We start from the raw sequence: 115,704 nt of genomic DNA, 5'->3' as shown, positions 1-115,704 counted from the left end.
GTCTCATTATCATTTATGCAGCATGAGCCATAATTTGGATTGATGTGACTGCTGTTTAATGCAAAGCATTCGTTTCCCCTTGTACAATAAAAGCGCTTTACTTCATTTTGTTCATCAATGTATTGTGCAATTAATTCAGCCCTGCTTATTATATCCTGGGCTTGCATGTCATGGACTCAGGGGACTTAGAAATGTCTTAATGATCTCATGGATATGAAAACAATAAGAGCTATGATAGACATTATGCATTTGCACGTCTTTTGCACCTATCTGATCTGGGGGGTTGTTTGTTTTTTATCTCTGCTTTGCTTTGCTTGTACCTTGTAAATTGCCTCTCTGTGTAACCTGCTGTCTCTGTTCCCATCCCTAGGCTTGATAACTCAAAGCAACATAAACATGGTGAGAAAGATAAGCAGCAAGTTAAAGAACACCTGCAGGGAGAAGCAGACTACCCAGGAGACTAGAAACAGGATACGGAGATTTTCCTGGCTAGCAGACTGGTCCAGGTGAGTTCAGCTCACTGCAACTAATATCCAGCAATTAGCTGCTTTATGTCAAATATATTGGTGGTATGTCTTGTGCAGACTGAGTAAAAACCTAATACACAGCTGGCTCCCTTCCTGACAGCATAAAAGTGAGGCTAATAAGGCAGAAATGCTTTCCTTAGCATTTTCAGGACACTGTACCCTTGGTGGGTAAGGTGATGGCAGCTCTGTGGGGAAGTAGAGGAGCTAATACAATTGTTCCTGCTGTCCTTATCTAGCCTGTGGGGATGGAAACAAGCTCACCCCTCATAGTTCTGCCCTTCTTGTCCCTCACTTGGGGTCTAGTCTGAAGGTAACTAAAGACTGCAGCTGACACTGGTGTCTTTGAGTTGTGCCCCTGGCTGTGGAGCTGAGAGCAATGAAGGCATCAGCTCAGCACAAATGCATATATTATCAATAGAGCCTTTCTGAATAAGCAGTGAGGAAGGGCATATAGAAGTTGTCCTGGCTCTACAACTCCCTTTTAAATCCTAATGGGAAATCAGCAAGCAGAAACATTATTTGGATTGGAGGGGAAACTGAAGGCATTTTGTAATGCTGGTGGGGAGCCTCCTCCTGCAACTTCGCTGCAAAACAGTCTATGGCAAGATGATTTGGGGAGTGGAGAGGGTTACACTAATCTTGACAAGCGCACTTGAAAGTCCTTTCCAATCTCAGCAAGGAAGAGCTGCTCCTCTGTTTGTCTAAAATCTGACTAGAGCTTTGAGATATAATTGAGGGACTACCCTTCAAGTTTCACTGGCACTCTAGAAAATGAACTGACATACCAGAAATGGGTTTATGGGGTACATACGATCACTCAGAACATTCCAAGAAAACAACAGCCCTCATTTTTTCTGATAAAAAAATATGAAAGCAATGCTTTTTCCAGGCTTTATGTAGCAGAGAGTGACTGGCATGGACTTGAACAATTTGGTATAGCATGGGTTTGAAATTGAAGCACTTTCACACACTGTGGATTGACAACAGGGTAATTACTGGGGAGGAGGGAGGAGAGAGGGTTTCAATAAAACACCCCCAAGCTAAAATGAATGCAGACTATTACAGACCTGAGACAGAATGATTCCCAAGTGTTTTAATTTGTGCTTCCACTCCTTGTCTCTCTTGCAGTCATCATTTTGGCAACTGCCAGCAACATCCCCGAGATTCAACAGCATTTGCAGAGCAGGCAGCTGCTGAGATGATTATGTCAAATCAGCATGCTGTCCTCTCTTTTCCATGTCTAATGATTCTCACCCTTGGCGAAGTGGTTTAAAATGATGCATACCCCTTGGACTCATTGTGAGGCTGCTAACAGCAGTAGCTGTAGAGCAGGAGTTTGGGTGGGACTCTGTCACTCACCTTTCTTGCATGCATGCCCTGCAATTAACTTTAAAAACTATTCCACAGAGCCCTGCTATGGCTGGTTTGGGCCTGATCCAAAGTCCTTTCAAGACAACAGAAAATCTTGCAAGATCTCTGGCTTAAGCTCTCTGGGGGCATTAGAGAAGCTGAGCTTGTGTGAATTCTTAATTTGAGTTTCTCAAACAATTAGTTGAGAAGAACATATAAATCAAGACTTGCTTGACATTTGTCTCCCTCTCTCATGTTCAGATCTAATGCCCCCAAAGGCAGAACGGTCACTGACTGCACTGCGACTGGGAGATACTGGGAAAGGAGGGGAAAGTTGCTAAATGTAACCCAGTGATACTATCGCTCTGCAGCTGCTGTCATGCCCTTGAGACAGCACAGAGCGGCACTAAAAAGCTTTGCTACACTCAGAAGTGGGTTGGACTTCTTGTACGAATGTTGCCCTGGGGTTTTATATCACAGGCTGGTCTTGCATTCCACACCTTGGCATGTTATTTACTCAACAGCTTTCCTTTGCACTGCAATTGCAAAGTCAGTAGTTGATCTGGCTGATACATAAATCAGGTTGTCTCGTTCTTTTCACACTGCTGTGGCTGTGCAGCATGTGCCTGTGCCGCTGCTCACCCTTTCTGCTTCACCTCTGCAACATCACAGTTTGATTCAGAAAGAATGAGTCTCAGTCATGGGCTCTCTTTCTGAAACTCCAATATGAGCAATCAATCCAGTAATCCTGTGACTTGATTTATAATAATTAACTCAATTTTCACTGACCTTACACATTTAACTAATCCCACCAATTAAGAATAATCTGTTCTTTATATTCAGAGTTAATAGCAGACCGAAAGCTGAAAAAGCAAGAGCTGAAGAAGTAAGTCTCCTTTTGGAGTCTAAAAGCTCTGGCTTAAAATTCAGACTTGCTGTTTAAGCCTGCTTGTATTTCACATGATGTGCAACACAGTCTTGCCCAAAACACTGCCCAGGATCCTACAAGGATTCTGTATGTAGTGTATGGGGCAATGAATACCTGCATCACCAAGGATAAAGACCCTTGCAAAATTTCCCACTTTCTTTCAGTTGCACTGTTCCAACCAGATCTCGGCTCCTACATTGGAAAGCAGTGTGGTATCAAAACCTGGCTTTTATAATGGCTGTGCACGTGGTTCTCATCGGTGTCACACAGACCAGGGTTTGAGAGCTCTGCAATTGACTGTGATCAATTAAGGCCTTTTTCCCTTTATGCTTCCACTGACAATAGCACTAGCAGCACCACCCACTATTCTGCATCTGGGCTGAGGGAGGGGCTGCATTTCTCTCTCTGGGTTAACAAATTGCATCCTTGCTGCCGTGGCATAGAGCTGGAGCCAAACCACCTTTCTTTACTCCTGCCTTTTGGGCTAAGACTGTAATGCTTTAAGCAGAAATCTAAATAGCTACCTCCAACCGAGTGGTAGGTTTTGCCTAAATGCTTCTTTACAAATTCCTCCTGTAGTGTACCTCCTAGAAGTGCAGGTGTATGCGGGTCAGAACTAATATTGTATTCATAGCATATCTCTGTAGTCATGACTGGGCACTCATCATATTAGAGGCATAAACTGGTATGCTAGCAGCATTTGAGTGAATACACAATGCAGAGTGACACTACAACAGAAACAGGAGCGCAAAATGGAGATTTGCCTACCTAAACAGAACACAGCAGGGTTTAGGGAAGCCGCATAAAGAGGATTCTGACCACAGTACCAGGATTAATATTTCTGTTCCTACAAAAAGCACTGTACATCTCCAGGTTCTTTAACATAAAAGGCTTCAGAGCTGTCTCCCACCAGAAGCCAGGGTATTGGGGTGTTAACAGTAGAAAAGAACAGCTTTACCAACTAACACTACTCCTGTTTAACACGGGTAGCCTGTGTTGCTCCAATATATCACTGAAGTCAGTAACTATGTAGTAATATAAAGAAGTTTTAAACATCTGGATGGCTACACCAGGCAGAAACTGACTGTTAGCTGCAATTTGAGTAAGGCTACAGGGAAGCTTGCATCCCCAATTTGGGTAGAGAAATTTTTCTACCAAGTGGCACAATTGCTCTGTGTGATTACCTGAAGTCATCAGTGCTACCTGCTGACCAGCTCCCTTATAGGCCTTTCTGGCTCCTGCCACATCCTTAGGTGCAGTCAAAGAAGCAGAAGAGTTGCACAAAGGATATCTATCATATCTTTATTTACATATCATGGAAACACACATGCAACATGTCACAGGATTTACTACAATGGAACAGTCTGTCCCTATCTCCTGTTACCAAAAACTTTATTTTTGGCTCACTAGGAAAACTATCACTTCCCCAGAAAGCTCCTAAAAATAATCATTAAAAATAACAGACTTGGCAGGATAGCTAAATGAGTGAGAGCTGCAGGCTGGGATGTCTTGCCACATCCTTGCAGAAACCAGGTGTTTCTCTGGAAGCAAGAAAGGAAGGAAGGAGCGGGACTGGATGGTCCCAGAGAAGACAGGTAGGAAGTGGTAGTGTGTAACAGCCAGGGAATATCTGTCTGTAACGGTGAACAAGGGAGAGAGCAAGAGCTCTGTCAGAGGGTCCCCTCTCACCTAGGCAGCCAGCTTCCTGCTGATCGGTTTCCCACCTTTGATTCCACCTGGAGGCTACAAGCTTCCTATCCTCTAGGAACCTCTGATCCTTAAGGAGGATCTACCTTTCTTCTCAAGCAATAGTTAAGGGGTAAAGTTTAAGCTCATATCCCCTTTGACCTGAAGGATCTTTCATATCTTGCCTCTGTTGAGAGGAGGAGATGAAACTGCAGAGCCCTTTCCCGCCAGGACCATCAGAACAGTAGTCATGATCATCTCTTACTAACCAGGAGAGGGGGACCCAGCTCAATGGCAGGAATGTGCTGAGGGAAGGGAGGGGGAATGCAGTTCTGGTATGGAAAAGGCTGAGGCCACTCTATTTATAGTTAAGATGAGCTTCAGTCTTGTTGGAACCTGGCATGTTCAGAGCCTGCAGCTTCAGTCATTTGCTTGACTTTTTCCTCTAATTCCTATTGCTAGGTATAAACAGTTTGACCCCAGCTCCTGACCATCCAGGCGGGAGTCCCACCCTCCTAAACATTAATGAATGATCCCTGCTCTCCGTTGGCCGATTCGGGCTCCACGCAGCGCCCTTTCCTCCGGGTCACTCTTCGGTTGCGGTGGAATTTGGCATAACAACGTAGCCCTATGGAAAAGACATGCATAAGTGAGCAGGAGGGACCAGGGCTCACTACAGCAGTAACATCAAAGAATTAGCTCTTGGCCCCAGTTCATGACAGAGCCTGCTGCAATGGGGACAGTCCCAGGGCTGGGAAGCCTGGGCTGTGACAAATGAGGTGGCAGAGAAATGCCTCACATGGGCAGGGCATATTGCTTTCCGGGCCCTGCTATTCTGTTTGGCTCACTGTTCTGGTTTGGGATTCATTGGCTCAGGCAGAAGGTTTCACTGGCTTCTTGAAATACCAATGAATTATCCTGATTGTTTCCAGTGATTTTATGGAAGCCCTGCTTGGTTTCCCCCTATTACTTCCCATTACTGTCTAAGTGATCTCTCCATTGGGAAATTACTATAGACTTAATGTGCAGCAGCAATGGCTAGGGAGCTCCCCTTGCTATTTATTTCCCTGAAGCTTCAGGAGAGGAGGGAAGAGACTTTGAAGCGTTATTACTGGGAGGTCTGATCCAAAGCTCACTGCTGATCTCCTTCAGTTTCTGTGTTTTGGATGCTCGAAGTGCAGGGTCTGAAGGAAGCTATCTGATACAGTGTTGATGAATACTAAGGGGGAAAAAAAGGCATTGTATTTGTAAAAAACATGAGTACATATTCTCCCATGGCAGCAGAAGGCAATGGGAGCCTCTGGTCAGGGTAACTCTGGCTTCTGGCACTGATAGATTTATCTTTTGGTGTCTGTTGTCTGACTTTGTTACACCAGAATGTGTAGCTAGTTGGGCCAAACAGGGCACAGCCTATGCGTAAATAATTCTCATGAAAGCCCTGATTTTCAGTAGCCCAGGATCTGGTCATTGGGGTTGGCAGGAGCTGATTTGATCATCCTAGAAACTGCAACTCTCTTCATTTCCAGAGCAGGCAGCAGATAGCAACAGTGCCAGCACCCCCAGAGTGGGAGAGGCTGAGGATTTATAGCTTTTATAATGAGACAGCCCATATAGTCTCCTTGAGACCCAGCTGATGTCACAGGTCACTGAGCAGCCTTTTGGAGTGCATGTCCCTGGGCTATGTTGAGACCCGGCTACCTTGAAGTCGGGTTTCTGCCCCTCATTACCAATCTCCCCCAGGGCAGTCTGGTCTCCCAGAAGGAGAGCACAAAAGATCAGAGCTCTGCTCTTACCTAAGTGTCTTGTCTATCTTATCTGGACCCTACATCTCTGGGGATCTTTTTAATGCTACAGAGGATGCACATTTGGCATCAATTTATAACTAGCTTAAGTATAAAGCAGGGCCGGGGGCAGCCCTCATTAGGCTTGCAGAAACACTTTTCTAGGCTAATCTATCAGAACATCGTCTCTGATGAGGACCTTCAAGCGTTACACGACACACCCAAGGTGAAGACTATCACTTAACATTGCAACTCCAGGAAAGCAGTCTGTTTAACTGGGTAAAAATTAGGTGAATGACCTGGTCAAAGTCACTAGTTACCTAACACAGGTCACAAAACTTGGCAACCAGAGTTTTGTTCTGGCAGACAAGACCCAGTGCCTGGAGCTGATCCTAAACATGTACAGACTAGAAGAGTGCCTTTCAACATCTTCGTAACACAACTGTCTATTAAGGGCTGCTGTGGATTCTTCAGAAATAGTTTTAAGAAACAAAAGTCTGTGCCCTGCCCACACCTGCTAAATTGCTACAAGTTCAGTTGAAATTAACTCAGGAAAGCCATATTAGCCATAAGGTCATGTAAAACAAGGATAGTAGTCTGTTTTTATAACCTGTGATACCTGAAAGCACCACTGAAGTGTTAATATATTGTGGCTTCTTCTATTAGGTTTGTAGATATCAGGATTTTTGTTTTCAAGAGGGAAAACAAGATATCCTAGATGACTCAATGGTCACATTGTGAGTCAGTGGCAGGGAAAGGCTAAAAGCAGCAGAGCTTGGCTCCTATTTTCACATATAAACCACTATTCCGAGTCAACACAGCCAACTATGAAGCTAGATGGAAGGAGGAGAGCAAAGAGCTGAACTCACCTTCAGTGCACATACAGTCGTCATAACATTTGTTGTTAAGGCCTCGATTGTGTGGTTTGCAGAGGTGTTCACGCAAGTCGCAGCAAGAGCCTGCAACACAGGAACAAGGGTCAGCACAGCTCATTTATCCCCTTCCCTTGTAGGGCTACTGACACTCATGACAGCTCCATGGTACAGACATCATCTGTTCCCACAACACGCCTAGAGAGCCTCTCTCCTTCCCTCTGCATACCACTTTCTATCAGTATTAGAAATCAGGATAGTTGTATTAGAACCTGGGCTGGATTTCAAACAATCTCACGTTTGGAGAAATGACTCTACCAAGCTGATCCTGACCTGGGAGGCAGTCAAGGTGATGATCACATGGCTCTCCTTCAGCCGTCACGGTTTCATTTCCACTGTTGGGGCTCTTACTGCGGCGTTTTTCTATGGAAAAAAACAGATGCTGATAGAAAATTTCATCGTAGTGGGTTTATTTTGGAGACTATATTGTTCCAGGGTAAAAACAGCCTCGAACTTCAAGAGTTTGAACTCTAAACCTTCATAGTCTAATCTCCTCCCTGTTTCTCAACCCTCCATCTATCATTTTTCCTCTGCCCTCAAACTATGATCCAAAATGAGAAACATTGTGAAACTGAGCACAAAACACAATCAGCATTACGCTTTTTCTCTTTCCTCACCACTATGATCTCACACCCTTCAGCACATCTGTGAACACTAACCATGGGACAAGCCTTACAGAATGACTTTTGGGAAAGAGGACAGGGAGGTTTAGCACCTTTCTTTTTGGCAGATGGCCACATTTCTGGTTTGAGATCCTCATAATCTGTCCAGTCAAAGAGTGCCATATCTAGGGTGGGCATCACATCCCCATCTTGCCTGAAGCGGGCCTGCAAACCACAAGAAACCAAAGAAACAACGGATTACACTTCTGTAGCGACACTGAAGTCTTTGCAAATTTTCCTGGTGCTTTTAGAACTTAAAAAGGCTTTATGATTTCCACCCCTCCTCCCCCCCACCTCCACCCCCGTCTTCTCCACTGGGGATTCTTGGCATCTCATTTTCAAAAGGGAAGAGCTTTCCCCTGTTGCGGCTGAAGCCAAGAGGGAAGTTTCCTTGGCTTCTATGTGAGGACAAGAGGCGAGCAAGGAGCATTAGGATATGCTGCCTCTCCAGCCAAGTGCTCCTACTGCCTCTCTGGTCCTTGAAGCTGAATAAAGATGGCTAGCTAAGGGATAGGTAGGGCAAGGAAGAGAAGCAAGTAAAAGGAACTGTTTATGAAGAAGAGGTGTTTAGATGTCTCCAAGACAGAGAGCTGCTTTTGAAGGAGGGCTTTGGTGTTAAGCAAGCACTTACCTCTAATGGGGGGGGGACGGGACGGGACGGGACTGGACCTTATCTGCAGGAGATTGCTGTCTGCATCAGAGGTACAGTGCAGTTACCAGCTGTCTCTTTACCTGTGACCGTGGTGATGTGGCTGGAAGAACAGGAGGCTCTTCTGTGGAAACAGCTAGTTCCAGTGCAGTGATGAGAAGCATGGTGGGAGTCAGACTTGTAGCTTCCTCTGCCTGGAGGTTTTGAAACTGTTCTTCAAAGCTTTCAGGTTTCTTGTACAGGGAGCTTGGCCCAGCATCAGGTGTCTTCCCTGCAGAGGGCAACAAGTACAGTAGCCTTAGCTTTCTCATCCCTTTTCTGTGTGCCATAGATTTGAGTCAAAGGAATTCAGATTTCATCCAGCCACTGGCCAGCGTTCTACCACCCTGAGCTGCTGTTCAGACCAATGTAAAACAGAGTCATGTGCTATTAAATTAAAGTGATAGATCAGGTCCAGAGTATATGCATCTTGATTTGTACACACTTACATCATACATAATCACACCTTCTTGAAGATATGTCTATCTCTTGCTGAAGAAGCAAAGGATTTCTTCTTCTGGTCTCAAGAGTACAAAATGTACCTGTTTAACCATTTTAAAACTAACAGATTAAGCTGCTGCAAATACCTGTGAACACATTCTTATTTGATTTTAGCAGTGGGTTATTTCAATTTAGCTCAAGTCAGGACCTACCTAACTTAAAATAAGAATATCTTCACAGCCTGATCCCTGCTTTTACTAAGTATTAATTTAAATATAGACCTTAAGTTAAACCAAAGAAACAAGGCCTGTGTAGTCTGCAAATACTGCTTCAAACCAGCTTTGTTGCATACTCTTCTATATTGCTTAACATGAGTTGTTTAGTCAGTCCCCTGAGAAAACAATAGAGCTCTCCTTACTGATGCAGGGAGGAGTGATAGCTGGAACTCAGGAATACTGACACCCAGCTTGTCAAATAATGTAGATTGACACAAATTGCCTGGCTTTAACAGAACTGAAGGTTTACTACACTGAGCATACCATACCACAGAGACACACACCCACAACTTGACCTGTAGAGGAAAGCAGCCCCAGTCAAAAACAAGCAACATTTTAAAGTAATTAGTGCAATTTCACATATGCAAAATTTATATTTTTTGTAGTTCAGCATAAACATAGAAGAATACAAGCTCTGATGAGAAGAAACTGATCTTCAAGCAAAGCAGGGGTTTTGTATTATTTCTAGTTCTGGTCATGTTTCAAAGTCAGTGGAGAGATTGAGCATGGCTTGGACATGTTTGTTCATAAATTGAACCATTTGCTAAAAAGGCAAAAAAACCAAAGCAGGCCACCCCAAAACAACCCCTCAAGTCCTAGGAACTTTCAGAGCTCCCCCTGTAAGGGAAACCAGGTCATTTTCACAAAATTGCAGCCAGCAGTAAAAACCTCTGGTTCTGGAGTTCCCCTTTTTTCTTGTGCCTCTTTTGTTTGGCAGATTTCTCCCCAGAGCAGGCACACATCTCATACCCTCCACACACCCATGTGGCTCAACCACAGCTGCATCTTCTTGCCCTCACACAAGTGACACTCATTTCCAGTGACCCAACAGCCTCAGCCTCCCTTGGAGCTCAAATACCTCTGTGGTGTTTCAGCCTGTCCCTGCGGCTGTGTCGACGATGCTCTCGATTCTGCTTCTTTCCTCTCTCAGACCCAGGAGACTGGTTCTCCCTCTCAGGATATGGGAACTCAAAACCCAGGAACACATCCTTATTCTGTTTCAGGGCTGCTGGCTGTCCCTCTGCCACCAGCTCTTCCACAGCTGGAGCTCCGCTACCCATTCTGAGGGCCTCTTCCCCAGCGGGACGCCCTCTAGAAGGCATGGCATGGACCCTCTCCTTCTTGTCCAAGCCATGCTTGTGGTGGTGCCCACTTCTGGGCTGCTGCAGCCACATCTCTTGGTTTTGAAGATGGTTGTTGTTCTCTGGGACATTTCTGAGCTTTGTGCCAGAGTCCAGGGAGACTGCAAGACTGATGTCAGAAAGAACCAGCACGCACAGGAAAAGGAAAGGAGAGAAGAAGGTGGAAGAAGTTGCCATAATCCTGGGTGCTCTGCCTCACCTGCAATTAAGAAAAGAAAAAAAAAGCAACCAACTTCTAGGAACTGTAAAGACAAGCAAGATTCAGACCTAGGACACTTAGATGAAAAACAGTTATGGTGTCCAGAGCTGGAGTTTTTCCCTCCTTGGTTACCTCCTCCTCTCCCAGCCCTGGTTACAGCAGCTGAGACACACGTGCAGGGCCTGCAGGGCTGAGAGGTCCCAGTTTCATGTGCAAATAAGGGCCATCAATCAGTAGGACATTTCCCTTTGATTCCTCACTAGCCCCCCTACCCTCCCATTCACAGCCTACCATCTGAGGGGCTGGGGAGGCTGGCTTCTGCAGGCCACAGCTCCTGAGCCGCCTGCACAGCACCAGCTGTCTGGCTAGGGCTGTTTGCTGCCAGGTTGGCATCCTGGGCCTGGCTGGCACTGGCCCCTCCTCATGGCTGGTTTCCTTGCAATGAAGATGTCAAGACGAACAGAACTAGAGGCAGATGGTGGCCTCGCAGGACCAGCAACAGCCCTGAGCAGCTCAAGACAGAGACACATGCACATGCACACACATACTGCTTCAGGGTGGCTGAAGCTGGTCAAAGGAAGAAAAAAAAATGGAAATTTTGTGCTGATACCTCACAGCGTAGCAGAGAAACAAATCTGCTGCTGCCAGCAGAGCAGAGGATGCTGGTCTAAAGATCAAGGGGCAGGGAGGCAGACTGAGTTTTCTCTAGCTTGTCCCACTTTCCCTCCTTGACCCTGCACAGGTCAGGTCAGCTCACCCACCAGGTGAGGCTGTCACTGGGAGGGTAATTTAAGTCCAAAGAACACTGAGATCGAGTCCCTCAGCCCAGTGGCTGCAGACTATTCTCATTCATTCTGCTTCACTGTAATATTTTTGAGGGTCTTCCTTCATCCCTGTGTTTGTGTTGTAAGACATGGCTTTGGGACATTGCACAAGTCAGAGATTTCCCTAATTAAGTCGTTCTCCCCTGTCCTTTCCCCCAAAAAGGGGAAAGGGATTTTCAGCATTTCCAGTGCAGCCTTTCACTTTGGGGCAGCTTTCTCAAACTGTCGCTCTCAATCTGGGCGGCATGAGGGCATGGGTAAAGCCAGAGTTCCCTGTGACACTGACTGTCAGAAAACCAGGCCTATGCTTACATTTGAGTAATACTGTCACAAAGTTACAGCCGCAGCTTTTCACTCAACCTCCTCCCCATCTTTCCTGCACCCCAGCTCCCAGTTGCACCTGATTTCCACCTGTCTGTTCACCAGGTGAACGACTTTGCTGCACAATTACAATGGCTTGTATTCCCTCCTCCAGGTGCTTTGCTGCTTGACCAGCCGTTGTCACCTGTGAAGGGCAGCAGGTAACATGCTTTGAGGCCAATCTCAGTGCCTTTTTGTGGAGCTGACAGGAGACACCCTAAGAATAGCCTTGGCTCTTCCTTTCCTCTTTTCTTTCAACCTATAAGACAGATGTGGAGTGTTTTGAGTCAGTGAAACCTCTGCCGTCATAGCAGCCCCAGCCTCATAGAGCATCTGGGGAGCGTAGAGGGAGATGTCTTCATGCCCTTAACTGAAAAGCCTGCTCACTCATTCACCAGCCAATTCTGCCTGTCCAAGATTCATCTCTGTTATTGCTTAGAGCCTGGGAGCAAATTCTCAGTTCAGACCTCCCCTGGAAAGAGGTAGGCAGCACAGGGGGCTTCTCTTTAATGCAGTGTCTGAAAAGCAGGTCTTTCTACTGGCCACAAAGGACAACAAACTGCTACTTGAGGACTGCTTTAGGAGGTGCTGCGTAGCTCATTTGCTGCAGGCATAACACTATGAAATAGTATTTTATTGGCAGCTACGTGGGACAAAGGAAAACCAGACCGACAGCTAAATCTATTAACAAAGCACTTGAAGTCCTGCTTCAAAACCAATGGAACAAATAGCAACCAAACAAAACCCAAGCTCTGCATCCACAGTCTTTGTTTTTTCCTAGGATTTTCTCTTTAAGAACCAGAGCAAACCAGCTGGTTCACAGCATCACTCAGAACAACTCAAAGAGCTAGAAACAGCATCTTACCTTTTCATCTGTACGCAAAATACCAAGAGGAGAGAACAAGTGCAAAGACAATGCGAGGCAGGTGTCTCCAATCTCTGTCACACAGACACGCACCCTTTGATGGTGAACCTGACAGACACATTAGCTGCAGATTCTGGTTTTCAGCAGGAGCTAGAAAGCAGCTAAATGCTGCAGGGCAGTTAAACAGAAGGTCTGCTTCAAAGTGTAGGGGGCATTTATTAAAGCTGCCCAGCTGTCTTGTTGGCATGACACAGGATGAAAGTGCAGCTAGAGCACGTGGGTTGCCTCATCTCCGCACTAGCTGAGAGGGCAGGCTAACATGCTGTGTTGCTGTGTCACTGGGAGTCTTGCATTAATAATGCAGATAAATACCTGTATTGCACTGTTGTCAGGGGAGATCTGAGCTGTTCGCCAAACCAAAACAGTGCATGGACAAGTTTTGGTACCTTGGGTTAATGCAACGCTGCTGTGCTAGAGGCACAGAAATCCCAGCCTTCTCTTAACCACTTGTTTCCATGCCCTGATCTATCTTTAATTTCAGAAACCTCTTCCTACCTCCTTCATTTTTCTTACCCTACAGAAGCCATAAAATTCACGCTTCCAAAAGGCAGCTAGATAACACAACAGCATCCCTAGTTCTCCTCAGTGCTCAGGTTCCTTAATGTCTGAGCACCAAAGTAAACTCCACCCTCTCCTCTCTCAGGACCACAGTCCACAAAAGAAGACCGTGCTAGCCCTGGGCTTGTTGGTGTAGGTGACAGCAATGTTCTCACACTGCTGATGCACCTTTTCTGCAAAGGGTGAAATTCTGCCCTGAGACATATGGCAGGCAGAAAGAAGTCTGGCCTTGTAAGGAGATGCCTTTCCTAAATTGCTCTAAAACAAACACACGTTACGAGTCCAGAATTCATCCTCTTCTTAAGGTTCATATAGTAATAAAGGAAACAGCTGAAGTACTTGCCAAGTTAAGCTGCCCCTGTAGTTCTTCACAACACCAGGCCTACATCCTCCTTGCTCCACCCAATGCCTTGCTCTTCCTTTATATACCCTCAGGATTACAAGCCACCTGCCTCTTGAGGTAGCAAATCTGCCTACTAACAAGAAAATGTGTAAAGCAAAGATAAGGCCTTAGAGCTACCCAGGGTGCAGGCTCAGGGCTGATGAGTGAGTTGCAGTGCTGTCTCTCAGCCACTATTTCTGATCCATTTTGGGTTAGTAGTGGATGGTCACAATCCTGTAAGGGAAATCGGGGTTTTTTGCATCTTGGGTAACTTTCCCTGTGGGCAGTCTCTTTCTCCGGACTCACTGATACAATTGCTATTACTCTGCTCTCTGCTTGTAATCCTGCAAGGCAGCCATGGACTGAGTAGGTGCACAGAAACTCAGGCATATTTTCCCCATGTAAATACAGTTATGTCACCTTGGCTCTGAAATAGGCTCTGAAACTGCCTGTGCTGCATTTGTTTTGTATTTGACAAAGCAGGAGCATCGGATCATCTATGTTCATTCACCTATCTCACTTAAAACATGGTATCTGACACTCCTAGCTTTAACTTTTCACATATGTTCTTCATGTCACAGCCAAAAGGAACAAAACTCTTGAACCGAGAAACAGAGAATATCAAGATCCTTTATCACCCTAGACCACAAATGATGCAGTTTGTATGCTCAAGGGCTGAACCAAGATAGACCCAAGCACGTACGCTGGGCCAGATTTCTCTTTGGCTCTGATAAGCTCAGACTTTGGCAGGCATGGTAAAAATTTCCTGGACTTCAAACAATCCCAAGCTGCAGCAATAGACAAAGTGTATATGCGTCTACATGGGTGTTGTGTGTATGTGCATGTGTGGCAGGGATGATAGACAATAAACCCAGCTTCCTGTGCCAGGCTCCCTGTAAATAAGCTATAGGGTGATGGATGGGCTTGGGAAGGCCTGGAGCAGAATGGACGGGGTAGGCTGTATGGTAGCTGACATGCAGAGAGCTGGCTGGAGCCAGGAGGATGGCATTGTGCAGATAAATGAGATTTCACTTCCCTGCTGGGTCTCTTTCCATCTGTTTTTCTGTTTCTGGAGGCAAATGCTGGGAAGCTTCATAAACAATCTGCCAAGAAAGCTTCCCATTTCAAAGGGCTCTCTGCCAGCTTTCTAGGGTCCCCAAAAGCAGGCAGGTAATCTTATATGCACCCTTCTCTTTTCCTCCCTGGGGCAAAAGTAATAACATGTTTCTTTTCTCTATCATTTCTTGCACACTCACTTTGTAAAGAAGTTTTTTTGCTGCTGGTCTAGACATCCTTGGGATGACAGAGCAGCAGAGTCCCCTGCTCACAGATCTCCAGTCCTTTTGGGTCCCTCTTCGGAGCTGCCCTCCTTTCTTAGGTTTCCTGTATCTATCATCACCTTTCCTCCCTGCCTTGCCTTTCATATTTATCTGACTCCAGAGTTTCCTTGTCCCTCATGACTGTGTTTGGTGTGAGAGATTTCCCCTCTGCAGATATTTAGGCTAGGCTACTCGAATCCCACCATCACCCTTTGAAACATCTGCTTTCCTTTGCCTGTGTTGTTTTCTCTCGCTTTCTGCCATCACCAAACAGCACTGCACCATAGAAAGGGCCAAATCCACTAATATGTTAATTGCACTAGTGGCACAAGAGACAGGACATAGAGATTCAGGCTTGCAGGGGGTTGAGTAGTAGCTGTAGCTGCCCCCGTGCCTCCACAAAGCATCTCTCTGGCGCAACTCATATCCAGTGGCCACTTGAAATGTGACTCACTCAACATTAGTTGAAGGGCTGGAACTGGGACTCTGTTTTTGCTGACCCATTGGCCCCGGCAATCCCTTCCCCTCACCAGTCAGCTCTGGCTGATAGACTGTGCTCTGCCCTCCTAACCACTGAGGACAGAAGTGGCTTGTTCACACAGCCCAACCCGGAAAATACCCTCTCCTGCAGCCCAGACTTGTGAGTAAGCTGGCAGTTTTGTACTTGTCACTAAGTCACTGCTAAGCTCCGGCACCCTGGCTCTGATGAACACTGGACACCTTGCAAAGCCTTCAGGTGACTATGTGCCTCTCACCTTCAGCCACAGCCGTGCCACCCTTTCTCCTGTGCCTACCCTGACCCGCACAGAGAGCTTCAGTGCTCTCAGTGTCGGTGCACAAGCAGGCAGTGTGCAGCACCAACATCCTCCAGGGACAGAGCAGCCCAGCAAGTCACTGTATTGAAGTGAAGAGGGGCACATGAATGAATATGCAGTACCCTCTGCTCTGCTTCCCTCTGGGACTTCACGGAGTGGCTGACACAGCCATCATAGGCGACCTGCTATCAAACAGAGTCTACTCTACCCAATAATGAGATTAAAATAGCAATGAATCTGAGATTAGCATCCAAGATATAGTCGCTTGCTGTCAGCACGGCAGAGAAGACTCTCCAGTTTAATGCACAATGCCTAGTGACAAATGAGACACAATCAATAGCAAAGGTCATTGCTCACCCGGCTGGAAAGCACCCGCCAGTGTGACAGGGAAGAATGGGGGCAGATTTGGCCCAATCTTCACTGAGGGAAGAAGTGGATATGTCCCAACTGGCAGAACAGTTAGGCTGTGCTTTCAACATTTTTCCTTGTGTGTCATTCTCACTTTGAACCAAAATGTGTAGGATTAATGCCTCCTTCTGCAAGGGAGAGGAGATGGGAATACAAAACCATTTCCATTAAACCCTCTGGTTGACGGAAGACTTCAGGTGTGAATTGGATAAATGTCACTTAAATCCTACATGATGAATTACTAGCTGTAATAAGCCATTAACTGATGCCAAATTGATTTAATTCAGAAATGAGATCTCACTTTTATCAACAGAGGAAGAGCAGAAAATAACCCATGGGTACTCAAGGGCTCAATGCATGGCAGCGCACGGCTCTGCAAACACAATGACTCGGTGGGAAAAGCTTCCTTCACCCCTCGGCCACTTTCCACAGCAGCTCTGGCGCTGAGCTGGGACGTACCCCTGGGGTGCACGAGGGGCTCAGCAGCTACCTGCGAGAGGGTCGATGCCTCTGTCCGAGGCGACTTTGCTTCCAGGAAAGGGGAGAGCCGTCTCGGGAGGGAGCTTGCGGTAGCCCCTGAAGTAAGCAGGGACTTGCAGTAGGGTGGAGGGGCGCGAGCCCCAAAGCCCACACTGCGCACCCCTGCAAGGTGCACGGCGCTGCACATCGCGCTGAGGGCCAGCCGGGTGGCAGAACCGCGGCGGGAGCGGGAGAGCCTGGAGCCTGCTCCCCGGCACGGGTGACAATAGGGCTCGCTGAAGGCACCGCGCACCGGCGCTGTCCAAGCTCGGTGCTCGGCTCCCGCCACTGAGCGATGCCGCCGCGACCCGAGGCACCGCGCACCGAGGGCGTCCCGGCGGCGGCAGCCTAGAGGCGGCGGTACCGGGGGTCCCCGACACCCCCGGCCTTTGTCTCCTCTGGGGCGCACGGAAAGTAGGAAGGTGCCCCCCCCACTCCTCCCCAATCCCTGCGAAAGCAAAGGGAGATCAGCTCGGTGGAGCATGCACCCCCGGCCCCTCCGCGGCCCGGCCCCGGGCTGGGTGCAAGGTGAACGCGATGCGGGCAGCGCTGCCTACCTGTCCGCAGCTCCTCGGTCTGGGCTGAGCCCGGCAGGCAAGGCAGGGCAGGGCAGGGGCTGTGCATGCAGCGGGAGGGGAGGCAGGTCTGCCGGGGGGGTAGGGGGGTGTTCAAACCCGAGAGGAGGAGGAGGAGGAGGAGGAGGAGACAGGGGGAAAGCAGTGGGGAATGTGGAGAGGAACTGGGGACGCCGGGAATCCCGGGGGACTGGGGTGCATGGTGCGGGGGGAGGTGAGGCTGGGAGGGGCGGAGGGGCTCGGGGTGTGCTGGGCGCGGGGGGTGCAGAGGGTGCTGTAGGGGGGTGCAGGGGGATGCAAGGGGCCCATGATGCGGGGGTGCCCGTTGCGAAGGAGGAGGTGGGGTGCGGGAGCGCAGGGTGCGCGCTGCCGCGGGGCTGGTGGCAGGAGCAAGCAGTCCCTGCCCCGGGCGGGGACCGGGGCAGACAAAGGACGGAGACAAAGGTGGGGCGGCCCGGCCCGGCCCGGCTGGGCTGGGGTGGGGTGGGGTGGGGTGGGGTGGCGGCCGGGCCCCCGCTCACCGGCACGGCGGGGCGGGGCGAGCACGGCGCCCCCGCTCCCCGCAGGGGCTCCCCCGCGTTACGGTAACGGGGTGGGAAACCGGGCCGGGGGACCAGCGTCCCCCCACTCCCTGCACCCAGCACCCAGCCCCGCTGCAACAGAGGGAGCTGCGGCTGCAGCGCGGGGGGTGCCGGCCGGGAGCCCGCGGCGGCGGGGGCGGCGGGCAGCGCCGAGCGGCGGGGACCGGGCCCCCCCTCCACACGCCCGCTCCTCCCGCCGCCGGGGGGCGCTCGGGCCGCCCGCCGTCCTGACGTCACACGCCCGCGCCGCCTCCCGGCCACCCGCGGTGGGCGCCGCGCGTGTGCGGCGGTGACGGTCACCGCGGGTCGGTACGGTGCGGGCGGGCGCGGCGGTGCGGGGCACCGGGGGTCCCCGCGGGCCGGGTGGAGGCGGTAAGGGTCACCGGGGGTCCTCGGCGGCTCCGGGCGGGCGGGGTCGAGGCGGTGACGGTCACTGGGGGTCCCCTGGGTTGGCAGTGGGGGAATGGAGGGCTGTGCCGAGGGGGTCTGCGAGGTCGGGAGCCCTGTTTGGGAAGGGAGCGGTGTTGAACGCCTGGCAGCACGGGCTCAGAAATGCAGGCAGGAATACCGAAGTAAAGGCAGTGCTTGTCTGCTGAGGAGCGGTGGGACCGGGGCGCCCTGGGGTACCCTCCCCTGTCCCGAAGGCTGGGGTCTGTCCTCCCATGTGTCCAGTCGTTAGAGAAACCAGTGTGTGAAACGGCGAAGGCACGTTTGGTGATTCTCCTTTCTGTCCTCTGAAGCCACGAAGCGGGCAGGGCGCAGCGCAAGCTGATGGGGGAGGCCTGTGCTAGTTATTCTGGGCTAGCGCGGGAGCCTGTGTAATAGACATGGGCACTTTGAAGATAACGGATTACAAATTACATAATACCCCCGCCTCCTTTCTTCCCTTTTCTTTGGAAGTTTCTTCGGTACGGGATTGCTCGCTTCCAAAAAGCACCACGAAGGAAGCGCAGGGTTTCTTTTTCCTGATGCCTACTCCTTGCTTCCCCTAGCCATCCCTCAGTGCTCTGTGTTATGCTGGGAAGGTGGGATGACTTTTTCTGGAAACTGACCTCATTACATATAGAACAGCAAATTCGAATGAATAGATGAAAGGCCATTAACTGCAGCATTGCTCCAATCAGTTACTCCAAAACCTGAAGCTGAGGGAGTATTAAATGTGTGATTCTTAGGCCTGACCTTCTGACTGCATTGAAGGGTGGACCTCTTGGGATGCTGTTGCCTCACTGGGACTTCTGTTTAAGAAAGGGTGATGTTTAGGTGAGGATGTGAACCTAAACCTCTAAAAACACAGATTCTTTATACTACTCTGATACAGACCTTTTGGACAAATTTGAGAGTCGCTGTGGCTGGGGTGCTAGAGACATGCTTAAATATCTTAATTTTATTTATTGTAGCAGGTCACTAATATTCCAGGAATTCTTTGTATACAGTGGCAAGATTCTGATTTTAAAAGGGAGAGGAGAGTAGCTCCCTATTCTGTGAAGGTTGAAGTACTTCTTTGTAGGTCTGAAAAACATGGTTTGGTGCAGGTGAAACAGCTTGAAAATCAGTGGCTAAACAACTGATGGAACGCCTGTGGCTTATCAGAGGTCTATGTAAGACACTTGTGTTGTTACTGATGGAGCCACGGTGCTCCTGGAGGCATTTAAAGACATACACAGGTTAGGAACAATGGTGCTGCTATTAGTGATTAGAGTTTGCATGCATGCGAAGCGTATGGATAAAATAATGAAACAAATTAAAATTTGTAGTAGAAAATTATGTACACTGTAGCTTAAAACATGTAAGGCACGGACTGCACTATATAAGGAAAGCTGTTGGAAAGTTGAACCCCAGTGTCTGCTGTTTGATTGTTGGCACATGGTATTCAGTTTGGCACAATAATGTGCTGTCCTTTATAATTGTCACAAATTTCAGGCTCCCCAGGGAAGTGGTCATGGCACCAAGCCTGTCAGAGTTCAAGGAGCATCTGGATGGTGCTTTTAGTCATATGGTTTAGTTTTAGGTAGTCCTGCGAGGAGCAGGGAGTTGGACTCCATACTCCTTATGGGTCCCTTCCAACTCAAGATATTCCACGATTCTGTGTGACAAATTCCATGTAAACTGAATTATGCAGCTGTGCAGGGTTTGGTTTCCTTGGGACTAGAGAGAGAGAGACACTCTGAAGCTGTTGGTAGGGGACAGCAGATGAGTACCTGTGTTGTGTAGCATCAATGGAAGATGCAGATCCTATGTTTCATGGTGGCGTTGTGAGAATAAACCCATAAAACTGAGAAGTTCTTGTGTTACAATAGGATATAGGGGTTAGAAAAGGGGTATGTTCTAGTATGTTACAAGAACACTTGTGTGGCTTTAAAAAAATAGTGCTCCTTGTGCTACTAAAAAGTGATTGTCTAAACTTTCCTGTCTCTTAGGAATCATGAATTCTCCAGTCCTAGCAAAATGCGTCAAAAAGGGAGGGAGACAGTGAAGAACTGTGAACTGGACAGATTTTCACTTTTTTTTTTTTTATTTTAAATAAAACCCAATTTAAAAAAGCAGGAATTAAATTATGAGTAATCTGTCAATCTGAGGTGTGAGCCAGAACACAGCAATGATATTGTCTTCGGTTTTTGCACTACTGGTGATTTCTGACGACGTGTTGTTGGTTATGGTGGGTGCTTAAACCTTTCACAGTGGGCCCTGCGGATTTGTCGTGGCAGTGTTCATTGCTTGTGACTAAGTGCAGAGGACAGGTTGTTGGGTCTGAGCTCAGTGGCACTAGGGAAGTGGATGGCTCCCTGACTGTAGCTGACTATAATTAATTAATATAGCTGACTATATTAATAACATAGGAGCCAGAAGATAAACATTCTTTTTGCGATTACTTCCAGGTTCTGGGAAAGATGACCACTCTCACACGGCAGGACCTTAACTTTGGGCAAGGTAATGTGTTGTGCTAAGCTGCAAACTGATATGCTTGCAAGGCTGCATGTGGGATTGTTGTTGGAGGGTTGCTCTATCCCTAAACTTCCTGCAGCTAAGGGGAAGCAGGTGAGATTTACGCAGGGAAAAATACCTTAAAAAAAAATATTCCTATGAGTATATGCTATTGCTCTGCATGCTTCCCTCTTTCCTTACTTCAGCATCCTTTACTTTTGTTTTTCAGTTGTTGCAGATGTTCTTTCAGAATTTCTGGAAGTGGCTGTTCACCTTATCTTGTATGTCAGAGAAGTTTACCCTATTGGGATCTTTCAGAAGAGGAAAAAATACAATGTACCTGTCCAGGTAGGAGATTTTCTTGGAAGCTCACAGCCATGTGGACAAGCAAAATAGCAGGGATCAGTCAACACTCACCAGAACAAACTAAAATCACTTCCAGAGTTTGTTGTAATGTGCAAATTCATTTTCGAAGAGAACTTAGTTCCTGTCAAAAGGGAAAACAGCCCTGTAGCTGAGGATACAGCAGTACTCATGGGACAAGCAGGTCATGGACAACAGTAGTAGAAGGCTTCCCCAGCTATGTGCAGTAAGGTAACATGAAAGCATGCTTCCTAGGAAGTAAGAGATGGTTGGAATATAATATTCCCAATATGCTATTGTGGGTATATAGTCCCAGTACACTACAACTGTGTGGGTCCAGTGATCTGCCTCAGCTAATTAACTCTTCTGTGAGAGAATTACTGGTTTGAATTGGCAACTCAGTGGTGAAAAATACTATTTGAAGCATGACTGTAGTGCCTTGTAACACACTGGTGCTTCTGTTTAAATCTTCCCATTTTGCATTGTCCTGGTTCACATCAGAACGCAGCTCTGACCATTCACTGTATTTGCTACAGATGTCCTGCCACCCAGAGCTGAATCAGTACATCCAGGACACGCTGCACTGTGTAAAGCCACTGCTTGAGAAGGTAAGATCATATCAGGGACCTGGGCAAAAGTACTGCAAGTGGTTTTGATAGAAAGTAAGAGAAAATAAATACCATCTTCATTGCAAAAATTTATTTACAAATTTACCATATACAATATACTAGCTGATAAAGTTACTAACAAAAATAAAAATAACATCCATCACCTTTCCTTGCAGTTAAGGCCCTGCCTTGCTGCTGATCATTGGCATTTAGTTGCATCTAATACATGCACATGAGGATATACATTTATATGTTTTCAGTTACATCATCCTACATCTTAATGTTCTGCTTTTGAATACATTTAAGTTTAAGCATCTGTATGACAGAATAGCTTGAATGCTTTGCTGTAAGCCACCAAGCAAAGGTAAGTTTGAACTTCAAGTTTTGTAAGAGAAAGATGTGCCCATATGAAACACTTCAGGATGCAGGATGCTGGCAGATTTTGCATTCTCTACCCTTTACAGACAACCTTAATGCACATTTAGAGAACGTAAATAGGTCAGTTTCACATTGCGGAAGTACAAAGCTACTGTATTTGACCAACTGTCTAAGCATATCTATCTTAACTTCCTCATCATTGTCCATTCCTGAGTGATGCAATGAGATGGCTGTACACTTCCTCCTTTGTTCCAAAACAGCATCTAGAGGAATGTACTCCTTAGTGCACTTAATCTCCCTAGGCCTTAGTAATAACCTATCAGTTTAACATCTAGCAGGAAATGGCTTTGCAAAAACATTTTTTCTGATTGGTAAGAATGATCTGACAGTGCTCAAGCTTTGGATAACTGCTAGTGCTGTGAGCCACAACAAATAAGCATACTCCACTTATCAGAACTTTGGGAAGCACACTGGGGCCAGAAGACAGCTTGTTTTAAGGAAGGGATTTTTCTATCTTTGTTCTTGCAGAATGATGTGGAGAAAGTTGTAGTAGTAATCCTGGATAAAGAGCACCACCCTGTGGAGAGATTTGTCTTTGAGATCACCCAGCCACCTCTTCTTTCCATTAGGTAAAGTTTCCATTACTGCTTGCCCACGGCATCCAACACCTGCCTCTGCAGAGGTGTTCTGGAAGCAGCTCCAGGCCCCAGTACTTTGCTGCATGCCAGTAACAACTGCTATCTCCTCAACAGTTCAGAGTCCCTGCTGTCCCACGTGGAGCAGTTACTGCGTGCCTTCATCCTGAAGATCAGTGTGTGCGATGCTGTGCTTGACAACAATCCCCCAGGTAAACATGTCCATACAGCCTAATAGGATGGCATTGCTTGACTTGAGACACTAGGTAGTCTCTGATCTTCTGTTAGTTGTCCCCTGATCTGGAACCTACCGTTCCTCTTGCAGGTTGCACCTTCACAGTTCTGGTTCACACACGGGAGGCTGCCACACGGAACATGGAAAAGATCCAAGTGATAAAGGTGAGTGACACCTTTGGCTACCTGATTGTATGTGAGCAAGCTGCAGAGCAAAGACTGGAAACTACAGAGTTTTGGCATCTCTAAGGTTAAGGTCGCTAGATATTTTGAGCATGTACACTAGCTTCACATGATGCACTTCACAACTTTGCTTTGAATGCGTTAAAATGGCTTACACTGGTGAGGTGACTGAGCACATTCACCACACACCAGCCCCAACTGCAGACAATAGCTGCTTCAATGCCTGATTGTAACAATACTGCATAACGCCTGCTCAGTCACTTAAAACTACTCTGACATATAGAATAGGTACTTGAATTTAATCAACAACAAAAAAAAGCCCACATCCACTATGTGTGGATAGCTGATTCTTTATAAATAGCAAGGAGGACTAAGATTCAAGTAACTACTGGGGTTTGGGTGCACAAACACATTTTCTCTTGCAGGAAAGTGTGGGCAGATCACTTTTTCAAGCAAGATTTTTTTTAAGAATCCTTGCTTAGGTACAGGGAAACTTTTTTTCCCTCAGTCAAGTTATTTTGGGTGTCCTAAGGCACAATAAAGCAAGCTAGTGAACTATAAATTGTTTCAAAATGAAAGTCTGCTCTGTACTGCTTAGTAATGGAAACTGGTAGTATAGTAGGCCACCCTTTAAACTTGCAAGGCAGGACAGAAATCCGTGCCATGAGCATTTTGGAATTGCAGTTAAATGCTGGTGTAATGAATGGAACATACTAGCTCAGGACAGCTAAGAGTATATCTTTTAAAGAAGCGAGATGTCACCTTTAGAATAAGCAAAGTGGGTTAACATTATAGTTTGATGCTGTAACTGAAGATAATTATGTGGAGTCTCAGGGCCAAGTGTGCAAGTGTTAAGTTTTGCTGTTATGAAAGGTTTGAGTTACCCGTTTCTTCCCTCAGCCACTAGATCTCATTCACTTAACGCTGACCTAGTGCTGAGAAAGAGAGCTCACCTTACAGAGACTACAGCCTCTCTGCAAATAAAGCACCTTGTGTTCCTGCCCCTAGGATTTCCCATGGATCCTCGCTGATGAACAAGATGTGCACATGCATGACCCCCGGCTTATTCCACTGAAAACTATGACATCTGATATCTTAAAGGTGAGCAGAGCATTCTGGCCCAAGAGGTGGCTGAAACTGCATGTAGTTCTAAGCTGTGTCTACTCTGATGCCAGCTCTGCAGTTTTCTGTAGGGTAACAATTTTAATACTGCTGAGCAGTAGCTTAGTCTTGCAGATGCCTGTAATCAAAACAGGGCAAGACTCATAAAAAAATAGGAAACCTAGTTATGGGGGAACATACAAACTCTTCCTGTTTAGCCTGTTGCAGACTTTTTTTCCATTCACCTACCTGCACATCAAATGGAACTGATGCTTGCTTCTCTCCTCCAGATGCAGCTATATGTAGAAGAGCGAGCTCACAAAGGCACCTGATTTCAAATCATCTTTGCCTTCAAGCCTCATGTGATATTCCAGTGGAATAAGATATCTCACAAACCATACCTTGATAACCATCTCTTCAGCTGGCCTTCTGGGTGAATGTAGAGCAGCTGCTGCCTCTTTATTTCAAGTGCTCTTACCACTGTATATAGAACTGACTTGGAATGTGGAGCCAGAGCCTGTTCCCATATACGCTCATGTGTGAGAGTGAGTATAGGTTTTGTTACAGTGAATCCCTGGGGGCAGGATATAGGCAACTGCAGTATGCAGTCAGTGCTTTGTACAAATCCAGTTCTCACCTTAATAGGGCATCTCCATTGCACACTGGTAGTGATATACAGTAATCTGTTATATGCTCCACTAGAGCAATGGACTCATACTAAGGGTAAGGCCTTACATAGCGTCTGTCCACTGTGACTGTCCCAAGTAGTCTTCAATAAATATTAAGTTTTACCCCTCTTGAACTAGGCTGAGTTCTGTCCAAACCAGCCTCGCCCCTTAAGTGAGGAACTATTTTTATTTTGTATGGAGCTTCCACCACTTTTCCGTACCTTTTCTGGAACATGTGGAATCTGTCAGTTCCTATGAGAGACTATACAACCTTGGTCTCTTCCCCTTTCCATGGAGAGCTTTCACCCACAAGTGGCATTAGCAAGGTGGAATTTGTCTGTCCAGCAAGCACACTTGCCAAATATCCTACTCCTAACAGAGAACAGACAAGGGAAACACCACTAATCCTACACCTATCAAAGGAGATGGAAGACGGCCTTAGTATTGGCTCTATGCATACAGGGGTAGAAGACGTGGTTCATAGTATTTAAGCTGAGCTTGTTGGTCAGACAATTTGGTAAGACAGCCAGTGTAGTACCTCCCTGCTTCCTCCAAGTAAAAAGTGCAAGAATACTATAGATTGAGGTTGTGCACTGCTTTAACATTTTATATAGGGTTAGACTGTTCAGTACAAACCAAGTACTTGGGTAGTACAAAGGTAGTATGGAAAAACCCCAGCACAATCAAAAGGCACTTATGTTGTAAGGTAGCCACCTTAAGGGATTTCTTACCTCCTCTTTCTCTAGCTGTTTACTCAAGCAACGAAGGGCTGTATTTGGACAGGGAAGGCATGTACCATTTTGATCATACACACTTACAGGAACAGTAAGGAATTGACTACCAGTGACACTGCATTTATGAAAAAGGGTTGACAGTTTCCTTATGCTATGAAAGGTCTGATGTGAAAGATACATGTTTTTATACATAAACTGAAACAGGAAAATACCATACAAAACAAGTCTCTGTAGCAGAGCCCTTGAGGACAGCATTGATAATCTGAAATAAAACATTTTAGCCTTATCTTTTGTAAGTTCCATAAACAAACAAGAAAAGGTTTCTATTTAAGACAGTGTTTGGCTGTAGCACAAGGACATATTAACTAGAAAAAGACAGATGTGATATTTAATTGTCTTAGTCTTCCTCCAAAGGGCTGAGCCTGCAGAAGTTCTGCTGTGAAGAAGGAGAACTAGCTGCTTGTATTTGAGATCAGCTGTGCAAGACAAAGCCAGGACGCTCACCCAGAGAGTCCAGACAAATAAGTGCACCTGAGACCACCTGGTTACAGTCCTGAGGTAAAAGCAAACACTTATATTGTGCCTTCATAACAATGTCAGGGGCCCAATGGTGATGCTGCTGTTTGTCACTCGGATCCCATACCATCCTGCCCAGAACTGGGTGTCTTGGCCTCCATGCTGAAACCAGATATAACGAACTCCAGCTGGGTAATTCTGGAAGGTGTGAGAAATCTAGAGAGAAAGAAGAAAATTCCTCTTAATTTGCCTAAATAAACCAGCACTGACTTAGAAGCTTGGACAACTACAGTATGCGAGTCTTGGTCTCAGGAAAAGCTCATTCTAAAATATCTTTCATTGAAAGTGCATCATAGCCCTTTTTGAGGGACAGGAAAACCCTCTCATTCAGCCATCTGCCCTGAAATCCTCTCCAAGTCAAACGTAACATTAAGCTTGATTCTTAGGTACATTTGTCATGTAAGCAACAACATAATGGGGAATCTGCAGCCAATCACACCAGTTAAAAACGTTTAGCAGTTTAAGAAAAGTAATGTCTGCAATAATTTAAATGACATCCATGCAGTAGTTTTAAAACAAAGCTTTTTGATCCAATAAAACCAAGAACTGTGCTCTTGTAAATTAGTTATTTAGACAAAAACTTAGGTGAAAAACAGAAACACAATTAAAGAGACTGAGCTAAAATAACACAGAAGCCCAGGGGATACTCTAGAAAACCCTGGGCACCTACAAACCGAACCTAGCGCTTTCATGGCACTACTGCTTCTTCAGCATTGTCAACAGCAAGGACTGACTTACCTTTTGAATTGAGTAGAGGAGGCTGAAGAGCAGAGAAAGAAGGTCCACTTGGGACTTTTGGCCAAGTAAGACTTGCAAGATTCAGGTGTCAACAATACTGATGTAAAGCTACTGCCAACAGGGCTGCTGCTTACCTCTCTCCACACTGCATCACTCCACTGCTCTATAACCACTGGCTCAGGGTGGAACTCCTCGAGGACAATGTAGTCTTCAGAAAGCAGCCTCACTGTAAGTTCATAGCGACACCCACAGTCAAATCTGGCAGCATACCTAGAGAGGCAGGGAGTAGTCAAGGACAGGGTTGTATATACAGCATTCAGTTTTCTTTAGTGTTCAAAAACAGTCTCCAAGGGGATCCTCATCTGCAGAGGAAAAGGAATGTCATCCCCATAGCTAGGAAGAAGTTCTGAAACTTCCAGCTATCCTGCTCTTCACAGGATTGCCACCTCTTTACAGCCCATTGAATAAACTTAGATTTAGCTTATGCTTTACACTCACAAAGGATAAAGAACTAATTTTATAGCATGAAAAGCTTCAGAGGCCTAGCTTATCTCTAGGCCAATACCAGAAATTCTAGTTTTCAGTGCATATGCTTACCAGTCCTTGACTACAATTTCAGGCCGTTTCTCATCCATCAACTGATTCCAGTATCCTTCTTTCTGCAGGGTAATGAGTTGAGACTTGAAGCATGGCCTGCAACAGCAATAGAAATATTCACAACACACATCTCCTCCCTCTCAATGTCCACACTTCCCCTGACAGCTTTACTCTCACCAAAAGCCCACCCAGACCTTGAAGGCCCACAAGGCTGACATGGCTAAGGCATGTCTTTTTCCATAGCCACAGCTAGCCAAGGAAGTGAACTCATTAGCTTCACCCCCAGATAAAAGGACTAGTTACCTACAAGCTGGATTAAGAGGAGTCCCTGTGGTTGTATAGCATATATTGGTAACAGGAAACTACTGCTTAATGGATGTAAAAGCAGCTAATCCTCCCCTGTTGACAGCTTTTATTGCAAGCTGTTAGCATGACAAACACATCTACCATTCTTAGAGGTTACAGAGCTTTGACCTTGTTAGGTAAGTGCATCCGATTAGCATGCCAAACCTTAACCTTTGCCCACCACCTTTGGGAGAAGAGAAGTGAAGATCCCATGTGGATTATCATGACTATTAAAAAGTTACAGGAAATTCCTAGTAGGGACAGAGAAATTTAGCACGTGCTGCGATTAATTCTCTCAGCAGTACACTAGTACTAAACTAGGATAAAAGGTTAATTAAGGTCCTTCCTTTTCCCACACATGCGCTAAGGTTCAGTGACCTGCCTCAAGCCACCTAACCATAGTGCCTCTGCAGACAGACAGGAGGAAGCCGGTTTCTCAGCTCCAGATTACTGGAATCCAGTTCTTACCCATATGAAGTGACAAAGTACTTGTGTACTTCGGGGTCTGGAATGTCTTTTCCATGAGGTCCAGGCAGATTCTCAATCTTCCATTTATCTCCGTCATTATTATCAAGTTTCCAGTGCTGAAAGTTCTCTAAAAACATAGATATCAAAGACGAGTGTTAGGACCTCACTTCAGTTTCCAGCAGTATCTCTGCTTTTGTTAAAGAATCAGCTACAGAATAATACCAGGAACCTACTTTGATGAGTTTTTCAGATACAGTGTATTTTTCCTACAGCTGAAAGTGACTCCTGTGTTTATGTTGCCAGTACTGTTAACATGGCTGTCAGGAGCTAGGACAATAGGTAGCAACTTTCTGACCACATCAGAAACTCATAATCAGTAATAAAGTAGAATTACTGTAGTCACGTTAGTCAAGTCTTTGACAACAAATGTTGCTGCCCAAATGTTTAATCCCAATACCTGATAGTTTCATTACCATATTGTACTTGCTGTGCAAATTAACTGTCACCGTCTGCAGTGCTGGGGCCTAAGTGACTCCAGAGATTTTTCTGGTCGCAATCACAGATATGTATTTACCAATACTTTATCTATCCACAGCAGTTTTAGTGCATACGTTTACTTGCAGATCTGACCCAGCAGAGATCCATCAGTAGCTGGACAGTCCCACACCACCAGCAGTACTTGAGTAATGCAGGACACTGACTCATTCTGTTAGGAAACTCTTAGCCCTCTGCTATGAATAATTAAACAAACCTTCAGCACAGGGGTTTTTGATTAAGTTTCTCTTCAAGTTGCAGAGCATATAGAAGATCTTCCAGTCAGAGATGCTTCTGTCCAAATTCTGAATATAAAACCCCTCGCGCTGGCACTTGCGTTTCCATAGGGTGGTCAGATCCACCACGTACCGCCACTGCGTGCAGACCAGTCTGCAGGTGCAGATCAGGTCCTGGGCTGGGAGCAGCGAAAGCAGCTCCACCAGGACGTCTTCGGGGAGGTCGCAAATGGATGTCATCACAGACCGATGGAAAAATCCCCGGGCGCCGACAGCACCGAGCTTCGGGAAACAAGCAGAGGATTTTACCAGTTACTAACAGAACTACACGACAAACCGCCCGCCCCAGGCTGCCGGGCCGCCCCCGGGCGCCCGAGCGGCACGGAGCCGTGCCACCGGGCCATGGCCCCGACGAGCAGCAGGGCAGCGCGCCGCCCCGCCGGCGCCCCCCGCCCGGCCCCGGCCCCACCTGGGCTCCGCCCGTCTGCGCCCTCCGGACACGGATGTGAGGCGGCGCCGGTGCTTCCGCAGCGGGCGGAGCGCGGGGCGGGCAGCCGGCGGAGGAGGCGGCGCCGAGCGGGGCCGCGGCCTCCCCGCCCCGCGGACACTGCCCTTTATCAGGGGAGCCCGGCCCGGCCGCCCCGGCCCGCCCGCCACAGACCCGCGGCCGCCCGCCGAGCAGCGCCTAAGGTAAGAGCGCTCGGCACCTCCGCCTGGCCTCCCCCGGGCCAGCCTTGCCGGGAGGGGTGCGGGGACACCCCGAGCCGCCTGCCGCTGGGCACGGCGCTGTGACCCTACGGGTTTCTCCCAGGCTGTCTCTGCGGGGCTGCACGGGAGGGAAGGGACGGAGGAAAGAGGGTTAGGGCGCGGGGCAGATAGGGAACCGGAGTGCGCCCCAAGGGATGGAAGCTACCCGGGGAGGTCTGCCGATGGGAGTTGCTGCTGATGGTAGAGCAGTCTTAGGTACCGTGAGTCAGAGTGGAAAAGGGAAGTCAGCCAGGGACCTTCACCCCTTCCCTGAGTGCGTGGGAAATCCTTGCTAAGCAAGGAGAGCAGTAATGCTCCATCACCAGGCAGAGAGCAGGCGAGGCCTGTGAAACTCCTGCAGGAGATGAAACCAGCATCGTCTCTCTCTTTTTTTAAAAAAATCAGATTTTACCCTTCAGGACTGTGGTTGAGGGTTGGGAGCGGGGAAGGGAAATCCCCAATGCTACCCCATAAAAGCCAGGGAATTTTAAATGACAGTTTCCTCCTGCTGTCTGCAGTGCAGATGGAGGACACGTGATAGCTCGGCATCTGGAACATCTAGATTTAGGATGCTGTGATAGTAGTGACTCCCTATTTCTTCTCTCCCTTGCCAGATTTGGCACTGCTATATTTCATCAAGTAGCACGTCAGGATATTTCACCTGCTTTGTTCCTAGTGCTCTCCTAGGCTTAATGACTCACTCCTGAGGAGTTTGGCTGCATCTATGCAGGTCACTGCAGTCTCAGCATCTTCCCAGCACCAGGACTCAGCTGAGACAAAAGCAGCGTCACAGTGCATCCCACACTGATGACACGGGCTCTGAATCTGCACACTCATCTCCTTATTCCTGCAGCACCTGACCCTAGAACCCAGGACAGCAGAGAGCTGTTAGGAGTCAGAGGGCAGAATTAGCACATGATTTTAAAGCACACAGTTCTGACCTAATTGCTCAGGTTATAAGGCAATAGAAAAAGGAATATTAGAGAGTATCAACTGAGTTAATTTCAGTTATGCTCAGACCTATGCTTTATACAGGCTCATGACTAAGGAGATGAGGTGCCAGCCCCTTGAGGGAAAGCATTTCAGATATAGAATGAACCACTGCAGATGTGGTTGGCAAGATGCTCACCACTGACGTTTAGGTACTGCTCTGCAGCATTTGTTACCAGCGATGGTAAAGGCAGAACAAACACCCAGATGCCTCCCTCTGCAGAGGAAGTCATTACTAAGAAGCTGATTTTTGCAGCAGCAGAGATTTCTGGAAGGACTGATTCCAGTCTGGGAAACTGACAAACTGTCCACAATTGGAGATGTCAACTACTTGCATTTTGTGGATGGATTTAACTAAGGGTTTCACTTAGAACAAAATATTAATCTGCTCATGTGCTTTAGGGTATTAACTTAATAGGGGTCAGGAGGCCTTAAGGTTAGGAAGCAATCTGTGCTCCCAAAATCATGCTTTTAGATAACATGCCTATTTTGCCTTTCTTCTAATGCATCAGTGTTTGACATTGCTGAGGGTGGGGGACACCCCATGTCTGAAGGGCCACTGTGTCATCACTCCTTTCCCTCTTCTTTCTCAGAAAGCTCCATCCAGCCTAGCCCAAGGATGGAGTCCCTCCCTGAAGCAGTCCTGATCAGAATCCTGGCTTCCATACCTGCGGTGGATTTGGTGCTGGCGTGCCGGCTGGTCTGCTGCCAGTGGAAGAACCTGGTCGATGGAGCTGCGCTTTGGATCCTGAAGTGTCAGCAGGAAGGCCTCACTGGAGCAGAGTCACAGGAGAATGCAGAGAACTGGCAAAACTTCTACTTCCTGAGTAAGAAAAGGAAGAATCTCATCAAGAACCCATGTGGTGAAGGTGAGAGACAAGCATAACAAGCCCCAAGATTTCAGGGAGATGACCAGTCACTGGGAACCGGGCATCTCCAGTCTTTGAAAAAAGATCTTAGTTGCTATCAGGTTGCAGCATTTTCTTCTTGCCCAAGAGTCAAATCACTTAATGCATGCAGTCAAATCATTATCAAAGGCCTTCATGCCCATTAAATCAGCCTTTGCAAAGGGCTCTACTTGACATCAACTTTATATAAGCTCCTGCAGGGATCTGAATCACACTTGAGAGACAAAAATGTCCTTTGCAGAACCCCTGTCCAATGCAGGCATGGTAGTGGCATCTGCGTTTCTAGATTGCTTCTTGCCAAACCACAACAGGAAAGATCAAGCCTTTCTCAGGAGCTAGTCTGCCCTTAGCTCACCAGGCACTTCAGGCTTCCTTCCTTGAAGCAGCTCAGGAAATCTTGTTTGTACCCTCCTTACTACAGCCCATGTTAGAGCTGTGCACATACCCCACTTGCCATTATTCTGATAATCTATGAACTTTGCTTGCCAGATCTACAAGATGCTTGGCAATAAGCAGCAGTAACCAAGCCTCACAATCCAAGCAGCAACAAATACATTTCACACGTCACAGACCAAAGCAGTATCAACACAGCTTCTCCATTTTGTTTACAGGTTATTTTTCTGCAAGCTTTTCCAGCATCCAGGTTCCCTCTGGCTAAGACCAGAAAAGCCTCATGTTTAAGGCCATACTGCTTCTAGAAATACCACTTAGCAATTTAGAACATTTAGAAATAAAGCAACCAGCATCTCTCCCCAGGCTATTCCTATGTTACGACACTGAAAGTGCTGACACACAGTTCAGAATACCTAAAGAATTTCACTGGAGTACTTTCTTAAATAAACCCACAAGTACATAGCCATTTTGGTGGGGAATGTTAAAGTTTGTTAATATTAAGTTCAGCCAGACTAAAGGTTTTTGCCTGACCTCTCCTTAACAAACATGTCTGTAGTCTACATACAAAATTAGTGCTGCATCTAACAGCATACCTTTCACAAGCCAGAGAAAGGTTCCAGAGGGAGATGGGCAGGTTCCCCAGGCCCACAGAAACTAAGACTCATCTGAGTCTCTTTTCTGCCATTTGCAGAAGACTTGCAGCACTGGGGAGAGGTAGAGAATGGAGGTGATGGCTGGAAAATTGAAGAGCTCCCTGGGGACTTTGGAAAAGAATTCCCTAGTGAAGAAGTCCATAAATACTTTGTTACATCTTATGAGTAAGGCTGCTTTCTTCTCTTATTCAGGGAAGGGGACATTTTTGGTTCCCCCAGTCCCAGGAGAGACTGTGATACCAATTAACATCTTGTGTTTCAGGTGGTGTCGAAAGGCTCAGGTCATTGACCTTAGGGCTGAGGGCTACTGGGAGGAGCTGATGGATACAACCCAGCCTAAAGTTGTGGTAAAAGACTGGTAAGTAGCAAGGATGCCTCAGAAGGCAGGCAGAGAGTCAAGAAAGAGAAGGAAGGGCATATACCTGCACTGGGCCTTAAAACCTCAGCTGCCAGGATCCCCTAGATGTGGGACAGGGCTGGGTCTTGGCTTACAGCACCACAGGCAGCTCCCACAAGCTTCAAACTGTTGGTGCATATAGCCTCTAAAGACCAGGTTCCTGTTGTGAATGAGGGCAGGTGGTAGGTTGGGGTAAGAACCATTACAGATTTCCACCTCAAACCAAGGCCCCAGTAACTCGATGAGATTGGTAGAGCCTGCATTCAGCAAGATGTAGTTGCATGCTCTGGCTCTTTGCAGAGTTTGCACAGGTGAGGCTAGCAGCTTGGATCTCCTTGCAGGTATGCAGGACGCAGTGATGCCGGCTGCCTCTATGAGCTCTGTGTGAAGCTGCTCTCAGAGAATGAGGATGTTCTGGCTGAGTACAAAAGTGAGACTATTGCCATCCCACAGGACAGTGACGCCAACTGGACTGAGGTGAGTTACAGCTGCGGGCTCAGCCAGTAACACCCAACCTGCATGAATCGGGAATATTTTCAAGCAGAGAGAAGCAGGAGAGTTCTCCTGCAGGAGAAGGCTCTCGTGTTCTGTGGAGCCATGACCCTGTGATTGAACAAAGGAGTTATACTGGGAGGCTACCTTACATAAAACTTGGTAACTTGCTGAGCCACCACTGCAGGTGTAGGGTGAAGGAGATGCCCAACTGGGAGAGGTTCAATGGCCTCTGAACAACAATGGGATCAAAGCTCCTCCTAGTAACTCCCACTGTAAATGTCCTCATTGTAACCCAACCTGGTAGGTATGACTCGGGTAGGTGGGGTTGAAGGCTCTGTGCACTAAAGAAGGGTAGGTTCATGGTGGTTTGATGCTTATCAACAATCATTTTCTCTCTCATCCCAAAGATCTCCCACACCTTTTCCAACTATGGGCCTGGGGTCCGCTTTGTCCGCTTTGAACACGGTGGCCAGGACACACTATTCTGGAAGGGATGGTATGGCGTACGTGTTACCAACAGTAGCGTGACAGTGGAGCCATAGCCATGCTGAACTGGGGCCTGCATGCTGGAGCTGACTTCCCTCAGGGCATCCCATGGCCTTCAGATGGTTTCTGCATGGTGCTTCTTCCAGGCTGTAGAGCATACAACCTTTCTGCATATGAATGTGCGTGCAAGATGCCAGGGGCCACCGTCCATGTTTTCTCAAGAGGACTATGCAAAGAACGTGAATAGATTTGTGAGTGGACCACATGAGACTCAGCCTCGCCACTTGCACTGATGTTCTTTGTCAGACATGAGATCACCTAAAAATCCTGCAGACCTTACTTCTCTCCTAAGCCACTAACCCCTAGCACCCAGCCCGAGCTAGACACCCCTCCTGCCTGCTTCCCAGACTTGGGCACCCCTTAACTTTAAGGGGTACTTTGGGCATATTTTCTGGAAGTTAAAAGAGTGGAAAAAAAAGGAAGAAAGAAAAGCATAGACCTTGTGTCTGAGAACATACCAGGGAAACCCAGAGCCCTGTCACATCTCTGTCACCAACTGCTTCCATGACCTGCAGTGAGAACCTTAGCTTCTCCAATTTATAAACAATAGATGTCATTGCTTGCCACACAGGAGCTCTAGCTTGGCTGCCAAGTGCTATTAGTTTAATTTTTAGTGATAATGCAAACCAGTAGGGATTGGATCCTTTTCTCTTACACTGTTCCCAGCATCCATTTATTAAGGAAAGTGTTGGGAACTGAAACCTCTCTGGAGTCCAACCCTGGGGCTTCATTTGGCTCCCTCAGACAGATGGCAACTGAGAGTAATTGCTGGGAGACAGACAAAAAGGACTTGGGGAAACGGGTTAGAAGCAAATTGGGGAGGGGGTCCAGGAACAAATTAACAACTCAGCTGCTCTTTCCTGGCCTCTGCATGCTTCATGCAAGAAGCACCCTAGTCATCCAGTATGACTCTTTGCAGGCAGGAGATATTCTTCACACAGAAAGCTGTTGTTAGCCCCACTTGATCTCAGTTCTTCCTGCCTACTGACAGTGTCTGCAAAAAGTACACGTCTGCCTCCACTCCATATGTTCACTGACAAGACAGTACTTCATACATACTCCCACTAGTGCCTCTTGATACCACTCAGGGCTGTGAGCCACCATCCTGAACAAAGACACCTAATCTTCCGTGAGCCAAGCCTGTCCCTGCTAGTTAGTCCTCTCAGAAGAGCATCCCCTTAATAGAGCTGGTGTTACCTAGAGAGATAGGCACTTACATTTGTGTGTCCATCTGTCTGTCTTCCCTTCCTGGGCTGCCAGCGCATACATACTTGAATGCCACTTTGCATCAAAGTGCACCATTACAAGTGCAGTGTACTACTATTACCTGTAGCCAAAGGAGAGAGCTTCCGAGCTGATCACTTTGTGCACGTTCTGCTTCATCAGGCTTTCTGCACTGCTGCACCTGGATGCCTAGGGCGCACTGGCCTTCCAAACCACAGCCATGCCAAGCGAAAGTCCAGGCAAACATAATAAAATGACACAATTGTGTGTGGATCTTCCCTTGTGTGCTGAGTATTTATGTCCTGTGCTTAAGCATGCTTTTTCTGTTCAGTTATGTGGAGTGATGTCGACCAGTCCTATCCAAAAACCAGGAGTCATTCTATCTTGTATAATACCATGAGTCTCCCAAAAAGAGGTACATGCTGTGTTCCCTGACCCAGCAGCCTGAACCTGTCAGAAGCACTTGATGGGCAACAGGTTTGCAGAGCAGCAGCAGACAGAGATGCACTTAAAACATCGTCGGAATTCATGCAAGGCGCAGAGGAGGTCCAGGAAGGCTCCTATACAGCCCAGCCCTGACAGATACCCTCCAGGTCATCTGTAACTGTAGCTCTACTGTGAGCTCAACCTTGGTTCTGACCCAGGAGAGACCAGAACCAGTTCAGAATTTAACTCTTTCCCCTCCATTACCCCTGCACACACTGTCACACAATGCCACTTTATTCACCACAGCCTTTAATGCAGCTGCAAAGTTGCTAGTTAATATTCAGCTCGCTGCCAACTCTCTGCCCCACAGAAAAAATGAGGCCTCTGTCTGTCCCCAAGGAATCAGTACAGCAAGGGGATCAATCTTCCACATCTTGATGCAATTGTTAAACTGAACCTTTCCTAAGCCACCATCTCACAGTCAGGATAAACCCAAGGATTAAGCCTTCAGATACTGTGTCCCTTGTAAATACAGCGTAGGGCCATGGTCCCCACTTCAGGCTTATCTAGGCTGAACTACTAAATGCACACAGCCTCCCCAGCAGCTCTGTTACAATGAATGCAGCTGCCTGGGGGCTTTCCCACTCCACACTTCCCCCTCATACCAGCAGGGTGGATGTTCACACTGGCTTTCAGGGGCATCCTGCAAAACCATCCTGACCTTCCCACTCAACTCTAAGAGGTGCTTTCCAAGACACTCAATGCCTTACAGCTTCACTGCAGAGAATAGCTTCCTCTGCTCCACAGAGCTTCTTGCAAAAGCTGCTGCTGACCTCAGGGGAGTGATTACTCCTTGCATTCAGCCACATCAGTGCTAGAGTCCCAAAGCAAGTGAGTGCCTGGGTACTTGGAAAAAAAAAGTCTTGCTTGCATTATAAATATTTTGTTCCAAATGCCTTTTGAACACCGAAATCTACACCATACACATACATCCAATTCCAAGACGATGTCAACTCATCTGTCAGAGACGAACAGAACGCAGGAGGTTAATGGGTTCTCACATGTTACAGACTTCATGGAAATTGAGACAATGCAATTTCATAGGATTACAGAAAGTCAGTGCAACTGTGACAAAAGGGTTTAGATGTATTAAAGCTCCCAGCCACTGAAGGGCTGTCACACACAGCTTCAATGCGAGTTCCTTCTGCTTTCTGTTGTGCCAACACCAGCAAGCAGCTGTGTGATACTACACAGTAGTTTTTGAGAACATTGATGACAAATGCAGACGTGTGCTGTACAGACAGAAAGAGGTCTGTCCCCACGTAATTTATAATAGATATTCTCATCACCCAGACTCAGAGTATTTAGAAATCTGAGCATTAAAACACAAAAATTGAGTGTTGCTGGAGCATTCATGCTGAAGGAAAAAAACAAAACCAAAACCACACAAAAGGGTGTCCTCCCAGTCCTGAACACAGCAACAAGAGCTGTCAAAAGAGCTCCTATTTCCTTTGCACAAACACACAGTGCACCACAGCCATCTCTGGGGCAGACTACCGCTGAGCTTAGTAGCAAGCTACACCATACAAAGAATAGAAATGTCCTCCGAAACACCCCACATTGGAACAAAACAGCTGGATGATGAGAACTGGAGAGAGTGTTCAAGTGAACTACTCACTCTTGGCCAAGACACCAGCATGAACACACCTCTTACCCTGGCTGCTTTAATACTCTGAGGCACTAAGAGAAGCCCTAGATACAGCACTGCACACAGCCCTTTCCCGCTCTCAGCAGCTAGCATCTGATGTCCTGGGTAGCCAATTGCATCTTGGTGGCTGCAGTTGTACGAGATCCCACTGTAATTTTATTTTCTACAAAGCCCACCACAGCTAGTCCTGGCTACAAATACCATGATACTTAAAAGGGTTGGGTTTTGGGTTTTTTTTCCATAATAGCTTCTACAGCAAGTCTCTTGCAGAGGAACAGAACAGAGCAAGATGGGGCCTTGGCAAGGAAGCACTAGCATACATCTCTTGTCAAGTCTAATTGAATTTTTCTATATGAAGCATCTATTATTACCCACCTGGGGGGTTTGTGGACAGATGGAGGAGTTTGCTCCCCCCCGGCATTCAAGACTGGGGATGGGGGGGGGGGAATCTATCTGACAATTCCCTGTTGCTTGCAGCCCAGCTGTTCTAGCTAGTTGTAAAAGGGAGGTTAGTTTGGGAGATTGATTCCCCCTAAATCAAACAGCTTGTAGAGGCTGGGAATGGCACTTCCTGAAAGGCAGGATAGCAGAGCATCAGCCACACCGGCAGCAGAGGCTTCCAGCCTAAAGCTGCAGCCAAGTGAGTATGGTCACAAATGGGATGGGAAGCCAGTGACTTACTCTTGCATTTGGGCCCACAAGCCTGTCAGGAGTAGAAAACCTCCGAAGAACTGAAAAACACTGGGCTACTGAAGAAATATCCTCCAGACACATACCTCCCTTTGCAGTTCAGACACAGCCGTTCCCACGCCTCCTTCATTGCTGTCTCACACCATACAGGTATCTCAGGGAAAAACAAAGTCCACGGGTGAGCAGTGTTGGCACTGAGCTAACGTGATTCCTGCTTCTCTTCCCATCCAGCTAGTTCCTCCTGATGTCCTTGGGGCAGTGACTGCCCTGTCCTTCTCAGTCTCCTTACCTATTAGGAAAAAAAGGGCCTAAAGATGCTTTCCTACTGGGGAGGCACTTTAGAGTTACAGAGAGAACAGCTATAGTGAGTTCAACTGGGAAGCCTCATGGAAGCTGGAAAGCATAACTACTGCCTGAGACAGCTGAGCTCCTTACACAGTGGCCTGCACATAAAGCAAAAGTACCCACACAAACCAGAACAGGATAGACATGGTCAAGATTGGCCTGTGAAGAAGAGACATCACAGGAACAGAAAAGCCAGATACAGCCAGGCAAGCACACAAGCACGCTTCTGGGCTGAGTGTCAGCCTCTCATTTTTTGAGGAAGAGAGTTTTGTCTCATGCAAAGAAAGATTGCAGCAGAGCTGCCCGACTGTCTTTACTTTCTCCTCCCAGCAGCTCTAGGCTCCAGCTAGCTGGCAGCATCCAGCTGTACAGTGCTCTGAAGGCAACCCTGTTTGCGGTCCATGCAGGGGCCACGTCAAAAGCCTCCTGTGACTATCGGCCCCGGTGTCTCCCCAAGAAAGGGTGCACCGGCCCCCTGCGCTGCCGGGACCCCCAGCGCTCTCGGGAGCCGCGGCCGCCGCAGAGCCGCAGTGACAGCAGAGGGCACTCGGGCTGCAGGCAGCGAGCCCGGAGAGCCACGCCGGCCTCGGGTGTTGCCGGCTCCTGATTTGGGAGCCCATGCCGAGAGATACACAGAATAGTTGCAAGTGTACCACTCCAAGCGTTGCATTTGTGGGCCCGTTTCTGATCATTGTACCTTGCTGCTTCTGGCTGCAGCTTAGGCTCAAGTTAGTGTTTTCTCCTCCTCTTGTCCTGTTTAAATGCCTGCTGTCATGGTTTGCAGAGCAGCTTTTGCTATAGAGACCCTAACGCTTATCCCTGCCATCTGGGACACCCCATGCATTTTGGAAGTACAGTTGCCTCTTGGGCAACAGACACTCACAGCACACTTGCCTTGGATGCAGGCAGTCTTTTAAACTGTTACGCACTAATCAGAGAGCAGCAAAAGCTTTCTTGAACACAGATCAAGGCCTGCCTTTCAAATTTGATTGGAAGCAGCACAACTCACCCAACACTATCCTAGAGCATTGATTTATTAAGAGTATCACTCAAATCAGTAATATTCCTTTCCTTGCAGAGTATCTTCTTACCTTAATCCAACCCATGAGAATCAGAAGAATCACACCCAGAGCAGTAGGGCTGTCTGCACCCCCATCTACACTGTGACCAGGCACACACAGCCAACTTTGCTACCTTCCTCGAATGCAAAGTTCAACAGCCCTCCCCAGCAAGGCAAGAGTCCCAGCTATATTACACATGCCCTTGGCTAACCTCCCTTGCAGGCACTTAGAGCAACTCATCTGGAGCTGGTATCTGTGCAGACCCATTAACCACAGTGCAATCAGCGTTCCCAGAAAGGCAGAGAGGCCACAATAAAGCCATGAGTGCTTGGCTGGACTGATGGATCATGGGGGAACACATCTAACTGCAGCAGGAACAGGAGCTCAGCGCTACCCAGGGAGGGGAGCAAACTCCAGCAGCGAGATGCCTCCCACTGAGCATGTTGCAGATGTAGATACCATGTTCAGAAGAACCAGGGGAAAGGGAACAATGCTGTGAACTGCTCTGTGAGCCAGCTACCTGGCAGGGACAGGGTAGAAGGGGAGCCCGGTTAGTGGGATGGGTTGTACAAGCACTCACAGGTAAGTGCATTGAAATGCATCGGGGCAGATAAACCCACAGGCATGTGCACATGTTCACAGCCACGCAGAGCATTTCAGAAACCACCCATTTGGCCTCCTGCACTGCCAGGACTGGGATGTCCTCAGACACTGACCACCACAGGGAACTGGCACAGCCTCCCACCTGGCATCAAACCGAGACCCGCCTCTGGCTAGTACTGCCATGGACCCCACAACATTTCCTTTTGGCTTCCCATAGCTCTTTTCCACACGTGTGCCCAGGGTTGCTATTGCATAAGGAGCTAGGAGATGAGAGCTAAGAGCATCATGGCCACTGCCCTGTGGGAAGAGGCTAGTTTTCCTGAGCACAAAGCTTCTTCTCTGAGGAAGGGCAGGAGATGGGAGTAGAGGAAGGATGATACCAGAGCTCTGCTACTTGCAATCCTTCCAAAAGGTCCTGAAGTCAAGCAGTGCCATTTCCACCTCACCGCACACCATGCGGCTCCTCTCGTTAATATTGACACATGAAGCATTGCAAAATGAAGCAGATAAAATCCTGATCCAGATATGAGTAATGACTTTGCATTTTTTTGTAAATTAAACCTAATCTTGTGTTGACTGTGCTATACAAGGAGAAATAATGAAACAGATTAAGATGAGATCTTGTTCACTCTTGCTGAACAAAAGCCAATTAATTGCCAGCAGGATTATTGTGAAGTCTTTCTCATCTTAGACAAATACAATCAGATAGAGTCTAGGTGCTGGTGGAAGAGCACTGCTTATTGGAGCAGTAACTCTGCCTGGACAGAGGAATACAGTGCAAAGATTCAGTTAACCACATAGAGATTCCCACCTTGCTTTTTCCCCAGTCTCTCTTGCCAATTTGCACACAGGAGAGAGATGCTTAGCACCAGCCCACACGACTCATGCTTACTCTGAGTCCCCTTCTCCTGACTATGACAGACCCCTCCCCATCTGTACATCACTCCTGACACAGATTCATTAGCCTTTTTTCACAGCTTTCTGGCTATGAAGGCTTTACCCCCTGTAAATCCTTTCTTACAGTCGTTCACGATGCTGAGATGTTTCTTCTCTGTTATCCAAGCTAAATCTCTGCTGCAGTCTCTGCGCTACTTGCCTGGTCCACAGCAGAGCCACCTTCTACCTATCTGTCTGCCATGATGACAAGCAAGGAGATCATTCCTGCCTCTTCTCATCTGTCCTGTTCCTGATATAAAATAGAAATTTGGGAAAAAGCAGGGATTGTAGGAAAAGGATCCAATGTCATTGCTCTCCCAGGAAAATGAGGGAAGGCTTGGCACAAGGACTGCCTATGGGATTTGATGAAAGACTTCAGCACAGCAATGCATGTCACTTGGGAGAAATTCATGCACTGCTGGGTACATTCAGCACCATATGGGAGCCCTAAGCCACCACTAGCCTGTAAGGCACAAGGAAAGATGCAACAGATGTTGTGGCACTGAAGGGTGGTGGTACACCACAAAAACAGTTGGCATGGAGAAGCAAATCCTAGTTCTAGCTGGGAAGCTTCAGGGTAGGAACAGAAACCAACACCAGCATGCCTGGAAAAAGGGGAACAGCTGTGTTGAACTCACTGCCCCACTCCAACAGCAGAGTGAAGCTAAAAGCTACCCTACCCTGCCAGTTCATGACAATCCCCACTTTTCTGACAGTACCGAGAGCTCCACACATCCCACCAGGGAAGGAATCTGTAACAGCTAGAAATAAAAGGCATTGAGTGAATTTGTGGACAATTTACTTGGAGAAAATACTTCTTACTTTCACAGCAGGTTAAAAAAAATAAAAAGTAAAATTAAACCCTGTCAAAGCCTGCAGCACTGGCATTGACAGACAAAAATGACTTAACAGAAAAAAAATGGGCAGGGAAAGTGATTTTCTTTGCCTGCATTGCCAGGGGAATTAAATCGTGGTTTTTTCCCCATCACCACCAAGTGGAATAATCCAATATATTAAAGCTAATGTGCTTCTTGTATTTATTGCTGTGTATTTGACCTAACAGAGTTTTATTCCTACATTAAGAATAAAACCATTCCGGAAGGCAAGCTGCAAAGCTCTAGATCAATTACTACCTTCTCCAACAGCTGAAAAGTGAGTTATTTCTTGTAAAAGGAAAAAAGTAGAAAATAATAATAAAAAAAACCTCCTTTCCCCTTGTGCAATGAGTTCTGCACTGCAGATCTGGTGGAGTTAGGTAATATTGAGTTTGGTTTCTATGCAACATTTAAAAAAACTCAGGCAGCAGCTCCAATCGCCCCTTTCACATGCTTGTTCCCCCCATCCTGCACAGCGCAAACTCGCAGTCACCATCAGTGGAAACGAGGGCTCAGGCAAGCAGAGAGCACAGCTCCAGCCTGTGCTTCCCACTGCGACCTCGGGGACCATGTCAGGTTCAAGTGCACCCAGCAGTGACAGGATGCATAATAACCCCTACAAGGCAGCTCTTGTTGGTAAGCAAACAAAACCATGGGCACAAAGCCAAGAAACACAGCACTCAAGTGAGAGAGGGCTAGGTAGAAGTGGACAGAGGCAGGGGGATAACTCACTGATCCAAAACCACTGAAACAAATATGAACACACTCCTCCTCGTATCCAGGCTTGGGGCAAGCCTGCAGTTATGCCAGGCACAGGATGCCCTCCTGTCTGGGAGGGGTTCGGACCAGCACATACAAGCTGTCCCTTCTTTCTTACTTGCAAGGCTCTGACACTTCACTTGGGGTGATTAACTGGCACACCTCGTTCTGGGGAGCCCCAGAGGCAACACAACAGCTCCCAGATGACACCACTGGGGGCTGTTCCCTGGAATATCTGAGCCAAGACCCCTCAAATCAGCCTTTCACAGAGAGCAAGGAACACTTAATACTTGCTGATGCCACTATGCCACTGTTCTCACAGCATGGCCACACCACCCGAGGTGGGGGGTGCTGAAAAGCTATCACAGTACATTTGAAGAGGCAGAGGACTTCTTTTCTAGAAATTGTGATGGTAGCAGTGATTATGAGGAAAACCAGATAAAACAAAGGAAATGATACTGATTTGTTGCCATTGCGTGTTTCAGCTCAGAGAAACAAGAAGCTGCTGTACTTAGGGTTTGACACACTCCTTACAGAAAAGGAGATGCTGCTGATGGACAATTATGAAGGTCAGTGGTTCTGTTCTTAGCAGAGAGTTTGGGATTCAGTATGGATGGAAAAGAGGTGGGGAGAGGGGCTTTGATACAGGCAGGCAAGCCTAAAAGGCAAGATCATCTTTAAAAAAAAGCATGGCATGCATTAATTCCTGATCTGTATCTAGACAGTGCTTGCTCCAGGAATGAGGGCCATGATATACCTATGTGCTTCTGAACTATCAGCAGATTTTATTACCTTCCATGAGCTATTATCCCTATTTTAGTACAGGGATAGCAGAGACATAAGCCTGTCTTAGCTAGGAGTCACACAGGAAGCCTGCGAGTACAGCCAAGAATTCCAAGCCCACAACCCTGTTTTCCGAACCACGTTGCCTCCCCAGCCAAGCCTCATTCACTTCTTCGTACAGCCTCCAACACAGCACACAGCCACGTGGAATAAAAGTTTGGACACAATAGCATACATTAAGAAAAAGCATTTGAATTGTTACGATTTCAGTAAGACAAAGCCATTCCTTTAAGTGGACAGGGCTATCTCAGTTTTTTATTCTCCCTTATGCTATCATGACATGGACAGAGTTTAAGGCAATTTGAATAGAAGTAACTATGAATTCCTATACGTGCATAAACTCCAGTTACATTTAACTGCAACCTTCAGCTCAAATGCAACCAGTATATCTGAACAAACTAGTCTTTTTAATAGCTTCTTGGAAGGTTTTTTTGCTGCTGCTTTTTTTTTTTCTAAAGCCTCAAATAACTGTTTTGTACATGCAGCCCTAACTCTCACTTGCCTGGGAATTTTTAAATTATTGATCAGGACAAGAGCTCTCCCTTCATGCATACTCCATCTAATCCTTTCATTTATTGTGCTTTTTGCCTGCATGCAAAATGAATGACATTTCATCTCATTTCCAAGCCCCATCAGTATCAAGGTCTACCTCCCTCAATACCCAGTTGGTGTCAGATGGAAATCCACACAAGCTCTCCCTCCCTGAGGGCATCACTGCTGCACATCTGTGTGGCAGAAAATAGCTGAGAACATTGTTATGTCCAGTGGGTAGAGAAACAGCCAGGAATACCCCAGGGTGTCTGGAGAGCGTCTACCACATGAGACCAAAAAAGGGACCACGCCGCCTCTTGTCAGAGTGGCACAGTGCTGGATATTGACATTTGTCTTGCAAGACACTGGGAGCTTGTCCTGCTGAGCCCCTGGATGTCAGTGCCAACCAGTGAACACCCCTGAGCCAAGAACTGCCAGGCTTCAGCAACACACTCTGGGTCTCCTCCCTTACAGGTTACACTCATCAGCAATGCTACAACCTTCCCCTACACATACACGATGAGCAGCTGCCTGCAGAGACCTTTGAACTGCCTGAATAATTTAATCATGCCCATTTCCCTGTCTCCCCACACTGCAGCCTGGCCAGACAGCTAACCTGCATCTCCAGAGATCATTAGAGCTCACTGAGAGGCAGAGGTGCTGCTGTTTTCCTAATGACTTGTATACTACAACCCAGAAACCCCAGCCAAGCTTTTCCAGGATGCTTTCAAACCTTTCCTTTGCATTTGCTTCTTCATAAGTCTAATGATCTTGGATAGGAGGCGGTGGGAATAGCCAAGGTGGGAGCAATTCCTGTTCAGATGAACTGCTACCTTCCTTTGGACTGCAACTAACTAAGTTTCATGCCTCTAATTCACTTTGCTCCTCTGGTCTTTCAAAAGTCTTCAGGAGGCTTTCCTGGGAACTGGAGTCCTGCCAAGCTGTGCACCTTACAAAGAGGCAGGCAGACCTTGCACAGCAAGCACAAACAAAGCAGACAGAGCACAATACAGGGGATGTAACATACAACAGTCTGAGCATGCCAATAGAGACCCATACAAAGAGCCACAGTGTCTTCTGTGTCAATAGTGTCCCAGAGAGAGAGAGGGCTTTGCTCCAGCTCCAGCCAACTGCCCTGCTTGCAACAGCAATGCTACAGGGTCTGTTTCACAGCCACATCTGCACAGATGCCTGCTGTGCAATTCACACCCTCTGATCCATTCTTCCCCTGACACCAGCAATCACACACCCCCCCCCCCCCCCCCCCAGCCTGGCAGGCTCCCACAGAAAGCTTGTCTTCATCAGTATGCACAGCAGCAATTCCCTGGCTCATCCGCACAGGTAATCAGGAGTCTGAAGCTGGCCTCAGAGACCACATAGCCCAATTAATTACTTGACACTATCATAGTCCCACCTGGAAATAGACCTGGAGAAATTACCCTACGTGTATCTGCAAATCACTAGATAAGGATGAATAGCACCTTTAGAAAACAGCAAATGCCCCATAAAAAAAAAAAACAATAGGCAGAGCTTGCAACACCTTCGTTTGTACAAAGTGCTAGGGCTGGAGAAAGAGAGGAAAAAAAAAGAGCAAAACTCCAGTGAGAAGCAAACTCAGTGTGCTTCCTGGCACGTACAGGAATGTGTGTGAATGCCATCACGTGCCGGACTGTAGGTAGGAGATGTGTCACTGTCTCATTCAGGCACCCAACCCCAGAACAGACAGGACGTGCTGGCACAGACCAGTCTCTCTGATTATCAGAGACTCCATGATGCAGAGGTGATAGGAATGTGACTCAGATTTTGTCTGATGAACAAGGAGTGACACTGCTACAGGGCATGGATCCCACATACCACAGCCTTGCCCAAAAAAATCCAAGGGTATTACCCCCCTATCCGTGGTGCTTTGGTAACCTCAAGAGAGACCTTGTCCCAGGCCAAACTGCTGGACTCCTTCCCAGCATGGTCACCAGGGCTTTTGTGCTTTGCACTGCAGTCTTTTCATCCCATGCTTACAGCCAGGGAAGGAACCAGGTGATAGACATCAAGGACAGCTTCAATATGAGACTAGACACCATCAGTCAATCACATCATGAGTCAATTGACACAGAGTCCACTGAGGCATTCATTTGCCACCTGGAAATCTTTTAACCACAGCTCTGAAGACTGTTTAATGACAGGGATGTTTCTTTACACTGTCTTTCTTAGGAATTAATTCTAGCAGCTTCATTATAAAGAATAAATAACAAAGGCACATGGCAAAGGACTCCTTGAAAGTCCAGGAGGACAAACTTCTCCTGCTCCTGAAGAGATCCCAAGGAAAAAAAAAGAAAAAAGAAAAAAGTGTAATGCTTCTGAAGAGATCAGTAAATAATGAACAGGAAGTCCTTTCCCCAGCACTAAGTCAGCGGAGTTCCATGAATAATTCACAATTGCTAAGAGGGAAAAAAAAAATGAATAGAAATGTTTTCCTGCCTCCTGGGCCCTCCCTCCAGGACTAGCACAGCTGAGCACGGAGGTTTGTCTCCCAGAAGTGAAAAAAGACTCCAGAGCATTCCTGAACACCTCTGTGCCGCTGGATTCAATAAGTTGCTCTGCACAGTCTCCCTGCATGGCTCTTGAACATGTCACTTCATTTTCAAGGTCTCAGATGCCCACTTACAGACCTTGAGACAACTTTACCACCTGATCCTATCCAGACCAAGCACTGGGGGAAATCAATCCATCCAAGTAGATGGTCATGGAGTACAGTGAGGGGACCAGGGCAGATTGCTGGCTGTTGACATCCTTCTCCCACTGTGTGCCAGGCATCTCCTCTCTCCAGCTCAGCCAGCCAGGTCTTTTTAGTGAGAGCTCCCACCCTGTCAGATAGGTCTGAAAGCTCCATTTAGCTAAGCTGCATCACTCTGTGGTTTATTCTTAACAAATAACAACACACTATCCTCTATAGCCCCTTTCATTCCCACAGCTTAGAACGCTTTAAGCTTCCCAACAAGCATAAATGAGGTAATTAAATGACAATGCTCCTTTGAGGTAAGAGAAGGGTATTAAGAGGTCCCCTCAGACCCCACTGAAATGCATCCACCTCTAGATGGTATTAGGAGCTGAGAGGATAACACAAAACAGTTATACAGACACATTTTGCTTCCTAGGCCCCCTCCAAGTTTTGACCCAGTCAGGATTTTCTCAAATTATACTATTTGAAATTAAGGTTCCACCATAAATACTATGAACAATTTTTGTAATGCAATTTCAGGAATTAGAACTTGCTATTTTGATGACAGGTAAGAGGCAACTTTCCAAGTCCTGGGGATTAGATTCACCAAAGCCCATAGATGTTAGCTGACAATAGAGCTGGTATTGTCTCCTGGCAACTCTTAGGACAGCCTGGCTTCATATTCTTCACTTCATCGCATGTCCCTGTAGGTTAGCTTACCCCCCACCCCCAAGTTAAAAATCAAAGCAGTGCTCTGGACATAGAAAAATTTACCACTATCAAAGTTGTTCACATGCTTTTTCTATACCAGGCTAGTCACACAGGAACATAACACCTAGGGGCTAACTTTACAGTTTGCTTCTGTTCCTCCTGGCACCCTTGTCCACTCACACTGCCTTTCAGCACACACCTGCACATGCCAGCAGGCTGTAAGCAACTGATAGCCTCGGGCAGGCAGTGCCTTGCCTCCCCTTATCACGGCTCTCCACTTTCTCCTGGAATGACTGCAGGCAAATCCGGCTCACCCTTTGCCGCAGATCAGAGCGCTGAGACCCAGGACAGACAGCAGGCAATAGGGATCTTCTGGAGCCCAGCTGTTAGGGTCAGCCCAGCTCCTGTGCCAGGGAAATCATCAGCCTTTCAACACAAATGATCGACTGTGCAAAGCAGCTTCCACAGGGAAGGGGGAAATGAATTCCTCCCCGATTCCCCTCCTGAGCTCAGCTTATCCCTGAAGCATGAGATTCAATTACCCTTATCATTATTGTAGCTTGCCTTGCTAGAAATGTTATTAGCAGTGATGAAATTATCCAGCCCTGTTTTACACTGGAAAGAAACGCAGGAGGCTCCTCACGACAGCTGTAAGGAAGCAGGCACTCTCCTCAGCAGAAGGGGAAAGGCTCTTCTCCAAGTGCCACAGCAGCCCCCCCAAAGGAAGGCCCAGGACCATGGCCTTAATTTCTGCAACACATCTCTGTCACGGAAGTCACCAGCTGAGGACTGTAAGCACAGACAATAGCTGAGTTGTCCTGAACTACACCCTCACGCAAGCTGTGACTTCCAGGTCTTTGTAGCAACACAGTATGCAGAGCTGGCTATCAACATCCCAATTCCCAATCCCATCCCCTTTTTATGCTCTGGCCCAAGCAGGACTTTCCCAAATTGTACTACTTGAAATAAGTTTCCTTCATCAGTATTCACAAGTGATCCTTGACCTGTAATTGCACTGGGCAGAACTCCAGCTGTTTCACCTGGGTATGGAGGTAACAGGAGACATTGCTGACCTAGGGGATCATGAGCTTTGCTATGAAGGACTAGAAACACACATCTCAAGAAAAATCAGGCAGGATTTAATTCCTGGAGATCAGGAAGTGATCTGGAAGCAGGCAGCCCTATAGCTTCGTCCTCTGAAAGCACCAGGTACCCAGACTGGCTGTCCACCATGGCTGCCATACTGAGAGAGGAGAAAAGCAGGACCTGAGCATGCAGGACCACAAGGACCTGGAGACTCATGCACTGCGTGCAGAGGGACAGGCGAGGGAGAATGCAGCCTGCCTTCCAGGGCCACTTACCAGGCGTTATCTGTACTAAGTAAAGAGCAGCTGTGTCCACCTCACAAGCAAGGCAGCAGACTAGCCGCAGGCACACAGAAGTTGGGGTTGCCCCAGCTTCACCCCTGCCTCAATTATACAGCAAGTTCCATCCGGGTATCATTCTGCCTGCAGGCCACCAAGATTCAGAGTGCCAGGCGACACAGGCTTTTCAAGAGCAGCACTTACCCCAGCTGTATGACACAACTAGCATGCTGCTTCCCTTCCTCTACTGCTCCCTGCATCCTCTTGGGAGAGACCTAGAGGCAGGGCACTTCTTGGCACAGGCAGCCCCAAGCAGCAGCAGCTCCCAGGGCCCATAACGACTTGCAAACCAAGCTCAGTGTGTCAGCAACCAGCACATCCAGTACTACTGAGGAAAGCAAGCCAGAGCCATCAGGGAGACAATTAAGTTTGAACCAAACCAACAATTCCCACCATGCCCTTTATGGCCTTCTCTTGTTAGGTTCATGTTTAAGCAGAGCTGGAAACAGCCTCAGTCTTGCTTGGAAGAAGCAAGCAAACTATGAACAGTACAAGGGAGAGCTCATGTGTGTAAGTGGATTTGGGGTGCCCTGGTAAAATGGGAGCATACATGTGTAAAAAGATAGAAAGGACAGCTGTGGGCCTGCGGGTGAATGCAGCTGTGCACGGACAGCTCCATAGGCTGCTGTGCTGTGGGACAGTGCATCATGCACAGGCAGAAGCAGGACAGCAATGAAATACAGGTGTAATAACACGGCAGTAGTGCAGCACAGATGCACATGGGGACAACAGGGCTCCTGCCAGAGAAAGTGTCAGTGCAGAGGCACAGCTATCCACTCTGGAGCTGGAGTACAACCAGGCACAAGGCTGGCAACACCATGCTGTATACACTAAGATGTATGCAATTGATTATGTCAGCCAAGCGTGTTTTCTAAGATTATGCATAAGGTATTGCCATCAGAAAGACGGTATGGAGCAGAGGAGTGAAAGCAGGCAGGCACACACACAGGCACCTGATCAGCCACAGAATAGATGGGGTGCTCAAGTCCAGGTGTCACTGCATTTGGAAGCATGGTGTTGTGACTGCATATGCACACATGCAGGCACACAAAATGACACTTAAGAAAAGCAGCATGTCGGGCATCCTGTGCACAAATCTGTGCTGGGGGAGTTCAGCGTCTCATCTCCTCAGTCTCTGGCTTCCCTTTGCACACTCAGCATCCCCTGAAGGGGCTTCCCCATCTCCAGCCAGCTCCAATCCCTCCTCAGCTCCTTCTCCCTTTGGAGCAAGTTTTAAATTCATCACTGTTTTTAAGAAAGCACTTAAAGAACAAAGCAGAACTGATAGCTAAATTAAACCTGCTGAGAGTGCCTGTTTAATTGAAAATGCCATCTGTAATTTAAATGTCAGAGCTGGGATGGTTATTAAAACCCTCCTTGATTACTGTGCCTCATTTCACAGTTTCAAAACAGACAAGAAAAGCTGCAAAATGGGCCATGTAACACAGCACCACCAAGCTATTAATAAGCCTCCCCACCACACACCAGTGGAGGCCAGGCCAGCTCAGTCCTGCCCCAGAGCCATTACTCCTTCTCTCCTTGTCCCCCATGGCAAGGCTGGCTCTTGTCTCTGCCCAGCGCCAAGCTGCCAGGAGGGCAGCAGATCCTCTTTTCTCTTGGAGGCTGCACAGCAGAGCCAGGCAGAGCAGCTGGGGAATGCATTCATCTCTTCCAGGCCTAGCAGGCAGGAAGCCCTCCGAACGCTGGGCAGAGCGGTGTCCCCTCCCAAGATCCAGCTGCAGACTGGAGAGGCAGCTCTCAGTGTCCCTGCACTGGCTCTGTCCAGCCGGCAGGCACGTGTTGCTTGCTGCCTGCTCCCCACTCCAGCCCTCAGCAAACCCACTGGCACCCCCAGGGTGCTGCCCTGTTGTCACCGGCCATCCACCCACAGCTTTCCTGCTTCTGTGTGCAGTGCTCTCTGCCCTATACCCTGCTTTTACCAAGGCAAAGGTGAAAGGAGGTGGCTGGTGGAGTGGGAAGAAAAGGGACAAGCTCATGCCCATATCAAGGTCAGAGAAAACAGTGCCTTATCCTGATCCCAGCTAGGCTACCACCAGCTCTGATGCAGAGGAGGGAAGAAAACAAATCAGCAGCTGCTGAAGTAGCAGCACCAAAGGCAGGTTTGCATTAAACAAGCACCATCCATCATTCCAAGACTACAGTTAATAAACCACGGGGCCTCAGTAAATTACAGCAGGAGCCAGAGGAGCATGCAGGCCACCATAAGCACATGCTGCAAGTCATCTCCTGCCTGCTCCCCCTCTCCTGGGGCAGGAGAGCAGCTAGCACTCGCCACTGCTCGCTGCCAGGGAGGAGACTTGCAGCAGCAGAGCTGGCTTCACAGATGCCCAGACAAACCCATCGCCAACCTTGAGTACAACAGCACACCCACCTCCTTGGCCACTGGTCAGGCTGGGGGTGCCCCAGTGCCAGCAGGGCATCTGCATGCCATGTAGACCCCCCTTTTCTGTATGGGTACTGCGTGCAGCAGAGAGGCTTGTTAAATTAATTAGTACTGCAGTGGGGGCACTGGGAGCACAACTAATTAGTCATTAATGGTCATTGTGAGAGTTGGAGGAGACTTTAATGAGTACCTGGCCACAGCACTATTGCCAGCTGCCTCTTTCCATCTCCCCTACTTGTTCACTTTACCATTAGGTTTAGTCTGGGGTGGTGCAGGGGCATGAAATCCATCACTTCTCTAACATCAGGAGCAGAAAGAACAGGGAGCAGGCAAACCAGTGCCGAGAGCGCTATGCCCCAGCTCTGGATTCCCTGATGCAGCCTGCTGCATCCAGCTGCGGCAGCACAGATCAACAGTGCAGAAAAGCAGTTGATGGGGTTTTGCACACAACTCCCCCCACCCCAAACCTTGACCTTCCTGGTTGTTTTCAATTTTATTCCTTAGCTTCACAATGCAAAGAACATAAAAAGAAATAATGGGAAACTAGAAAATGCATCAAGAGACGAGCTAGGACAAAGGGTAATTTATATTGCCCCTCAGCTAACTCTGTGAAGTCCACTGTAATTAGATGGTAAAGCGCTCTGCTTTACGTAAAGAAAAAAGTGAGCTCAAACAGATCCATATTACAGAAAGCTCAGCCCACATTAAAAAAATGCACTAATTAAAACCATAATAAGCTGTAACAATTAACAAAACTTTTCAACATCTTCAGGCTGTAACATTAGAAATGGTAATTTTTAAAGACAAACTTGACACTTCTCCTTAGAGAAAGGAGAAAAAGATCACTGTGGAAGGATCTGCTGGCAGTCAGTGCCAGGAGCTGATCTCATCCATCAATGACCTGCCAGTCACCACTGACACTCGAACCTCTCAGCAGTCTCTCAGGGAGCACGAGGTGGGCAGGGGCAGGCCGTAGGATCCTCCAGGAGACTGGCACACCAGTCTCACCAAAACAGGCACAGAGCCCCTGGAAAGGCCATACCCGAACAGCCTGAATACCTCCACGCTAGCAGAGCCCCAACTTCAGCATCCCAAATACACAGTACCCACAACTGCTTACAATACAAGCAATCAGGGTTTAGAAAGGCACTCAAAAGTAATTTCTCTGTATCAGACCTCAGTGGGGGAGTTCAAGAGCCTTGTAAGAGAACCATAGCACCATCAACCTGGCTTAAAACAGAGCACCTACAGACAGGTATATTGTTTAGGAGAAAAAGGGCTATCAGGAAGAAAGGAGGCACCTCCCCTGCATGCTGATCTCTATTCTGCGCAGCAATTCCATGCTCAGATACTTGACCTGTTTTTTTTTTTATTTTTAAACTTGGGAACTATGGCTGGTGGCAACTGGTAATGTGCAGCACGCACTCAGTTGCTCATGGATTTAATGAGAGTAGGGTTCACACACGCTCAGTCTGGACTAGAAGCATGCAAAGTTCTTCCAAGGTGCATGCAACTTTTTGGCTCTAGTATCCCTAGGTTTGTTGTAAATTACATCAAGGCAGAGAGGTAACTCAGCATCACAGACAAAGGCTACCACATACACAGGATCCACCTGCAAATACTTGGGCTGAGGATACAACTTTCCTCCTGCTAGTTTGACAAGGAGCAACTGCTGTCTTCTGTGGCACACAGCAATTAATGAATCTGCAGGAAAATGGGCATTGGAGAAAAATGTTTTGCCACTTTTTCTATGCATTTCTTGACTCATTGCTTTAGAAAATATACTCCCCTTTGTTCTGGGTAAAAAAGTCCTTTCCCTTTGGGTAGGCAGACTCTGGAGAGTTGTAGCCGTAAAATCCCTGATAACTTTCCGCATCAGCTATTCCATGCAACATTAAATTAGGATAGTTGTTAACACTCCAGAATAATTGTCTCCTCCTTTCTAAGAAGCAGTAGCATGCAATGAAAGTAGAATAGATTCTATTAATTAGGGTCAGGAGTCTGCAAGTTTTCCTAACTTGGCTTAGAGATGAGAAAGGCTCACTTCCAGCTGTAATACTGAGTATTTCCCTCCCCTGGCACCCAGTAACCTGGAGGAAGTGTATTCTTCCACCTAGCAGCAGGAGAATTTGAGAGGCAAGTTCGCCTTTGAGTGTGACTGAGTGCCCTGGCATCAGTCCAATGAAGCACTTACAGCCCTGATTAACTGTAATCACAGGTATGTCCCAGAGACATACTTTTTAAGATTCACTACTAACATTTGTGAGTAGAAAAATGCTAAACTAAATACTCAAAACAGTAATAAATGCTAGGTTCTGCAGTCAGAGAAATTGCAGTACGAGGAAGGAAACCAGACCTGGTTGTTCAAGGCTACCCATGAGTCAGCACCAGAGCCAACGATGGGCACACAAATCAGTCTCCTCCTGAGAGCCTACCAGATCCAATGCCTCCCCTAGAAGAGAGGCAACTCATTCATTGTCGTCATCTCTCATGGCAGAGCTCACAAGTGCTCACGTGGAGGAAGAAAAAAAAAAGTCTGACTGACCAGGGGAACAGTCACAAACCCCAACCCTCACTGCAAGCCCCCCCTACAGCAATTGCCTACAGACTCTCCTCCAGAGTCCGAGCCCTCACAAGTACCAACTTCCCCAAATGCAGAAACACAGCAGAACCAGTGGGCCAGTGGCACACATCAGGCACAGGCATTTGGGGACTACAGGGAGGTGCTGACAAGAGAGCACTTATCAGAGCCCAGTAAGACTCAGTAATTCCACAGCCAATATTCCCTGTCTAGCTCAAGGACCTGGATTTCTACCAGAGAAATGGAGGCATAGAAAAGTAGCAGTTTCCCCACAGTCATGCAGTCCATGACTTGCAGAGCTCAGATTAGTAAAAAGGACTCTGGATTCACAACTCCTCCCTTCAGCCCACCAGGCCACAGCTGCCAACATGCACAAGATGACATTCCTCCTCTTGTTCTGCCACATCAGATTGCCTCTGCAGGTCAGCAGGCTGCTGTGAACACACCTTGCTTTACCTGCAACACATCGAGCACTACCTCAGACACTGAAGACTCTGGCTTCCTTTCCCACAGCTTGGCTTTGGGTATTCCCACCCCCTAATCAGAGCACTGGGACAACTTCAACCAGCCCAGCATCTTCAGAAAGTCTTTACTCCATGTTCTATAGCAAAACTAGAAATGCAAAACTGGTTAAGTCTTACCAGAGCAGAAAAGAGACTAGATAGCAAGAAATTACAGGTCCAGGCATCTCAAGCACCGTTTCTTGTATCAATAACCAAGTTTTTTGGTTTTGTATTTGGAAGATGCACTCTTCAGAGTCTGATCTCAGCAGCATAGGTGAGTTATTCCTTAAGTTCTTTTAACTTACTACTGTGCATTGTATATAGTTAAATCACTTTTATTATCACTTTTGAGAGAAGCTAAGCTAACTCAAGGAACATCCCTCTAATAATCCTAAAAAATACCCTAAGGATTTTTCCATTCTGCACCTGAGCATGTATTTACATGAAGGATTCATTACACCTCATTGAGTGAAGGATGGCGCATTTTTAAGAACACTTATAAATATGCATTCACCTGATAGACTGGAGGAACTAATCTAGGTTTGAAAAGGTCCATAATTATGAATTTACAAGCTCTTCCCTAATCGTCCCTAAGGGATGGGGTAGGGATGGAAGAAAAGAGGATGAGCATCTGGAGCTACAGGGGGATTGTACACAACATTAGAGATGCTTTTGAACACAGCAGCTCAGTAGAAATACCAGGTTTTCAGAGTGTGTGGAAAGAGCGGCATTAGTACAGGAATCAGGCCGATACTTCGGGCATAGAAGTAGTCCACACGCATACAATGGATACAAATAACTCATGTTTCCAGGACTGTTCCCTCCCTCTCTCTCCCCAGCATCTCTGAGCAATGCCACCTTCTCTTAGAAAAGACACTAACAAAACCACAGCGCAGCTCTCCTGCTAAGCAAGCCACATAATTAGCAGAGCATTTCTATACTTCTACGTCTTCTCCCCGTAATTTGTTTTAATTAGAGATTCTGCTGCTGGCAGGGGATAGCAGACTGACAGCCCTGAGAGCAAGGAAAAAAGTCAGTTACACACAAAAGCATTCCAAGTTTCTCCCACCCTGACCCTTTTCAGAGGGGAGAGGGGATTTTGGCCCAGTAGTCTCAGCTCTGTGACTCCAAGGGGAGTTGCCCAGTTTTGCTCCTGCTTCCTTCCAAGCACCTCTCCCACATTTCACAAGCAGCTCACCAAAGGCAGACCAAGCAGGTCAGTGCTGGGAGAAAGCTCCAGAGCTGTACGGCATGACCAGCAAAAGGGACTTGCTGTTTCAGATCAGAAGCTGATCGGGCCATTCCTCTCCCCCTTTCCTTCTTGGAGCACATCCATCTATCTTCCTGAGAAAGAGCAGCCAGGAGGTGGGGAAACACCCCGGATATGTGGCAACTCTACCTCCTGGTGTGCTCCATGCTCCCTGCAGTGAGATCGTTGGCCTGCACAGGAGAGCGGGACTCTTAGGATCAAGCATTGTGAAATTTTTGCAAAAATTAGCCTTCCTTTTGATTTGTGCTTTATATTTGTGCACCTCAGTCAACCCCAGATTTTCTTCCCTTCCAAATTTCCCCAAGATGCTGCAGTTTCTAATTAACCAGAAAGGCTTTTTATTCCTTACAACTCTCCAGTTATGAATAATGATACTAGCTCATAAATGAAAATTGTCTTTCTATTTAAATTCTGTAATTTTGGGTGGGTAAATGGGGAAAAAAGCAAGCATGAAGCAGTGGCCCTTGGGTCATTTGCAACTTATTAATTTCAAGCAGAGCTCTTAGCTAGCCTATTAACACTGAGTATACTGCAGTGGAATTTAATGGCTAGGCTATTAATTACCTTGCAGGCTTTCATATACAGAAAATGGTTTATTTTCATGTTACAAAGCAGCAGTAGCAAGGGGATGGTTCACCAGTCTCAGCTCTGGCCTGTGCTGGTCCTTACAAGGCTGGTTCTAGCAACAATCAGATGTTCTGAGCCCTCAGCCTGGCACCGTGCCTAAGCAGGACGCCCTGTGACAGTGAATTGCCTCTGAAGGGCTGGGTCTTGGTGCCTTTTCCCAAACTGAGCCAGCCTGGAAGAAACCCACAGCTCAGCCCTTCACAGCTGAAGCTGGCATGGACATAAGCCACACTTGATATGTCTATGGCAGTGCCTTCTGCCCCTGCTGAGAGTCCCTCTAGAATCACTCTGCAGCAGAATACTGCAGATGCACAAGCTGTTTCGGTACAGAAACAGGACAAAACTAATCAGCTGCCCCCCACCTTCCCCAGGACACCAGCTGTCCCCCTGGGAGTGTGCCCTCAGGAGACACAGCCACTGCTGCATCTTCCACCTACACCAGCTCCTGTGCCAGAGGGTCCTGGAGCTACAAGGTGCTTGTATGGGTGAGCATTAACAGCCACAGGGGCAGCCGCAGAGCATTTTTAAATGCCAACATACTTTGGATATTATCCACTCCCATCAATTTTAACATAATTCATAAGACACATAAATGGGCTTTTCACCCATGCTTAGAGGAGCCACCTGTCTGTCCCACATGCCATTGACTCATTAAGCTCAAATCACATGGCTGTCTATGCAGAATGCAGGTCAGTCAACTGACTGTAAATGGAAGAAAATAAAATGCAACAGCACTTTACAGTCAGTGCTCTGCAGTAATAGCAAAGCCATGACGTGGCTTGTCTTGGTATTTTCTTTTGAGGATGGACTCCACCTGCTTTAGGATTCAACACAAGAACAACAGTAATTTGCATGTCTGTTAAAGCAACCTGACCCCTTGCAAACCATGCTGCTGCCAAGTGACCACTTTCATAGCTGCACTTACTATAAAAGCTAGTCACCCGCCTACACAGTCATTAAAAGACCTGATAAACAAAAGTAGAATTCCCCAACAGATCTCAATGGAGAAAACTGGAGTATAAAGTAATTTATACATACAACCAAAGCACTGGAAAAGAAATGCAGTCTCACTGCTAAACCAGCAACTATTATCACAAGTGGGAGGGTTCATAGGTGCCCCCAAATCTAAGCACAGTTGCCCCTCTTCACCCATCGAAAGGCATGGCTATTTGCTTATGTATAATGTAATGCATATTTTTCAGATGGCATAAGCATCTGTTAAAGGATGGAGAGACAGACACCATCCCAAATGCTTATATCTGACACACAACCTGGAGCTATCAGCAAAAGAAAGCAGAGAAACCATCTGCCTGTGCCAAGGTCTTTGCCTAAACAAGCTCTGTTGTGGGACCGGAGGGGACACCTTAAACACCACACAGTGCTTGCAATGTTTGTTCACTCAAGGCTGAAGCAGAACCATCACAGCACAAAGAGGTGGCTGAAGACACATGGACAAAGGAGATGGGAAAAAAAACCAAAACCCTCAGGGGTAGCAACAGCTTTATGCTGGCATGAACCATACACTAGGAGTGTAATGGCAAGGCCAGGTCTCCTCCCAGGACTGCACCTCACTCTTCAGCAGGGGATAAAACAGGAAAGCGAGGAGAGGAGACAAAGCAGCATCACGACCAAAGACTGCATTTAGGAGTGGCGACAACAGTTAGAAAACCTGTGAGGAGTCACAGCACAAGGAACGGCCTCTGGAAAGTAAAATGAATGTGGAGAGGACAATTACAGGTTAAAATTATGTTTCCCTCCCCCCTTTCTTTTTTTTGAATTTTTAAACCCTGCTAATTCCCCCCTTTTAGAATAAAAAACATTCTTTCATATGCTCAGTTCTTCAAAGAAGTTAAAGTATCTGGCACTTTCTCTCCCCTTTGTACCTTCTTCAGATGCATCTGTTGAATATGGAGGAGCACTCCTTTTATATTCCCAGCTCAAAAGGATCAAAACAAGGATCTGAGGACTAGTGTCTGAATTGTTACTAGGGCAGAAACCCCAAAGCATTGATGCTAATCTGATCCTGCCTCTGTTCTCTCTCAGATACTCCCCAGCTCTTTCAGCCCTGTGCATCTGTCCTTATATCTCCACTACTTCATTGGGGATGGGGGGAATCATGACCAAGGTGGCTAGATATTTCTCCTCCTCTGTTATTTTTCCTCAAGTGAAAGTGGCATTTCAGCTAAGCTAAAGTCTCAGAGATGGGGGAGGATTTTATTTTTAAAAAGCAGCCATATATTTGCTAGAGAAAGGAGAGGATGTGGATAAAAATCAAAGTTGTTCCAGTGAAAAGAACATGTTCTGATTGTTATAACTCCGAAGAAACCAGTTTCTCGTCCCACCTTAGGCTAGTGTCTCTGCCTATACCCAGGTCTCTGCAAACTCCTTTTCCCCAGCCTTCCTGAAGCCTGCCCCTCTTGGGCCCTGGGTCACACCAGCCTTTGTCTGACCAGCTCACGTTTGTGTTCAGGGAGGTGGGGACAGGTCTGGGGACCAACAGAAAGCCACATGATACAGCACATCACGCAGCACTGCCTTCATCCTCCTCCCCGCAGTCGGCTGGCAATTGAGGTGACTATTATATTGGTTTAATGAGGGTCATTAATTCCTCCAGGCAGAGGTTCCCCAAGCAATGACAGCCCAAGGGTCAAAGTACTTTTTGCACTGAAAACAATCAAAGCAAGACCATGTGGCTGAGTCTTCCCCAGTTTTAATGGCTGCTCACAGGGCATTTCAGGAGTCTCTTGTTTTGTGACAGCTGGAATTATGGGCAGTTCTACTAAAAGGACCTTTTTATGGTGCAGATAGATGCTCTAATCTGTTTTAATGGCTCTTCCAGCAAAGTCTTTGACACATTCTCATTACAGTAATGCTTTAATGCAGAAAGCATTCATACGATTAGGATAAAGTCTTCAAGATCTCCTCTTTATGGAGGTTTTTTTTTTTTATTTCAACACTGTTTTTCAACTCACACAGCAGGACCAGCTTTAAAAAGCTGCTTTGTACAGACCAAACTGGACCAATTCTATCCTTTAACAAAAAACCTACTTCCTAGTTACTAGGTCAGCACTGCAGCTGGTGTAAACATGCATCGCCCTCCTCCACAATCCAGGCCAAGTCAGAGTGTTTTGCAGTCAAGCGGTGCCAGCTCAGGATATTATCCAGTTTCCATAGACAGCAAATGTACAGTGCTCTTACCAGGAGTGGGCTGAGCACAGAGCCCTTTGCTCCTTCACACATCCAGACCCCTGTCCCCTCCAGTTCTGAGCAGAGGGCAGGGTAACAATTGCCTCATCACATGCTAGTTACACGCCCAGACCTCCATTTCTTCCAGCTCCGCCTGTTACCTACAGGTACCTCTTGCTTGGGCACAGCTGTGACAAACAGCACCTTTGGGTGCTGGCAAAGAAGGAGTAGCCTGTATAGCCTATATAACCAGTGAGCAGTTAGTTCCCAGTCAGGGAACTGGTTTAAAGGGAGAATGTAGCATAGAGCAAAGATGAGACTTTTCTGAGCTAAATCAGTTAACCATGAGGTCTTTGCTCTCCTGTCAGTGCCAAGGAGCATGAATAGATCAGAAACACAGTTTTCAAACCTGGGAAACTTCAGCTCACTGCTAATAGGAGGGGATAAGGACTGGCCATCCCCACTGACCACAGAGCATGCTTAGAAAATCACCTCTGCAACTGGAGTGGTTTCCTTCAATGCTGTTACATGAGCGTAAGCACAGAGTGGCTTGTGCGTGTTGGCCATAGGAGGCCACCTAGAAAGCCTGGACTATGGCAGGTCTGACAGCACTGGTCTGCTCCCTCAGGGTATGCCCTGGTCAGGCACAAATTGCAGATCTGGTTGCTGACTGTCAGCTTACAGCACACCTAGCTCTGCAGAGCCCCATCAGCACAGGCGAGGCAGGGGAAAGACATCATCTAGACATCATCTCTGTTGTATCGAGACTAAGCCTTTAGCATCAGAGCAGGCAGCTTGCTCTGCCCGTACGCAAGAGCCCATCACAGTCAACCCAAGCGGGCTCTGGATTTCATGGTGCAAGACTGAACAGTCAAACCGAAAGAGCTGCCTGCGCCAGCCCAGCCCAAGTCACACCACCTCTGAGCCCTGCCCCAAGGAGGGCTCCATGGCATCACCTTCTCTTCACTCAGGGCCTCCTGAGCTGGGGGAGGGAGCCAGCAACTGCATCATTTCTTTTGTGGAAATCCTGCAGCTGAGCACCGCTCCTCACCAGTAGGCACAGAGCAAAGGTCTTGCCATGGAACAGCTCCACACTGTGAGAGATATAATTACATTTCTGGCTCTATTACTCTCTTCCTTCACCTATAAAACAGATCCAGTGAAGAGAAGCAAGCAGCTCCTCATTTAGAGAGGCTTGGAAGATGCTTTCATCTCACTGCCACAGCAAGCTAAAATTAACCTGAAGGAATAAGGTATCTTAAACAAACTCTGAGATTCCAAAGTTTCTCTTAAAAAAACCTACACCCCAAACCCCAGCTTGTCACAGCATAGAGGAGAAGGATGGGAAATGTTTGTACTGTCCTGCAGCCTGGTCCATGCAAGCACTCCCAGGTCAGACCTCATGCCACTGGCTCCCTCCCCCCTCAGCTAATGCATAAATGAGTCTAAGCCCCAGCCTCAAGAGCCCTAAGTTAGATTAATTAGCAGAATAACCTCCTTCACTGAAACAGGAAAAAAAAATTATTTCTGAAGTCTCAGCTAGTCTCTACATTGTATCCTAGCATCATCTGGCTGCCCAAGCCAAACAAAACTCCCAGGGTCAGCAGCAGAGCTGAAATACAGCCAGTCCCAGGGGAGGGAGTCCCAGCAGCCCTGCACAGGCAACTCAGGAGTATTTCCCATTCCTTGTAGGAGGAACAGAAAGACAAAAAGGTGCTCAGCAAGCGTGGCTCATCCTGCAGAGCAGGCAGCAATCCCGCTTTAGACAGCAGAGGCTCATTAAAGGACATAAACAGGCTGTCTCAGAGGGCAGATTTATTCTTAATGGGAAAAGCAAGGAAAACCCTTGCCTCCTCATTTCACACTGATGATGATGTGAATGAATTTTATATTGGCTTGAAATAATATTTCAATGGGAGATGACTGCCAGCAGAGGGGGTCATGGGTTTTCTACTTGCCCTCCTGAGAAGAAAGGGCTCTTGAGAAAGGCAGAGAGCTGGCAGCAAACCGCTGTCAGCAACTTCTGCTCCAGGCCCAGGAGGAGCAGGCAGCATCTCAGCTCCACTGGTTCAAGGAAGAGAGACCTCTCTTCCCACAGCAGCCAAGGGAACGGTGTGGAGAATGGGGTCTGGACAGAGCCTCACACAGGCAGCCCCAGGTCAGGGTGAAATGCCGCTCTGATGGAAGTGAAGCAAGCAACAGCTCACTACACAGATGACATAACAAGGGCAGCACATGTCTTTGCAGGGAGAAGCTCAATGCCTCATGTCCACTCAGCTCTGATAGGAGATGGAGAAGTGTGGCTTCCTGGACATCCCTGTACTCCAGAGTCTGCTGAAGTCTCAAGTTTCCATAGACTTCAGTGGCTTGGCAGGAGACCCACCACTGCAGCAGTCCAGCTACCAACCCTGCAGAACTACATTCTCCACCCAAGTGCAAAATGACCCCTGCCTGAATAGCATTTTCACCAGTGCTAAGGTTTATCTGGCCAGGTCAGAACCACCACGCACACAGACAGCACACTCTGGCCGCACACAGAGGGAATACACTAAAAACCTACCAACTAGTAGATGAGACAAGTGCTGTGGCTGTGCTTCGCCAGAGCCTGACTCCCCAGCTTGCAGCAGGGGCCAGTTCACTTATCTTTCCATGTTTGACAAGTCCCCATTGTGCTCGCAGGCTGCACCCTCTGCCATGTGCAAGCAGTGACCTTTCCTCAGAAGCAACGAGAGCTCTTCACCCCACCTTTGGTGCACAGCAGCATTGCTATTACTCACTGGAGACTGGGGTCAAAGGGACCCATCTTTGCCCCAGCCTCCCCCCAGCAGTGCAGAACATCCTGATCTGCAGGGTCTGTGTAGCTTCCTTGCAGAAAGCAGTGTTAATTAGTTGCTGCCAAACATTATTAAGTTTGCACCATGACAGTCTGTCCTGGTTTCAGCTGGGATAGAGTTTTCTTCTTAGTAGCTGGTACAGTGCTGTGTTTTGGATTTAGTGTGAGAATAATGCTGATAACACGCTGATGCTTTAGTTGTTGCTAAGTTGCACTTATCCTAAGTTAAGGACTTTTCAGTTTCCCATGCTCTGCCAGCAAGCAGGTGTGCAAGAAGCTGGGAGGGAGCACGGCCAGGACAGCTGACCCAAACTAGCCAAAGGGGTATTCCATACCATAGAACATCATGCCCAGTATATAAACTGGGGGGAGTTGGCTGGGAGGGGCAGATCGCTGCTCAGGCATTGGTCAGCAGGTGGTGAGCAACGGCATTGTGCATCACTGGTTCTTTTTTTTTCCCCCCTTTTTTTGTTATATTCCTTTTCATTACAATTATTATTATATTTCACCGTTGTTAGTATTATATTTTACTTTAGTTATTACACTGTTAACTCACAAGTTTTACCTTTTTTCCCCTATTCTCCTCCCCATCCCACTGAGAGCAGGGGGAGTGAGGGAGCGGCTGCATGGTGCTTAGCTGCTGGCTGGGGTTAAACCACGACACAGTGGAACATGCGTACAGAGCCAGCAGTGCATCTGCTGAGGCAGCAGCACCATCCCGGTCTGGAGTCTCGCTCTTCCCTTCCTCACGACTGCTCAGCTCCCTGGTCCTGCAGCCAAACACCAGTGTCTGTACAGGGATTTCCCCCCCAAACATTAGCTGATCAGAGGGCACCACAGGAACAAGCCAAACAGGGTTCCCCAGGTTAATGGAAAATCTGTCACTTGAAATGTCACCAGTGATGTTGCAATGATTAAATCCCAGTCTGAAGTCCCCAGCCCATTTCTTATTGACTAAATCAAGTGCCTTATATTGACAGGGCTTCTGTAAAACGCGCCAAGGCACAGAGAAATCAATTCATTATTAGACTAGCCAGGCCACGGAGGTAAATTTGAAAGGTTTCCTGATAAAAAACAAGAAATCTGGTGGTTTTCCAGCCATAATTCAACCCTCCCCTTCACTTCTTACCCCCACCCTCAAAGGTCTGACAGGTGCTATTGACTGACAGGCACCGAGGAGAGGAGACGTATTTGGGTCAGCTCCATCCCTACCCGCTGTCCCCATCACGGTGCCGCTCAGCGCCTGCCAGGGCTCTGCTCTCCGCATCCTCACTCCAGCCAGCGCCCGCTGGGGCAAAAGAGGCAAAGCCTCTTCCCAAGCAACAGCTTGACTCTTCCGTCGGGGGAGTCAGACCTCAGCTTGAAGAAGGGGCCAGGAGGGGAGGAGGCCACCGTGGCACCATGAAACAGGCGTACCAAAACCCAGACTTACTTGGCCCTCGGGTAATTTGGCAGTGCTGGAAAGCACCCTATTGATAAAGAGGGAAAGAACTGAGATGAAACGAGCCAGCTCCACAACTCGACAGCCTAAGCTGACCAAATATCCATTTTCCTTAGACACCTCATTTTTTTTAGTACTCAGCTGCAGGTAAGCAATGGTGCAATTATTGGATGCTCTAAGCCCCTGCATCTTCTACCAGAGCTCATGGGTGTCCACAGCCTTACTATTGCCATGTCTATGCCACCCCCTATCTCCTCTAGAAGTGGGATCATCCAAAATTAAATGAGCATTTTTGGTGTGTGGGGCTGGACTAACTAGCCAGGCATTCCTCATGCTAAACAGGACAGCAAAACTAAACCTATTGCAGGAAGGGAAAAAAAAGGGGGGGGGGGGCCAGCAACATCTCAGACAGACTGGAAAAATATGGAGGGAAACAGCTATACAGCTGTGCAAAGTACCAAACTATAGTCCTCCCCCCACCTTTTTTTTTTTCCTAAAGAAACAAACTAGTGTTATCCAACATACTGTGATAGCAAAATCAATTCCTTTGCACCAAATTACCTCTATTAAAATAGATTTATTTTATGCCTATTGCCAGAGAAATGCATCTTCTATTGGCAGTAAAGCAACGCTCTTTGCTCCTTTTAAAAGGAAAGGAAGCTTTTCACAATGTGTTACCAGCAGGGAAGATGTTGAGGGGCTCTATTTTCTACTTAGTGCTCTCAGTAATACGACTGCTTATGCAGCTTCAAAAGGAGCAGGAGATTTTACAGTTAAGAGGTACAAGGAGCTTTGCAACATCAAACAGCCACCCCAACCAGCACATAGCCTAAGGAATTGAGCAAAGTTTGCTCCTTGCTTCTCTGACCTGTTTGGGAACACTGAGTCTTGGGGAAAATGAGCCTAAAGCAAGTGTTCGCCTGCAGCACTGTCAGTGATTTTGAGACCTGCATTCCCTGGCTATCAGAGGGACACCAGCTGCTATGTCTGTGTCAGTCATGGTTATACTCACCTTATGGGGGCAGAGTAAGGAGCTTAAGCCTCTAAATTTATCCAGCTCCCCTGGCAGCAGTCCTCTCACCCCTTTCACTGCTCTCCCAGTCACAGGAGGATGTGAGAGATGCTGCTTGGCAGAGACACTGCCATACAACTTCCCGAGCCAGTCTGAGGGATTGTTATTGGATCTCTGTACCATTAACTACTTGTTAATGGGTAGAAGGAGCATTTGCAGGAATAACCTCCATTTGTCATCCCATGCTCAGCTGAAGGCAGAGCCAGGAGTGCTCAGCAGGGCTCCAGAGCCTTTCCTCTGGCAGGATCTAACCAGGCAGGACGAACTCCTCCACCAAACACCTACTGACGGTCTGACATCCCTCCCCATCACACCGCAAAGAGCCAGCATGCAGGGAGATGCATGGGAGAGCCTGCTCAGCCCGTCCTGTTTCTCAGCACAGCCACTCTGCTCTGGGGACAGATGCTGATCAGGAGACTGAGCAATCCTCCTTGGCATCACCAAGGCAGCAGAGAGGGAAGCAGATGAGACATGGACCTTGAAAGGTGAGGACAAGGCCAAAATTTAACTGGGCTCCTCCCCAGAGCCTGCCGGGAGCATGAAAGACATGCAGATGATCCATTTCCTCTAGCAGGATGCATACCACTTTTTCCCAATTAATCTCCAATTAAACACTGACATAGATGAATCCGAGAGCATAATTAAGAAAAGTGCTAGGACACAAATTCAGTTCGGGCCAAGTAAAGAGTACTTAAGTATCCAGAAATAAACATGGCTGACATCCGGTTGGAAAATTATGCTGAGCCATTGTTCACAAGATCAAATACTGAGCAATCAGCCACCCCATTCCTCCCTGCACTGAGCAAGTGCAAGCCAGGGATGTCCCTCCCCATCAGCAAGGGAGGTTTTCTCCCCAGTGAGGGCACAGAAGCTCAACCCACACCCCAGGAAAAGGGAGGACTCCCAGGGAACAGCACCACGAGCGAGTCGCTCATGTTTTAGGTGCTTTTGCAATTGCTCATGCTGCAGCCATGTCTGAAAGACCCTGTTTCAGCCCATGTTCCTCTCAGCACAAAGTGCTGTGCAAAGCAGGACTGAAAGGTGCTCCTCGCTTCAAGCAGCTTACAGCATAAGCACATAACAGGAGGCAGCTAGCTTGTTCAGGTAGCTCACCCATCCCACAGTCTCAGCCAGCACAGACAGGGCCTTGCTGATCTGTACAGCATCAGTGAGACCATGAAAGACCTCAAGACTGGCTTGCAGAGCCACCTGCCCCTCACAGAGTAGCACCCCATAACATCTGTTAGCCACTGCCCTGGATATTAGTAAATCAGACAAGACAGACTGAGCAGTGGAGACATGCAGGCAAGGGAGCACAGTTCGACTACAGTCAACTCTCAGAGCTACTAACAGCACCTAGGATTTCTTAGCAGGGCTACATGAGTATTGGCCTGGCCAGATCGAGCTTACTTCACAGAGATGGTGAGGCAGATCCAAGAAAGCTTTTTCCAGTCCTGTCAACAGTGGCTTCCAAAATATGCCCTTGATCGCCCAGGCTGAGAAGGGTGGGAAAATACTGTGTCCAGGAACAGCACCTCAGAAAAAGAGCCAAACAGGTCTACCCCATCCAACTCTCACACCTGCCAGGGAAGTTCACTGGAAGCAGCAGGCAATAACTCAGCCCAGCAAATAGGAGCAATCTCATACTGCTGATCTCGGGCTGGGCAAAGCAGAAAATCAATGAGGTACTTTGGATTTGTGTCAGTCAGGGAAAGCATCAAAGACAAACCCAGTGGATTTTTTTGCTGTTTGCTCTAATCAAGCTGAGAGCATGCTCAGTTTATATTCCACCAAGAAATGAGCCTGAAGATTGAAATCCCCCTTCCTATCCTCCAAATTCCTCCTCTTGCTCTTTCTAGCACCTGCCAGTGTCTTTGGCCTTTTGTGAATTTCTTTAACAAGTCTTCTCTCCAGCACAGAAGAGCTGCTCTTCAACTGGATAATAAAGGGGCAAATTGCAGGGCCCATGGGTCCCAGCAGCTCACAGGGCAGCTGAGAAAAAGCACAGAGCGCTCAACTGGCAGATAAAAAACTAATCCGGACAGAAAATTGGTTTTCCATAATAATGTGTGTTCTGCAAAAGGAAAGAGGCTGGACAGCACTCAGATCACACACACTGATCTCGGTAGCCAGGCAAACATACAAGCACAACAACCTGTTTGCAAGGAGCTGATCTGCGAGCTCAGCCCCCTGGACCTACAGCAGACAGCAAGACCTAATCTAGGCACGGGGGCACCACAGGAGCCTGGGACCTTGCTAGCTGGAGCACAGCACTGGTCTGTCTTCTGCAGCACCAACACAGAACAAAAACAAGAGGAAGAAAAAGAAAAGAAGAGCTAGAAATAGGCAACCCAAGGACAGTTCCTCACTGAGGACCATTTCCTTCCTAACCTCATTAAAACAGAAGGCTGATTTATACCCCAAACAGTGCATTCTTTCCAACATTTCTATTTTACAGCCTTTCCTCTCAGGACTCCAACCGCACATCCACACCCATGCCCACGCACCATAAGGGACGCTATACACCTCTGAACTGCCGTGATGTATTTCGGTAGCAAGTTGCACAGGGTAGTTTGTCCTTTGACATTGACCCAAGAGGCAGGGGAGTGAGAGAAGAGAAGAAGTATTTCCTTCTTGTCACAGTCGAACCAGCAAGAGCAGCTGTGGGATTACACAGCCTGGTTCCCTTCCCTCCCCGAATACTGGGTCAGGTCCCTTGGCCCTGCAAGCGAACAGTTGAACCGTGGGCCTGACAATTAACATGCAAGACAGAGGAGAGAACCAGGGCTCATTTTCAACTTGTCAGGGCCCACAAAATAAATTACAGAATAAAATCCCAGAATGACAGAATAATGAGCAATTCATTTGAAATGTAAAATAAATAGGTAAATCTCTAGTGAACTGGCAGAATAAATGGGATTCAGCTGACATTTGGTGATTAAATTAAACAGTAATGACCTCACGAATAATGGGCTACAGGATTTGGAGGGCAATATTTTCTTAAGTGGGGGGCAGAGGGACAACATATCCAGTAAGAGGCAAGCTACACTTTTTGCATTATTTTCAAAGCTCTGCACAAACTCCCCACTTCTGAAGAGCTGCACAGCCCTGAGGACACGGACCTCCTCTGCAGAGGCTAACCAAAGCCCTGTTGTCCCCAAGAGCCTTAGACAAGGTCTTCAAGCAAGAGGATCCCCAGCCCCACACAGCTGGTACTTCTGGCCTGGGCACAGAGTGGCCAAGGGGTGAGCAAAGCGGGGGATTCCTCCTCCTAGCAGGCAGCTGCAGCATTAGTTCAGGGCATGAGCAGGAGCACAGGTCCTACTGCTCCCTTTGGGGTGGGGGAAAAGAAGTTAAAAAAAAACAATAACAAAATCATTGGGGCATGCAGCAGAGCATCCTTTCTAGCAAAGCCATCTCCTGTTCTCAGAGATACCCACCTTCACCTGTACTGTGCTCCAGCCCCCTGGGCACACATCATCCTCTCCCATGTCAATCCACACCAAATGCAGGGCCAGGTTTTCAAGTTTTCCCTTCCCTCCCCTGCCCTCAGCTGCTGGTATTATGTTGGTATTATTAAAGGATTATGTTATCAGGGCTTCTAGGGTAATGACAGCTGCTGTTTCTTGACCTGCGGTTCTGAGCTTGTTCTTTTACTGATCAGCTACAGACAGAGCTATCACTGACCCCTGCTGTTATTATGAGCTATATCCACTGGTGTCCCAAGATGCCTTCCCCAATCTGCTGCTGGCCAGGCTCTTCTCTAAAAATCAGGATCCCCGAGCACATGGGGCCGATCTCTCCTTTCCCAGCCAAAACCTTGGCAGCCTGGGGAAGCAGTTGTTTCAGGGAGTTGATTTCTTTGTTTGCCTTAACTTAGTCATTGACCAAGGAAGATGTGAAAAGTGAAATTTCATCTTGGCTCAAGTCCAGAAAATCCTGTTTTGTATCAAACAGAATAAAAACAAACAAAGACTTTGTTTCAAAACATACTTAAACATTTCAGAAAAATACAAATACTGAAACTTAAAATATTTATCTTCCTGCCTCACTTCACCCTCCAGTCACCAACTTCGACTCAAAACTTCATTTCGCAGCTCGGCTTGGAAAAGGTTTTCTCCTACCTCCTCAGACTTAGTAGCAGCAAGCCCTCACACTACTCAAGGACAGTAAGCAGCACTTCACCACAGCAAAGCCACCGTCCCCTTCCTGCGTACAACCCCCCACTGTTCATAACACCAGAGAGGTGAAGACACCGAAGGCAGCAGGGAACCCCAAACCCAGAGCCATTTTTGTTGTGGCAGCCACTGCTGGGCTACAGGCTGTGCAGAGACAGACAGATGGCTCCTGCCTTGAGAAGCTCAGTCGGAGGGTCAGGCAAGCGAGAGAGGCCCTACTGTCTCACTGGGGAAGGGAGATGAGGTACAGCCGAGACCAGGCTGCAAATCTACAGTCTTAGTAGTTAGTTGTGCATATATCTGCTGTGAAATGAAGTCCTCCTTGACTTTAAACAGCCTGCCTGGATCTGCATCTCCTTAAGTCCCAAGGCAGTCTTACAGCTAAGGCCATATTTGAGAAAGGAGGGGTAGCAAGACTCAGCTACGCAATATTGAGGGACAGAGGCCATTCCAAGATGGGAAAGGAGAATAATTAACTCGTCAAGATAACATCCAGTGCATCCAGTGTGGTAAGTATTGCCATAGCAATGTTCCACTTAAAATCTGCACCACAAAACATAGATGATTTGGTTAAGAACTGTTCCCTTTGCTAATGCAGAACAAACTTGCTGGTCTAATAACTTTTCCGCCCCCTGCAAATCAAAGCTAAGCAGAAGTATTGCCACAGGCCAATAGATTGAGGGCTGGGAAATAAATCAAGATCTACAGAGATATAAAACCTAATAATTCTATTAAGACCAAGTTAAGACAATTAAATACTGGTGAGACATCAAAAAAGCTAAGTAGCCTGGAGAAGTTGATTTTATAAATGAACCGATTCATTTAAATCTATGCCCTCATAAATTGCATTTCATTCCTGCTACACATTTCAAGCCCCAAACGTCTCTTGCCAAGAGTCATACAGTCCCATGCCCTGCTAAGGGAGTCACCTGGGAGCAGTGCTCCTCTCAATTACTCTTCACCTTGTATCAGTAAGGAGTGAGCTGCACATATGTGGCTAGGGAAGTTTGTAAAGGCACAGATAACTCAGCATTTCTGATTCACCTTCAGAATCAGAAGGAATTTAAGTGTCAAAATACTTTGCTGGCCTGTATTACCGTTCTCCATGCATCTCTCCTCTTGACCTTAGCCTCTCTGCACCTCAAAGCTCCTATCTATGAACTGGGGAATTTTATTACTCCACAGGGATGTGATGAAAAAGGCATGTAATTAAGGCTTGTAAAGGCTCTGGGACTACTTTGACATGGAAGATGCTATGCAGAGGCAAGGACTGTCAGGAGAAATACTGAGTTTGATTAGAGCAAGCATCAATCCTGGGGGCACAGATGCCCCATTTGCCCTAAATACCAGCAGGGGTCTGACCCAGCCCTGGATATCAATCATTTAGATGGAGTTTACATACATGTAGAAGAGGAAACTGGGCCTTGTGTTGCATGGCTGGTGCATTTAACAATGCTCAGTGACATCCCTCCAGATGTACACCAGGCAGGAAGCACTTGTGAGGCTGACTGAGCCCAGGATGTTTTCAGCTTTTATGTCCAGGCAATCCATCTTGTCCCATGGGGCCACAGGCATAGCTCTGCCCTGGCCACCCACTCAGGGTACATGGCTGAGGAGCCTCAAAAGACATCCCCCCCATGTACCCACCTAGCCCACAGCCTCTGGACCTGCCAGGAACTGGAGATCAGCTCTTCCAGTTCAGATCCAGACCACCACCACCGGTGTTGGCACTAGGGTAAGTGGCTGCAAGCCCTCTTCCTCCTGCAACCCAAATGCCTTCAGAATAACCAAAGGCAGCTGCATTAGCTCTCAACACCCTGCAAAGCAAAGGGCATTCCTCTCTCCTGTCACACTAGGACCAGAGCTATCTGTAGCAGAGGAGAAAGTAATTTACATGAGCAGCACCAGTCATAAAGAAGCTGAAGAGGATTTAACTACACAGCTCTGTACAAAGCAAAATCCCTGCAACATACTTGTCGTAAAGCCTGAAACAGCCACACAGCTGATCCCCACTCATCTCCTACTTGCGCTGGGTAATGCTACAACTGTTGCCTTGCAGGTCTCTCAGTAAAGCTGTTCCAAGCTAACCCCAGCCACAGCGCACTGGAAAATAAAATAAAAAATCATATGGCTAAATCCCTGTACATCATCTCCTGTGCTTCTGCTGGGAGACCAGCAAGTTTCTGCTTACCCAGTTTGTTCTAATTCACAACAGCTTGGGAGAATAGGACAAGTAACAGAAATGAACAATGTGACATAACTCACCCTCTCCTAACCTCTCTCTCCCCCTCCATTTCCCTCCCACTGCTTGCTCTTCAGCCTCCTTCTCTCTGCCTGACTAGCCACATCCTCCTTCCCTTCTGTCTTTCCAGGTCTGTAGGTTTATCTGCACAGCCTCGGAGATTAAGAGCCCTGACAAAGAACATCTCTCATCACGATGAGAAAAAGAAAACCTTTATCTGGCCAGCAGAATGAAACAGATGAAAAGAAAAGCCATTAGGAAATATTTGGGCTCAGCTCTATATCTTTCTGGGAGGCAATTCCAGGGGCAAGTCTGGGGTTTCCCTGTGCATCCTTCCCAGAGGCCCCACCATCTTCTATCCAGGCGGACAGCCTACAAGCTGCAGCCAAGGGGTAGGTAGTTAAAGATGCCCTGGGATTTCTAGCATGTGCTGGATTCGCTGGGGTTGCAGATCCCAGCAGAGAGGCAGAGCTTTTAAGACAGCCATGGCCTTGGCAAATGCCCAACAGCAGAGTCCCATGTATTCCCAAAGGTTAAGAGCAGGCAATGCTTTGAGAAGCCTTTCTGCCAAAATGTCAGCAAATTCTGCATTGCTAGCAGTCTCAACAACAGATAATAACCCTAATAAAGAGGCTAATACATCTGAACCAACATCTAGTAAAAAAAGGGAAATTTAATTGGAAGTGTTGCCTGTAATTTAAATGTCAAAGGAGAAATCATTCCTGTGCTTCCTGCTGTTCACAGCCATAAACCAGCAGTTTCGGTGGCTGAGGAGGGACGACAAGGAAATGTCAAGGAGGTGCTTGGTGTTTCAGCTCCCTGCACTTGCTGATCCTGCTCCACGGAGTGGACAGACACTGCCCCGACAATCCTGTTCCAAGTCTGCATTCCCAGATATTCAGCCAAAAGCTTTTTCCACAGGGTGACCAGAGTGCTGCCAAGGATGAAACTGGGCTGGGGGCTCCCAGCACACGGTTTGCAGCACTCCAACTCCTGTGCCTATCCATGCCTCACTCCCACCACGCCGCTGGGCACATCACACCTTTCCTCTAACGTACAGCTTCACCCACAGCTCTTCTCTGCAGACAGACTCAAAACAGGCAACACAACCGTGCACTTCAAATTGTGTGCAGTGCCACAACATCCACAGGAACTTTCCAAAATCCGCAAAAACCTGAGAGACCCCAGGAAGGATGCACGCACATGGAGGGAGCTGGGCAGAAGCAGAGCCAGCTCTGCAGCAACTCGCACAGCAGCCGCCTCGCCAGCCAGCTCCAGCCAAGTCCCTTTCCCCGGGGACCAGTGTTCTGTGCTCACACGAACATGCTGGAGCCAGCAAAGTTCAGGGCTAGGGCAGCTCCACTAACACAACCACATTCTGCTCCTTAGTAAATCAAAACATTAAGGTCCCCTTGAAGAAATGTCACATCCTGAGTGGGTTTTATTTACTTGCCTGTGAGCTATCGGTTGTTTAGACAGACATCCAGCTTCATTTGTTTACAGTGGTACAACTGGAGGCATATTTTTTTTGTATTGATGACTTAAGTTAAACCTCTTATTTCTTGAACTTTCTTCTTTGTGTAAAGAAAGTGACACTTGCTACATTAATACACAGAATGAATTCAATTTTGTGATCGCACAGAAGCACATTCCCCCTCCCTCCCCCCGCACCACTGTAACACTCCCACGCAGCAGCAACCGCAGTGACAGTGGAATAACGGCCTTTTGTTCTCACAGATAAAATTCACAAAGGGTTTGTACACTGGGCCCCAACTCAGAAAGCACCCGAACCACATGCCCAAGGGCATGTGTTTGAAAGCAACATGGCATGGAGATGAATGCCAGTGGAAAGGCTGGCTGCATAATTACCAAGGTCACAGCACTGCATTTGTTTTTAAAATGATTGACTTGCATTCATGCTAGCTGTTGAGGCCAACAGGACTGAAATGCATATTAAAAGTGAGTAACTTTTCAAATGCTCTGCTGAATGATCACATGTATTTCAACTTAGAAGTGAGCTTAAATGGCACCAGTTTGGAACAGCTCCCACCCAATCTACTGAAGATAAATGTTTTGCTTAAACTGAAGGTAGGTTTGGGTGATTATTTTCAGGATGGAAGGGATTTATTTTTTAGGTTCAGTTCCAGAAAACCCGAGTTTCAAAAAAAAAAAAGATGATTTGGCTTCCATTTGGAACAAAATCACTTAAAATACATGTGTCAGTGTTTCCTGTGAAATTCTCTTTCCCGCTTTTGACCTACTTGAATTTGAACACCTCGCTGGCTTTGCTCACATTCACCCACGCACTGCCTGCAAAGCCTTGTGCTCTACTTGAAAACTTTTGCCATGAAAGCTCAATAGGTTATAGCTGAGATTTCAGCTGCAGAGGTACAGCAGTGGAAGTCCGAGGGGCCCCAATACAGCAGCAAGAGGGACCACACACAAATATAGCTGAGCGTACTCACAGTAACACTCAACATTTAGAGTAAGCTCACATTCAGACCAGGAACAAAAACTGACTCCTTTAAATCACATCTGGGATTGGAGGGGATGGATTAAGATTTTTTCCCCTTCAAGTCATTCTCACCAAGAGCCAGCATTACTGGGGGAACCTGCTCCCACCTGGCCTCTCCATACATTGAATTTTCACAATAATACGCACACATGCTCTAGCCTGGCAGCTACAGCAGAGCACTGATTGAAGCCTTTGCCTCCTTCACCCCATAACAGAGCAACCCTTGATTCAGCAGCAGAGATGAGGTGCTCCAGCTCAGCTCATCAGACAGGAGGTGAGGCCCCAGGTCCTCCAGCAGCAGAGCCGCCAGCCAAGTCCACACTCAGAGCGAGCCACTCCTGTGCTCTGCTATTGTTCTCATGCCTTTTGCATCTGTTCCTCTTGAAGCAGGATCAGACTCCAGCAGCAGCAGTGTGACAGCACTACACCTCCCAGGGAGACCTTTCCTCTCCCCCTCCTAGAAGAGATCACCACTAGCTCTTCCAGGGCTGCCAGCTAAAGGTGCACTCCATACAAGCCTCCACACCACTGAAGGGAAAAGGCACACTGTTTACATGAAAGCGTGGCTCAACCTTACATTTCAAATGCTTTTGCTCACTTTGAACAGGCTACAAAGTTTTTCCCCTTTAGAAGAGTAGTGTTACAATAGGAGTCACCCCAGCTGAAACAGAGCCCAAGAAAGCAGGCTATGTGCTTCAAGGTCCGATTCCCACCAGGCCTCACTTCGCACAGTATCCAAACTCAGACCGGCTGTCCGGCAACACTCACTGCAGCACTAGACATATGCCAACCTCAGCATTTACACCAAAGCTCCTCACAGTGTCCAAGTCCTTTTCAGGAGCTGGACTTGGGCAAGAGACAGTGCTTTCAGTACAGCTCCCACTAGCCCTCTCCATGCACTGAAGGGGAAAACCACAGAACAAACTTCCTTGTCCTTACTTGCTTCACCTCAGCACTACAAGGAAGGGCCAAAAGCATTTTGATTATATAGAGCATTTGCAAAGCTCGAAGCATTGTTATTACCTGTAATTAAAGTGTCCCGTTCAGCCCATAAGGACGTTCTCTTATGTGCTTCTAACCAGTGAAAGTGTGTTTTTAGAGGTGTCTCTCACCTTACTAGACAAGGACCCTTTAAAAGCTGTTATTTGCTGAATTCTCAATTAGCACATCATTCCCTTCCAAAGCCTCACTGGAGCCTCCTGGAGCAAAGCAAAGCCCAGTCCAAACAGTATATCAAGATCTACCACAAACAACCTTTCCAGCTATTATAATGCAGGTTTACATTCTGCACATTCAGCAGAAACTGCACTTGCTGTGAAGGCTGCAGTTATTAAAATACATATACGTTGTTTAAAGTGCTGAAAGCTACAGCCTTGACAATTCACATGCAGTCAGATTCTCATCTCTGCTACACCAGCACCGCACTGGTGACACCCTAAATTTTAGTGGAAAGCTTCCCAGATTTGCCCTGGTGTAACGAAGATCAGCCCCTGGGCATGAAGGGAGATGGAACAGACGCAGGGTTTTTATTTATAAAGCCTCCCACTCTCTGCCTCCCTGCAAGTCACACATCCTGCCAAGTCACTGCACACTGAAACCAGAATTAAAATACAATAAATTATCATAAGAAAAAAGTGCTGAAACCTCACCCTCATAACATTTCCACAGATGAAGACAATTGAGTACAGAAGATCCAATTAGGAATAAAGAGAGAAAGGCTCAGAAGAATGATAGCACTTAGGGAAGCAAAGCAGCCTTTTAAAGGGCTACATTTGCACGCAGAGCGTGGTACCAACAGGACAGGGGAGCAGCCTCTGAAGGTGGGGCTGTTGTCATGAGAAGTGGCAGATTTTGGCTGACCTTCAAGTGCCAGGGTCCAAAGGAAGGGAGCTTAAGCCCACTAGGGTCATTCCAGCGGAAGCCTGGACACCTCCCAAGCAAACAGGGGGGTTGCTTCACCACTGATTTCCCTGGGTGCAGGATGAGGCCACTCCAGGTCAGGGCTCTGGGCCAAGACTCCAGAGCGGCTCATTCCTGGCTCTCCCATCAATCCTCAGGACAGGCTCAAGACAGATGAAGGGCAGAAACCTTCTCATGGCACCTCCTTATGGTGACAAATACCACGCAACAGTATCTTGGCAAATTAACAAAGCAGAGTTCTGCCCAGCATCTCGCTTCCCCTGCACAATGAGGTTTATACCTCTGTCCCCTGCCAGTCACATCCACTTGGAGTGTAATCCTTCAAACCAACTGCATCCTTCCCCTTTACAAGGGCAGCAGGCAGCACAGGGGAGCCCTGATCTCAGCCAGGCCAGAGGGTTTTCCAGAACAAGTAATAACACTGTAATCACAAGGCATATTGCTCTAGCAGCAGGTGAAGCCCCACATTAAAAAACCTCTTGCAGATCCCACTTGCCTAGAACCACACCAGGGAAACGTGAATGCCCTTGAAAAGTCTGTGATCCACCTCGCACTTACATCGCTTTGGAAGGCTATTCCTCACCCAAGATAAATAGCCCTCTGCTCAGCAGGGCATCAGAGTGTTTACAGATTAATTTTTTTTTCCTAAAGAACATCTACTCCATAAAACAACAATTAGCTGCACTCTGAATTTATGAATGTAATTTGCAATGCTGTTAAAGCACGGGCAGCCGTGGCTTTCACGCAATGGTAATTGTTTGTATTGCTGTGAAGGAGCCAGAACAAGGCACACTGCTGGCTTTTTGGGGGGTTGCTGGAAAGAGGGGAGACTATTGTCCTTCATAGGAGAAAACTTCCACCACCTTCACAGGGGCATGGGCATGCACTGGTACCATTATCACCTGCAATGATGCAGTGACCACCCCAAAAACATTTGATTTCCAATACAGAGAGTGGTGGGAAGGATTTTGTTGTAAGTTTTGGCTACCACATTAGTCAGCTTGGGTTACATGAGCAAGAACCAGATGAGGCAACAAGGACCAAGGAAAGGTGGAAGCTAAGCATTTCAAGGAAGCAATAGTAATCAGGAGGCTTCACATCATTTAGAAATCAAGGAAAAAACATCAGGAGTGGTGTCGCCCTCATCAAGCTACTTTCTTAAGTAAAAGTCACCAGAGTCTGATAAGAAATTATTAGCTTAGAAACTTAGATGTCTCCAGGGGAAACACAGGTATTAAAAGAGATGAGCCTTGATGGAGTTAACGGTGTTTTCATCCAGCCAAGATCCCTAATGAAAGTGAACTTATTTACATATCCAACCACTCAGCACTAGCCTGTGCCAACTAACCAGCAGTCTCCTCCTACAAGAGGTAAAAAGGGCAGAAGCACCAAGTTTCCCTTCCATTCGCCCCCGCCATCACAGCAGTGAGCTGCTCTACCCACGACCCAAGCCAGTGCAGGCGACTGCATGCTGCTCAGGGCCAGCGCTGGGGTACCAGCAGGCCAGCTAGAGCACTGGCAGATGAAAGAGGCAGTGTTAATGTTAGCCAGAGAGCTTGTGAAGCCAAGAGGCTGTTTTCAAAAGGAAGGGAAAAAAGGCTTTCTAGTTCATAGCTGCAAGGTATTTACCTTAATGTTAAATGACAATTGCTTGCAAAACAATATTGCAGAAGCTCCCTGGAGGCATTAATCAGAGGTTGTATCTCCCACTCTCACTAAGCGTGGAGAGTGACAGATACTTACAGATAGCACCGCAGGGCAGGGGCTTTCATTCACAGGCTGCCAGCAGCAAAAGCACCAAACTCCCATTCGGGTTCCTAAATTGGGAGCCTCAGCGCCTTTGTGGGTCTAGACCCAAAGTCTTTCTATGGGTCTCTGAAGGCTATGACTGAGGCTCTGACCACTAGAAATCTGAGGTCTGTTATCAGACAAAGCCCTTCTGAAGCCAGGTGCTCCCAGGTCCGCCCGCTGGGTCCCCACAAACATGGTCTGCCGCACCAGCAAAAGGCCCTGCAGCTGCTGGAAGAAAATGGTACTGCTTGCCAGGTCACTCCCGTGACCGAGGGAAGGTTTCCAATGCAAGGATGAAAAAAGTCATTCTTCCCAGCCTCCATCTGCAGGGAGAAATGATCAGTCTGACTCCACTACAGCTGCCCGGGGTAATGGGAGGGGGTTTTTTACTGGCTTGGTTTTTGTTTGTTTCTTTCCCCCTCAAAGTATCAAGGCAGCAAGGAGGTATGGGGAACAGCAGTACATGGGAGCTGATGCCCTCCTCCCCGGCCCCCACCACCCCTCCTGCCTGCCAGCAGGCTGCACCCACAGAAACAGATGGTCCCTTCAGGTCACGGCTCCTCTGGACTCATAGTGTGCAGCCAAAGCCAAGAAGGCAGAAATAAATAGCATGCAATTTAATGGGAAAAAGGAATTTCATACAGAAGAGGCCAAGCCCCATCTGGCCAGAGGAAACACCAGCAAGTCATGGAGCACCACTACAGCCAGCCAGCACCAACATGCCTTTCTGCAGGGAGGTTCCCTCCACACCTGAGGGCAGCATCATTGCTCCTTGCTTGTAACAGACTTCTCCAGCAGCAGCACTAAGCCTGCACTTAGAGTCCTGCATCCCTCCTGCCCCACACAAGACATACAGCACTCATGGAGGCTATGTCAGGAAGACCACATTTGCTGGGATGCCAAAGACCTCACCCTGAGGTCTTTCCAGCCTTCTCCTCTCTTGCCACCCTCCCATCCCTGCCCTGTTTTGGGTCTCTGCCTCAAGCTGCTGCTCGCCCTTTCATTTCCCACTCCTCATTCCACCTTCTTTCCCTGAACTCCTCTCAAGACATGCTGCTATATCTGCTTTCCTGCACAATATATAGAAAATAAAGTGTATTCTACAGAGATGGGGCTTTAAATCCTTATTCCCTTCATTGTGTGCATCTTAAGGCATCATTTTTAAATGGTAGAAGCATGTCTACAGATTTATGTGCGTCTTTAAGGTCTAATTTACATAAAAAACAAGTGCAGAGTGTTTCTTAGCCCCAGGGCACAGCAGACACAAGAACACCTAATGAATTAAAAAATGTTTGGATAAAACTTATATAAACTCTTACATATGCTAATAAGATGAAAGTCTATAATTACGAGCTGAATTGTGTACTGACACAAGTAGCTCTGTGCAATAAATGACAGAATTTGTGTCCTTGAATCCAAAATAACATATTGTGAAAAGATGCTTTCCCATAAATCTGTTTCTGTAGGTTCTTTTCAACACCTCTGGAAGCACAGGTGATGCTAAGAGATGCAATAACAACTTCTCAGTTGGTATAAATTTCATCTTTATAGGGATCACCCCCTATTTAAGGGCACCTTTCCACTTCCTAAAGAGCACCTATAGAAGGTAATTATAAACCTTATCTCGCATGATTTGGATCATCAGCTGGCATTCATAGGAAAGGTACATCTAAACGAGGTGCATATGTGCATGGAGGGGGATATTCTCACCAAGTTTCAATATACTGATCTTTTCATCCAACATAAATTTTTAATGCAGGAGGAATTTAATTTTGCAATACAAAGCTTGGAAGCAATAGAGTTTGTGTAAACAGCCAGCCACAGGGAGACTGCGCTCCACAAATATGTAGTGCCAACAAAATCCATTTCCACAGCCGTTTAATTCATGAGTTACCGTCCGTTGTGCTCAAAACATAATCCTCCACGGCACTCAGCCTCCCCATCCGTGGCACTGAATAACACCCAGGGCACTGCTCAGGGTGTTGCAATTTATACCGTAATCTCTGTACAGCGCTGTCCTGCCTCAATAGCCTCACAGTGTGAAACACACCCACGTGAAACAGGGCTTGCAGAAAGCAGCACTACATCAACGGGATGGGAAGCCCCTTCTTCCCTCTCACGACCTTGGGCGGGCATCTCTCCCCGCCCCAGTTACTCAGCCATGGGGTAGGGACGATAGCTCCTCATCTCCCGGAGGAGGAATTCATTAGCATTTCTTATGCCTCTTGCATTAGGGTGATGAGACACAAAAAGCCCAGATCATCAATTTCTTAATGCCAGTGCAAGCCTACAGAAATGCTAACCAAGCCAGTGGAGCGAATCTGGAGCAACTCCAACATGACACTAGCCTGGACCTCCTGGCAACTAACAGTTGACCAAGCCAAGATATCGACTGCTGACCTTCTGCTAGCACCTCAGGGCTCCAGCCTTAGCTCCCTGTGCTAATATACACGAGCCAGTCAGGCTGTCCCTGGAAGTATTTACAACCTTTGCAGGTGGGACAAAATGACAGAAAAACGAGGGGAAAAAGTCACACAGAGATGGAAGCTGACACCAGAGCGGCGGCAAGGCTGGAGACTGGCTCCCGGGCCAGGCTTGCAGCACGCAGCCTGGCCATCACAGCAGCAATGAGAGCACTTCACCTCCCCCCTCAGGTTGGTCTTAGACTCCACACAATCATCGCCCCACTTTTAATCAATTTGGGGACATATTGTTCCCTCACAAATATAATTAGAACTCGGCTGAATATTTTTTCCAGTACTAAGAACTGCAAGGTTATTTAACAATACCAAATCAATCAGCTACCTTAATGTACCACCTGGAGTTAATGTGTACCAAAAGAAAGTTATTATACAAGAAATATGCAAAGACTGCAGTCTTTCCCAGAGTCCTTTCCTACCTCCTCTTTGCCACAGTGATGGAGACAGTCAGCACTTTTTTTGCAGATCAATACTGCACTTGAATGTGACCACCACTCCAATTATTGCCTCAACTACGGAGGCGTGAGTTTGCTCCTGCACACCTACCCCTTTATTGAAAAAACACCATGCATATGCTGCCCATTGAAATGATACCTGTGGGAAATCATTAACCCACTAATTTGAAATCAATTTAAAGTCCATTTGCCTAATGACATGAGCACTGTAAATTATCTATAAATTGTTAATTTATGAGAAAATGACATCAGAATTTTTGTTTTATTAATTGGCTTTTCCAGATGCAAGTTATTTCTAAAGCTTTATAATCCATGTCTCTTGGTGAGCAAACATTAAAACCCGCTTAATAAGACGTCTTTTATGCCAAGAAAAAGAGTAAAATGAGTAAACCCACTCTTGTGAACACTTCAGTATAAGGGTTTATGCATTCATCCTAGCAATTAGAGAAGGAGAAGTCATGGGGAGAGTGAAAAAAGGTCCTTTGAGTGTCTGTTCACATTCTTGAACAAAATTGGTTCCAACCACATTTGCATTTTTCAGAGGCAAAATTCCTCTGAGTGCAGAAACCAACACCAGCCCAGGTCACCTCTCCCATCATCCTTGTGCCTCCTTGGCAAGGACTCAGCCAGGCACAGACTGAGCTAAGAACCTCACCTCTCAGCAAATATTTGAGCGACAGACTCGCTGGCCAAAGCATTAGCAGGAAATGATTGTCAAAGTCTGCGTCCAGGGACCAGGTTGTGATTTCTTTGCTGATATGGAGGTATTAGAAAATAACTTTTCCTATCTACTTCTAGTGTGGGAGTGCAGAGATCTTCTTCACATTATTTTCTTGTAGTGTCATGTACCCAGGTCCACAAAGTTAAGTATCTAGTCAACTAACTCCTATTTCAGTCTCTCACTCCAGTTGGATCGTTCTGTATCCTTGATCTCTCATGCAATACTCCAGGTCCTGAATTTCCCTCCTACCCGAGGCAGCTGCTTGGGAATTGCTTGCACATCCATCCACAGCCACCCACAGAAATCAAGTCCATGCAATTTCTCTACCCCATGGTAACTAGGCAACATGACTGTAATTTCCAAATATTGATATCTACCAACAAAAATACAAGCATAAAGAAATCAGGGTTTGACTGACCTAAGGAGCAAATGCACCTGAGGAAACTGCAGCCTGCTCCCAGACAGTCACTGGGCACAGATCTATTGCAGATGAGTTTCTTAGTCCCAGCACTCACCTTTTCTGAACAGTCAGAAATAAAATTTCCAAGTGCACCATGACCTTGACAGGAATAAAAAAGGGAGCACAATGATTTCGGCTGCAGTCTGATGTCCAGCAAATCCTTCAGCACTGGATTCTTCAATTTCAGTACAATTTAAAGGAAAAGACAGCACAGGAGCAAGGCAACAGGAGCTCAGCAGAGCCAGCCTGGGAGACAGCCAGGCAGCAGGGAGAGGCACTGCTCAGCAGTGCTTCAAAGCCCCAGTTTCCACCTGGGGGAAAGACAAAGCCACGAGGTCTTTCCCGGATCAAGTGCCCAGCAGCAGCTTGCAGATCACCAGGCCAGGCTGCTTTCAGCTATGCCTGGAGAAAGGCAAGTGAGCCCCAAAGCTGGCAGCAATACTGCTCGTTCCACCATGGCGCACACACACAAGGCATGGAGTAAGCCAGCTCCACTCCCTCTTTTCTCTCCCGGATCTTTTTAGGACCTGATCCAAAAATCCCCCCCTACCAGCATGAAGACTCTCAGGAGTGCTTGTGTGCACATAAATGAAAGCTCCTCCATGCAGGGACCAACCACCCCTGCGCTCGAGCAGCAGCCGGCACACACAGAAAGCTTGGTTTTTGCCAAAATAGAAAGCTGCAATCTCAAAGCTTCCCTCTTCCATTAATACTCTATTTAAGTCTGTCTTTGAGTCTATCTGAATTACAAACCCACCCCCTCTCAGCAAACCCCCTTCCCAGACAGCCCTCCCCTCTTCTCTGCTAAATAGATACTAAATATAAATATATACCGGGATAACTTGTTGGGAAAAAAAGAGGACTGCGATTTTTAAAAGCTTCCCCCCCTCCTTCATCTACTCCACAAACACACACACCAAAACAGAGCTGCTTTGTTGTTTGCTTTCATGGCTCCCAACCGAGAGCTCATCCCTCCACCGCCATTCATTGCCACAGCTCCTGCTGCAAGAGTGCAATGCTGGGAATACCATTCCCTGGGGATATGCCAAGCCCCTCTGCTGCTCTCCTCTAGCAGATCCCAGCAATGCCCCGCCAGGTCAGGTGATGAATGCAAGTGTGCTGAAACAAAAGCTGCCAGATGAATGCTGGCCCTATTCCCTGATCCCCTAGTGAAACAAATCCAGTAAGAAGAATTCCTGCCTGCTGATATATTAATATTTTAAATGAGCTTTAATTGGTTTCCCAACACTATCCGTGTCACCCCATGCCAGTCCTCATTGCTGTCAGCCCCATTATGCTGCATCTGCACTGCCACCCGTACAGCCCAAATAGAGGAGACGCCAGTTCCCATGGGGAATGGGAATTGCCCTACTTGCCCCACTTGTGCTCTGAATATATTTATTCTGGTGTGAAATCACAGCACCACCTGCTCTGATCATTTCATAGTTCCCATTTAAAAGAAAACACCCTTACGGTAGGGGAGAGCAGATAAGAAAACCCAGCAGTCCTTGTGCTGGCTGCTCTTAGAAACAGCACTAGGGGAAGGGTGCGTGGGTGAAGGTATGTGTATGAGATTAGCGAGTCACACACCATCTTTAGCCAGCTAGCACTCCTCTGCAGCTCTTGCGGAGCTCGGTCCAAGAGTCCATTGGTATCTCTGCAGCAACTAAGTTGTAGGTAACGTATCTGCATGGGGTTGAGCTTTGCTGCTGCAGCTGCACAGAAGCAGAGGTGGCTGATCAGACTAGCTCACCTCCTTTCCATTGAACGCAATTCCTCCAATTTTGTGCTGGCATTAAATGAGCACATCATTTTTCCAGCTCTCTGCTCAGAGGCACTATGGCTTACAGTCCTCCATGCAAGTCACTTGAAGCAGCAGGATGACGTGCCTGGCCCTCAGGAGGGCCTGGACCCAGTAACCATCATTTTCCTCCATGGCCCTCTGGAGAGCCTTGTCCCCACTTCCCCCCACCTTCAAGCCATCAGCTCCCCCAGTAACACAGCCCTGCTTCAGGCTGGATCAAAATGACACAGCTCGATCTATACTGCCTTATGAGACAACAGGCAGCATTACCAAGGACAAGAGCTCTGCAGCATTCCCAGGGAAGAGACCAGTTGTCTTCAGCTCTTGCTACACCCCATGTTTCTGACCAGCACCTCCTCCTCTCTCTCCCCAAATTTTCTCCCCCAACCACCACATCCCTCCCAGCTCATCCCTTCTGGAGAGGAGGCAGCATAACCAATAGCCTGATGCAAAGGCTCTTGCAGTTAAGGCACCAGAGAACCTCAAGGCTGTCTCTTCCCAGGTAGACATGTGAGGCCTTGCCTAGATCCCTGGGAACATCCTCAGTTTTATGTTTATTTTTCAGTGTGATCATCAAGCAAGACAGCAAAGAGACTCGTCACCATCCATCACAAGCTTCATTGTTTAGTAATAAGATGTATTGCCCCCTTGCAGCAAAATAACACTCCAGCCAGAGCTCCCATTTGTTATGATCTGGCTGACTGGGACAGCTGTTCATGTCAATGCTGTAAACACTCCATTTGGAGCAGAGACAGCAAATTTTAAGTGTTAATAAATGGGATTGCAGGCTGCTGAGCGCATGCGAGGTTAACAGCTGGTCACCGCCAGCCTTCCCCAGACAGGCTCCTTCAGCAGCTCTGGTCCAGTGCTGCCAACCACCGACCCCCTTCAAACACAGCGCAGGGAGCATGGCTCTGCCTGCTGAGCCGTCCAGCTCTGTCCCATGTATCTTCCCACCCCGGCACCCAGTTAACCCTACTGGGAGCTGCCACAGCACAGCTACCATTGCAGAGTGCCCCCAAAAGCCAACTGCTAGGTGGGCAGCGATGGTTTGTTATCAGAGCCAGTAATATAAGGCAGCTTTCTTGGCTCAGCAGGAATGGGGTCAGAGCAGCAGTGCTGGAGGAAAAACTTACTTGTCTCCATGCATCGGGAGGGAGCTGAATCTGCTTTTCTGTAGTTATCTTTATTAGAAATGGCCTCAGCAGATCAGACAGCAGAGAGAAGGCTTTCTGGAGAGCACTGGTGGACTTCTCCGGTAGCACACGATGATAACCTGCGGAGGCCAGAATTAATGCTTAGTTGGGTGTCTCTGAGCTGGTGCCCTCTGTGCTTTCCAGGGTTAGAGGCATGCTCTTATCTCAGGCTTATTACCAGCTGCACAGACTGCTCAGCCCTAAAGCTCCAAAGCAGCAAAGGTCCAGCAAAACTGAGCCTCTGGCAGCAGCTAGAAATTGATAACTGCATACTGGGGGGTCAGAGATTATCTGTCACCATATCAGATGCCTAAACACACACTGGGGCAGTTCAGAGCATGCTTTCTCTCCCTACACAAGCTCGACTGTGGCCAGTGTAAGCCAGGCCCCAAGGAAACAGCAGCCTTCCTGCATTCCCAGCTACCGGCAAGAGCCCTGGGACATGGTGAGGGTGCCTGCACAACAGCTGGCTCAGCAAGGGCAGAGCCTCTGCAGAGCAGCCTTAGATGATGCATGAGAGCCTTCTGGCAGCATCCATCAGTGGATTTCACTGAGGTCACAGCCTCACACATTAGACACAGATGTCACTTCCATTTTTACATCAGGAAAAATAAAGCTTAAAGACATACAGACAAAGCACTGGCAAGATTTCATGATTTATCATCACTGTCATTCCAGGCATTCACAACAGCCTGGGTTTACCCTTTGGCTCCCTTATAGCAGCTCCTTTGAGAGGTACATGAACACCAGGGGCAGGGGACAGGTCTGCTGCTCATTCACACCTATGTCTCTGACAAACTAGAACCCTCAAGACAACTGCAATGGTAAAAAAAAAAAAAATTAAAAATCAGCCTACCACCCCTCCGCAGCCAGCCTGAGAAACTGTCATCAGGAGCAGTTTACCCCCAAAGAGCATACAGTGGCTAGCTCAATAGCACTTGCAGGAAAAGTAAAAAGCTGGTCTAGTTTTCACAGAATTCAGTCAGATCCCCAAACTGTTTCAGCTGTCTGCAGGCAGCACTGTGTCACCATGCCAGAGGGCATAGACTGAGTCTAAAGATAGAACAGGTATAGGCAGCAGACATGACCAAAGCAGCACCTCACCACTACCTTCCCTTGAGCAGCCTTGCAGCTTAAGGAGTTTCTCTTGCCAGAAACTTCCTCCTCTCCAAAGAGCGAGCTGGAAAGAAAATCCCACAGGCAGCAGATCCTTCAGTGCTCTTGGGCTGCATCTCGTTCAGGAAACAACCACAAGCCCAGGTGACACTCAAGGAGATGAACCACCACTGCTCACCCTCTAGTGACAAAACTGTATTGTCTATCAAACACAAACTCCTTGAAGCAAAGCAGAACAGCTATGGCAGGCAGCAGCAAACTCACCATGCTCTTGAATGCCACCAAGGGACTGCTGGTGGCTCTCATCACTCCCCACAGCCTGGGGCTGTTCTCACAGGCAGTGCTCAATGCTGAGACAACCAACTTTGGTCCAGACTCAGCCATTTGTGGGCAATTAGCTTATGCACTGACTGCTTGATCAGCTCACTTGCTTGTTTTCCCAAGTCCTTTGTTAGTCTGCAAAAAGCTCATGGGAAGCCCAGGCCATTACATCTTGGGAAAGGCTCCCAGGAGCCTGCACAAGCCAGCCGATGAGTTTGGGAATGGGTTCAAGAGAGAACACCCAAGTCCCTGTTGCATCTCCATATGCCTCTGTCCAACACAACAGAGCCCTAGGAAGCTCAGCAGGACAGAGGCCACCAGCTAGAAAGGATTAGAAGTCCTAGTGCAGACATGCAACCTTCCCTTGCAGTCACCTTGCACTTCTCACTCAGCACCAAGAGATTTAATTGAAAAGGTCATTAAAGTTTAAGAAAAAAAAAAAGCACCTCCGCACAGCTCTTTTAAAAGCTCACCCTGAGTTTGCCCTGCCCCAGGCTGCAAAGGGTTCCATCCCTTCTGCATCTGCACTCTCTGGGTTCAGTCTGGTTTGGGAAATAATCTCAGATCACCTCATTTCATGTGGGAACTTCTTAATCACCCAACACCCATCACCTGCAGTGCTCTGACAAGGCTGCAGAGCTCTTTGGTGATGGGGAATGAAGTATCAGTGCCCACACATGTAGCTATGATGAGCCTAACACAGAACATAAGCTAACAAGCATTAAAGTAAAGCAGTTATGAGGTAGCAAGAGCTGCTTGCCTTCCTGCCAAAACCAGCTGAGCCACAAGGCTCTCAGTGCCACATTTCAGCTCACCCTTTCAGCGACTGGATGTCCTCACACCCACCCTCACTCTGGGGACTCTGAGACTGCCACTTCTTCCACTGGAAGAGGACATGACCCAGCCTCCCTGCCCACACGCTATCAGATCAGCTACCCAAAGCAGCACCACAACCCTTCCTCTCAGACATATCCCCTCTTGGCTAGTCCATACCCCTCAGTAGCCCTTATTGTCACCTCACAATGTCCTTTTCCAGAAGCAGAACCTTTCATGTTTAAGATGGAGGACACTTCTACTGCCTGCTTAAATCACAACCTATTTGTAATTTAATTCAACCTCCTCCACTTCCCATCACAAGCGGTTGTTTACAGTGCTGTTTACCAGCTGCTGCCTTTCAGCTCAGCCATGGCTGCACTTCACTGGCAGATTAATCCATCCCCCCAGACTGACACATGCACAACCCCACCTGGCAAAACGGCTTCTCTGCTTCAAATCTGGGTTTGAAACCAAATCTTTGGCAACCTTTCTCACCCTAGTCCAATGCACTTCAGGCCTTATTCCTGTCCAGGCTCCTTCACTGCTTTTCTCCCAAAACAGCCATCAAGGTGCCACCAAGCTCCCCGGCCCTTCCTACTGCTTGTTGTATGCAGAAGTCTGAAACATGTTTTCATGCTGAGCTCCTGGGGCAATAAAACTTGCTCTAACTTGAGAGGAAAAAAAAAAAGGCAACAAGAAATAGGCACTGTGGGCCAACACTCAGAGAAACATGATCCACACACCTTCCAAGTTCCCACTGTTTTGGGCTCACTTCAGCTCCTGCGCTGGCTTACAGCGAAGGAAAGCCTGGCACCCAGCCTCTCCAGCTTTTGCTCATCACCATCCTCAGGCCTTGGGGAGCACATAATAGCTGAATAAACAGCCAAGAGGATAAAAAAAGAACATCCCAGTCGCACAGCTCCTCACAGGTCTGCCAGAGCTCTGTTCACTGCTTGAGGAGCCACTAAAATGTGTCATCTGCAGGGTGACAAATTACCAGGGAAGGGAAGAGAGTGAGTCATCCTCTTTGACTGACCTTTGTGTCAATCAGCAGAGGGAGAAGACTGTTCCTGAGCTACTCAGAAATGGATAATGAGCCTCATGGGGCTGTGCAGAAACCAGCCATGGGCCAAGTCCCAGCCCCGTTCAACACAGGGTAATGCCTCCATAGGCACCGTCTACGGGGTAGGGTGCTTAGAGACAGCAAACACAGTATGGGGGAGAAAAACACCAAGGAGCAAAAACCATGCTCAAGACTGTGTGGAAAAAAAACAAATTAAAAAACCAGAAGACCCTTGTTTTCATCAGCGTGGCTGAGTCAGACGAGTGCACGGTTTAAAAGCTCCCTATTTCTGTGCTAAGCCACCTGCAGCAGAGGGGAGGAGGGACGGGGGACGGCATTAACGACAGAGCAGAGAGAACGGGACGGGGAGCAGGACCTGCCCTGCTCTGAGGCGGGGAGAGCCGGGCTGCCGCCCCGACCCCGCTCCCGCAGCGGGCAGCGGCCGGCGCCGGGGGCTGAAGCCCCCTCGTAAAGGGCCCCAGGGCAGCACCCAGAGCCGAGGCCACCCCGCAGCTCGGCACGGCGGGGGCCTGAGAGGACGGACCCCCGCTTGCCTCCCCCAGCGCTGACTCAGCGCGACCGCGGCCCCCACCGCCCCACAGGGAACCACTCACCCGGGGCCGTGGCGTGCGCGTCTGTCCGTCCGTCCCCCGTGGCGGATGCAGCCGGCTCCCCTCAGCGCCCCCCCGCAGCTGCCTCTTAACGGCGCCCTGATGAGGTAACGGCTGCACCTGGGCCCGCCCGCACCGGCGGCTCGTGCCGCGGCCTCGTGCAAACGCCTCGTGCCACGGCCTCGTGCAACGGCGGGAGGGCTCATGCCGTCCCCCTGCACCCCCCCCGCCGGGAGCTTCAGCCGTTTTAGCAGCTTCCCCCCACCGAAATAAGGGGCACTAACGAGCCCAGCCCCATCTCTCCGGCTCCCCAAAAAGTCTCCCGGGGACAGGCGAGTGACGCAGGGACAGAGGCACAGCGACAGCATCCTGCGTAAGTGGAAAGGGCAGGCTCTGACACGCAGTTTTTCAGAGAGAAGGTGGCTTCTCCCTTTCAAAGCCACAGAATTGGGGCTTGGGGTTTGGTTTCAGGGTGGGAAGGAGCCTGTGGGAGAAGGGGTACAGGGTGCACCTGCTGCAGCACCCTGGGGTACACAGGCAGAGCCCCTAAATGCTGGTGGGGCACCAGGGAGGCAATGGAGACCTTGCTGTGCCTCAGCTTGACAGAAGACCAGAGGGAATTTGCTGTGCGTAATGAAGACTTCACACCAGACTCACTCACCTGGAAGAAGAGATGGGGCTCTGCCAAATCACAGGCAGCAGATTTCAGAGCGTGGACCATCATCTGTTAGCCCAGAGGCTGAGCCAGCAGCCCTGCATGGACAGGCTCCCACAGACAGACACAATTCCTTCCTGCCTCTGCCAGCTTGAAATGAATAGTGAGCAGCTGTCGCTCCATGTAATTCATCCTCTGAGCCCCTTCCCCTGTCCCAAACCCTTTCTCAGCCCACCAGCCGTTTTCTGAAGAGCTGTGGAAACCCTGCCCATCTCTGCCTGAGTCTGCAGCTGCCGTACTCCAGGGCACCCCTTCGCTTTGCCCCCATCTCCACTTCTGGCAGCCCTGGGCACTTACCACTGCCAGGTGGTCCCACAGCCCTGCAAAGTGTTACACGTGCTTCCTCTGTGGTCCACAGTCTGCACATCGCTCCCCACCAGTGTGCAAGGGAGCACCCATTGCGCCTGCTCTTGGGGCAAGGGGCTGAATTTGTAGCCAAAACCAACCCCCTTCCAGCCTTGCTTGGCAATTTCCCAGCAGCAGGCTTTAGCATAAACCCTCCCCTACCTGGAATCCCCAACTTGTCATTAAAGGGACCACATTCCTCTTTCCTGCGGATACTGCATTTTTTTCTTAGTAGTCAGACTGTGACCTTGAGCCTTCCTGGTATTTATTACAACAGGGGTTTCACCGTAACTTTGGCCTCATCTGGAGAAGTGAGGGCTTGAAAACACAGGAGGTTTTTGCTGCAATGTGCTGTCAGTGCTGTCTTTCCCAGCAGCGTCGTAGCTGGGTGCAGTGTGAGGAACCCCAAATGAGAGGGTGCGGGGAGCAAACCTCACTCAGCAGGGCTGCAAAGAGAGGTAAATGCCTGGGTCCTCCTCCTATCCTGCTGCTGGCCTCTGCGTGCATCGGTTCAGTGGGGTCCTGGGAGGTGCAGAGTAGCACTTTGCTGCTGCAGCACAGGACAGAAACAAAACCTTGACCAGAAGTTCATGTCAGGCATTGTGTGTTGTGAGAAACTGTGGTGCCGCAGGAGCAGGCAGATGAATCCCCTTCTCGTGGAGTCAGCTCAGAAGTGCAACCTTCATGCACTGGAAGAAGCACAGTATGGAATGGAGGAGTAAAAGGCCTCCACAAAAAGCTCTAAAGCTCCCGCTCAAGCTAGCCCTCTTGCAGACCTGCGTGGGATCCTGAGCTGGCTTTTCCAGACTGTCAGCTTTTCTGGATGTGGTAAGTTGGCTTCAAGGGGCCTGATTTCAGCAGCAGGAGCAGACAACCTTGTGCACGTTGGAACTGGTGCTGTGGCCTCATCCCTTACACACACAACACATAACCTGTCAGTGCCACTCTGGCCAGTACTACATTTACATGCAACAGTGACATGGTGATGAGTGAGGGATCCAAACGTGCGAATGTCAAAATCTTTTATTTACAACAGTCTCCAAAAATCAAGGAACACTGAAAATAGTGAGGGTAGGAGACGACTTACAAAAGTAACACACGTACGTTACATCAGGAATTGTGCTACATCACTCTGAGAACCGACACTCTAAGGTCTGCACATGACGTGGTGAAACGGCAGTGCCCTCCCTCCCTCCCTCCCTCCTTGGGGTACTCACACCTCTTCTCCCCTTGGCTTTTGAACCATCCTCCCTCCCATTTGTTCCCTTCTGCTTCCCCCTGCAAACATTTCTGCTCATCTGCTTGTTGCTCTGCCTCTGGTCCCGGCCATCACCCTCCCCTCCCCTCCAGCAGTTGCCCACAGGAGGAGCGGAGGGGAGAAAGCCAAACAGCCAAACAACTACGTCCTCAGGATGGAGAGAGGCCTTGAAAGACTTTTAGCTCTGGGACCCTGGGTACTAAGCCAGGGCAGAGCAGTTAGCAGAGGCCTTTGAAAAACCTGTGAACTATGGCTTGTGTGCTATCTGGGGTGAGGAGTGATTTCAGAAGAAGTAACCAAGAGACTGTGAATTTGTCCTGCCTGGCTGCAAATCAATCAGCACAGCTTCCTCAGTGGACAGTGTGGGAGGATTTATGCATGTCACAGGGTTAAATAAAAAGCCTTTTATAACCTTGCAGGAGGGTAGGCTGCTCTGGTAAGAAAATTCAGTGCAGGACAAGCTAAAAGAATTAGGTGCTGTGACATAAAGCAACATCCCAGTTTGCTCCAGTGGAGACAAAGCCAGGGGTCTCCAGAGACGATTGCATCCAGACTACCGTATCAGTGGTCCCAGTAACTCTGTAAGCCTGCCACACGTCTTCTCCTTGGGGATATTTCTCAGGCTGCCTTTGCTCTGGCATAGTTTCAGATCCAGCAGGGACTGAGAAACACAGCCTGCCTCAGCCACTGATCCCCTTTCAGTATCTGCAGCCTTTGGAATTGCTGAGGTCAGTGGCCAAACCTGATGCCCCAGTTGTCCGTACAGACCCCACGTGAACCCAGCACCTCAAGAGGCACCACAACATAAGGAAACAAACAGAGCGAAGAGACCTGGATCTATTCCTTCCTCTGACACTGATCTTTGCAAATCACGTCAGCTCTGTTCCTCCTCGCTCCAAAGCTGATTTTGACAGGGCTGTTGTGAGCAGAGACTCTCTCCCTGAGTGTCCACAGCCATGGGGAGCCTTGAACTCACTCAGCAGCTCCACTGAAGGCAAAGAGCAGCAACATCAACTCTGTGCATATATCACAGTGCTTCAGCACTGGGGAGCAGTGCCCTTCTGCGACTGCCCTGGGCTGGCAGGGAGAGAGCTTCTGGTCAGGACAGGACCCGCTCCATTTTGTAGGAGACTGCACAGTTTCAGAATGACCCCTATCCTGAAACATTACTATCAATTTTTCAGAATGTAACCCTCAAAACAGGATTTACTAGAAATAAAGGAGTGAGCAGTTAACAGAAATATTCCATTGCAGCGTGCTGTAACTGAGAACTCATGTACTTTTCTTTTTAATTGCAGCAAGATTGTTTTGAAATGGAAAAGTGGAGCATTCTCTTCCAAGTAAGGCTGGTCTACTGTGTTCTACTGTTTAAAAACATCAAAACTGACAGTTTCGTATGAAGCATTTTAACTCCCTAGCTTCCTCTCCATGAGAAATTCTCCCCGAGACAATCTCCAGCTGCTTTTAGTCCAGACTCTGTGAGCACCTTAGGCATGAGCAGCTACCACGGAGAAGGCTGAACCTTGCTCAGGAAGATGACAGGGCCCAAGAGATGGTCTGGGAAACAGAGGAGTCATCAGAGAAAGAAGACAGGCAGAGATGTGGGATGAATTAACTCAGGGTGAGCATCTGCTCCCAGAACAGCGCCAGACAGGTGAGACCTTGCTTTTTATTGCTATGAGCATCTGCCTCGGAGCACTGATTCCCAGCAGGGCTGTCAGCCCCACCTTCGCATTTGCTCAGATAAACTCACCCGTTTTCTTACCCCTATAATTTTATGAATATTCTCTAATCCCGAGGAGGATGCTGCCTACATGGAGATGGATGTACACATCTGCTACTGATTTATTGTCTCCACAGATGCTTGAGGAGATCAGGGTGTTGTAAGCACTTTAGGGAAGGCTGGGCCCCACCTCTAAGCCTCTTTCACTCCACAGAACATGGAGAAAGCACCAGCCACCCTGACCACAGAGCTGTGCAGAATGAAATGGTGATGGGGCAAATGTCTAGTTAGATCTTAAGACCCGTGTCATGACTATTTAATCAAGTTTTCAGGTTACCAACATCCAGTGAGTCCTGGCAGTGAAAAGCATCACCTAGGATCATCTCCTGGCTCTTCTGCCGTCCTACTACAATCTGGAGTAAGTTCCTCCTCCTCTCCTTGCCTCAGTTTCCTTGCTGGAGGGGCACAATCTCCTCAATATGCCTTTGTGAATCATCTGCTACAGCTCTGCACTTATCTCAGTCTCTCATTTTCTTTTCTGAATCGCTCCAGCCATTGCTTTCCCAGTACCACCTTGGACAAACAAGGGCAAGGTGATGCCTTGCTCCTGCTAGTGCCAGCCAGCCCTTCTGCACTGAGTGAGCCTGGGCTGGCCAGAGAGGAGGAGGGAAAATGGTAGCTTGTCCTTTCCCCTGCCTGCTCCAGAAAACAGGACAGATCCTGTCAGGTGCTAAGAACTCTGTTATTTTTGTCTGCAGATCAGACACTGCCAGATCAGACCCAAGAGACATAAAAGGTTTTCCACTACTTTGAATTAATCTTTGCCTTCCAAGAGTGGCTGAATGAATGGTCCCAGCATGGTATGTCCAGAATCACTCTGGAGGTGGGGGGCTTAGCCTCTTTATAGTGAGCACAAACATAGGACACCAGGGGCTTAAATGAGCTTTAAACCTTGCAGGATTCAAAGCACATCTATGCCTTGTCTTAAAGGCCTTTCAAGGTTTCTTCATGCTCGTAGAAGAGGAACTTCCTCTAAGGGTGCACTCAGCACCTTATTCTCTTGTGTGGTGACCTGGAAATATCCATCAGCTTTAATCACCCTAAGGAGGTTGAAGCATTAGCTAAATTCAGGTCAAGCTGCCAGCCAGAGCGTCCTTGGCAGCAGCACTAGGGCTCCCTTGCTCTCCCCTGCAGCACCCACACAGCCACATGGGTCTCATGGGGCTGTATATCATCAGCACACTGCCCTCTGCACTTGCTGCCACTTAGGAGTGCTCCAGGCACCACTAGTAATTAAATTTGGAGAACAGACAGAGGGAAAAGCATGGCTTACAAGATCAATGTTAGGGCTGAACTGTGCACAGCAGCCATCAAAGCAGCACAGCTTAAGGATAGCAAAAAATCCTTTCCAGAACCATTTATTCATGGGCACAGGGTTCATTATGAAGGAACTAGTGCAGATCAGAGGTAGGTGCTAAGGAACATTTAACACTTTGCAGAAAGGGGTAACTCAGCTGCACCATGGGATGGCGAGGAAGAAACCAGGTCTGTTCTACTCATGCTCTCACCACCCTCACTGCCTGCAGCAGGATTGCTCTGGATTTCCCCTGGCATCAACAAGAATCCTGTCCTGGCACTCCTCTCTCCAGCTGACACCTTGGGGAATCTACTTTAGGAACAAACATTTGATCCAGTTTCACAGGGATGACATGATGTTAAGGTGTAAGACTGGCAGGGATCAGAGCAGGGATACGCTGAGCCAAGCAGAAGCAGCTGCTGGTCTGTCTCAGCAGCACAATTCCCAGAACTTGGCTGGCAATGGGGATGGCCTTCCTGGAATTTCCATCTTAAAAAGGGGGTCAATCCAGACAGAGAACACAAAGCCACCAGGGACATGGTATCTGCAAACAAATGGAGTCAGGCTGCTTTCTGGCCACCTCCTGCTATTGGCATCCCTGTAAATAATGTTTAATGCATCTCCCAGTGGGCCCGACCCCTCCCCTTCTGCCGAGGACCAGATGTGCTGCATATCAATGCACACACTTAGCTACTTCAATATTAAAAATATGATAGAATCAGTGATGCTTAAAATGTACTTGTTAATGGCACCAGTTTGCGATTTCATTTTACTTTAATATAAACCATCTGCTCTGAGCAGGCAGCAGCCACAGGCTGAAGCTCCACTGCCCTCATGTCTCCACAACGGTGGGTGTCTCTAAGCTGCCAGAGGATGCACCACTGTTTATCCATGCACACCACCAGGTACGGGCTCTACCTGGCCCCAGTGGTTAGCTTGTCCTCAGGCTAAGAGCTGACTGCCATGACCAAAAGGCTCTGCAGGGACCTCAAGGCTGTCTGTTTTCTCTCCACCATGAAGAGCGGAGGCAGTGACTGGTGAGGTCACACACTGAGCAGGAGGTGGTACTGGGCATCAATACTGCCTTGGCCTCACTACAGAGATGAGGGTGAGGAGGGCAGGCTGCTGAGGGCACCAATTGCAATCCTGATGGCTGTTCACAGACCCAAGAGATCCCAGCGAAAGGTGCGTGGTCCCCTCAGAAAGAAGGGGAAAGCCATGCATCCTGACGCCCTCCACGAATGATGAAAGCAGGTCACTGCAGGTGGTGCCACCCAACATCTCTAGTTTGTATCCTACAATGACACCCATAAAAGCTCCTGTGCAGCGAGTTCACTGCTGGTCTAGCTTGGGTACCGGGCACAGCAAAGAGGTCCAGACAATGCTATTTCCCAGGCCTGTCCAACAGCTCACTGTTGTTTTCGAAGGCTCAGGTAATGAGGCACGGGCTTGGCGTGGGGGTATGACATCACCTCAAGAGTCATCGTTGCAATGCTGACCCTGGCCAAGGGGAGGGGAGGGACAGAGGGAAGGGTTTTAGAAAGGGATCAGATGGCCTTCCCAACTTCTCCCCTTTTAGCTTTGCGGTTCCAGAAAGCTCTGTTCATTTAAAAAAAAAAGAAAAAGAAAAGAAAAAAAAAGAAAAGCAGAAAGAAAATTGAGAGAAGGACACCTCCTCCCCTCCTGCTCACGGGCTGAGGTATTCCCTGGGCAGCCCTCACTGTCCGTCATCCATCCATCACTACCCAAAATAAATACAACTTTAGAGCAAAACCCATTAGAAAATAAAGTGCATCTGGAGTTGAAAAAACTTCCGGAAAAAGGAGATTTTTTTTTTTCCTCTTTTTTTTCCTTACAAAAAATATCCTTTAAAAAAAAGAAAAAAAGAAAGGGAGCAAGAGGACAGAGCATGTGGCTCTTGGCATAGGGTCTACAGGGCTGTCCCATTAGGGAGAGGGATCTTAAATCCGCTCTTCAGCAGGGCGAGGCAGATGCATAGACCCAGCAGGCCAGTAAGAAGCACCCCCACCACAGCCTTGAGGCAGGAAGTCCTGCTGCGGATGAAGGTGCCAGGCCCCATGATGCTCAGCAGGGCTGTGCTCACAGTTAATGTGTACAGGATGGAGACTCCTGTGTTGAGGGCCACAATCTTCCCAAATTTAGCAAAAGGGGCAATGATGCAGAAGAACAGCGGAACGGTGGCAATCACTGTGGTGACAGCGCTCGAGACAATTGCCACACCCACGTGACGGACTGCTTCAATCGTCCTCCACTGGCGGCACGCTGTGGGGTCCTGGCAGAAGGGACAGCAGTGTTAAGGGGGAGTGGGGACAAGTGCATGGGACTGCACTAATATTTTAGCCTTTAAGAAGATGACTTAGGTCATAGGGTCCTGGTCCAGGACAAAGATGCTGTGTGAGTGCAGATCAGACAGTTCATGCAGTCCCTGAGCACACTGGGCAAACAGCCATGAGGTTAAAACCCAGTAGAGACAAAGTCTGCTGGATTTTGTGCCTCCTTTCAGCCACGTCAGACTGACTGCTGGGCCTGCACAACAGAGGCACTGCATGCAGACACTATACCTGGGATCAGAGATTCCCAAGCTTTTGTGGTCTCCATCTTCCCAAAGAGGCAAAAGATGTTAACAAGGCCAGAGAAGACCTGGAGGTCCAGCACAGCACAGCAATTTGCAGAGGTTACAGAATTAGTGTAGGGCCATTCCAGCACAAGACTGTCTTCCCTGGGACATGAAAAGGGGTTGCTCTGGACATAGCTGTGGCCAGTAAGAAAGGGACAACCATGTGGGTTGGACCCTCAGCTGGGTTTCTGTACTGAGGTACGCAAGCTCACATCAGTCTCTGACCAGTCAGCTGGACAAGCAGCAAGCATCCCCGGCATGCTGTGAGAGTGGCAAGACACATCGCCCCTTGCCTATCATGCCTTAGGTCCTGCATCACAGCCAAGTGGCATCGAGGGCATAAGGGGAACGGGTGCAAGGCTACAGGAAGAAAAGAGCTCACCTCTGCCTGGTGTAGTGGCAGGTTTTCCCCTGCCAGCAGGTAGCCCTCCACCAAGTGCACACAGTAATCAACAGAGGAGCCAACGAGGATGGAGAGGGAAATGGCTTCCACAGCTCCCATTTCCCAGCCAGACCAGTACATGATGGTTACCACCAAGCAGACCACCCCTGTGTGAAGAAGGTCATGTTAGGCAAATTTAAAGGACTCTGGGACTGCTGCCCAGGCCTACTGATCACTGGGGAGTTTGGGATCATACCCCTGCAGGTCTGCATGCTAGCCAGTCTAAATCTTGTACACCCTCCCTCCTGCCCACAGAGGCAAACACTTCCCTCACCTTCCCTTGCCACAGGGACCATTCAATAAGGTCATCAGACCTGCTGGGGATAGAGAAGCACCTAGTGAAATACTAAGCAAACTGACAGACTGACACCAATCTAGACTAATGCTTGCTAAATGAATCCAAGCCCAGGCAAGTGTGCATGCGTGCACACAGGCACTACAGGAAACAGGACCCTTTGTTTTGCTTGCTGGATTTACACACAGGCTGAGTGCATGCACATGTTTTCTTAAAGGCAAGAGTGATGTTTGTTTGTGAGTCGTGTGGGAGACTAAGTGACTTTAAAATGATAGATTTGATTTTTAAACTGAGAAGTTTAGCAACACTCTTAGACCACAATATCGTCAAATCACCAGCCAAGGAGAGGGAACTATTTACAAATTTGCTTCAAATACTAACAAAACCACTAAAATATTCAGCTTTTAAAATCTCCCACTGCTTGGAAACAGCAGCCGTGGTGCAGATCCTTGGGAAGTAGTGCAATTGTTATTCAGAGCATGTGGGACTTAATCACATTATTATACATAACAGGCAGGGGTGGCATTTGTGTAGCTAAAACCCTTATTTAAACAAATAGAAGGGATTGTGTAGATAAAACACACTGGGAATGAGACACACAAATCTACTTTCCCAATGAGGTTCCCGTGCATTTTTTGAGAGTTTCTCCCGTTCACCTAAGTATACCAGGACTGGCTCCTGGTAAGCCAAAAGGCTTTACACAGAGGAAGAGCAATTCAGTTCAAATCACCAGAGACTCAGCAGTGCCACAACCCACCAATTTCAGACAAAGGGAAAGCTTGACCCATTGGAATTGGCATTTTTACCTAAAATGCTGAGCAGCACTGGCAGCAGGAGGAGGATGTGAGTGGTAAACACTGCCACTGCAGCCACACAAATAACCAGCGAGAGGACGAGACCGTACAGGGCACTCTGCACTCCTGGAAGAAAAGAGACAGCTAATTTGACTCCTGGAAGGCGACAGCTGGGATGAGAAAGGCACAGTGTCCCTGCTGGCAACAAGGCAGGCAGGGACTCACGCTGGGGGAGATGGGAAGGGGAGGATGAAAGTGGAAAGTGGGTGATCAACTTCTTGCCTCTCACATCAGCAGGGCAGAGTCCCTTCCCTTCTCTTCTCTATTTCCCTGGGCTCTGCCTAGGATTTTGACATTATACACTGCTTGGGGCAGACAGGCTTTAGGAGTTTGCACAGCAATGGTAAGGGACTGAAGATATAAAACATGCCCATCAGATGGGACAGAGTGTGCTGTGAAGATGTATCAGAGAGTGTGGGCTCCTCAGGGAGAGAAACATGGAAGTCACTTGCCTATAATTTCCATGAAGATCTGCTTCCAGTGCTCACAGGTCTGGAAACCATGCCGGAGAGCAGAGCCCTCTGGGAAGAGCTGGAGTTGCTGCTGCAGGAACGTCTCCCATTTCAGGTAGTCAGTGTATGTCTGGAAGGAAGATTTCCCTTTGTAGGTTGTCTGTAACAAGATGAACATGTTATTCTCATGTCCTGCTCTTTGGGGCAGGCTATGCATGGCAAGGGAAGAGGTAGAACAAGCAGCTGGAGTTGCAGCACCAGGCAGAACTGGCAGTGGCAGATGGGCAAATCTGCCACCAGCTCTTTGCCTGAGCTCTCATGGTAAAAGCGAATTGTGGCATAAGCAGCCACTTCTAGCAACTTCTCAACACAGGCATCTGTCTGCAGCAAGGCACAAACACCAGCAAACACTAAATTATGGCTGCAAATCAAAGTGGCCAGTGCAGAAAGAGCAGAGCTAAACCCCCAGAATTCACAAGAAGAAACTGTCACAAGGATAGATGGCAATGCCACGTGCTCACCGATTCAAATGCCATGGAGATCCACTGCACCTTCCCATCCTTCACCCCCACTGCCCCATGAGAGAGCTGTCCAGGCAGCAGATTTGGCTCAGGGATGTTCTTGCACTCAGGGTGCAACATCTGCAGAAAGGAGGAGATGCTGTAACCTGGAGAGAAAGAAAGAGCAAGGGATGGAGAACAGGACAGGGAAAGGAAGCACATTGGAGCAAGGGGGAAAAAAACCCAAGAGAAAGTTGCAGGCCCCATTTGTCAGCAGCTGCTTCCCCTTCCAACTCTGACTTGCCAAAGCCCTTGAGGTCTCAGCAGCAGAGCCCTCAGCTGCTGCCAGCTTGAAAGGGCACTCTGTGCCATCAGCACTGGACAGGACACTACCACCGCTGTTTGTCCCCAGCTGTCAGGAAGCAGCGCTGAGGAGCTGTCTGCCTCGCTTGGCCAGGATTTTCTCCAGGCATGAGATTGGCTTTTGGCCTGAAGCCAATATACACTTCCTAGACTCAGCTCCACAAGCTTGTGACCTCTGAAGTTGGAAGAGACAGTTACTGGTTAGGTATGTGAAACCACAGGGACAGTGAGTAGCCTCATCACAGCGAGCTCAGGTGTGATTTGCTGGTTATTTAGGAGCTACTAGGAAGGTATTTACTTGTCCACTTGATTGTAAGTGTATCACAAACAATACCCATGACTGGAAAGAATGGATGCAATTCTGTTCTTATCTTTACTGGATTAAATCCCAAAGAATATGCCCATTGTCTCTGGAGTTAGAGACCATTTCTCTTTCTCATCACCCAGAAAGCATGAACAGGGGCATGTTCTAGAAGGGTAAAGCTGCCTTGGGAAGAAAAGGAGGTAGCAAGAAGCAGCCACCCTTTCTGGTTTGCTGTTGAGGACCCCAGCTCAAACAAACACTGCTGCAAGCAGAGCTGCAGAACAGGAGTCTGATGTTCCTGTCCCACTCGCTGTGTATTCCTCATCCCCAAAAGGGCTGGCACAACACAAGGAAGCATGAGGTGAATGGCCCATGGAGATGGGAGCTGTGACTTAAGCCAGGTGGAAACAGGCGAGCTGTGCTGCAGTCAGGTCAGGAGAGCTGACTGCTGAGAAACACCTCTCCTCCCTGCACTGCCTGCATTGATCATTGACTGGTACCTCCCTTTCCTTTCCCTGCTTCATCAAGCTGGGATCTGAAAGTTTAAAAGCCCTTAGCAGCCACGCTCCTCAGACTGGAGGATGAGAACCAGTCTCCACCCAGGGACCCAGGATCTCCCCAAGGACTCTGTGGCTGGTGTTAGTCCTACCTACCAGAGGGCAGGCACTGAGCCCCTCCTGGCTTCACCAGCTCAGTGTTGCTGGCGATGGCTTTGCAGAGGCGGCACAGGTTGCCAATCTCTTTGAAGAGGTCAAAGCTGTCATCATAGATAACGCTGCCCTTTCACAAGGAGACACAACAATAAGAGCACCACACGTGAGGCATACACACAGCAACTGGCACAAGAAGGCAGAAGCTGAGTCCTCTCCTGGCTACACAGCCTGGGACTAGCTTATACAGACCACAGGCTATACAGTGGAAAAATCCACCAGACATCTTTGCCTCACCAGATAACCCAGGAAGAAACTACACGCCTGCCCTGCCCTCTGCTGCCCCCCCGCCCCCCCCCCCCAAAAGTCAGGCAGTATGACAGAGGCATTAATAAATGAATAGTCACTATGCCATGCCCAAAACCATTAGGGTCTGCCTAAGGAGCAGCTCTGAATCCCTAGCAGTGCTCAGCATGAAACTCCAGCTTTCTGCCCACTCCACTGCCTGCATTTTGCACTGCCCCCTCCAGAGAAAACAGGCAAAGGCTGATTCTGCACAGTGCCCCCAAATCAGAAGGCAGGAAGAACAGCAGAAAGCTGAAGTGCATCTGCCAAGTGACCAGAGCTAAGCATAATTTTTCTGGGGCAAGACTGTGAATGTGTCGAGGTATCAGATCTGGGAGATAAGCTGTTCCTGGAAAAGTCACATTTAGTAACCTTTCCCCAGAGTAACTGATTCGTATTTTTTCATGTTAATATCTCATAACAAGATATACAATTATAGAAAAATACCAGTTCCCTGGCTCTTGAATTTGTAGTGAGATTTTCATACTGAGCTCAAGATGGGTTTGCTTCTAAAATCCTCAGGAAAGCCAGATTTAGACTCAAAATTAGAAGGTTAGATATTGCACTCAGAAAGGGATTTTCTGGAAAGTCTGAAGTGATTTCAATAAGGGCTTCCTGATCTCCATTATTTGTGAATTTGCTAAAACAGAAATGTACTTTTGGCTCATCACAATGCCACCATCTCTGCTATTCCATCTATCTAGACCACTGCATCACATTGCCTGGGCTGTGGGGATTAACTAAACACCATCCAGGTAGACCATCCTTCACTCATCAGCCCTGAGCATGCCTGTCCAGCATGCCAGAATGTGTGTACCATGTCTCCGATGACGTGGTTGTCTGGGCGTCTTGTGCGATTAACACCTCTGATACCAAACACTACAAACACCATGGCTCCTGTGTCTACCAGTGGCCGCACTGCTGGCTTCCCGCAGCCCGTGTTCATGCAAGGATTAAATCCAGAAGTGGCTGACAGCTTTGCTTTGGGTGCTGCTGTCAAATACAGAAGAAAGGTTGGTTACATCAGAAGGTGGCAAAAGAAGGTCTGACTCTCTGGACCCGACCACCAGACATGGCTGAACAGGTCCTCATCAGCTTACCTTTCTCACTGGGAACATAAAGGATGCCTTTGGTGGGTCCATCTGGGCTAGAGCTGAGAAGACAGCCAGGAGGTGCTACACACACTCGGCCATGGTAAGGGGGCTTGTGCGACTGGGCAAAATACAGTTTCCTGTGCAGCAAAGAAAGTTTGTTATTAGGGACCAAAGGTAGTAAAGATGATATGTCCAAAGCATTACATGCAAACAGATGTTCTCAGGGACAGAAGGAAAGGAAAAGGTGAGCAACTCCAGACCTGGATCCCTAGCCATTCCATATTTTGTGCTGCCTGTTCAGCCCAAGAGTTCAGGTGGGTAAGGGCAAGACCAAGATTAGCAATGTCTTTCTGCCACCCAGAGAAGCCCCCAGTCACAGTCCTGCACCTGTCAAGCCTTTGGCACATTAATGATGCTATGGGCCTGCAAAATAAGTTTGCAAAGATGGAGCACATCTGCAGCAAAGCAAGTCCTAAGGCCATGGATGTCACCAACTGAGGGCAGGACTGGTCATTAGGCATCCTGTATCAGCCACTCAGCTGTGCTGTTTTTGCTGCCTGGCCCTGAGTGGGTTTTGGAAGGTTACCGTGTTCGCTGCTGCTCCTTGGCGGCCACGTAGAAACTGAAGTCGAACTTCCAGCCTCTCTTGGTGTCACAGGACAAGGTGGTCATCATCCACTTCCTGGGGCTCGTCTGCTTAAGCAGCCCTACTGTGGACACACAAGCTGTCAGCTTCCTGGTGAAGTTACCGAAAGGCACTCTATACACCTAAGCAATGGATTAATGAAAACAGACACTTAACTCCACAGCGTTGCAGCCTGTTGCACATTAGCATCACACACTCCCCTCCTCCCTGAGCACTGGCACAGCCACACAGAATGAGCACTGCAGGCACAAACCCAGCCAGCCCCCAGCCTGCCTCCTTCCCAGGGTTGGCCACTGTGTGATGGGGCCCCTCAGCACCCCCATTCTCTGTGGCCTAGGCTGAATGGTGGCTGCTCTGTCCAGGGTGAGGGACATTTGAAAGCAAGCCTTCCTGGGGGGTGTGTGGCCTGTGCACAAGCAGTGTTGCCTGCTCGCCTGTGTCTGTGGATGGACAGAAGGAGGCAGTGGGAATCCAGCAGTTTCTACTAGAATGAGCTCAGCCGATGATGCCAGGCTTCATCCGATCTCCACAGACACCCACACTTCTGCTCCCATTACTGACAGTCACATTGCAACAGCAACAGGTAAGTACTGTGGCACTACAAGGCATAACCTTTAACGATGCCAGGCACAATGCCCTCTGTGTTAACTGCCTTACTGCAATGCCCTGCAAATTTCACCCTGAGCTACCTAAGACCCTGTGGAGAGACAGGAGGAGGCTCTTGTGCTCACCTGTTGAGTGCTGCACTCTTGATAGAGGGGTCCAACATCCCTGGACTGACTCACCTGGAATGAAGGCACCTCCCCATCTCCCGGTGACACCATCTGCCAGGGGGCAGGGACACTGGCATTGAGCGAGAATCTGTAGATGGCTGGCCTTCCCTTGCTTCTGGACTTGGAGATATACACAGTCCCCTGGAGATCTGAAGAAAACAGAGGGCATGAGGGCTAGTGGTACTTCTCAATCAGCAAATCCTACAGACATGGGCAGCAGCAAAGGAGAGTTCTTCTGGTCTGCTGTCTCCTCTGGGGCAGCAGGCACACCCTCTGCCTTCTAGCAGCACAGCACACCTTTTAAAGGTTTTCACAAATATACCCTGAGCTGCAGTAATTCCGACAGCTTATTGATTCACGTCATCTCGGGACCCGGCCCAATAACTCTTTTATCCTCAAAATCTCCTGCAAAGCAGGCTGAATTTACTCTCCTCATGGCCTGCCAACAAGGCTGTGACACAGGACTGGGATGCAAAAGCTCTGAGCTCCTAGCCCTGTACTCAGACCAGAGGGATTTGTCTCTAGACTGTACTGCCACCTGGATTATAGGACCATGTCCTAGAGAACAGTAGGCATTCAGGGGAAGGGGGATTGTAATGATGCCCCTTACATCCAGCACCAAGCTAGGGCTCAGTGGAGCAGAGTCTGAAGAGAATTATTCCCCATCAGCTATTCAGAGATCATATGATTTAGTTTTTACCTGAGTGGATCCTCGGGCCCTGGACCCAAATGTGGTCAGAATCATCATGCCCCACTTACCTTGCTGTCCTGTATCACTTATGCTCCCTTTGCTTCCCCAAGGTGACCCTGAGCCCCTCTTCTTTTTTTCCAAGGAGGTTCGGATGTTGTTCTGCAAACTGTGGGGCTTTTCCTGAAACAAACCTGTCCCACAAGGTTAGTCAGGCAGGAAAGAGCGAATGGCATGACAATCGACCTAGCAGCCCTGCACACACCACGGACTCTGCTATTGAACACCAAACCCTAAGCAGAGAATGCAGAGCCACAGAACCCCAGCTGGTCACTGGCATGTGACCAGCGCTTATGTGTAAAAGTAGTCAGTTTTCACGGACTATAAAGGAATTGCTCCAGCAGAAACACTCAGGCAGTTCCTGGCTAAAGCAAGAAATACTTTTCAAAATACTCCACTCCTACAGGCAACTCAACCATCCCACTCCCAATGTGTGCCTCCCTTCAATGGGGTCCATCCAATGTCCAATGAGATATTTGAACAATGTAGGCCTCTACCTCTTGTTTCAGCTCCTCCAGCCCAGGGCTTAGGCCAGGCTACACCCACTGTGGTCGGGGGACCAGCACTCTCACCTGAGCAGGTAATGCAGGAGATGCCTTCAGCACTCAGGTTGTATTTCAGGTCTAGCAGCACCTGGATGTTAGTGTCTGGCCGGAACAAGACTGGAGCACGGCTAGCTGGATGGAGGCGGCTAGCAAAGAATATGGACAGGAGCAAAACAAGGAGAAAGAGCCCTGCAAGGAGAAGCCCAGGTAAGCGCGTGGGACCCTACATGGATCTTGCATTTAGGGTCCCTACAGGGATCTTGCATACTCAGACAGCAGGGGTGTGGCAGAAAGATGGTATTTTCAAGAGGAAAAAGGAACAGCCCCTAAAGCACACTGGCAGCTGGGCTTTCTTGTAATGAGCCCCATGCCTGGAAAACCCCATCAGGATTTGCCATTTCAGATCTGAGTGAAAGGAGAGGGATGGAAAAGTCTCAGAGTTCCTCATGCAGTTCCCTTAGGGACTGACTGTTCTGGGGACACTCTTCCACTGAGTTAGAAGCCATCTACTATGTCCCTTTTCTCAATCTCTTGTCACTAATAATCAAGGTTTGGGGACCGATTGAGATGCTGTCAAACCCTCTAAAATCCATGCAGATGGAATACCCTCCTCCTTCCTTACCCACAATCACCCATCTGCTCTTCACTGCAGACCACAGCACCCAGTGTTCCAGCAGCTCCTGCAGATGAGTTATCAAGTGACCCCGGTTGCTCTTCTCTGCAGAGAGCTGCAGATTTTCTGGCATCACAGATACCAAGGGGACATCCCCCATTTCCAGAGAGACTAGAAAGAGAGAGAAATCAAACGCAGTCTCAGTGCTCAGTGTCATGAGTGTCTCTCATAGCTGTCTGCTCTCCTTTACAAAATCTTCTGCAAGGTGCTGTACAACTCACTCAAGCTAAAGAGATGGAGTAACACCCAGGCAGAGGCAGTGACTTCCCAGGATGTCATAGGAAGCATCTTTGTCAAGTCACTGCCATGTGACAGCTACACTTCTAAATCCATAGCTCAGTCCAAAGCCTACGCTTCAGGCTATTCTTCCTCTGCCAGATCCCACTAACATTGTCCATAAGGTCACAGGGACACTGCATGCTTCTTGGGCCAAGCAAAATTTGTCGCTGTCTCATTATGTCTTACAGCTAATCACACACAGCTGACCTCTTCCTGACTGCAGCCTGGCTCCTATCTGATCTCTTTATCCCAGCTCAGGGATGCCTAGGGAACTGCCCTCTTCTCGACGGGTGAGAAGTGGGTACCTGCTGTAGTGGGGTCAAAGTGTGCCTGGCATGCTGTACAGCTGACCCACAGACCATGCTTGGTCACCAACTGGGACAAGCTGCTTTGCTTCTTCACAAGTTACCTGATGCCCATGGGTCCCTGGAGAAAAGCATCCTGCTGTTTACTCTGCTCAAGGGATGGGAAGGAGTTATTTCCATACATTAGCATTGCATGTGGCTCTGGCATACTAACGAGACAGTTCTTGTAGCACAGTGCCAAAGCTTAGTTGTCTGCCTATCAAAGGGAGCTCAGAGCCTACTCTGCAGGGAGGGGGTCTGCACACTGCTGTGGGATTGATGGGCTCTCAGCCATTGATCCGTTTGCCTCCAGTTCCAGTTTGATGCTAGGCCTGAAAGCTACTCACTGCCCAGACCACTTCCGTTGGGGATTTTAAAAGCAAGAGATCCCAGCAAGTTTTAAAAGCCAAGTACAACAGAGCATGACCCTGTAAGCACCCTTATCTTTGATCAGGTCTAGAAGGATTATCTCCTGCTAACAACAGATAGGGAATTTCTGGGCTCTTTTTCTAGATTGCTTATGTGGTCTCAAGGCAAGTCACTGCCATCTTCTTGCCATGACGGAGGAGATGCTCTGAGGTGATGCTGGAGAATAACAAAGTGTTCTCTTGCCTGCTTCCCAAATGCAGTGCTCTGAATGGCAGGGAAGAGGGGAAAACTCTTTACTCAAAGGTGAGCTGTCCTGGTGCTATGGATTAGATGTTTCATGGCTACATCCATGTCACAATCAGTGATTCCAGCCAGAGAGTACAATCCACATTAGACCCAAGAGGATTAACAAAGTAGTTAGAAAGCATGTATCAACACCCACCAAAGATCTCAAAGCAACTTACAACCATTAGCGAGTTCAGACTCCTACAACCTCCTGTGACAGCACCATCACCAGCTTAAAAGAAGAGAAACTGAGGCACGGACCAGTGGCAGGGACAGGAAGAACTGCAGGATGAACAGGGCAGTGTGGTTTCCCTGAAGGCACTACACAGCAGGCACATACCAGGCTCCTCGTCCACACTGAGCAGTGGGATGTCATCATCAAGATAGGGAAGCGTCTCTCTGCCTGCTCTGGAGGTGGCCTCCGAGGCAATGAAGAGATCTTCAGCCAGGTGCAAGGCACTCTTTTTGGTGCACTTCTGACTACAGCTGGATTGGAGCAGGGAAGGAGACAAAGGCATGAGTTTTAAGCCACAGACCCCGCAAAGAGTTACCAGCGGGTTCCTGGTAGTGACAAGGAGAGCAGCAACAGCCTGCTCCAATTACTTGGAAAGACAACAGGCACTGCCACAAGCAATTTCCATTGCTAAGTGCTGAGAGGTCAGGGGCTGAGCTGCTATGGCAAAGCTGTAGCAGGCTGGGCTGGATACACAGAGCAGGGCTGAGCCATGAACACTGGGTGCTGAGTGACGGGAGTTTCAGCAGTTCATCTCCCTGCTAATGAATTAAATCAGGCCAGGTCATCTGCACTGCTAAAGAGCAGGGGAAGGGGAAATGTGCTGACTTTCAAATACAAATCTGCATGCCCTGCTTGTGCTCACAAACAGGAGCAATGTTCATCTGTCTGCCTTGCAGGGCTTGTGTCTCCACAGCTTAAGGATTTAGCTGTGCAGTAAGTGCTCTGACGACACAAATGGCTCCAATACTCCATGGGATTCAATGAAGAGGTATGACTGGCATTGCAGAGTCTGGCTCCTGGGAGGCACCTGTGTGTACACCAGGGGGAACAAGACTGGGACCTGGCCCTTCCATTTTGCTCCAATCTGGAATGGCAGAAGTTAAATTTCCCTTCTGTTAGAGACTAACAGGGAATAGCGAAGCCAAGCTGCCTGAGGGGAGGAGGATAACTGAGAGGATGGGGCAGGGATCTGCACACTGCCTTGGCCATGAGTTCCACAACAACTTCCTACCCACACAAGGAGGCTCCAGGGCTCACCTGGTTTGGCAGGAGCTCTCTAGTGGGGACACATAAAGGGTCCATATTCCAAGAGCAGCTGGCATGGTGAAGAGCACAGCTACCCAGCAGCAGGACACAATCAGCGACATGAAGAGTCCAAAGTCATGCACGGCTGGGATCTACATGAAGAGAGAGAAAATGGAGTTGGGATCAACTGGGGCAGGAGACCTGGAGAGACAGCAGGCTGGAAAGAGACATCTGGAGGAACCTGAGAATAGCATATGCTGACCTCAGTCATGGTAGCCAGCAAACCTGGTAGGTAAGGACCTGAGCTGGAGCCTGACAGCCACTGGATCCTGTTTGATCAGTGGCACAGGAAGTATTGCCTTGGATGCTGATACAGGGAGAGTGTCCACTGCCTTAGAGCAGGTCAGGGACAGCTCTCTAGGGCAAGTAAGTCTGGCATGCCCCTGTGCTGGAGGAGAGGACGGAAGGATGGTGCTGGCAGCTTCCCTCTCTATTAGGCCCTCTGGCAGAAACAGAAAGCCCCAAATCCCAAAGCTGGTGTACCTGAGAGAAGATGTTGGCAGCATATGCTGCAGCCGTGGTCAGGGAAGTGAAGAAGGTGGCCTTCCCTGCTGTCTGGATAGTGTGGATCATGCGCAGCCGCAGGTCCTTGAGGTGGGTGGCTTGGCGGTAGGTGTTGATGAAAACGAAGACATCATCAACCCCTGCAAAAAGAGGGGGGAGATTTTGATACTTTGCTCACAGTAGGGACACACGCTAAAAATCTAATTTCCCCTCAACATCTGACCTGCAAATATTTCACTTACAGGTAATGCAGGGAAAGGACTTGAAAATTCAATCTGCATTTGCCACCATCACCTTTCTCTCTCCTGCAGGCAGGAGTTATGGCAAGGCAGCACAGGTAGGTTTTGAGTAAGGACGTGCTTACCAATCCCCACAATGACAAAGGCAGCCACACCATTGAGTATACCCAGGTACTGGATCCCAAATACGACGTGGTACAGGAACAGAGCCACCAGGCAGCTTAGCCCAATACTGGCAATGCCAAAGAATGACAGGAACACTACAGGAGGAAAGGAACATGTTAAAAATAGTACCGCTGGCCGCCCCCTGGGAGAACAGACACCTCGCACCTGCCCTGTTGGGATACTGGTTCCCAGGAGTGCATTGGTGACAGAGAATAGCTGAGGGCTGCAAGAGTACTGCTTGCAGCCTCCTTCCCACGAGGCCCACCCATGAAATTACATCAGCTTTACACCAGCATTAGTAAAATGGGAATTTGCATCTTACTCCTGTTCTCCTGTGAGCCTTCCCCCTGACCCTGGCCACAAATCTCTGCTCTGGAGAATCAGACTTGCATGACCTTCTGCATGCTGCTGTGCCACAAAGCCAGGCTGGTGTCAGGGCATCAGAGCCTCTCCTGGGGCTTGCACAGACAGGGAGTCATGGCATATTTGGATTTGTGTGAAAGCAGGGCAGCCGTGACTGCAGCCTACCTGAGCAGGAGGTAAGGATGTAGACCAAGACAGCTATGCAGCTACTGCTGATGAAGGCCAGCAACATGTCATTGTTGAAAGTCCTCCTCACTTCATAGTCAAACAAATCCGTCCCTCCATACAGCACCTGGACTTTGCTAGGGTGGGAAGATATGAAGGAAGGAAGAGGAGTAGGCAGAGTTGAGTGTAAAGGGAGCAGAGCCAGGTGATTTAAAGTACAATGTCTCCCCCAGAGCCAAAGGAGGTCACTGCTCTAATAAACTTAGCGGTTCTCTGAGGAAACAGCTCAGAGTGTTGAGAGCAGGTTGAACAAGGTTGCTGCTAGAGGTGAAGTTCACACAAGAAGGGAGAAAAATAAAAGAGTGGGTCTAATATTTTTAAAATTCCTCCAGTGCGTGGTGGGTCTTTGGCACTAACAGACAGCTCCTGAAGCCTCCAAAGCCAATTCCATCTGGAATCCTAATCATTGCTTATTATATTAAGCACAAAGGTAATAACCAGCGGATGCAGACAGAGTGAGAGCTTATCAGAAACCATATGATTTACCAGCTTCTGCTTCTGGAAGCAGGCTCTGAGCAGAAGTAATCCAAGATAATTTAACCAGGAGTACAATAACACTGCACCATAGGAGGCTATCAGGAATCTGAGCTTCAGAACCGAGCCTTGGCCCCAATTGCCTTTCGGCTTCCCATAACTGCAACCCACTCTGCCATCCCATTGCTGAGAACGCTCTGTGGCTGCCTGCTTTCCGGGCTGACAAGGGCTGGCTGCATTCCACTTTGCTTTTGAAGATCGGTATCCCTTCGTTCTGCGAGCTATTGAGATTCAGAGCAGTAGACAGCTGGAGACTGAGAGCGTACACTGACACTGGGACTCACTGCCTCCCCTCAGCTGTCTGGATACTGGGGTACTCTTTTAGCCCTTTTAGCTCTATTTTACCATCTCCCTCTCACAAGCACTGAGCAAAGCTCTATTCAACCAAAGTCATACAGAGCTGGTGGTGAAAAAAGCCCGCATTTCCTGAAACTTATCCTCCCCTGAAACTCCTCTCCTCATCTCTCTGTACAAAGAGCAAACACTTCTGGAAGGAATTACACTGGCTTCAGCAAAAGCAGAATCTGATCCATAGGGTGATGCCTTGAGTAAGGATCATTTCACCCCCTGCATCAGACCAGTTGGGGCCAAATTCAGACCAGGAAGGCAGAGAAGCAGCTCTGTTGGAGCCAGTGGAATTGGACTTGTGAGATGGAAGAGAACAGATCCAATGCCAGACAGGGGCTGAGTGGAAAGGCAGGCACTGGATTCAATCTTTGGCTCCCTTTCATTGTCTCTATTGATGTCTCTGGCATGTTGCTGCAGTAGGAAGTGGCATTAAAGGGAAGTATATGAGTGGTTTTCTGCCATATGCTCCCCACCCTCATTCACAGCACTCTGCCTGCGCCCAGCTTCAACGGAGATGCTTTTTCTCCTTTGTCTGGAGCATTACACTGTGGCCACTGTTCAAGACTGACCAGCAGTGTGAGCTGGCATGCCAAGCTTTCTGTGCCTAGTGCCTTCCAGGTGAGACTGAATGCTGCATGGCTATTGGAGTGCAGCAGGCATGTATGCCCTGCGTAAACCTTAAGACAGAGTTTTTACACCCTGAAGGGCCTATTCCATCCATTCCTTTAGCACAACAGAAAGCACCATCCTCTCCAACCTCTGTCTTTCCCTGCTCTCGCCCACTCCCAGCAAGGCACCTGCCCTGTCTGCACACACCCTCACCTTGTGGACTGCTTGGCCAGCATGGCCACGTAGGTGATGACGAAGTTCTGGAACTTGCGGCGCTGCTCCTCCCAGCGGTCCTCCACCGAGTAGTAGTTTGGCAGTGGTGCCCCAAAGAGGATTTCACTCCGTAGCAGGGAGCTCTTCATGTTCTCAGCAGACAAGCCCTCATCCACATACCAGTAGAATTCGGGGTGGGTCATGGCCAGCTCCAGGGACCCTGCAGGAGAAAGCAGCGCAACTTTTCTTAGGTCCTGCTTAGTTGACTTAGCACAGGGTCTAGTCTGACAAAGGGAAAGCGGGAGTGATCCTGTCTTTCATCAGCATGATGCTGACTGCTGTTGCCTTGCAGAGAGCAAGGAGGGCTGGGGAAAGCTGAATTGCAAAGACTCACATTCCACTTCTGCTTTGTGACTCTGCTTGCAATGTTGCCTACATGCAGTTCCCCATCAGGGACGCATCTTCCATCCGACTGTGATCTGAACCACAGCTCCCCTAAGCAGCAATGCACACAACATCCCCATCAATACTCCCGCTGCTGGATGCACTTAGTTCTCGTACATTGGGCCGCTATTTGCTCCATCACACTGGGAAGCACAAGAGCTAAACAATGCCCATGGAAGATGAGGAGTCCTGGCTCTGAGAGACACTGCCTGTCTACCCCCAAAATCCAAGTTCCCTTGAGTTCACACCAGAAAGACCCAGAAACTATGCTCTTTCCTGTTTTGGTAGCAAAACTGTTACTCACACTGGAGCAGATGGAGTTAATTCTTTGCCTGCTCCCTGTATGGCTCCTGGACAGCTATCATCTGCAGCCTGTGCTTGGGAGACAGATGGAGGCTTCATCCCACAGCCACATCACTCCCACAGACTCCTCATGATTCACCTCTTTTTCACCATCCAGAGCCTCTGCTCTACTAGAGGGGCATAGTACAGGGTAGGGAGCTGGGAGGAGGCGGCAGGGCCTTCCTCTTCCTCTCTTTATAGGAGCCTTTCCAGCTGGTGACTCACAAGCTGCCTTTCAAGCTCCAGAGCAGCCCACAGACCTCTTTTATCTGGTCTATGGTGCAGGGAAGCTCATCTCTATTGTCTGTCCAAGACCTGACATTCCTCTAGTTAACCACAGTCATTTACAGGTGACGAGGGTCAGTAGAAGGCATCTGTACAATGCAGGACTCCCCCTCTGTTGTTCCTCTCGCTCGCCTGTTGGGGCCTGTGTGACCCATGACTGGAGTTGCAGGGGCTTTGCTGAAAGGGTTGAAAAGGGGCCTTAGCGCAGAAAAAACGATTCCTCAAGGCACAACACGGCAGCATCTTCCTCTCTGCACAAGGCAGTCATCCCTCTTAGCTGCACACCAGTAAGTGACTGCCTGAACTTGCAGGAGATGCATGCCTTAAACATGACAGCCCTCACCCACAGCCCTCAGCTCACCTTGGATGTCAGCAAGGTCTTGTCCCATGCCATCATAGTAAATCTTCCCTCCTCTCTCAGTAGGGAAGAAGTAGGTCATGAGGGAGCTGGGAGGGGAGCAGTAGGAGTAGGAACCCAGGGGCAGGTCCTTCAAGACCTCATGGGGCTTCCAGCAGAACTCCCGGAAGCGAGGGTGGTCCATGATCTTGCGCTCGACCTCATGAATGGTAACCAGGCGCTCAGTGGTGAAGATGTTGTTTTCAGAGTCCCCTCGAGCCAAAAAAATGAGCTCGATGCGCCAGTGGGCATGTGTCTGTGTGTTGGCGCTGATGTAAGTGCTGGAGTAGTCCCAGCGTGGGGCACCCCTCCCCATTCGGGAAGTCCGGTTTCCTGGGTTCAGGTGGACATGGGGCTTGGGGGAGCTCGTCCTGCCCTCTGGGGTGCTGCGCTTGAGCCGCGCGCTGACCCCGAGATGGGAAGCATTGAGGTGAAGCTGCTGGAGCTGCTCAAAGATGAGCCTCTGCAGGGTTTCAGAGTTGAAGTCAGCCAGGTCCCGGCGATTCCTCCCCCATGACCCAAACTGGGACTTGAGGGCCAAGGCAAGTGCGTCGAAGCGCTGAGAGGACTCGTGGTTGCGGATCTCGAAAGCATTGTAGGAGATATCAATATCCAGGGCCGGGTAGTGGAGGAACATGACAACAGCAAGCACAGCAGGGATGGCACAGCCCAGAAAAAGGATGAAGCCAGCGCAGTACGGGTTGGTAAATACCCAGCCAACAATATTCCAGAAGCCAGACACCGGCAGTGTGACACGCAGGGGCCTGACTCTGCATGGGCTTTTCCCACACAACAGAGCACCCTCTTGCCTCTTCCGGGAGCTGAAGGCTACCTCTTCATCTTCCTCGTCTAGCCAGGCATCCTGTAACAAGGGGTCATCCTCTGTGTCCATGTCCAGTGCCTGCACAAAGGGGTAGAGAAAAGCAGTCAGCAATGGGTGTCATCAGGCGCAGCCATGAATCCATAGCAGTTCCCGAAGGGTCTCAGCAGCAGAGCCGGGGAGGGAGGCACACTCCAGCTCTCCCAGCCCTGTACCCTCAGCAGCAAAGCATGACTCCTTTCAAACCCCACAGATTTGCCACAGCCACTGAAAGAACAGGCTCACCATGGGGTATCCCAGACCCTGCCTGGCAGAGGAACCAGAGAGGGGAGAAGTTCAAACTACAGTCCCAGAGCTCAGTGCTCTGGCAGAAGAGGGCTCTGCATGGCTGCAGGAACACCAGGCATGGAGATGGCAGGGGATTCACAGTATGCCGCTCAGACTGCAGCAGCAGGAACATTTAATTAGCTAACCTGGTTCTCATGCCCAGGGACAGTTCATGCTACCAGATGAAAAATGCAACGGACTCTATCTTCCTCTCCTTAAAACTGACAATAGATTTTCCCCCAGCTATTTAGAGCTGTACTAATCTTTCCCACAAAGCGTGCATGTGTGCACACACAGAACCAGAAGCACATGCATCCATACCTGCAGACACACACATAAGCACGCACTTGCACATACCAACCCCCACAGAGAACTCGCTGCAACCCTGCTCTAATCCCTGAAGGCCTATCCACTGCCAGCATGGGAAGGGAAAGGGCTGAACAACCCCGATTTCCTTCCACCGCTGTGGGATGTTGTTTATGGAGTGGGTTTTCCTGGTTCCTATGGAACAACCAGGAAGCAAAAGCAGTTACTGCCTCCATGGAATGAGAAGGAAGAAACTCTCCCTGGTCAGCCCACACTTGGGCAGGAAATAAAAGGAGACGCGCTGGGAGGTGCTCTCCTTTGCAGGGGGCTGCCAGTACACACAGGTTCTTCGACCTTCCCATGTGCCCCTCCTGGGTGTTGCATGGTAGCCTCCCAAGCCAGGAAGCCACAAGTGGTGGTGCCAAGAGCAAAGCCCAGAAAGCCCAGACCCTGTTAGTGTCACTCCCTTTCCCAGCTCCGGCAGCAAAGCCAGCAGCCCCTGCTCACTAAATGAATGAACAGATTCAGTTTGTTACTTGACTCAGATAGTTGCAAGCAATTTACACACAGGCCAGAAGCAATTTACAAGCTTTGCTCCTAACCAGTGTTTCTATTTTAACAGCACTTATATCAGCAGGAAGATGAATTGCCAGCACTCCTTAACTCTAGGTCCTCAGAAGACCTGGGAGCTGCCTGAACTTGGACCGAGAGGAAAAGCAATGGGGCAGAAATGCTCCCTGGCAGAAGAGGGATTTGCAAAGGAGCAAGGGTCACAGCATCTCCCCAGCTCTGGTCAGCCTAGGTGATGCCTGTGGCTTTGCTCACAGGGAGTTCATGGGAGCTACAGCAGCTCCCATGGGATTCACACTGGTCTGGATAGCATCTGTGCTGGCAGGCTGGGCAGAATGCCTACAGCATTGCAGAACCTGTGAAGAACAGGGAACCTCTAAGCTCCAGCCTTCCTGCTCCTGCCCACACCAAGGAAAGCATGAGTGTTGATCAGTGGCTTTAATCTGCAACTCATATTGTCTCAAAACACCCCACCCTTCCTGTCAGTGTGAGAGCAGGGACTCTCCTTCCCCCTCACCGTGGTTAGGCTCATGCAGCTGGCTCACCCACCTCAGCCAGGCTGCAGAGAGCTGTACAGGAGAGCACGTGTAAGCCTGTGCTGAATCCTCCTCCTGCTCTGCAATCTCACAGTGCAAAAACAGATGGGCACCACTGATGGCAGATAGCCACATTCCCTCTTCTGCCAGACCTCTACATCCTCAGGAAGCTAAAAAATAGGGTGAGGAGAGGGCAGCTCAAACTCTGCTGTGTTGTTTCCCCCTTCACATGTCGGGCTGTTAGACAGCAAGAAGAAAGCAAAGGGGGATCTTTTCAAGTCTGGAAAGGTTAGGAGAAATCTAGTGGTTTTAGGCTCCATTAAGATTTCTTTAATATTCAGGATGCGTAATTCTAAACAGCCAGGGAGCATCTGA

General features: G+C 48.4%; 5 protein-coding genes across 7 annotated transcripts; 2 read left to right on the top strand and 3 right to left on the bottom strand.

Annotated features, from left to right (window-relative positions):
• Positions 1-4,150: 4,150 nt before the first annotated feature.
• DRAXIN (dorsal inhibitory axon guidance protein) lies at positions 4,151-10,589 on the bottom strand. Its single transcript, XM_050909531.1, has 6 exons — positions 10,130-10,589; positions 8,599-8,786; positions 7,920-8,031; positions 7,478-7,567; positions 7,142-7,231; positions 4,151-5,119 (listed from the first exon to the last, which is right to left on the bottom strand). Exons 1-6 carry the CDS (start codon positions 10,587-10,589, stop codon positions 5,007-5,009), a joined length of 1,053 nt encoding a protein of 350 aa, XP_050765488.1. The 3' UTR covers positions 4,151-5,006.
• Positions 10,590-18,199: 7,610 nt separating this feature from the next.
• On the top strand, positions 18,200-26,830 carry MAD2L2 (mitotic arrest deficient 2 like 2). The gene is made up of 9 exons (XM_050909250.1): positions 18,200-18,249; positions 20,754-20,805; positions 21,029-21,147; positions 21,699-21,770; positions 22,677-22,777; positions 22,901-22,995; positions 23,109-23,182; positions 24,209-24,301; positions 24,592-26,830. The coding sequence occupies exons 2-9, from the start codon at positions 20,766-20,768 to the stop codon at positions 24,631-24,633; spliced, it is 636 nt and encodes a 211-aa protein (XP_050765207.1). The 5' UTR covers positions 18,200-18,249; positions 20,754-20,765; the 3' UTR covers positions 24,634-26,830.
• Positions 25,803-88,803, bottom strand: LOC127024651 (F-box only protein 6-like). 2 transcript variants are annotated; one of them, XM_050909248.1, is made up of 9 exons: positions 88,788-88,803; positions 84,798-84,937; positions 38,461-38,663; positions 31,603-31,757; positions 29,179-29,479; positions 28,428-28,554; positions 27,615-27,710; positions 27,152-27,287; positions 25,803-26,435 (listed from the first exon to the last, which is right to left on the bottom strand). In XM_050909248.1, exons 5-9 carry the CDS (start codon positions 29,435-29,437, stop codon positions 26,289-26,291), a joined length of 765 nt encoding a protein of 254 aa, XP_050765205.1. In that variant the 5' UTR covers positions 29,438-29,479; positions 31,603-31,757; positions 38,461-38,663; positions 84,798-84,937; positions 88,788-88,803; the 3' UTR covers positions 25,803-26,288. The 2 variants fall into 2 exon arrangements, with proteins under 2 accessions (XP_050765205.1, XP_050765204.1); XM_050909247.1 differs by lacking the exon at positions 38,461-38,663.
• On the top strand, positions 29,865-35,812 carry LOC127024652 (F-box only protein 2-like). Its single transcript, XM_050909249.1, has 6 exons — positions 29,865-29,887; positions 31,528-31,803; positions 32,927-33,053; positions 33,151-33,246; positions 33,627-33,762; positions 34,188-35,812. Exons 2-6 carry the CDS (start codon positions 31,554-31,556, stop codon positions 34,320-34,322), a joined length of 744 nt encoding a protein of 247 aa, XP_050765206.1. The 5' UTR covers positions 29,865-29,887; positions 31,528-31,553; the 3' UTR covers positions 34,323-35,812.
• A 7,228-nt stretch (positions 88,804-96,031) lies between the features above and the next one.
• Positions 96,032-113,662, bottom strand: DISP3 (dispatched RND transporter family member 3). Of its 2 annotated transcripts, none has more exons than XM_050909398.1 (20): positions 112,735-113,662; positions 111,303-111,522; positions 109,539-109,675; positions 108,971-109,105; positions 108,586-108,746; positions 108,055-108,194; positions 107,122-107,267; positions 105,454-105,615; positions 104,859-105,020; positions 104,298-104,420; positions 103,551-103,687; positions 102,706-102,887; positions 102,126-102,256; positions 101,843-102,018; positions 100,684-100,810; positions 99,385-99,530; positions 98,864-99,023; positions 98,364-98,477; positions 97,203-97,369; positions 96,032-96,475 (listed from the first exon to the last, which is right to left on the bottom strand). In XM_050909398.1, exons 1-20 carry the CDS (start codon positions 113,660-113,662, stop codon positions 96,113-96,115), a joined length of 4,017 nt encoding a protein of 1,338 aa, XP_050765355.1. In that variant the 3' UTR covers positions 96,032-96,112. The 2 variants fall into 2 exon arrangements, with proteins under 2 accessions (XP_050765355.1, XP_050765356.1); XM_050909399.1 differs by having other exon boundaries at positions 101,843-102,015.
• Between the last annotated feature and the right edge of the window lie 2,042 nt (positions 113,663-115,704).

The sequence above is a fragment of the Gymnogyps californianus genome, chromosome 21 (assembly GCF_018139145.2).
Source record: "Gymnogyps californianus isolate 813 chromosome 21, ASM1813914v2, whole genome shotgun sequence".
In the NCBI taxonomy this organism is placed as follows: Eukaryota; Metazoa; Chordata; class Aves; order Accipitriformes; family Cathartidae; genus Gymnogyps; species Gymnogyps californianus.
This window is presented reverse-complemented; position numbering and strand designations above follow the sequence as displayed.

Coding starts and splice junctions, on each gene's coding strand:
- DRAXIN (XM_050909531.1), bottom strand. CDS start 10,589: ATGGCAACTTCTTCCACCTTCTTCTCTCCTTTCCTTTTCCTGTGCGTG. Junction 8,032..8,598: donor CCACATCACCACGGTCACAG/GTAAAGAGACAG, acceptor TGTGGTTTGCAG/GCCCGCTTCAGGCAAGATGG. Junction 7,232..7,477: donor TCACCTTGACTGCCTCCCAG/GTCAGGATCAGC, acceptor CCTGTGTTGCAG/GCTCTTGCTGCGACTTGCGT.
- MAD2L2 (XM_050909250.1), top strand. CDS start 20,766: ATGACCACTCTCACACGGCAGGACCTTAACTTTGGGCAAG. Junction 22,778..22,900: donor CCACCTCTTCTTTCCATTAG/GTAAAGTTTCCA, acceptor TCTCCTCAACAG/TTCAGAGTCCCTGCTGTCCC. Junction 22,996..23,108: donor GCTTGACAACAATCCCCCAG/GTAAACATGTCC, acceptor TTCCTCTTGCAG/GTTGCACCTTCACAGTTCTG.
- LOC127024651 (XM_050909248.1), bottom strand. CDS start 29,437: ATGACATCCATTTGCGACCTCCCCGAAGACGTCCTGGTGGAGCTGCTT. Junction 27,711..28,427: donor TACTTTGTCACTTCATATGG/GTAAGAACTGGA, acceptor TTGCTGTTGCAG/GCCATGCTTCAAGTCTCAAC. Junction 27,288..27,614: donor GAAATTGTAGTCAAGGACTG/GTAAGCATATGC, acceptor CTGCCTCTCTAG/GTATGCTGCCAGATTTGACT.
- LOC127024652 (XM_050909249.1), top strand. CDS start 31,554: ATGGAGTCCCTCCCTGAAGCAGTCCTGATCAGAATCCTGGCTTCCATA. Junction 33,054..33,150: donor TACTTTGTTACATCTTATGA/GTAAGGCTGCTT, acceptor CTTGTGTTTCAG/GTGGTGTCGAAAGGCTCAGG. Junction 33,247..33,626: donor AAAGTTGTGGTAAAAGACTG/GTAAGTAGCAAG, acceptor ATCTCCTTGCAG/GTATGCAGGACGCAGTGATG.
- DISP3 (XM_050909398.1), bottom strand. CDS start 113,662: ATGGACACAGAGGATGACCCCTTGTTACAGGATGCCTGGCTAGACGAG. Junction 100,811..101,842: donor ACCACGTCATCGGAGACATG/GTACACACATTC, acceptor TCCTTGTGAAAG/GGCAGCGTTATCTATGATGA. Junction 96,476..97,202: donor TGCCACTACACCAGGCAGAG/GTGAGCTCTTTT, acceptor CCCTTCTGCCAG/GACCCCACAGCGTGCCGCCA.